The sequence below is a fragment of the Pezoporus wallicus genome, unplaced genomic scaffold (genome assembly GCF_028554395.1).
Source record: "Pezoporus wallicus isolate ANWC-B61680 ecotype Strahan unplaced genomic scaffold, APGP_CSIRO_Pwel_v1 contig_3817, whole genome shotgun sequence".
In the NCBI taxonomy this organism is placed as follows: domain Eukaryota; kingdom Metazoa; phylum Chordata; class Aves; order Psittaciformes; family Psittacidae; genus Pezoporus; species Pezoporus wallicus.
The window spans coordinates 9,223,136-9,347,601 of record NW_026635157.1 but is presented as its reverse complement, the minus strand read 5'-3'; the positions used below and the strand labels follow the sequence as shown (position 1 = coordinate 9,347,601).

At 41.0% G+C, this 124,466-nt stretch overlaps 5 protein-coding genes, 4 non-coding genes and 1 pseudogene across 11 annotated transcripts; 5 read left to right on the top strand and 5 right to left on the bottom strand.

Moving 5' to 3' along the window:
* Positions 1-8,760: 8,760 nt before the first annotated feature.
* Positions 8,761-12,754, bottom strand: LOC130597151 (trace amine-associated receptor 2-like). Its single transcript, XM_057405428.1, is given in 5 exon segments — positions 8,761-9,649; positions 9,651-9,729; positions 9,732-10,009; positions 10,898-10,990; positions 11,977-12,754. Coding segments are annotated over 3 exon segments (915 nt in total). The 5' UTR covers positions 9,826-10,009; positions 10,898-10,990; positions 11,977-12,754; the 3' UTR covers positions 8,761-8,907.
* Positions 12,755-24,102: 11,348 nt separating this feature from the next.
* Positions 24,103-33,450, bottom strand: LOC130598647 (pantetheine hydrolase VNN2-like). The gene is made up of 8 exons (XM_057408297.1): positions 33,212-33,450; positions 29,867-30,108; positions 29,644-29,774; positions 28,396-28,588; positions 27,516-27,807; positions 26,283-26,653; positions 25,945-26,115; positions 24,103-24,308 (listed from the first exon to the last, which is right to left on the bottom strand). The coding sequence occupies exons 2-8, from the start codon at positions 30,077-30,079 to the stop codon at positions 24,159-24,161; spliced, it is 1,521 nt and encodes a 506-aa protein (XP_057264280.1). The 5' UTR covers positions 30,080-30,108; positions 33,212-33,450; the 3' UTR covers positions 24,103-24,158.
* A 1,479-nt stretch (positions 33,451-34,929) lies between these two features.
* Positions 34,930-45,067, bottom strand: LOC130598635 (pantetheinase-like). 2 transcript variants are annotated; one of them, XM_057408284.1, is made up of 8 exons: positions 44,826-45,062; positions 42,617-42,856; positions 42,394-42,524; positions 40,345-40,537; positions 38,632-38,923; positions 37,579-37,952; positions 35,690-35,860; positions 34,930-35,441 (listed from the first exon to the last, which is right to left on the bottom strand). In XM_057408284.1, exons 1-8 carry the CDS (start codon positions 45,039-45,041, stop codon positions 35,313-35,315), a joined length of 1,746 nt encoding a protein of 581 aa, XP_057264267.1. In that variant the 5' UTR covers positions 45,042-45,062; the 3' UTR covers positions 34,930-35,312. The 2 variants fall into 2 exon arrangements, with proteins under 2 accessions (XP_057264267.1, XP_057264274.1); XM_057408291.1 differs by lacking the exons at positions 34,930-35,441; positions 35,690-35,860 and adding an exon at positions 36,459-36,540 and having other exon boundaries at positions 44,826-45,067.
* Positions 45,068-46,586: 1,519 nt separating this feature from the next.
* LOC130597072 (pantetheinase-like) lies at positions 46,587-53,979 on the bottom strand (annotated as a pseudogene).
* An 881-nt stretch (positions 53,980-54,860) lies between these two features.
* SLC18B1 (solute carrier family 18 member B1) lies at positions 54,861-71,061 on the bottom strand. Of its 2 annotated transcripts, XM_057408257.1 has the most exons (14): positions 70,957-71,061; positions 70,547-70,686; positions 69,323-69,418; positions 67,643-67,716; positions 66,744-66,891; positions 64,759-64,915; positions 63,404-63,540; positions 61,606-61,707; positions 60,561-60,652; positions 59,326-59,421; positions 58,448-58,522; positions 56,943-57,036; positions 56,791-56,837; positions 54,861-55,680 (listed from the first exon to the last, which is right to left on the bottom strand). In XM_057408257.1, exons 1-14 carry the CDS (start codon positions 71,000-71,002, stop codon positions 55,608-55,610), a joined length of 1,377 nt encoding a protein of 458 aa, XP_057264240.1. In that variant the 5' UTR covers positions 71,003-71,061; the 3' UTR covers positions 54,861-55,607. The 2 variants fall into 2 exon arrangements, with proteins under 2 accessions (XP_057264240.1, XP_057264252.1); XM_057408269.1 differs by lacking the exon at positions 70,957-71,061 and having other exon boundaries at positions 67,643-67,679; positions 70,547-70,682.
* A 10,527-nt stretch (positions 71,062-81,588) lies between these two features.
* On the top strand, positions 81,589-85,464 carry RPS12 (ribosomal protein S12). The gene is made up of 5 exons (XM_057408241.1): positions 81,589-81,747; positions 82,144-82,260; positions 83,945-84,047; positions 84,515-84,616; positions 85,377-85,464. Exons 1-5 carry the CDS (start codon positions 81,734-81,736, stop codon positions 85,437-85,439), a joined length of 399 nt encoding a protein of 132 aa, XP_057264224.1. The 5' UTR covers positions 81,589-81,733; the 3' UTR covers positions 85,440-85,464.
* On the top strand, positions 82,991-83,065 carry LOC130599310 (small nucleolar RNA SNORD101). The gene has a single exon (XR_008972201.1). It is a non-coding gene; the product is annotated as a small nucleolar RNA SNORD101 (small nucleolar RNA).
* On the top strand, positions 84,365-84,449 carry LOC130599323 (small nucleolar RNA SNORD100). Its single transcript, XR_008972208.1, has one exon. It is a non-coding gene; the product is annotated as a small nucleolar RNA SNORD100 (small nucleolar RNA).
* On the top strand, positions 84,929-85,062 carry LOC130599318 (small nucleolar RNA SNORA33). Its single transcript, XR_008972206.1, has one exon. It is a non-coding gene; the product is annotated as a small nucleolar RNA SNORA33 (small nucleolar RNA).
* A 323-nt stretch (positions 85,465-85,787) lies between the features above and the next one.
* LOC130599328 (small nucleolar RNA SNORD100) lies at positions 85,788-85,872 on the top strand. The gene has a single exon (XR_008972209.1). It is a non-coding gene; the product is annotated as a small nucleolar RNA SNORD100 (small nucleolar RNA).
* Positions 85,873-124,466: the final 38,594 nt, after the last annotated feature.

The window sequence follows — 124,466 nt, the reverse complement described above, 5'->3', positions numbered from 1 at the left end:
ACACTGTGCCAAAGGCTGCTGATGCCCACCAGAGAGACTGTTAGAATAACACTGAGGCAATTGTTTAGACTGAATTTTTAATATGAGAAAGATCAAAAGTCAGCATCGATTTCCCTATCATTCTGTTTTATATCAGGACATGTACAGCAGCTATTAGAATAGGAACTGAAAAACTCCTACAAGAGCAAGAGCAAGATTTTTTTTTTTTTTTCAGTTTTGCTTCAACAACAATTTAAGGCAGCATTTCCACAGTATTAAATACCCCAGTGCAAAAAGGTATTGCTTGGGCATAGTTCTGTGAAACACTGTGCTTAGGTGGAGACTTGCTCTAAAACTTCAGAGTTTGGTTGGGTTTTTTTTGCCTTTTCCCGTTTCCCCGTTTCCACATTTTAATAAGTGATCATTTGTATTAAGATTGTCAGAGGCTTTTAAATAGCTCTTGATATTAACAATAGAGTTTTTGTTCTTGATGCTCTGACATTTTCATTAGTTTTAATTCTTCCTGTATTTTGTATGTAATAAAGTATAATTCTTATAGAAGTACTTTGTCATTGAAATTCCAGGTACAATCATGTCTTGTCGAAATAGTTAACCTGTCTAGCTAGGTATCTGTCATGATGCTTCTGAAGTGATTATCACCACCCCTGAAAGGAACAACATGAAACTAAACGATCTCAGCTTGCCCTTTCTGTTCACATTACTTGTTGGAATTGGTTTGCATTTTTTCCCCTGCCTTCTCATCTGGTCATGGGAAAAAAGATCAGTTCACTATTAAGAGAAGGCTCAAATAGTGACAATGTAGGTCTTTATTCTTTGGAACAAGAAGAGCATTTAAAATGTACCAGTTCCAAATGTAAGGATGCTATCATAAAATAAAAAATGCAATGATACTCAGGATGTTTGTTGCATTTACCCTTCATTCTTCAGACAAAGCTGCTGGATAGTCTCAAACTCAACTTCTGTTGAATGTACTATGCAGCCTAGTATGCCACAGGAAAACACACACACACAAAAAAAAATAGAAGGGTAAGTGTGCTATCTGATATAGTTTGATCTGCAGTGAAGACATGCATAGACACCATCTTCTTATATTGAAGCTCCTGGAAATAATGTCTAAGATCTAAATTCATCTAAGTAACCTTTGAGTCTGACTTCTTTATAGAACAAGACAATTTCAAAGGATTATGGACTTTCTAAGAGGGCCATCATTAGTGCCCCTTTGCTGTGAAACTTTTCCTCACAGCTTCTAAAAGAGTTACTCTGGGATCCCTAAATAGAATATAGTAGCATGAGAAGGCTATGGGCTTACTAAATTGACCTAGATTGAGCTAGCAAACATAAATCTTCAATCTTGCAACACGTCTATTACAGCCATATATCGCTTATAGTGCAGCCTTTTGTTCTCCCTTCTAGTAGTGAACAGTCGTCATCTCTGGAGAAATCACATTCTGTATGAGTGTTTTATCATTACTGCAGAGTGGCAGAAATGTTTGTGGAGTAAATACTCACTCTGCCCTCATTCTGTTAGGTGTAGTGCACCCAACCTCTGTGCAGACAGAGTGTCTCCAAAGAGTGCAGTATATGTATTTTCTTCATATTTCTTACACGAATAGCAACATTTGCCCCAGTTTTGAAACTATTGAAAATTCTTGTCCACAGTACTCATAAGAAATTGTTCCACTTGCTGCATCCCATTTTTATGTGCTTTTATGTTTTCCTGCTCTTTGCTACACTGGTCTGTGTTCTGTCCATAGAAGTGCTTTATAGGACACGCCTATTTGAGAAGTTTTAGAAGCAGTATCTCTGTAAGTTAACTGTGGCAGCTTGAAAGTGTTAAAAGTGGAAGTGAAGACAGAAAGAGAACTCCTCACTGGTGTTGTCCATATTGGTCCAAATTAGTCAACTCAAGGATTAAAATCAAGGAGATTGTGGATTAAAAAAGAGTTTTAAAAACAGATATTTTAGTTCAGGAAGTTAATAAAAAGAATTACTAAATTCAAATATTTTATCTGTTATCTGAAATTAATGACTCACATATTTGTTTCAGTCTAAGATTTTTACAACCAAACTTAAAATGTTTTTCTTTCCGTTTATTGATGTTATTGTCAATTTATTGTCTCCTTTTTTTTTATCATTTATCTGAAATTTGAAATTAGTAATATCATCATAAAGTGAAAAATGCCAATAATTTACCACCTCAAAACATAATCTTTTTCTGTTTAAACTTTTTTTTCTGAATGTGGACACAGAGTGCATTTTATAGTGAAGCTGGTGTTTAGCAATGCAGCAGAGAAACTGTGAAAGATATGACAAACGTCAAAATGCACACAGAAAAAGGTTGAATATGACATGATCTGATTCAAGAGTTCTCTGAAGATGAATTCATTAAAAGTAAGTGTTGAAGGTAATCCCACGGCTGCAAAAGAGGCCTGCATGTACAACCTATTTACCCCTTCCCCAGAGATCCCAATTCTTTCTGCTGTTGTTTGCAGTGAGCAAAACGCATCTCAACTGGGACTAACCTAATCAAAGCAAGCCATATGTCAATAGTGTCTGTTAATTATAGAATCATAGAATAGTTAGGGTTGGAAAGGACCTTAAGATCATCAAGTTCCAACCCCCCTGCCATGGGCAGGGACACCTCCCACTAAACCATATCTCCTTATATCCAATCTAAACTTCCCCTGTTTAAGTTCACATTTCAAAAGAAAAATTAGAAACTTAAGGTATTTTAAGCTGGTAAAAAAGAAAAGGAGAAGGAGAAGTGTTGCACTGCACAGCACTGGCAGAACAAAATGAATGAAAAGTTAACTCTGAAATACAAGCCAGCAAGTAGCCCATCCTGTGAAAAGCATCAAACGGCCTTCAACCGTCTGAATGTGGTCCATGCAAAGCTGCCTTTTTACACTGGACAACTTTTTAGTGTCACAAAGTGGACAGCAGTGGCTGAACTCTCCAGGTCAAGGAGCAGGAGAGAGCATGGCAGGTATTAGTTTAAATATCCTTTTGCATGTTAAAATCCAAAGCTGCTTTGAGCGCTGTTTTTCTCCATCCTACATTTTGGTGTAAATGTGTAATTAGAATACAAGTGAAAGTACTTCTCCTTTCTTACCAGGAAAAAAAATAATAATTCTTAGGGTTTATATAGCTAAAAAGTCATGGGTATCTCTTGAGGAGCTGCACATCCTTTTCTATATCAGTTTTCTCTGCAGTGCTTCATTGCTGCTTTGTTGCTGCTGCAGCCATGTAGAGTGACACACAATTGATCCAGTAGAAACATGATTTGAATAGGTTACCTACATGGAAGAATAAGTAAATTATTTTAATATAATAGTTACAGCTGTATATGCCTTCTCGTCAGGAGTTTCTTGGAACAGTTACTTTTATTACTTAATTATAACTAAAACTGATTAAAATTACAAAAAAAAAACCCCAAACTATACCTGAAAATTTGATGCTGACCAGTGAGCATTAATTTATCTGAACTTATCAGACTTCTTTAGCACATTTTAATTTTGAATGGAAAAATAATGTCTGTAAATTAAAAACTAAAGATCTAAATTAAAGTTTAGATCTTGAAAAATTTATTTTGGAAATGCCACTGTAGTGTCTCTAGAGAATTATATTTGGATGTTTTATGTTATTGCTTACTTAACCCCCAGATCATGCCTGCCTTCAGAACCATAGTTATATCAAGTGACTTCATGCTAAATATTTGTTACGTGCTCTGCAGTATTAAGGTATAAACTAGAAATCAACACAGAGCTTGAAAAAATAAGTGAACCTGTTTCTCAAAAAGTTTTCAGCTGGTGTTTTTGCAACCCAAGGATTTGACTTTCTTTTTTTTCCTTTTTTTTTTTTAACTCCTGCCTTAATAAAATATGTCAACCTTCTCCAGAAAGCCAACTGTATCCTGGGCTGCATCAAAAGAATTGTGATCAGCAGGTCAAACAAGGTGATCCTGTCCCTCTACTCTGCTCTCATGAGACCTCACCTGGAGTATTGTGTACAGTTCTGATGTCGTCAACATAAAAAGGACATGAAACTGTTGGAACAAGTCCAGAGGAGGGCCACGAGGATGGTCAGGGGACTGGAGCACCTCCCGTAGGAAGATAGGCTGAGAAAGTTGGGGCTGTTCAGCCTGGAGAAGAGAAGGCTGCATGGAAACCTCGTAACAGCCTTCCAGTATCTGACGAAGGGCTACAAAGATGCTGGGGAGAGACTCTTTTATTAGGAACTGTAGTGATAGGACGAGTAATGGGTTAAAACTTAAACAGGGGAAGTTTAAGTTAGATATAAAGAAGAAGTTCTTTACTGTAAGGATGGTGAGGCACTGGAATGGGTCGCCCAAGGAAGTTGTGAATGCTCCATCCCTGGCAGTGTTCAAGGCCAGGTTGGACAGAGCCTGAGGCAACATGATCTAGGGTGGAGTATCCCTGCCCATGGCAGGGGGCTGGAGCTAGATGATCTTAAGGTCCTTTCCAGCCCTAATCATTCTATGGTTCTATGATTCCATGGTTCTCCTTAAAGCTGCTTTTACCTGTAGACTCCACAAGGGGGTAGGAAATCCTTTCTCACAGTTCATGCTGTGACAGAAAAGATCGGGGAAATAAAAAAAAAAAAATAAAAAAGTGAGTTTAACTATTCTGACTGCAAGCAGGCACTACAGATAATACCTGCGAGTTGCTGAGCTGCAAACCATTTAAAAATAAAAATATAGCACTTGTTTGAATAAAGTTCACTGGCTTTGAAGACAGCTCTGAGTATTACACTTAGAGGCATTGCAAAAGGGAGGCTGCGGGTGGATTACCTGCTGGGATGCTTTTAAGCAGGTCTTGCTGTCCTGCATGACGAAACTGGGTTGTACCAGAGAGAAAAAGGATCATGGGGGTCTTCTCAGACTGAAGAGCCCACCTGGATGTGGGAACTTGAACTTCCACCTGAATCCAGGATTGGAAATATATTCTTCAAGGAAAACATTAGCTCTTGCTTGAATCATTCATGGTAAAAAATGTACAAGTCCTAACACTTCTGACTGCTTCCCTGAGAAGAAGAACATGGTCTAGGTTTAATATAGACCAGAATTCATGCTAAAACAGTCCATCATGCAGGGTGTAAAATAGATTAAATGGTGAGCATGTGTTTCAGGAAAATGAAATAAAACAAAACAAAACAACTTGCCATATTAATATTTAAGGAGAGGAATAAATAAAAATATCTACAGTGCTTGCATCTGAACATAAATGGTACACCCCATTGAACTGAATGTAACAAATGTTATAGTAAGAACCACAGACACTCAACTCAGGTTCTCCTGTGCACCAGCAGAAAAAAAAAAAATCCCTGTTACTGTGCCCCAGGTTTTGTGCAAAGCAGTGCTTTGTTTAGCACCAAATTTAGCACCAGCATCAATTTTAACAGCAGGTGAAAAAGCATGGCATGCCAGAAAGTCGTTTAGGGACCGAATGCCACCATCTGACAGATCTGACAATCCCCTTGGCCAGAAGAACTACCAAAGAAGATCTAGCTGCAAGCTGCAAGTTGGGTATCAAGACTGACTAAGTAGATACTCCTTTAACATCCAAGGGCATACATTGGACACACACAAGGAGATAACACACTGTAGCCTCACAGATAGCTCGAAAGTGTTCCTTGGAGATTTCTGGGAGAAGTGTTGTCTTTGTAAGAGATGTAATGGATTGGGCTGAATCTGAATGATTTATGCTATATGTTAAAGAAGTAATTAAATTCTTACTTAAAATGTCTCTGACTTCATCATATGTCACCAGCTAGACATGTAATATGTAGGACTTTCAGAAATTCCTAAATGTGGACTTAGAGCCTTAATTAGACACCTAACATTAACTTAACAGAATCATAGAATCATAGAATCCATTAGGTTGAAAAAGACCTTTAATATCATCAAGCCAACCGTTACCCCAGGACTGCCAAGCCCACCATTAAACCATGTCGCTAAGGGCAAACAGATGTCCCATCAAGATCTCTCCTCATGGCTGCCCCTCATGATCTCCAGTCGCCACCACCCCTCATCTGTCTCGTAGCGGCCCACACTGTAAAGCTGCTGTCCCTAACCCCCATGCCAACCCTCACACCCAATGGCTGATGCAGCTATCCTCTCATGACTGCCCCTCACTACCATCGCTCACATCCTATGGCTGCCCTTCTTTCCACTCACAATCATCCCTCGTGGCCGCCCCTCCTTTCCCCTCATGATCTCCCCTTGGCGCTGCCCCTTCATTCTCCTCATGATCTCTGCTCAAGACTGTCCCTCCTCTCCCCTCACGATCTCCCCTCATGGCTGCCCCTTCACAGAATCATAGAATCATAGAATTAGAACAGTTAGGGTTGGAAAGGACCTTAAGATCATCTAATTCCAACCCCCTGCCATGGGCAGGGACACCTCGCACTAAACCATGTCACCCAAGGCTCTGTCCAACCTGGCCCTGAACACTGCCAGGGATGGAGCATTCACAACTTCCTTGGGCAACCCATTTGAGTGCCTCACCACCCTAACAATAAAGAACTTCATCCTTATATCCAATCTAAACCTCCCCTGTTTAAGTTTTAACCCATTACCCCTTGTCCTGTCACTACAGTCCCTAATGAAGAGTCCCTCTCCAGCATCCTTGTAGGTCCCCTTCAGATAATCTCCCCTCATTGGCTGCCCTTCCTCTCCCCTCATGATTTCCCCTCATGGCTGCCCCTCCTCTCCTGTCATGATCTACCCTCAAACCGTCCCTGTTCTCCCCTCATGATCTCCCCTCATGGCTAACCCCGCTCTCCCCTCACAATCTCCCCTCATGACGGCCCCACACCCCTCATGGCTGCCCCTTCTCTCTCCTCATGATTACCCCTCATAGCTGCCCCTCATTCCCCTCAGGATCTCCCCTCATGGCAGTCCCTCCCCTCCCCTCCCCTCATGGCCACCCCTTCTTTTCCCTCATGGTCTTCCCTCATGGCTGCTCCTCCTTTCCCCTCATGATCTCCCCTCATGGCCACCCCTCCTCTCCCTTCATGATTTCTCCTCATGGCCAGTCCTTCTTTCATCTCATGATCTCCCCTCATGGCGAGTCTTTCTTTCACCTCATGATGTCCCCTCATGGCTGGCCCTCCTCTCCCCTCATGATCTTCAAACATATTACTTTAACGTATTATTATGTGACTAACTGAAAGGATTAAAACTCACTCTGCAGAATCCTTGAGTACAGTGGCAAATACTGCTGGCAGCAAACTTTGTGAAGACAATTAGAAAGGATCTGTAATTGCCTCCAGTCTAGTGTTATATCTATTTTTTCATGGCCCATCATCTGACTCACAGTTTCACAGACATTTAGTATTTGTTAGCTTTCAATGAAAACTCCTCCTGGGCCAGTTTTTAACACAAAGACAGATCTGATGGCCTGCAGCTCTCTCTGAATAAGCCACATGAAGCTGCATGGGGACATGACCTGGCACAGCTGGCTGCATCCCCACAACCTGTCATGGACCTTCCCACTATCTGCCAGCACCAGCACATTGCCGGCTCTGTGTATTGCCCCCAAACATGGTGTATTTAATGTGGTTCAGTGTTTATTGTATCCAGCCCTGCTCTGTTCCCTGCCCTGGCTGTTCTGCTAGTGGCAACTGTGCACAGAGAGAGTATTTGCATCAAGTTAAAGACCTTGGGTTTATGTTTCTTATTAAAAAAGGTGAGAGCCTTACACACCACCCCAAACAAGTCTGTGACCTGCCAGCTCCTTGCTGTGTTTCAGGGTTGGTGTAGAAACTGGGATTCTCCAGATCTGAAGTAGAATGAATGTCCTGATGTTATCACATATCCAGTAAAAAGTTTTCAGCAAAAGAAATGACCAGCTGTCACTGGCATGCCATACTAATACAGATTTAATAAGCCAAGAAGAGAATAAACATGTGAGTGGCTTTTTGGTAGTCACACTTCAGTAAGGGTATACACTGTATGCACACTGTGAAAGGTAGGTCAGAGGTAAAACTCTGAATCAAAAAACTGCAGCAGCTGCATTCTGTAATGACAACTCAGGCAACCTGATTTAAAGTATGTAACTGGTCTGAACTCTGACAGTGGCTCTTGCTGTCTTCAGAGGGAGATCAGCATGGCAAGGACCTCAATTAGAGGCTCCAATTCAGTATGAAAGTATGGTGGGCTAAATAGGGTGGGCTGTCAGCAAGCAAATTTTATAACATCTTGAGGCTGACATCTAAACAAAGAAAGGACAAGCACATACCTGAGTGTAAGCAGTACTCTCATTCCCAAGTATTCGTCCCAGGTACAAAGCACACAGAGGATAGGTGCTGAAAACCCAGTTCTACTGTTTTCAGGGGAAAAGATCAACTTCAAGCCAAAATTACATCCAAATTCTATCTGCTTGGGAATAACAGCAGACTCTATACATCTGCTAATGTCCCAGTCACAAAAGGGTAACAAAGAGTCTCACCATATGAGCCTAGGGTGTACTCAGTTTAGGAGATTATTGATGGTGACCCTCAAGGAAAATTAGATGCATATATACAAGGTGAGGTGAAATACTGAGTTTCTGGACTGCATGTAGGTACTTTCTGAAGTTAGAAAACCAGATGTACTAAATATTCTAGAAAGACTTAAACTTCTGAAATGCTATCAGGACGTTAAAAAGGAAACACAACTGGTAAACAAATATATCAAGTGAGTCTGATTTTATTAAAGAAACATTAAGATGATTTTACAGGACTGAATTAAAATAAAATTCATATTGTGCATTTCAGGCTTCTACTAATATGGATAATTCATATTATTGAATATTGAATATTCAGCAATTTTATATATATGTATATAATGATATTCAGTAACCCACAGTTCTTCATTTCTAGAGCTGCTGTCTATAGTAGAATCTATTACTGTGACTGATATTCAGCTAGAAGTTTTATTGTACGAAAATATGGGTTAAATATCTTGCCTTTTAAGAGAAATGTTTTCTGAAACCATGGATAGAAAAAGCCATATATTAAAGGATTACAGAAATAATTTAAATACCCAGAGCAGTTTAGAGCATCAAACAAAGGTAAAGGAGTAAAGAAATTTAAAAATGTATCAATTAAGATAGTGAAAAAACAAGGAAACCAGCATATTAAGAAACCCAGCATAACTATGCTCAAAGTCTTTGCAGCTTTCCTATCTTTATTCCCAGAAAGATCATTTGTCTTATTTTTTGTTTGTCTTTGTGCCTGGCTCAACTCACATGTGTGCCTTTGGGATACTGTTAGAATTTTAACATAAATCCCTATCATTATACAAGAAGGAGCCAGTAAACCAATTGTGAATAAAATAGTCCCCCATCGTTTGTTGAACATAATAGGACATGAGCTCAAGCATTTAACCAGCATTTCATAGCCCTCAATTCCAGAAGCATAAGCTTCTGAGAAAACCACACCAAAAGCAAAAGCCGCAGGCACTGACCAGCACACTACTAGGACTTGTTTTATGGTGATGACAGTCATGGTGCTGGTGTAATGCAGAGGATGGCAGATTGCATAAAACCGATCCACAGCAATGGAACAAAGATGGAAAATGGAAACTAAGCAGAGCATGAGGTTGAAACTGTAATGAACTTTGCAGAACATCATCCCAAAATACCACAGACCTCACCATGCTATAAGGCGTAATGGCAAAGCCCAGCAGAAAATCAGTGACAGCCATGGATAGGAAGAGGAAATTGGCGGAGAATGGAGCTGCTTGAAATACGAGATAGAGACAACTATGGCCAGATTCCCTGAGATGGTGAGAATGAAGGCTGCTGTTATGTATAGATACATTACCCCTCATACTCCAGGTGACCTAAAGGTCTTAGAACAGGACCTATTTCCAAAGTCAGAGCAATGAGTCAAATCACTTGAGTTATTTGAAGAAAGCATAATCAATCCTTTATTAAACTTTTCTATTGGAGATGATGTTCCATAGGCAAATTTATTTTCATAAGTTTCTGTAAGATTCCAAATCCTAACATGAGAATACAATATAAAGTAAGTCAAGAGCATGAATTCAATTACTAAGCAAAATGCAGTAATTCAAATGCAATTTTTTTCTTGTCTTAATGAATAAATTAATGAGTATTTTCAAGGGGCAATATATTTCCTTCATTTATCTGGGGAGAGCCATACCCATTTCTTCTACCTCTTTTCCTGATAGCTTGTTTTAGACTAAGAGCAAATTTAGAAACAGAATAAGAAAAAGATATTCTTCTCCACAGCAATTTAGCCTACTTAAAAGGAACTTGGGAAGCAGCTTGGTCCATGGAATTTTTCCAATAGGTATCACCCTGGAATTAAGAAAATACAGAAACAGAGCAGCAAAAGATCAAAAAGAGTGTTTGGCATTCAGTTTTATAGGATAATCCTACCTGCATCTCTTTTAACAATACCATCAATAAATTCTTTAAGTAGATGTTTTCCTGTTTTGTTATTTTCCTGCAAAACTGCAATGTCAGTAAAAGGCAGACCATCTCTGTAATTTGGCTCAGATCAATGAAAGGTGGGAATTTATTTTTCTTTCATGACATTACATTTAATTCCCAGATTTTGAGTTAAAAATATGTACATAATTTAGGGCTTTACATCAACAGGAGATAAACAAAGACAAGTGTCTGATTCCAAAGACCACTATTTTTGTCTGCTCTACTAACTCATTTACTCAATGTATAGAGGAGTTATATTGATGAATTTAGGTAGATACAAGTTATACTGAAATGAATGTTTGAAAGGAGAGGCTAAGGATGAAGGTGAAGGAAAGATATTCTGGCTTCTATTTATCTTAGTAGCCATTACATTCTTTCACATTTTTTGGTAATTACAATTTCTAGTGAAACTTAGAAATGAAATATTTACTAACCTTGAAGGTTACCATCTTGTAATTTAACAGGCTGCAATGGAACTTTCCCTCATGCTGACTGCATCTGTAGCTTTCACATGATGTACAGAAAGTCTTCCCCATCTGTTAGCGGCGAGAAGAAGCAAGACACGCCAACCCAATATGGGTGATAAGCAAGCTTCTACTTTATTCGTGGCGCACATCGCTTATATCTGCGTGGTGTTAGCCATGTCTACTAGTCACAACAGTATTGGTTAGTTTTACATGGCTTCCTTTACATTCTCCTCCCACATCCGGTTTCCGGTTACCTGTGAGGCCTACACTTTGCTTTGCTCGCACAAGGCCTCTAAGAATCCATGGTCTTGCTCTTGGAGCCATTCTGCAACACCCATCCATTGTGGAAACAGATAAAATGAAGTGTTAATTCAGGTCAGTCTATCATCTGTTATTGGACAATCCATTATTTATAAAGAAATAAAAAATAGTACAGGTAGTATTTATTTGCTACAAGAAAAGACAAAATTAATTCATAGTTAATGTGAGTAAGTGGAGTCCTCTGAGGTTAGAGGTGGATGTTCAGATTTAATGCTGAGGCTTTTGCAGGTGGATTGAAGATGCATTACAAATTCAAAGGTAAATGACTGCTGTTCAGCACAGGCAGGGTTTTTATCTGTGATATATAGTGTGTAATGAGAACAGGGCAGAAAATAAACATGTCTTTTAAAATTAATTAAGGGAAAATTAAGAACGCTTAAAGGAGTCTACCTTTATGGTAGCTGCTTTGAAGACAAAAAAGGAAAATTTCTCTTGGAAATAGAACACAGATCTCTGGGATTATCTACAAGAGAATCATTTGCAGACTCCTAAAATAGTAAAATTTTGTCACTGTGTACAGCAGAACTACTTTATCTTTGAGATCTGACAGTATTTTTGAGACAGGCATGTGTAGTAACTTTATTTTTAAGTAATCAAGTGGAAGATATGCAAGTTTTACACAAATGATCCTTTACTGAAAGAAGTAACTAAAACATTAATTGTTGCAGAAAAATAAGAAGAAAAAAATAATCTGTGGAAAGAGGCTATAGTTGGAAAAATATTACCTTCAGAAAGCAGTGTTCCATGTGCCTCACCATTGATCCTCTTTTCAGGATGGACAGAAGATAGTGATGGGAGAACAATTTGACACCTCACCTTTCCGAAATGAAATGCCTAAAACCTGCTAAGAAATGTACAGGAACTGAAACCTTTTCAAAAGAAACTGTTTAGCTGGGTTAAAGCAAGACTACAGAAAGGTTCTTAGAAATTGCCCTTGAGAACTGGTCACGTGAAGCACTGCTGTACTGCAAAGGCAGCATGGAGGGAAAATTTTTGTAGCTATCACTTTCTCTGGTAAAGCAGTTGAGTTTTATTACAAATGAGTTAAGCCTATGAGTTTCCTACATGTTGTACCTCATAATTTCCATGCTGTTCTTAATTATTGATTGGTGAGAAATATTTGGTTAATTACTAACTGCTCTTATTCCTCTGGGCTGTCTTCAGCAAAGCAGAAATCACAGCAATAGAGAACAAAATGCAAGCTCAAATTTTCTCAACAAATGTTTTCTCCTGATGGTAACTGAGAAAGTATGAAGGGTTTAGGATGCACTTTGTTCTCAGTGATCTCTCTTTAACCAATGGGTATCTTCTAGTCAATATGTGGTGAGTACTCAGTGTTAAAGGAGATTGACTTTTCCTATACCTATGGGAAATAAGAAGTTGAGACACCTAGGAGTGGGTGGTAGAGCTCCCACTGCCTAAGTTACCCATGGATCTGGTCTCGTAGGAAATGATTTGTTTTACGTAGGCTGTTGCACAGTTATCACACAGAAATATTTTCAATTTCCCATGCATGGCAGCATGAAGGTGAAAAAATTGTGTTAAAACCCCTACAAAGTAGGAAATCACACTTAATTGGAAAAATCTGGTTCTGCAAGACTATGTAACATTATGCAAGACTCAGCAAATATTATGAGAATTAAATTTCACAAAATCACAGAATCGCAGAGTGATTAGGTTGGAAGAGTGCACTCTGCCCCATCATCCAGATCATTAATGAAGATGTTGAACAGGATTGAGCCCACTGTTAACCCCTGGGGTACACCACTAGCTGCTGAATTCCAACTAGTCTTTGTGTCAATGATCACCATACTCTGGGCCTGCCTGTTCAGCCAATTTTAAATCCACTTCCCTGTCTGCTAATGCAGCCTATACTTCATTACCTTTTTTACGAGGATCTAATGGGGGCCAGTGCGAAAAGTCCTGCTGAAGTTTAGGTAGACAGTATACACTGCTCTTTTCTCGTCTACAAGGCCAGTAATTTCATCATAGGAGTTTATAAAATTAGGTTATGTTTAATGGAAACAGACTAGTAAAAAAGGTGCTTACATATGCTGTAGGCATAATCTTTTTCTGAATTAGATGCAGTAGTGTGAAAGTAGTGTTATAGATAACTAAGATGATCAGAAAAACAGAAGTAAAAGACTTGTAGAACACTAAGTATCTTATGTTTGACTGTATCTAGTATTTTTTCCTTGTTGAATGAGTATTAATGCATTGCAGATGACAGAGATGGTGCAGTGTCAACAGCCAACAGAAGTTAATGATGTAAGGAAAGCCATATACTTCGTAATATTTACAGTTTGACAGCCCATTCTTTTCTGTTTGAACAATGCACTGATGTATTTATTTTATTGAGCAGTTTAAATCACCCCATTTTAGAACAAGGGTTTCCTTGTGAGGCATCTGGAAGGGTCCTGCTTGGAGAATTGGTGCTCCTTCTCGTCCCCCATGCTGCTGCATCTGAGAGAGACTCAGCTGCAGGTAGGACCACCGTGCATAAGGCCATAGCAGGTGGCAGCCTACAGACTGTAGTACTGTGTTGCAATCACAAAAATACAAGCTACAGGCACTGAGGCGGAGGAACAGGCGCCAGTCCATGACTCTGAAGTTTATTGTCAGTTCTGAGCGAAGTATGAGAGGAAGGTGACATTGCAAATTGTGCTCACCAGTGGCAAAATGAACAGACATAGGTTTACTGGTGAAACAGCCTTTCATCATGCTGGAGTAATTGCTTTACACAAGTTTTTAGGGAAGTTAAAACATATGAAATCACCCACTGGAGACTCATTTGTTTTGCAAAAGGTGGCCATCTGGGAAGTGTTTAATAAGGTCACTAATTAAATGTGTTGATAAGGAATTTAACAATACCCTTTGCACTTCATTTCATGATGACAGTTTGAGATTGCAGTAAGGTACATCCTGATTCACCAGACCTAACTCAGAATATGATCAGACAACAGCATGAGGCATGTTTTCTTGTGCTCTCCTAATTTATCAAAGTCTTGGGTTCAAATAGAGTCCCTGCAGCCTCATTAACACATCTCATTTGTACATTCCCCTCACAGCAAAAAATAGCTTTGCCCTGCCTGCACTTACAGCTAATGAGAGAATGTAACCTTCATTAAAGTTGCTCTTCTAGAGAAGGCACTCTCTAAACTGAAGGCAAGGAGGCTGTCTGGGGAAGTGCCACTTTTCGTTAATAGGACACCAGAGGAAAAAGTTCCTTCTGAAAATTTCTGACTTGTGCCATGCACGTAGCTGACTTACTTATAATGTAGGTTATTAAGATTAAGGAAAACTGTCTTCTGTGTGTAAATGAAGGTCACCAGCAGTCTGTGTGTGGAAGCCTCTTGTTATTTCTGCAGAGAATAAATGTTGGTGACATCTTGGCAGATGTCTTGCAGGACATTTGTTGGTCTATATGCTGCAAATTTCTTCTTCCACAAGAATTTGTCTTGTAGAATTCTACAATTTATTTTCCTTTACACTACACTGACAAAAAAACTTTTCTGCCCTTTTGCTGCCAAGGTATAATGGAAGAGCCTGACTAATCTGAAGCTTTATCTGCTGTATAAGCAAATTTCTTTTCTAGCTGTGTCTAGATTATTTCAGTGCTAGTAGTTTAGCACTGTTATGTGTATTTATTACTGGTTTTAGCTAAAGCACAAACATGGAGAGAAACATTTTCTGAACATCAGTTTAGTCTACATCCGGGGAAACAAATATTGCTGTCCTCTTGTGTATATAATAGCATGTCCCTTCTGCAAGTCTGTCCTCTTACAAAAGTTTTTAATAAAAGTTATTTCAGCATTTGGCAGCAATATTCATCGTTGAAAATCTGGTTTTCCTTTAATTACAGAAAAATAATAGTATTGTGAAAAATAAAGACCATTAGCATAGTAATAGTAAAATTATTGTTATGGTTTAAAATAGTTGTCTAAGTCAGAAAAATACTGACATTGCAATTCAGCCAGTACTAATGTATCCCATTTGCTTCAGGTCTTTGTGGCCTCTGATTACTCTGGACAGAACACAACAGCATAATTAATTTTTTGCTATATTGAAACAAATGTGATTACAATCACACCATGCCATTAGAAGCTAAATGGAAGCTGAATGTAGATCATCTGTATCTTGCAAAACTCTGACAGCTACCTCTTAGTAGCCTGTGATATAAAGAGGGATTTTCAAGTAGTGTCAGGCAGTGGAACCTGAGTGCGAGGGACAGGGTTCATCTAGAGGCACTCTCAGGAGTACGGGACACATGGAATCCGAGTATATTTACTTAGTGTTCGAGTTGCCTTTTGCTTCCCCTTTTTTCTGTACACTAAGGTTTAACACCATCTCTGCTCTTTTTCACCTCACTTTATCATTTCATATACCTTTTCCTTCACTTTTGGTTTGTATCTTCATGTTTCTTTTCCTGACTGTCATTCCTTCTTTCAATATTGTTAAACAGTCTATGAAGCCAACCAGGAAACAATTAAGGTGCTATCTCTAGTTTTCTTTTAGATTTAAAATATTAGTAACTTTTTCTGTATTGTTCTTTGACAGAGAAAATGTTTAGCCTAAAGAAATAGTCTCCTATGGAAACTTTTTTATGAAAAAAATTCTTGCTTTCAGGGAATATTTTGGTTGTAGAACAGAAAGAAGACTCCGACCAAAAGACTGAGCAAACTGAGATCAAGTACGCAATTTTGCTTGAAATAGAAACAAAATAAATCAAAACTCAAGTGGCGAACTCTTCAAATGAGATGAACACTGAAGAATTTTTCAGAAAAAAACAGAACACTTCCCTTCCATATTTAATTACAAGGTTTAAAATTTAATAAAATGGAAATATGAAGAAGCATATTTTTAAAAACTTTTTCTCCTACCTTTCTCCCTTCATGCTGGATAGAAGTCTCCTTTTGTCACTCGTTTGTTTTCACTTAATTGAGTGGGGTTCCTTCCTTTTAAAAACCCTCTCAAAAGACAGCTGTGCATCTTCACCATCTTAGCAATTCTGGGTAACACAAATTTTGTCAGAACAGGCACATAATCCACAGCTGGAGTGGCTTCCAGAAACCCAAGGCTCATTGCTGGAGGATGCTGGGTGCAATGAATGGTGTTCTTGGCCCCTTGTCTCAGGAGCAGTTGTTAAAAGTAGCTCAAACTGGTCATTTTGCTACCTACTTCAGAGCAAAATCATGGCTGTGGCACTCATATTTGTTTAACCAGCCTTATTTATAGGTAAATTATACTCATTTGAAGTATGTTTACTTTCTTGATTAAATATTGTGGTCACATTGTGAGCAGCCCAAGTTTATCTAGGTGCAAAACAAAACCTGCCATGTAGTCTAAAGGGAGACTTCTAAAGTAAGCTTCTAAAATACAGCAAAATATGTAAGTATATGTAGGTTACAGCAGCATATAATACTTCCTTGACAAGGTATATTGTGTACAGAGTAACAGCCTAGTTCTGATTACTGAAGAAACAGGTTTAATCTAAGTCTACTCAGTTAACAGCCATTTTCAAGATACAGCTGCTAAAAATGCATTTCAGGAGCATCAGTATTTTTGCTCTACAATGGACCATGCAATCTTTCAAAACAGCGATACTACTGAACATAAAACACTAGACTGTTTATATGGTGACCATCAGCTAAAGTCCAGTTATGTGGAGTACCTCAGGGACATATGCAACAAGGTAGAGTAAGATACTACTTCTTGCGAACTTATTTGTTTTTTAAACATAAAATAATTAAAATGGAAAACAGCATAGAAGGGAATGGAAATAGCACTTTTGCCGACACCAAACTCATTTGAAGTATGTGTTAAGTAATGATTCTGTCCTATAGAAAGTGACAAAATAGGGTTTGGAAATGAAAATTGTTACTATGAAAAAAATAAATGGCAGGACAGCATTGATTTCTATTGCAACCCTTTTGGCTTGCATTTCTAATCTGGTCATTTGGTAGAAAATATCATTTTACAGTGCCCATTAGACAGAGAAAGTTTCTCATTTTGATATGGTTCATTTTAAAAACTGGGTCTCTGTGAGTGGAACCGTGGTTTCAAAACTGCTGGAAAGGTGGCCTCATGGTTGGAGAGTAATTTTGAAAGCATGTAACTCCACTCAACATCTATGCAGTCATCAGGACAAAAAAGCACAGCATTACAAAAAATTAACTTCTCAAGTTTCCATTCATACGTTTGAAATCTGAGGGAAAATGCACGGATTCCAAAGGAGGGACTAATTAAAAATAATTATCTCATTATATGGGCTAAATGGGAAGGTGGAATGAGAGATTCCAAGAAAATGGTTTTGCAGCAAGCAAAACCCATCCATCCAAAACCAAGAAACAGTCTCTGCATGGGGTGGGGAGGTAGAGTGTATGTGGGGTGGGTTACGTATGTGATAGCCCTTGCAAGTAATACCATAACACAGTCCATTACTTCTGCTTAATAGCAAAGGCTGCTCCAGCAGACAGCTGTGCCAGGGTTCCCTGGAGGGCAGGAGTAGCCCCTTGCCTCTTTCCCTGGCAGGGTGAGCAAATCCCCAGCATAGCAGAGGCACCCATTCAGTGAGGCAGGTCCCCTGTAAACTCTTCAGTGCTCCTGTGCACCCACTAATCTCACAGGAAGGAATTTAGGACTGTGGCTGGTATGTAGATATTTGATGCTCCCCAAGCATCACCTCCAATGCAAAGGTGAACATGGAGGAGGGAGGCAGTGAGCAGTAAGCAGATATAATCTCAGCTTGTCATTCTATATCCTCATGGCCCTGAAATAACTTCACAAAAAATTAAAGAGGCTTACTCCGAACTCATCGTTGTTCCTGAAAAGCTTTGCTCCCTAGCTATGTTTCTCTTTCAGCTATCGGGAATGAATGGATATTTAAATTATCTTCTCAGTGACCACCAAGACCTCATTGCTGCTGATGCTATCGATGTTCATTACAGAAAGAACACAGTGATATGTGTAGAATAACAACTATTATCTTCAGCACTAACCATAGAAGATTCATCTCTGAAACAAAATAATTTACCAGATTAGCATGGACTGCATGTCATGGAGATGGTGCCTGCTCAGGAGTTATTTCCTCATCATTAAGAGGTGTTGATTGCCCATTTATATATCTTTTACCACACCAGAGGAGCTATAAGCAAATATGGCCAAATAACAAATCAGTAGCGGCCAAACTGCAACTTGCTGCTTTATAAAGCACAGCTCACTGATGAGCATCCACCCCTTCAAACAGTAAGAGGTTTAGTATTGCTGTGGAGCCCAAGAAGGAGAGTCCTTTCAGGAAGAAATAAGCCCAGCGAGAAGAACGGAACCTCTTTGGATCAGTTTGTGTGCATCAGCTGGTGGAGAACTGTACCTTCCAGCTCCTCCTCCCATGAGGCTTCTTTGAGCCCTGAGCAAGACCTGTGGAGCTCATGTTACAACTTCTCCTTGGGAATCTGGGATTGGGGTGGGCTTTGGGATGTAAGAAAGTATGGCCTTGGGAAGGTGGCACAAGGGACATGAGGCTGAACAAGAGGGACAACTCTTGCAGAAATGAAGGTCTTGAAATGCTGCATTCTGGTTTGGAAGCCACTGAAACCTAAAATTATCAATAAAGGCTTATATGTCAACAAGAAAACTTCAAGAGCCTCCATTCTTATGGACTACTCTTTATTACATTTCACAAACACTGGATTTGACTACAACAAACACATGCTGTATTCCTAGAAGTATTGAACAAGTCTGTTTCTAATTGTCCATTTGCAAGCCCAACAGACTACAGATGCCAGTGTGGCTGCACTGTGGGACATTTTAAAGGAGGTACCTGCAGGTGCCATACTTTGCTCCCACAGTTGTTTGCTGCTGCAGAAAGCAGCAACACTGTGCATGAGAACATGGTATCCTGGCACTGAAGGAACAGCAACTTAACTACTGCAGAAACTACAAGTGTTAGAGATTGTGCTATTCACACTCACCTTCCGCAGCCCACTCTCAGGAAGGCATGCATGGGCAGCTTGGTTTTTCACCAGAAAAGCTTCATTTATCTCCTCAGTAACTGGTGTATGTCATCTGAATATTGGATCACTGAAGAAGAGGTAAGGGTGTATTTCACTTACGACTTTATAGTAATGAACAGCTACAACAAACATTTTAATACTTTCACAGATGGAGCCTACAAGTGCTTCTGCTAATTCTTATTTTCTAAACTGAAAAAGAAATTAACATATTGTTGCCAATATGCAAAGTTTTTGTTTCACCAAGACTGGTCATTTCTAGTTGTGTCTGATACACATCAGAAACCCCTGGTAATGCTGTTATGCTCATCCATAGCTTCACTAAGAGGTGCTGTATGTCTGTGGTGTTGAGAGGTTAAGTCTTACAAGGTATACTGGAATTGTTTCTCTGTTGATCTCCATGACATCTCATAGACCATCACAAGCCACTGAGAAGCATTTCAATATTAGCTGTGATAAGCCTGACAATAATTGCTGATGTCTTTATTGACCTGTGCAACTTCTCTCCACTTTCCTGTCCTGGCAGTGGATGGTGACATTGCAAACACTGTTTGGATGAGGTGGGGTTACAATATGGCTCTTAATTAATTAGAAATGTACGAATTCTTCTATTCAAATTCAGGTCATGGTCATTCTGTCTGTCACTCACTATATTTGCACTGATTCTGTGTATCTGTGAGCAGTATCCCATACTGCCAGTAATTCACCTATGATAAAACGAGTTGCTCAGAAACATTTAGTATTGTGTTACTGGGTCTAATAGTTGCACAATCTCTGACTGCACCTCACTCTTCCATGTTATTTAATGGATAACTTGAGGTTATGATGGCTAAAATATATGTACAAAGACATGGCTGTAGTGTTCTCCTCTCTTTAAAAAAGCCCTTCAGATTATTAAGATTCTGTCACTCTAGTTTTGCTCAAGGTCTGCTTGCTTTAATTCAACATGTATAAGAAAGTACATTTGATTTTACACAGAATTAAAGTTTCCCTAAATTGTTACTGATCTTACTTAAGTCAGCCTTAAAATTTGGATTACACTTGTTTTAATGCAGTATTTTTCTACCATCATCTGAAGCCTTTCATCAATAGAATCTACTAAGGACTTGTTTTTCTCTGTGTCATCAGAAGTACCTTAAACAGGTGGGTCTTGTTTGCTTCCACCAACATCAAGGTATAAGGAAGAAATAATGTTGTGTGAAGAACAGGCTTTTCCAGCTCAGAAAAGTATGGAGCTCACTAGGATACAATCTGGAGCAGCTTTTGAGGTGGAGTCATTGACGTAAATAACAAAAAGTTTAATTTGATTCCTCCTCTCTGGCATACCTGCCCCAGAGTCTATAAACACTCCTGTTCTTTCAAAAGCTCAAATTCTGTCCCATAAGGAGCATGTAGAGAGGACCTTTATTTTTTTTCCTGAACTTGAGCTAACATTCTCTGTTTTCTAACTCCCACTTAGCAAGTAGGAATGTAATGGCACAGCTGGTTAAATTCCCATGAATTCAACAGAAACTGTTCTAAGTTAATGTGATTTGTGGCATCAGCCATCTATTATCTCTCTGCTTCTGTACGCTGCAATTTGCATCATTTGAAATTAGCCTTTATTACAAAATCTCACATTTCCTAAAACAGAACTTCATCTAGTCATTGTGACCGCCTCAGATGAAGAACTGGTTGGATTTTGCATCCTTCCAGGGAACCCCTATCCAAAAGCAGGGTTCATGGTTCTTGTGCATAAAACTGATGGAGCTACTCTGAGACTTTTGTAAGGGTCCATATAACTTCATCCTCTGCTTGGTTAAATTCTTGCTTTATCATCAGAAATGAGAAAGGGATTGTATGGTACCCTTCTTACCCTCTCAGTGAGAGGAAAGCTGTTCAGCAAATATTCAAAATCATTCAACTATTCTTCAGATTTGTTTTTCATGTCATTTTCAAAGAATCCAGGAATTCTGTATCCCTAATGCATGAGGTTTAAGAGTCATTTCCTGATGTTACCTAACAGTATCAATGGTATTCCCCCCCATTTTCAGCTCTGACAACCTAAGACAGTCAGCTCTGGATGTGTCTGGGAAGTAACTCCATACTTAAGAAATGCCAGCAAGCAGTATGTGAGAATTTTTTATGTTCAGTTATCATAGCCTCAGTAGTGACAAGGAAGAAAAACGTGGCAGAAAATCTACCTTTGAATAAAAGAAAAAATATTTTGTTGAAATTTATTTATCTCCCCAAGGGCCCAATTCCAGTATCTCTCATGAACTGACTCCACTGCTACAGATATTTTAGGGAAGTTTTACCTGATAAGAGAAAGATAAACCTAGTAACAGTAAGCTGAATGTCTACAGTTATGCTCAATCCAGGTCTCCCAACTGTATTCCTCTTCAGTTTCAGACAGATTTTTGTAAATCCCACATCCACTTGGCGTACATTAAATACTCAGGATTTAGAGTACCAGCAACCTGCAAAGTATTTGTTTCAAGAGTGCCACTAATGTGTTTGTAAAGCGTTTCCCTCTAAACTGTCTTTTTGTGGATTAGCGCATAAAGCTGTTGATGCTGACCAGAGATTTTAATTAAGTGATTTGACTGCGACAGAAAAAAAAAAAACAACAGAATTGTGTTCACATGCCACTCCAGTAGTGGTTTCTCTTTTTTCTTTCTTTTTTCTTTTCCACATGAGCAATTCTATGCCAGGTAATAAAAGCATATTTCACCAGAAGGGCAGCCAAGGGTGAGATTGGAGGCAAGTGGCAGGGGGCATGAGGAGCAGGTGCAGTGCTGGCTCGGCACCTGATTGTGCAGCTCTTGCTGCTAGATGAGAGGGGAGGTAGAGACCTTCCCCTCCAGTGGGGCTCCCTCTTTCTTCCATCCCTACCTGACCAGCGCCAAGGCCTGAGCTGTCTCAAGGAGCAACCAAGACTAGAACAGAAAGGTATCAGATGTACCTCTACGTCTAGGGTAGAGAGAAAAAGCAGGGTTCAGGGTCCATAGAGAGAATTATGTGTTCCAGTTAAAAACCTTTTTAGAATCCTTTTCAGCACCAGATTTTACAAGTCAGGGTAGCTCTTGCCTTTCTCAGAGTGCTTCCTTGAGCTCTCCCAGGGCAGTTAAGTGGGTGAGCAGCACTGAGGATGAATGAGGAAGCACTACCATGGGGACCACCCCCCAGGGCAAAGCTCCTAGGTGCTCTGCTGCAGACACAATTTCCACTGTATGTGCCCAACTGTGCTGACCCCAGTGCAAACCAATGGACCTGCGTGGTCAATAGGATGACACTGCAGACCTTCATAATCAGCACAGAATTGCAGAACCATGGAGTGATTTGGGTTGGAAGAAACCTTAAAGATCATCTAGTTCCAACCCCTCTGCCATGGGCAGGGACAGTCTCAGCATGCTTAGTCTTGTTTGCCTTTCCCAAACTGTTGCCTGTTATGAAGGAGACAAGGGGCTCTTGGAGTGTACCCAACTGGCTTGGGGAGCAGGGTCAGCTCCCATTCCATAGCGTAGCCATCTGCACCCTGTATGCACTATGGTGACATGGGATTAGTACTGACACAGGTTGGTCATAACTTTCCTTGACCAAAACTTCCTTGTCTGATGAAAGACTTGTCTGGGTTACAACTACAAGTCAGGTGAGAAAAGGGTGAGGTGCTACGGCACTAGCAAGCATGACCTGGAGCCCCTATCTATCTTAAATAACTGCTCCTAAGCACTACAGTCCCTCCCCTGAGTATGATCTCAGTTGTTTTGATGAAGCAAATCCTGGAAGAAACCTCTAAAGTTGTGTGCTGAGAAGGAGCAGCACATGGCGAAACAGAAATCGTGTGATTTCAGCAACTTCTGGATAACATACGTTGTTGTGTGTGGGGTGGGAAGCCACAGAGTGTTTCTTATGTGCCACACTTCACGCAGCTCAGTGCTAAGTTTGGTGTGGGCTTTTAGTGATGTGAAGGCCAGTAAATGCGAGAGGCTATGGGATAAGCATTGAGTCAGGGACCACTCAAAGGTTTATGTGGTGTGAATGAGGCCTATTTGCTGCAGAACACAATAGAAATCAGGCCCAGGATTAACCCATTGCTAGAAGTCCCAAATAATGCCTTTTTCTCACACTAATCGGTAAAATAAGTTTCAGGTACTAAAACACTGCCTAATTGCCTGTGTTTTCACAGTTTTGAAGAATTTTTCCAAATACCCAGGAGAAGGTGTTAGTATTCTATGTATATATGGTAAGTCTGATCTGAAATGCATTGGACCCAGTATGCATCTGTCATGCACAAAGCAATGCAAGCTCAGAAGGACTGAAGAACTGAGGATGCTTTACAAACCTCAGCCAGACTCAGTGCCTGTGGGGGTTATGGAGGACCACTCTCTCCCTAAGGTTGCACCTAAAACTATCTTGCATGTGTTTTTCTTTTCAATGTGGTGTCCCCTGGTGAAAATGAGGCAAAGGTCCATTGGGTATTAAGGAGGCCCTATTGACTGGTGTGTAAGGCTGAGAAACACAGACATTTAATGCTTATACAGTGTAAAAAACAGGAAGGGGCAAAAGGGACAGAAAGTTTTTCTTAGGAAAGATTTGTTCTGCAGCAAACTGAGAAACTTCACATTTCACACATTTCAGTATCAGTCTTCTTTCTAATGCTATCCTGGCAATCTACACGATATCTTTAAAAAAAAAATCTAATTAAAGATTTAATGTGACAGAGCATTCATACTGAAAATAACTGCAGTGGCTCAAGCGTTATTAACAACGTGTACACAACAGAGTGATCACATCACTTTCTCCTATATAAAGCCAACTAACACAGCTGCTGAGAGGAAGTGCAAGATTGCAGAAGAGGAATGATAACTGCCATGACTCATGAGAAGGTAGATCAACATAGGAAATTCCCCTCCTGTCTATGGTGACTGTGTAACAGCGGTGTTATGCGATGGAGACATTCGCAGAGGATGAGGCAGGTCCTTTTCATAAAGCCTTCCAAAAAGCGTCACTGTTATTAGTGGTTTTGATGTGCCATGCTTACTTTTCAAACGCCCATCACGTAGCACCTAGTTGAAAATGGAAAGAATGATACTAATAGTCCACTAACAGAGTAGCAATATTGCACAGTACAGAAAGGATAGGCCTTATGTGTTGAACATTTTAATGCAGCACTTTTGAAATATGCTCATGAGAATGAAAGAAAACAGAATTCTCTCTGGCTCTGCAATAGCTATGCCACAGTCCTTTGGACCTGAAGATCTTTAAAATTTCCTCCAGCCTCATCTTTGGGGAAAAAAAAGATCTTTTTCTCCACCTCATAAGAAGGTGAGAGTGAGAATAACTGATTTGTTGCATTCTGTTTAGTTACTCATACACGCCAATGAAGGTTATACACATATCTAAGACAGTAATTTGAAATCTTTCTCAATTTGTAGACCCCAAAATAATTTCAAGATGGAAGATGGGTATTTCAAGCTATTGACCATATGTTGCTTTTCTTACTTTTTATGGATCAATTTGAAATCACTGTGATTCACAGATGGTGAAGATGTGCAACTTTTTAAGAGGCTCTGTAATAAACAGTAAGCATGTATTAATAAAGAAAATATCGTAGAATGGTTTGGTTTGGAAGGTACCTGAAAGGTCATCCAGTTCCAAAGTCCCTGCCATGGGCAGGGACACCTTTCACTAGACCAGGTTGCTCAAAGCCCCATCCAACCTGGCCTTGAACACTGCCAGGGATGAAGCAGACACAACTTCTCTGGGCAATCTCTGCCAGTGCCTCACCACCCTCATAGTGGAATTTTTTTCCTAATAGCTAATCTAAATCTCTCTTTTATCAGTTTAAAGCCAGTTCCCCTTGTCCTGTCACTACATACACTTGTAAAAAGTCTCTCTCCAGATACCTTTAGGTAGTGGAAGCTGCTCTAAGGTGTCCCCAGAGCCTCATCTTCTCCAGGCTGAACAACCCCAATTCTATCTATTATTTTAAATTAGTCCATGGACATATTTTAACATACCAATAAATGTACGCTTTTACAGAAGTCCCATACAAAACAAATATGCAGGATGACCTACCTTGTAAAAAAATCATCCTTGTTTCCCCTAAAACTTTTCAAGTCTTTTGCACTGTCTTCATTGTCTCTTATAAGCTATTAAATACCTCCTCCAAACCAATTAGGATTTCAGCTAGCCACTTATAAAAATGTAATCTAAAGTTTATGAATGAAAACATATTTTGACGAGAACATAAGATGAAGTTTCAAATAAAAAAAACCCACCTTACAAAACCCTCAAAACCCTCTGTAACATTTTTAACTGTATATGGTCTCTGCTCTTTATGCATAATACTCAGTAATTGTTCTTGCTTGGACAATTTCTCAGAGCATTTGATTTCTTTATTTCCTGAAATTTCCATTAGCAGAAACCTGTAGAAAATAGCTCCTTGAAAGCTGTTATTTATAGATTTGGGACCTAAAATTGGAAGGCATATTTGCAAAAGAATACACTGAAGAGATTCTCGACATTTATATGTTCTCATCAGTGAGGGTTAGCTCAATCTATCCTTTTAAATGTTCCCTTGAATTATGATCTGCAGAACCAAGGAAAAGCGGTTCTTAGATGGGACTTTGCTGCCCTACTGGTTTCCAGCATTACTGCTTGGAAAACCTTGTAACAAACAGTTCCAGGGTGTTCCATTACCTCGAACTCCCCGGGGGCCAGCTGCACCCCACTGTACAAGACTTCTGGAAAAACATAGCTGGTGCCAAATGTGCCACTGAGGGAGAACATCTCAAACTTGGTCTGAGCGGTCTCCACCGGCTGCCCACATGTTTCTGGATCTGTGCTCTTGCACTTGAGCAGTGTGCATATCTGTGGGGAGGAAGATACAGAAAGGCAAAATACTGCTAAGCTTTCAACAGTCAAAAGCTGGATTTGATTACAAGAAAGGTTCTCACAATGCAGTAAAGGACATGTATTTTAGGGTGGTTGGGATGTAGGCATACACAGCCTACACTCCCCCCTACAAAAATAATTACCTGCCAGTGGTATTTTATGAGAGAACCATGAAGCCCATCAAATGCACCCAGGACATAAACTTCATCTTTGCTCTTGTTTGACATCTGATAGATCAAATGACAGCAGAGGTCTCCTTGGCAAACTGTATAATTTCCAGCTTTGTGCCTGAGTTCACTGAAAGTGAATATATCCTTCCGGACAGCTCCCAGAAATGTGTCTTCTTCTGGAAATTTCTTGATGCTTGTGGCATACAAGCTCCAGTTGATGGCTGGAGGGTAGTTGGGGGAAACACGGGGTTGTGCACTCAGCTCTGCTACCAGGAGACGTCCCTCATCAGTCTCGCTGTCGTAATGGTAGGCAGCGGGTCCCTCCGGCATGAACAGCCCACTGCCTGTCAAGGACACCCACCATCCTTCCGTCAGTCAGCACCCCTAGAACGGCTCATCAGGGGGGACAGCTTTCCCCCATGACACTGTCAGGCTTGCTCATTGATGCTATTTTCAGTCAACATGTTACAGAGAATTTTGGAAGAATTTTAAAGCACAGAACAGCTAAAATACCCACCACAGTGTAAAACGTGACCTAAACTTCACCGGTTTTGTGCTTTGCTGGATTTTGAAGCTTGGCCTCATATGGCAATTGCTTTTTTTTTGTAAAGAACTTAGGTTAATTTAAATATAAATCAGAGCTCAAAGAGTGGCATATTTGCTAAAGAAAGAAACCACAGGGGTAATTACATGGAAGGAAACACAGGGCAGTGGCTTAAACTAAGCTTAATCTATTTATAGCATAAATGTTCCTTTATGCCTTTCACTTTGGCTTCAGAAGCTTCATGCTTACAGATGCAGCTACAGCAACACTTTCTTAATTGACAATTTCAGTTTTAGGTTATTAAGTTTTGCTTAAAACCTTTTTCCTTTTTTAATTCATTTAACTTTTTTGAATTTTAATCTCAAAATGCTATTCTAAACGAAAGGCTGATAATTTAAGTAAAATTTTGTCCTATTTTTTAAATAAAATTTCACTTTTAAATAATCAAATTTTCATGCCATGGACTTTCTAATTTAAACCCTTCCAGAACAGTCAACATTTTCTTGCCTGAAGTTGTTTAATACGTTCAATAAAACATCAAGAAGATTTTTATTCTCATTGAAACATTATTTTTCAGAGACTTCATTATTTGTAAAACATTTCTGCCTAGTTCTGAATCCACTATGCTGAAGACAATTTCCTTTTTCCCAAATGTAACTCACCTGTCATTGCAAAGCTGATGTTGTGAGTATTTGCTGAAAGCAAATTGACACCCATACCCATAGCCCAGGCAGAGTGAAACTCAACCGCAGTCAGAAAGGGCAGGACGTTCATCCAAGCTGTAGGGAAGAGCACGCTGTCCACCTGCAACTCGCTCACCAGAGCCACAGCAGGCTCACGGAAAAGGATGTCAAAGCAAGTGAAAATGCCAAACTTCCCAAAGGGGGTCTCAAAGGTGATGGCTTCTGGCTCTTTTGGGTAATTAAACTGAGTTTCTCCTCTAAACAGGTTGTACTGCAGGTGAAAAAGATGCCATATTAAAAACTGAAAATAAGGCAAAATTAAGAACAGCTACTTTCATGTCTGAGATAGGCTTTAAGACAAAGCTGGGGGTTGAGATATCTGAGCTGGCTGGTCTCTGGGTTTGCATTCATCCAGTTAACACTCTCCCCCTGCAAAATGGAGTGGCTGTGCCCTGTCTGCCTCCTGGGAGCAAAGCCCAGCCAGTATAAACTGCTAAAGATGTCACCTGCTAAAGCTCTTTCTGGCTTGCCTAAAAGTGTACCAAGGACCAGCTAACATTTACTGAGTATGAAAAACTGTTACTGCTCTTTTCCCATTTACTATCATAAATGTAGCCTTTAGGTTTTTGGTGTCTGGCATACATTCTGCTACTGCAGTGCTCCTGGGAATAATGCCTGATTGAGGAAGAACTTGCCTGCTTCTCCTTCTGTTCGTAAGATTCTTGCACCAGATCATCCTGGATTGGTTGTCATTCAACAATAATGTAAAATTATTGTGTAAACCTACTGAAATTTGTACCAGAGAGATGAAAAATATACTGATAATCAATGACAGGGTGATGCTGAAGTGCCTCTTTACCTTGTGGTAACGAGCCACCAGTTTTCCCTCTGGGTCAAAGACGACATCAGTGTTGTACTGATAGCGACCATCCTTGGGGCAGCTGGGATCACTAGAGTTACAAGGCTTCTTGTCCCCAATGTTTGCAACCACATAGATGGAGTTATTCCTGGCCATGCAGCTGAGTCGTTCCTGCACTGGAGCAGGAGCAAATCTGATGTATTTTAGGGAAAAAAAAAAAAAGAACAAATTTTATAAGTTTAAGTTAAGATATGGAAGAAATGCATTCAAAATTACTATACCACTAACTGCACATCCCCAGGTGCTGAAAAGGGGTAGATCAAATCATAGGTTCTGTTCATTTCTTCTCTGTTCATAGCATCATTTTAATTTGCCCATCAATTTTACCTTTAAAAGATGTTCTCTTTCTGTTCTTCTTTCCTGTGCCCTTGGCAATATTGTTTTCTGTGCAGATATAATTCCCAGATAACACACATACAAAGATTTGGACAGCTTCAGAAAACAAGAGAATAAACCAATATGCAGGCATGAACTTGAAAGAAATTAAATAAATTTTCAGGCAGCTCTAAGCCTTGATTCCAAAAAGTGAGTTTAGCCTTCTTTTAAGATTCTTACTCTGTTTAAGATAGTGGCCCATAAGCCTCTAGTAAAAAGTGACCACAGCATTTAGAGCCTAGGGCTCCTAAAATATGCTTTCATAAAGCCTCAGAAGAGAAGAATACAAAAGCTTAGCTTGGACACAAACTCAGTCCTCTTGATGTCCGCTGATGACACCACTCAGAGCAGCCCTGCGTAATGCAGCAGACTGTGCAGGCAGATGGATTTTTAAAAGGCACTTCTTTCAGCTCTAGATAAATACTTTGTACAATATGATTTAGAAATCACCCCGCCACGTGTAATGAAGACTGAATCACTTTGTCTAATCTATGCATCTGATAGGATACTTAGAGATTTTCACAACTGATCTGAAGAGATAGTTTTGCATGTTTTAATAATTGATTTTGCCTAACATTTCCTCATTTTTCTCCTTTTGCAATTTTTAAAAGTGAAACTGTCTCAATAATTTTTACCTTGCATAATCCCATTACCATCTAATTAAGAGTTCTTTTTGATGCACCTCATTTCTACAGTGTTTGGGATTTTTAATAGAATAAAAGAATTAGCAGTCTGGGGGCATTTACTGGGAGCAGTTCCTGACTCCAGGAGACACTAGTTTAACAGCACAGAAATCAATGCAGAAGAAATCACCTTGTGGGGTCAGTGCAGGGAATCCAGTTCACCGCTGGATCTGGGATATCCTCCAGGTACGGGTAGATGGTTTCTCTTGTGAAGCGCCAGCCGTAAATGCCATCTTCAGGAGTCACAATGATGTGGGCACCCTGGCACAACAGGCTCCATTAAGAAGTCACCCATCAACAGACAACCAGGGGCAGAAAACACTACTTGACAGCACTCACGATACACCTAGTACCTGCTGGGCGGCTTCCTTGATGGCCCCTTCCAAGACATCCATGTTGCTGTTCATCAGGGCCAAAGCATCGTCAGGAGAAACAGGCTTAATAACAGCAGTTGGCAGGATGACGGCATGCTCATAGACGGCTGCAATGAAGGTGTCGGAGGCAAGGGCCTGAAGGACTGTGAGTGCAAACACCGCAGCGTGCAGGAGAGGCTGGGACAGGGGCATGGCTGGTGCCTCGCAGCTCCTAGACTGCGCTTTTGGAAAATAAACCAGATAGAAAGAGGAGGAGTAAAGACTAATAAGGAAATAATCTTTTATTGAGTAATCCAGGAAGGTTCTGCCAACAATCAGAATATTTATTTACAGTAAAAAGTCTAAGAGACATTTGTAGAAATTGAATCTTGTTTCTAATTTGAAATGCTGCAAATAAAAGATGAACAAAAGGCTAAGAGAGCATGTCAGAAGCAATGCTGATCTACGAGGGGCTCCGTGGAAAGAACACATGCACACTCCATTTGTACATCCCTATCCATGCTTCCAAAGACATCTTGGATTGAGCCTAGACTCCCTTGATTATGACACATTACCCCAGATAACATTACTGCATGTGGCTGCTATTGGTTAAAAATTCAGCCAGTGCTGAAGGCAGACCACCTGCCTGAACTACAGCCCTCATGTTTCAGCACATAGCTGATTCATCTGCACTTATAAGACACATGGTGCTGCTATGCTTCTTGCCTTTCATCAATCATAGAATCATCATAGAATCATCATAGAATCATCGAATCGTTTGGGTTGGAAGGGACCTTCAAATGTCCAGCAGGGAAGAGCCCCACACAGGCGCTTGCTCACTCTCCCCAGGTGAGATGGGGGAAAGAGAATCAGAAAATTCATGCTTGAGATAGACAGTAAAGTAAAGCAAAATGAGGAATTCATTCACCACTGATAGTCATAGAATAGTTTGGGCTAGAAGGGAATTTCAAAGGTCATCTAGTCCAACAGCCCTGCAATGAGCAGAGCCCCATTCAACCTGATTTTGAACATATACAGGGATGGGGCACCATCCACCACCTCTCCGGGCAAACTGTTCCAGTGTTTTACCACCCTTATTGTAAAGAATTTCTTCCTCATGTTCAGCCTGAATCTCCCCTCTTTTAGTTAAAAACCATTATCCGTCATTCTGTCGCAACAGGCCCTGCTAAAAAGTCTTTCCCCATATTTCTTATAGGCCCCTTTTAAGAACTGAAAGTCCACAATAAAGTCTCCCTGGAGTTTTCTCTTCTCCAGGCTGAACAACCCCAGCTCTCTCAGCCTTTCCTCATAGGAGGGGTGTTCCAGCCCTCTGATCATACCTGCAGCCTGACTCTGGACCCTCTCCAACAGGTCCATGTCTTTCCTGTACTGAGGACTCCAGAGGTGAATGCAGTATTCCAGGTGAGGTCTCATGAGAGCAGAGTAGAGAGAGAGAATCACCTCCCTCAACCGGCTGTCCATGCTTCTTTGGATGCAGCCCAAGATAGGATTGGCCTGTCATAAGTCAATGGCTTATTACAGTTGTAGCAGGTACCCTGAGTGTGCGTCCCTCCCAGGCTCAAACTGCAATGTAAACTAACCCTTGAACTGTGCTCATCTCTCTGCCTACAGCTAACATACTAGCTTGTTTCCTGAGAACAAATTAAACAATACAGGGTTTTTTTTCTACTATTTTTTTGTCACAAAAGGCATTTTTTGCACAATAAACAGTTTGAAATTACTCATACAAAGTGGTGTGTCTGAAATCAGATCTAATGTAAACAATTATTGCATAGTATTTTAGAAACAAAATACCTATATGTATATAAGTAAATAAAAAATACCTACATATACCACTAATACACAAATACCTAAAGGGGGCCCACAAGAAATCTGCACAGGGACTTTTTACAAGTGCATGTAGTGACAAGACAAGGGGGAATGGTTTTAAACTGAAAGAAGGTAGAATTAGGTTAGATGTTAGGAAGAAATTCTTCACTATGAGGGTGGTGAGGCACTGGCACTGGCACAGGTTGCCCAGAGAAGTTGTGTCTGCCCCACCCCTGGCAGCATTCAAGGCCAGGTTGGATGGGGCTTTGAGCAACCTGGGCTTGTGGAAGGTGACCCTGCCCATGACAGGTGGTTGGAACTGGATTATTGTTATTGACCCTTCCAGTCCAAACTAGTCTATGAGTCTATGGAATCGAATATTGCTATTGTAGTTTCAGGTGCTTCATAAAAATACATTTGTTAGAACGTGTGGTATGTGAGGGTAAAGAAACATAACCTGGCTAATCATTTAGCAGTCAGACACCAAGGAAAACATTTTTCACCTGGCAGTATCTTCCTCTTCACTATGCAGACCAAGAAATCTTATTTTTTGTCCAGCATCACTAAGGCTTCCTCAGGAGAAGCTGGCACTGCAGGGATTCTATGATTCTAAGACCTGTGATGTAGCGGTCCAGGGACAGGTCTCCAAGGCAGACAGCACCAAATGCATATCAGAGGCATGAGCCCCATGAGGGATCCCCACACTGGAAACATGGAAGTCACCCAGGAGCACAGGGACAAGCAAAGTCAGGGGACTTAAAAGGAAATTCTTGCAGAAAAGCTGGGAATTCCCCAGAGCAGCAGAAAGTCAGCACCAGGAGATGCCTTCCCTCTGCCCAAAAACTCTCACACATCAAAGGCAAGAGAGCCACAGCACTGAGCAATCATGCCTTGCTCCACCAGCAGAGAAGTCACCCCTGTGCTGCAGCTGAAGAAACTCATCGCCTGCCAGGTTTACAAACAATTCAGGTGTGGCATTGCTGTAGTAACGCAGTGCAAGGCAAGCCCAGGTCACAATGGGAATATAAATCAGAGTTTGGGAAATCTCATTGAAGACTAGCATGGGCACATTCCTAGCCAAACCGGAGGGCGCAGGGTGGGGGCAGGCAGGGGTGATGGAGTCAGGCGCCTGGCCCCGAGCTCAGTGCTGCCGCACCGACACTAGCTGTGTTGCCTCAGCTCACCACAGCACCGGCTGAGGGTTCTGCGGCCTCTGGGGGCAGCTCCACATTGCAGGGGGGCTGCCAGGCAGGCTGTTTGTCCAAGCAGATTCATAAGCACGCTACTCTGAGCTGACTGGTGTGAGCTGACTGATGTGAGCACACCACTCTGAGCTCCGAAAAACTCTGGTCCCAAAGGTCTCTGTTGGAAGAGCATCATGAATGGAAGCCACTTTCTAAATTTTGCCTATTGCAACCCACTTTCTTATGCTTATAGATCACTCCAGCAGAAATCTTGAAGCTATAAAGCTATACACGCACAAAAATCACTTGTGTCTGGTTGCCAGTTTCTTACCTTCTTTGGTTCTGACTCAGCTGCAGGTAGCAAAACACTTTTCTGCTGCACTTCCCTCAAAGAAGTGTTTGTTGTTACCGGTGGTTACACACAGCCTGGTCTTATACAGACTGCGTTGTTACGTGGATAATGGGTAGATTTCATTGGATTACTTTCTGTATGCTTGACTCACTTCACACAGTACCACATTTCACAATAATAGATGTTATGCAATCTTTCTAACAAAAAGAAATTAGTGCCAGTCTTCTATAGGAAAATACCTAACATACAAACACACCTAAACCAAACCACAATGGCCATCAACCAAATTCCAAATTCAAGATACTCACCAGATTCAGGGTTGGGGTCATACTACTTGCACACACTTTCCTTTAGCAGAGTACTGGTATCAGCAGTGAATGAATCAGAAGAAGCTGCCTCTCATCTGAGTCTGGCCACACACCCCCACCAAATCCTTTCTGCGTTGCAAGATGAGACTTTTGTGTGTGCCATATCTTCCTTTAGATCCAGATCCTTTTCCTGGCAGAGAGTTGTGGTATCACGCACTGGCTCCTGGGGGACAAGTACACTGAGTTTTTACTCATGGGAAGAGTGTCACATTGGATAATCCCTTGCTGGACTGAGATCTGTGATCGCACAGCAACTGACTCCAGTGGTGAACAAGGTTTTAAGAGAGCATGGCTCTAACGGTGGTTATTTTAAGCTTCCATGAGTCAGAGTACATTGTCTGGGGTTTTCAATAAACATATCATTATGCTAGACATGACACTATGTTATGTCACATGTTAGCATCTATTACATTTGAAAACAGAAAAGGTCATATGGTGCACAGCAGTGATACTCAGTGCTGGACTTCGGACACTATTTGCACTCCAAATTTCTCACCAGTTCCATAACAGAAGTATATGGGACTGAGGACCTTGAGAGTGCCATGCTGAGACCAGGAATTGTGCCAGTGTAGGGAAAAAGAGGGAGAAATTAGACTAATCGGGGTCTCTGACCTCTCTTAACAGCCACAGAACATGCACATCTTTAAACAGCAATATGCTGAAGGAAGGTCACTAGGGTCCAGCAACAGCAACATAGCTGGAGGAGAAGGGGAAGCAAAGATGTGAACAGTGCCTTCTCAGCAGGATTACCTGGTCTTAAATGTAAATCTAAACCCGCTAATCCCTACAGCAAATTTATCTGCAGGGCAACACCCCCCAACATTATCATCAAGAAGCAAAGGACAAGGCTTATTTCACATATGTTGTTGTTATATGTCCAGAAATAGAGAAGATGGGATGGAGGAGCTGCTATATGATACCAGGTCACTCAGTGACCTCTTCATTGGGTACAAACAGTTCCAGCTCTGAATAGCATCTAGTGCAGACAGCAGGTGTTGGCAAGCTGTGTTCAGAACTGTCAAGTAGAATACGTTGTGGTTTCAATTCCAAGTTTTGGTTAACAGAGATTTCAAAGAAATGAAAATTCATGTTGAGTTCTGATCAAGAAGTGGTGGCAGGCTTTGTTTCAGGGTTGCCTCTTTGACTAGAGGCCTTGCTCAGGCTCCATGTTGCAGTATTCTGTGCTGCCATGTGCCACATGATGTGCAGCAGTGGCATAAATGCAACAAAACCAAAGAAATACAAATAGGAGAAAGATGTATAAGTGGGGTAGGAGCAGACTTACATAGGTCAGCATTGTCAAGGTTTTTTGTACAGACATGTCACAAATCACATCTTTAATTGTTTTTTTTACTAGTCTTATAATAATCTGCAATTATAAAAGATGCAATGCTATTTTTAATAAGAATGTATCCTCTGGCCCACAGTAAAGGTTTTCTGAGGGCTAGAAAAAAAAAAATCCATTAAACAGAGAGAGAAACAAAAAACTGCTGTTTTGCACTACAAAAGATTGGTAATTTTATGATATAGAAATAGACACTTCTTAATAAATGGTATCAGTAAAATAATAGTGCTGCATTATTACTAAACAAAGGACATAGGTAAGTTTGTGCAACTGGAAAGAAGAAATATAATTGGGATTGTTATAGTAGAGGATGCTGTATCTCATTTGGACATAGGGTTAATAGCATACAGCTTCAGCTTTTGTAATATCATGAGAAGGCTGGCAGTTGTGGGTCTTGCTTCAGATGATCCTTTGCATACCACCGTCCAAAAAGTGTCACAGTGACGACTGGTTTTGTTGGTCTTGTCTTACTTATCAAGCGCCCATCACTTAATACCTGATTGACAAAGGTAAGAGAAGAACATGGTTAGATATGAACATACTAAGAGCTCAGAAAAATGTGACAAAACAGGAAGAGATACGTCAGACCATATCTGTTATACAAACTAGTGACTCCATTAAAAGCTATTTAATAGATCTGATGATTCACTATGAGCAAGTTCACTTTGGCTGCTTTGAGACAGTTTATTCCACTACTGCTGCACAGAGAACCTAGCATGACACAGCTGCAGGGTGTCCCATTACCTGGAACTCCCTGGGGGCCAGCTGTACCCCGCTGTACAGGACTTCTGGAAAGACATAGTTGGTGCCAAACGTGCCGCTGAGGGAGAACATCTCAAACTTGGTCTGAGCTGTCTCTACCGGCTGCCCACATGAGTTCAGGTCTGTGCTCTTGCACTTGAGCAGCGTGCATATCTGTGGGGAGGAAGATGTAACAACATATTTAGCAAGACGGAAACACTCCGGTAGGAAAGCCTTGTGTCATTAAAACCAGTGTGTGTTGGGGCAGGTGACTGTCACAGGATCTCTTTCATAATCTTTAAGCAACTCCTTTTTAGTTGCAGCATATTTTTTCACGCTTTGATCAGATTGGGGTTATTCCAGAGCTCCATTGCTTTAGTAATCAGAAATAACCTGTTTCTGATTTAAGTGCTGCCAGAGCACCTTGTTTCATCCCTGAAGCCTAATCCTGCCACTTCCACTAATTCTTCCAATTGCCAGTTCTCTTGTTGAATGATCCTTTCCTACATGGCTTTGTAAGATGACTTTGTGAATGGAAATTGTAGACAAATGAAACAAAGTCCTCATCATGAGTACATTGTGCAACTGTACACACAGGTCCTCCTACTGATATTTGTATATGTTGCTAATGAAAATTCATTAGATGGCCTGGCAGTCCATGAGAAATCTGAATTTGATGTTCTTCATCCAAACACTGCTCAGTATATGTCAGGGAGATACAGTTTTGTCTTAGTAGTTGCAGCATACAGAGGGAAGTAAGAATGGCAATGATTTCGCTTTGCCCTTACAGTTAATTATCCAGCTGATAAAAGTTTATGGAAATCACGAAGAAATATGAAATAGAGCTAGTAATCCTGTGAAGAGTCAAAAGATGTTAGCTGGTTTTGCAGACAGGTGATAGAGCTTTTCTATTTGTGTCAGATATTGGGAGACAGAAGAAACATTTGCACACATCAGAAGTATTATTCATCAGCCAATATGGTTTTGGGTAAAATGTAAATGAACAGAGAAAAAAAAAGATTAAAATTCTATCAGTATGTTTTGAGGAAATGAAAAAAATACCGAGGGGAAAAAGGAAATGTAGAAATTCCTGTTTTCTCTAGAAAATTCAGTACTGGTAGAGACTATCTGGCAGCTTCCACAATCACTGCAATAAGTTTTCTAAGAAATTCATTTATTCAAGGTACCTTCTTAAATGCATTAGATGAGCTGTTTGCTGGCTAAGACTTTCTCCTATATCCTGGCGTCTGTCCCAGCTGCTATGCAGAGACCATGTGGATAAATAGAAGTAATTAACTAAAAAAAGAATATTCTGCTGGCACAGTAACTTAATTATGAAGGCAAAGAAGATTTTCTAACGTGGCTTTAAACAAACTCAACCAGGATGAAACTATGTCTTCCCTAATATTTGATTAAAAGAGGAGTTGACATTTCCAGTAAATGTCATATGCCGTTTCAGTAAACTTCATTGCTGTAATTTGAGAAATGGTAAAAAATTAACATCTCTGTGACTCTAAATTATCAAATTATCTCATAAAAAGATATGATAAACTTATATTTTTTAACAGCAACTCTTTGATGAAGATTACAGAGGAGATTCAGACACTTGCTGCAGACAGTCAAAAAAGAGGACCTAAATTTATCAAATATTGCACACCTAAATAATTGGTGAGTGCACTCTGGGAACCTAAAAGAGCTTTAGAGACCTCTCCACTGCATCTGTTGGATATAAAAGTAATCATGCTTGGATGTTTTATCAACTACTTCCTCCTGCTAACAAATAGGACACCAGGACTCAAGAAAGTAATTGTCTTTTCCCCCCACAGAGTTGAAGGTTTCTCCCTGTAAAGACGATTCCTGAAATAAGTAACCCTCTTCCAAAGAATCATTACCTGCAAATAGTATTGTCCTTCAACAACATGAAGCCCATCAAAAGCACCCAGCACATAAACTTCATCTTCTCGTTTCTCTACCATCTTGTAGCTCAAGTGACAGCAGAGGTCTTTCTGGCAAACAGTGCAATTCCCCTCAGGCTTAGTGAGCTCCGTGAAAGTGAACCAGTCATGGAAGACGAGTCCTCCGAAATCATTGTCATTCGATGAGAATCTCTCAACACTCAAAGCATATGAGCTCCAGTTGACAGCCAGTGGGAAGTCAGCAGAAAGGCGAGGGTGTGAATCTAATTCAGCAACAAGGAGGTGACCATCCTCAGTTTTCATATTGTAGTAGTATGTTCTGGCTCCGTCTGGTGCATAAATACCACTCCCTGAGGAAAGCACAAAGGTCAGTACAAAAAGAATGAAAAAAAATCTTATTGTCCTTTTGATTGTCACTAGTGTTATTTCATCCACTATTTTATAAATAGTACAGAAATTTTAGTCTCACCAAAGCTGACCACTAGCAACTCAGTACACAGTTCATGCTTTAGCAAAGAATAGCATTTATTTCCCTAGGTGCAGACTTCTTAGCAGTGTTACCTCAATAGGTCTGAAAACTTGTTTTTAACACTTTTCCACCTAACTGTGTTAAATACAACTATAAATAAGTCTTTCATTTGGCCATAATAAGTGAAGCCATGTATGCGGTTTACAAGTATATTTGCAATTTGACATGCAATCACAGACTTAGAGGTGGAGAGGAAAAGTTTCAGCAGTTTCTACTCATGTGGAAAGGGCAGTAACTAACTACTTGTTTAGAGGCATTAAAAGAAAGAAAGGAAAATCCTAAGAACCTAAGGCAAAGAAAAGAAAATACACAAGTTTGGTTGTGCACTGTATAGCACCAGGATTTTAAACAGGATTTATCAGGTTTAAAATTTGGTGACTAAACTGTTCAGATAAATACTTCAGATAAATACTCTACATTCTTCTGCAAATCACCTTGCAGCGCAGGGAATAGAGATTTATGGTTATAAAGATTTTTCAGACAAAGTGAGAAATAATTACCTGTCATAGATATGCTGGTACGGTGTGTATTGGCAGCTAGGAAGTTGACACCCATGCCCATAGCCCAGGCAGAGTGAAACTCAACCGCAGTCAGAAAGGGCAGGACGTTCATCCAAGCTGTTGGGAAAAGCACGGTGTCCACCTGCCACTTGCTTACTAGGACCACGGCAGGTTCATGGAAGAGGATGTCAAAGCAAGTGAAAATACCAAATTTTCCAAAGGGGGTCTCAAAGGTGATGGCTTCTGGCTCTTTTGGGTAATTAAACTGAGTTTCTGGAATAAAGAGATTGTACTGCAGGGGAAGGAAAAAAAAAAGGGGGAATTGGTTAAAGACACTTACTGCAATCCCCTAAATGACCTGAGAAGTTTTTTGAAACAGAAGAGCTTCTGTTTTAAGCCTTCACATGTAGGAAGTCCGGGTAAAGTTACATGATCACCGTAGTGCCCAAAAGGTGAATATGGGGAGACACACATTGCCCTGGCATCTAGCTAGGAAAGCAACTGCAGGTCTGTCGGTGTCAGCCACCTGCAACTCCCATGAAAGTAATCTTTCCACACTCCCCAGCTAGTTTGCAATTCTGGTGAACCAAAAAACACACAGAAGAGAGAGAATAATGGAAGAGGAGCATGTGAGATCTGGTGCCAAGAGACACAATTGGTGACCAGACAAGAAGGACTGGGAGCACACAGCACCAGCAGAAAGCATAAGACAGTACTGAAGACTGCAGAGCAGAGAAGAAAATAAAGGCTGCGGTGACGGGGAAGAGGCAGATGATCTCAACCAAAAGAAAAACGCAAGTTTTGACATTCTCAGCTTTCCAACATTTTCCTTCTTCCTTCACATTCACGTTTACTAAAACAGTCCTTTAATCTCAAGGTGGCCTGGACAATAAACACGTTCACTGAGCCAGAAGAGAGGTTCAGGTTTACTGAGCTTCTAATTCAGTGGCACATGGGGGATCAGACTTGCATTATCAGTGTCCCCTTCACCCAGCTTGCTCGCAGAGAAATATCTTGGCACCGTCTCTGAAGAATCAGGTGAAATACTGTGCCTGAAGGGCATTAAATAAATAACTGACTTCAGTTTAGCCATGTCAGCATGCTATCTGGCACACGGCCTCCAAACTATCCTGATGGACCTTGCAGGTAGGCACATAGAACTGAAAGAAGCTACTTTCATTGGGTGCAATGTTTTAATGCCATCATCTCTTTTTGCACCTAGCTTAGGTCTACGGTTTTGTCCAGATAGTTCTGTGCTAGAACTGTGCTGAAACATTATCAAAAAATAAATATACAGCAAAGGGCCTCTCTTCTTTAAATCAGACTACTCATGTAAGACAAGATGCAGATGAACTTTTTAAAACCTGGAACATGAAGGGGTAGGCCAGTGGAAACCTGGCACTGAAAACTAAAGCTGCTTAAGGAGCAGGTTTTCCAGTAATAGGGAGTTAATGAACTGAGGAAGTTGACCAAAACCATATGCCACTAAACCAGACCTGAGCAGTCATTTTTCATTTGAGTATATTTTGAGAAACATACAGTAAATGCAAATTTGGAGTCAACAATTCACAGCAAGGGAGATATTCTTTTAGATTACTATTACCAGAAGCAAAACTCTGCCACAGACAATGACTGGCATTTAATTCTCCTGCTAAATTGAGACATTTTGTAAGTAGTTGAAAAACAGCTCCTGATTTTCCAGGGCCACTTTACCTTATGGTAACGAGCCACCAGTTTTCCCTCTGGGTCAAAGACGACATCAGTGTTGTACTGATAGCGACCATCCTTGGGGCAGCTGGGATCACTAGAGTTACAAGGCTTCTTGTCCCCAATGTTTGCAACCACATAGATGGAGTTATTCCTGGCCATGCAGCTGAGTCGTTCCTGCACTGGAGCAGGAGCAAATCTGATGTATTTTAGGGAATAGAAATAAAAAAAACAAAAAGGCTGACAAAATCTGTGCTACCAGTGGTGTCCATCACTGGAGTGCTGAGGGCTCATAGGCAGCTCCTCCAATCCAGCAGTCATGGCAGGTCAGGCAGATACTTAGGGTTGCTGCAGCACTTCCTCAGGTTGTTTCCTGCACCTGTAGGTGTAGGTTCTGGAGCTCTCTCAGTGGCATCCAGAGGAACATGCCACCCTGGTGCGGCCTGTCAGAACCCCTCAGTACCCAGAACATGCACTGCAGCAAGCAGATAATTCTAGGGCTGGGAACGAGCAGGAGAGGAATCACTGAGCAGAGGAAGAGAATAAGTTGGTGTCACACAAGAGAATATCTTAGTGCCTGGCAAGGTGGCATCTGAGGACAGTAACTCTGGGCCCTCAATACATGGAGCAGAGTTGAGCTGTGAAATGAAGTGCCCATAACAGGCCAGAAAGAAAGTAGTCATATGCCTCTGTAAGGTGGCAATGCATATCTCTTTGCAAGGTGTGCATGGGCCACACAGGAGGACCAGCATGTAGGATACATATATAGCACCAAGGAATAGGACATGCCAGACTGTAATGGCAGGCATTACATTCCCATAAGCTGCTAATGAAAAACCTGCTTTAGAATAGTGAAGAGACACACAGACCACCTTCACAAAAAATAGCTGTGTGAAGAACAGACTGGCACAGATTGCCCAAAGAAGTCATGGATGTCCCACCCCTGGTAGTGTTCAAGGTTGGACAGGGCTTTGAGCAACCTGGTCTAGTGGAAGGTGCCTGCCCATGGCAGGGGGGGTTGGAACTGGATGTGCTTTCAGGTCCCTTCCAACCCAAAACATTACATGATTCTACCAATAACTAGAATAACACCTGGTTAGACATGCTGCCACCCCACATCCACTGAAGACTCTGCATATTTTAGCTACTTATGTCTCAGCGAAAAATTGCACATCCTGCATTTCTTCCCACTGTGAATCTTCTTCCTGGGCCACTGAGGAATTACATCCTCAGATGTAATGACATGCTCTAAGTAGATCATCATTGAGCAGGTGCAGAAAGCCATGGTTAAAAGGCAGACCACAGCTCTAGTTCCACGGCTGCGCAACTATTGCGTGCTGTATGGATTTGAAGTCCAGCGCTCATCTATAAGTTAGCTTGTCCCTGCTGAAACTTGATGCTTAAATGACAGATCATGTTCTGCAGTGCTGAGACTCTAGCAATTCAGACTGTATCTTATCTTAATTGTGAAAAAATAACATGGGAAATTTATGGGTTAGTATCAATTGGAAGTTTGGACTTTGACTACTAACCTCACTAACCTCACCAGCTCTGCTATTAGCTGCTCAGAAACTAGTTCTTGGCTGTCCACAAAAATGGTATGTGTGCTTCTGTCTTAACATGGCATTTGTAAAAAAAACCAAACAAACTAACAAAACAAATAAAAAATAGTGCTAAGAATTTACAGTCATCAGTTCTATTCAAAATAGTGTGAAAAAATAAAAGCAAATGAGAAGCAGAATATTTTGGCATCAAAACTTTTCAACGTGCAAAAAAAAAAGGGACATTTCCTCTACATTCAGTAACCCAAATTCTCTATATTGTTTGAATTTCTCTTTAAAGTTTCTAATTAAAAAAAATAAATTAATAGGGTTCTCTCATCAGTCATGGACATGTTATATATTTTATCATGTAACTTACGTTCATATGCAACTTTAATTGAAACTTACTATCACATCAAAAGTGCTAGTTCTTAGGCACTTCCTAGGAGCAGCTCATGCGTGACTCCATAAAACACTAGCTTAAAAGCACATAGATAAATGCAGAAGAAATCACCTTGTGGGGTCAGTGCAGGGAATCCAGTTCACCGCTGGATCTGGGATATCCTCCAGGTACGGGTAGATGGTTTCTCTTGTGAAGCGCCAGCCGTAAATGCCATCTTCAGGAGTCACAATGATGTGGGCACCCTGGCACAACAGGCTCCATTAAGAAGTCACCCATCAACAGACAACCAGGGGCAGAAAACACTACTTGACAGCACTCACGATACACCTAGTACCTGCTGGGCGGCTTCCTTGATGGCCCCTTCCAAGACATCCATGTTGCTGTTCATCAGGGCCAAAGCATCGTCAGGAGAAACAGGCTTAATAACAGCAGTTGGCAGGATGACGGCATGCTCATAGACGGCTGCAATGAAGGTGTCGGAGGCAAGGGCCTGTAGGACTGTGAGTGCAAACACCGCAGCGTGCAGGAGAGGCTGGGACAGGAGCATGGCTGGTGCCTCGCAGCTCCTAGAATGCTTTGAGTTGTGGACAAACAGTACAAAAGAGCATGCATAGAAAAGCAAGAGGGACAAAGTTTAACTTTGAAGGAGGGAGGAAGTGCTGGCCTTTCAAAGCATTACTTTGGAATCAAGTGTCACTGGTGACATGTGGGAAGCTAGGAACAGTACACAGTAGGGATGTTGCAACTGAACGAGACTGAAAAACTGGGCTAAGCCATGACTAATTCTGTCAATATAAAAATAAATCATTAAACACTTGGCTAGAAAGAACGGTCCTGTTTTTGTTACACTTTTCTCTGTCATTGATTGCAATAGACTTTTGCTATCTATGTTGGCTCAATTCTGATATCCAGGTGAAAGGTGGATGTGTCACCCCTGGAGCTAGGTTTCTGTGAAGTTTAAGACACAAGAGTGAGGGTCTTAAAGAATCCTTTATTCCTAAAGAAGATGTCTTCATATTCCCCAGTTCCTGTGCTATATGTCAGTATGTGCAGCTTGTTTCCCTGAGTTTCTTTAGACCAAAATCTGCATTAGCATCTCACTGTATTTAGATGTAATACACTTAAGCCAGCAACAGAACTGGCCCTTGCATGCATTCGCATTCCAGTTGCTCTCACAGCTGCTTCTGTTTAGCTGTACATCACCTTCAACGGCTTTCCACCAGAAAATATGCATCTGGAGAGAATGTTTTCCTCTGAAATCAGGCAGGCAAGTACCCATTGCCTGGCTGCCACTAGGCCGAAGCAGAAGACAGGGCTAGCTCATCAGATGCAGTGGCATGCCTTCACCTCTGCTCACCTTTCTTGTCCTCAGAAACATGCTATGTATTGAGAAGCCTTCATTTTTAATCTTCAGTTCAGTTCAAATGCATTTTTCACCTACGATATTTTCAATTTTTTTACTTTCTAGTAGTTGCGGTGTTCTGATTTGGAAAAGGGTTCCTGAATACTGGGAAGCAGAACAGGCTGCCTTCAGCTACAGCAAACTGTCATTGTAGTGCTTCACATTGTACAGCTCTTTTTCTACAGAGCATTATAGAAAAGAAAGACATGTGGGTGAATGCAAGCACCAGACAGTTCCCTGCAAGAGTAGCACTGACTGAGGATTTCAACCATTAGGAACATTGACTCACATCTGGTAATGTTCATCTCTAAGTACTTCTCTACATACATTACTAGACACAGCATACTCATTTAGTAACTTTAAATATGAGCCTTTAAAAGGCTACAACAGAAATTTCAGTGATAATTGAAGTAATGTAGCTTGAAAACCTTTCCTCCCACCCCTGTTTTCCTTACCAAATGAGGTATGGATTGAGTCACATTAACAATAATCAGACAGAAGTCTGAAGGAGGAAGCAGTAAATGCTCCCTCATTTAGCAACAGCGAGGACACCAGTCAGTCCAGAAAGGTGACTACCCTGGCAGGGCTGAGCAGGAAAAGTTAACAAGTGCAGGGCCAGTGTACTGCCCTGCAAAGTCCAAGTTACACTGTGGGGGGGGGTGTGTGTGTGTGTGTGTGTGTGTCTGTCATACAGTGGGAAGGAGGCATCCCTGTCTGCCTCTGTTCCAGCAGGCACCACCACCTCTTGCCTGCACAACTGGGATCTCACCCAGGAACAAGGAACTAATGCTAACTAAAACAACCCACTGAACCCACAAAATAAAAATGAATGAAACTACAACAGTCCTGGCTACACATGGCTGTGGGCAATGTAAGAGGAAACTTACCGTCTTGGTTTAAACCCAGGTGGCAACCAAGTACCATACAGCCGCTCACTCATTCCCCCCTCCCTGTCCCGGGTGGGATGGGGAAGAGAAGCAAAAGAATGTAAAACCCACAGGTTGAGGTAAGAACAGTTTAGTAACTGAAGTACAATATGCTACTATTATTAATAACAATAATTATAACAGAATAACAAAGGGAGAGAATATAAAACTAGAAGGGTACATAAGCACAAGTGCTACACAATATAATTGCTCACCATATGCCAACAGATACGTAGCCTGACCAGAGCAGCGACCAGTCCCTCCCAGGTAACTCCCCCCAGTTTATATACTGGGTGTGACATGCTGTGGTATGGAGTAGCCCTTTGGCTAGCTTGGGTCAGGTGTCCTGTCTCTGCTTCCTCCCGGCTTCCCATGCCCCTCCTCCCTGGCAGAGCATGAGAGACTGAAAAGTCCTTGGTTGGAGTAAACATTACTTAGCAACAACTAAAACATCAGTGTGATATCAGCATTGTTCTCAGGCTAAAACTGAAAGAGAGCACTGCACCAGCTACTGGGAAGAAAATTAACTCTATCCCAGACAAAACCAGGATGCTTATCTAGAGTTCCCTCTGCTTTTCACACCTCCACCCTCCCAATCCACTCTCCCCACCCCTGTACTGTATTCTTCCCCCAGCCTCTGTAACTGCCTGAGGATGGTGGTTATCTGAGGACTTACTTTTGTGAAATAGGATGCAATTTGATGCTAAATCAGCTTAGCTGTAGAGGTAGTCTGTCTTCAGACTGTGGTCCTGCCCCTTGTGCTAAGAGAGTCTGTGTGGAAGACAACTCCTTATTCAAAGGGTTAATCTTGCTGTGGAGAAGTCTGTGTGAAGGGTCACACTTTCAACCATTCAATCATTACAAATAAGTGAGGACATGCGCAGCAGGGCTGAGGAAAACAAAAGCTACTCATTTTTAGCCAGAGCACATAGTTATGTTGCTTAGCTGTAAGAGGGCACCATGTCCTAGGGTGCGGATACAAATGTAATGCTACAGTATTTTTTCTCCCCAAACAAGCAGAGTGTTTTCCACGACTTCTATTATATGAATTGTAGAGAGTTACAATTTAATACGTTTACAGACTAAAATCTTGTGTTTACAATGTTGACTTTGTTCAGAAACACTGTATCTTGCATCCTGCAAGTCCATTTTTCTATGACAGTGGTCAAATTAAATGTGAACAATGTTTTTATTTCTAAATAAAACTGCAGAATAGACAACTGAATTAATTGCACATAACAATCTTATTTGTGCCACATGAAGTAATCCAGTCCACTTGCTTAGGAAGTACAGTCTGCAGGACCCGCACCCACACATACGTGAGTGAGTTCAACCTGTGTAAGCTGTTCTTCAGCCTTTCCCAACACCTGCCTGCAAAGCCTTGACTCTCCCTCGCACCATCATGAGCAAACATTTCATGGCAAGACAGATGTGCACCTGTGAAATTTCTCACTTTGAGAATTTCTGACAAGGACCCACCTGGCCACTTGAAAAAGGTGACACAGTTATCGATAGTTTCATGGAAAGGAAATTTTCCACACCCTGAAACTATGGCCAGAAAGATCCAAGAAGACTCCTCCAACCGTAAGCTGGGGCATGGCATGATGACACATTACACTGTGCGACGGGTTGAATAGCTGCTTTTTGAAAAACAGGGGTTTTTGTTTTCAAGGCTTGTTGTATTTTTCAGAGCAAATTACAAAAGTTCAACCATCAGCCTTCAAAGGTTCTGCCAGCCTCTGGTTTAGGAAAGCACCTGTTCAGATGCTCAGAGCTGGGGTGGGACGGTGCTGTGGAAATGACCTCTAATACTCCACCGAAAATTTCAAAGAATAAAAAGTTGGGTGCTATTGGGCCACATGCCACTCTCAAGTACCTGAACCATACACCAGTAAAGTCAGAGGAATTTACTTTCTATTGTCCCCAGTGTCAAGGTGAAGCCTACGACAACCTAAACTATTATATAAAAACATGCAGAACTGTCCGGCAGTAATAAATTTTTGCTGCAAAATCAAGTCAACAAATCAATGTGCAGTGACTACACTGATAGATAAGGCAACTTGATAAACAAAATGTCATTATAATTGTATGTATTAACATTAATTAACATCAATTGACATTATGATTTATTATGATTAATTAGTGGTACACAGACAAGCAGATGAGATCTTAAAGGATCTGCAGTGAAATCATGGAGAACCTTGCTCTGTGTGTGGAGGGTCCTTTTCATACCATCTCCCAAGGAGTGTTACACTCATAACTGGTTTTGATATACTAATCTGACTTAATCAGATGTCCATCAGTTAGCACGTAGTTGTGGAAAAGTGAAATAAACAGGAACCTCAGCAAACCAGCACTTGTGTGTAGCAAACACAAAATAATACATTCAGAAATGTTGACCTAGGTGAGAGATGTGATAGCTTACCTGGAGCTACTACAAAGTCTGAGAAAAACTAGTTCTGTCTTGAGCAATATTTTATTCTAGGGGATTTGAGGGGACAGGGAAGAAGGGAATCGGCAAAATGAACCTCCTGTATTGATACAACCAAGAAAATCAGGCAGAAGTAAAGCTGCCTTGAACTCCAGCCAGTTACTGAAATACAGAACACTGATAACTACCAAGTTGCTCCTGTGTTTTATAGTGGCTTTTTGACCATTTGTGTTACAAGTCAGACAACTCACAAGGGTGTTCCATTACTTCGAATTCCCCGGGGGCCAGCTGCACCCCACTGCACAAGACTTCTGGTAAGACATAGTTGGTGCCAGAAGTGCCGCTGAGGGAGAACATCTCAAACTTTGTCTGAGCTGTCTCCACCGGCTGCCCACGTTTCTGGATCTGTGCTCTTGCACTTGAGCAGTGTGCATATCTGTGGGGAGGAAGATACAGAAAGGCAAAATACTGCTAAGCTTTCAACAGTCAAGAGGTGGATTTGATTATAAGAAAATCTGCCATGATGAACAAATAATCCAATACATTTACCCGTTTATTTAGAGCAAGAGGTGGGGGGCACTTTAAACTTTGTAAAAAGACAGTTCTTTGCCAGCACTTACTTTGCCAGTTATTTACACGGACACTGCAGCAGAGCGGTGTCTGTGTATCCACAAGTGTTTGTAAGTTCTGTGTGCACTCATGCATAATGCATAATGTATTTAGTCATAGATGTGGAACAGTTTGTGACCTAGGGAAGTTACTTCAGCTCTTCCTGAGTCTCCTAAAAAAACTGAAGGCATACTTTTTTGCCTACTCTAATGGGAATACTTCAAAGTTACAGAGAAAAGACAAAGATAGAGCACTTCAAAAAAAGCATAAGAGCAAAATTGAATAGAATCAATACACTGACAAGTCATATGATTACAAATGTTATGTCCATAGTTAGTTTCTTAATTTTGTTAGACAACTACATGTTAGAGAATCACATCAGCACAACAGTAAAATCACAGAGCAGAAAACAGCTTTCTTGTGACAAGAGCATCCCTATGAAGACAAGGAGAACTCTACAATCTTATCTCCCTTTTGTACACATATATGGAAACCTCTTTAGGATCTCAGAACCATAGAATTCTTTAAGTTGGAAAACCCCTTTAAGACCACTGAGTATAACTATTAACCCGCACTGCCAAGTCCACCACTAAACCATGTCCCTAAACACCACATCTATGCATCTTTTAAATACCTCCAGTGATGGTGACTCCACCTCTTTCCTGGGTAGCCTGTTCCAGTAACTGACAACACTTTTGGTGAAGAAATTTTTAATACCCAATCTAAACTTCCCCTGGTGCAACTTGAGGCCACTTCCTCTTGTCCTATCACTTGTTACTTGGGAGAAGAAACCAAACCCCACCTCACTACAACCTCCTTTCAAGTACTTGTAGAGAACGATACGGTCTCCCCTCAGCAATAGATCCTGCCAAACCTATAACCTGCAAAACCTGAAGACCAACTTACGCAAGACATGTTCTAGGAATTACAATCAGCACAGAGAAGCATATGTACCCATCTTGGTCTGTGCTTGCCAAAACTGCTGGGTGACCTGTCATTCTTGAAGTGTTATAGCATAGGGTCAACTCAGGGCCTTTGCTTTCATCATTCATAACACAGACAGAAAAGCAGGGTCAACAACCTTAATGAAGTCAAAATGCATCATGAAAAAAAGTGGTTTCAGGGAGACCTAAAAAAAGCCTCCTCTTAACCCCTCTCAATCAAAAATAAGACAAATGCAAATGGTGTGCAAAGAGAATATTGCAGCCTCCCCACTGTCAAAAGAACAAAAAACCCTTTACCTGCAAATAATACTCTCCTTCAACAATATGTAGGCCATCAAAGGCACCCAGAACATAAATGTCATCTTTCTGCTTCTCTACCATCTTGTAACTAAGATGGCAACAGAGATCCTGATGGCAAATAGCACAATTTCCCTCAGGTTCTGGGAGTTCCATGAAGGAGAAGAGATTATGGTAAATGACCGCACTTAAACAGTGCTTGTTTGATGGAAGCTGTTCGTTCCTGCTGGCATACAGTTTCCAGTTAACAGAAGTGGGATAGTCAGGCGAGAGACGTGGGCATGAGATCAGTTCTGTCACCAAAAGGTGACCATTTTCCATTTCTGTGTTGTAAAAAAATGCTTTCAGACCATCTGGGGCATAAATACCACTCCCTGCAAACACAGAACACCCGAAAGCTTTTAATCTGAAAGGAAGTGCATGGGACAAGTAAGCATTCCTCCCTAATTATACATGTGCCAAATTTTATTCTAATGCTTACCAACTGTTTTGAAACTAAATTAAGCTTCACAGACCACAATCCTAACCCAATGCTTTTTCCAACCAGTGAAAAGCAGACCAAGCTTTGATGTTTCATATATTGTAAGAGACAAGATTAGCATGTTATTATATGCCACTGTATATGATTTAAGTGGCTGAATTTATACATTCCTTATTGAGTTTAGCTGCATTAGAATTCAGTATTTCTGATTAAAATGAATGGTAAAACCATCAAGTAAAAAGAAAAAAAAAAAAATCAGTAAGGAAAAGATATTACTAGAAGTCACATCTTTATGCAACCTCTTTACAAAAATACACAGATCTTTACCCCTGAGTAAAACCTATCCATAAAGGATGTGAGTTGTGTCACACAGGGTCACCAATGACTGAGAACTAAAGGAACAGCCCACATCTGCTCTTATTTGGAAAGCAAAGTTTAGGGCTACAGTTTAACACAACCAATAAGTTTCACTTCTGCAAGCACATTCCCACACAACTCGTGTGGGGCTTCTTTGTATCTGCTCAGGAAAAACATACAGTGAAAACTGAGCCTGCAAAGAAAACTTGAGGCAAGAAATCCAGCCCTGAAGTGCTTTTCAGGACTCACAAGAATATTTCAGAGTTAGGTTTCCACCTAGTGGAGAAAAAAAGTTTGGGCCTTCACATGACCAAAACACCGATAAACACCAGGGACAGAAGATGAAGAATCACATGTATAAACTCATTTAACAAATAACTAAAGGTGTTCTAATCAACTTAAGCATTTCTGAGTTCTTATAAATCACATTTTGATTTCCTTTTTATATGTACAGGTTTTTTTGTCCTAATCCTGTTGATACATATGCATGCCTAAAGCCGATGGGAACTTCTGCTCAGGCAGACTCAATACATGGATATAAATGTTGCCCACATCAACAAGATCAATTAGAGCAATATCACATTACCTGTCACATCTAAAGTGGAGTTGTGCAAATTTGCTGAAAAAAAATTGATGCCCATTCCCATGGCCCAGGCTGAGTGAAACTGGACCACTGACAGCAGTGGAAGAGTGTTAACCCAAGCAGTTGGCAACAGAATGGTGTCAACCTGAAATCTACTTGCCAAGACCACAGCTGGGTCGTGTTAGAGTATGTCTGCACAAGTGAAAATGCCTAAGTAGCCAAAGAGATGTATTGAAAGTCACAAATTCTGGATCCTTAGGGTAATTAAACTGTTTCTCTGTCACAAAAAGGTTGTACTGTTCATAGAAAGGAAGGAATGGAGACAAATATTTTAGAAAAGAAATCAAACCACTTAAATCAGACTAATATTGAATACAATATTCATTTAAATTCAAGTAACGGAGAATATGTTTGTGAACATGCTATATCTTAATTTCTAAAAGGACACTTCATACCACTGCAAGAGAAGTCAAGCACAAATATCCGTGGTTCTGATCTATACCAGCAAAGAGGATTTGTATTTAGTTTGCAAGAGTTTAGGACATTAATGTTTGAATATCTCATGTGTCACTCCCTATTGAAAAACAGGAAAAATAGGGGGCTCATTGACATTTAATTAATTTAATTATTTGCTATTAAATTTAGAATAGCAGGAATGAAAACACAGAACCATAGAATCATGGCAGGGACACCTCACACTAAACCATGTCACCCAAGGCCTCGTCCAACCTGGTCTTGAACACTGCCAGGGATGGAGCATTCACAACCTCCCTGGGCAACCCATTCCAGTGCCTCACCACCCTAACAGGAAAGAATTTCCTCCTTATATCCAATCTAAACTTCCCCTGTTTAAGTTTTAACCCGTTACCCCTTGTCCTGTCACTACAGTCCCTAATGAAGAGTCCCTCCCCGGCATCCCTATAGGCCCCCTTCAGATACCGGAAGGCTGCTATGAGGTCTCCACGCAGCCTTCTCTTCTCCAGGCTGAACAGCCCCAACTTTCTCAGCCTATCTTCATACAGGAGGTGCTCCAGTCCCCTGATCATCCTCGTGGCCCTCCTCTGGACTTGTTCCAACAGTTCCATGTCCTTTTTATGTTGAGGACACCAGAACTGCACACAATACTCCAGGTGAGGTCTCACAAGAGCAGAGTAGAGGGGCAGGATCACCTCCTTCAACCTCCTGGTCACGCTCCTTTTGATGCAGCCCAGGATACGGTTGGCTTTCTGGGCTGCAAGCACACACTGCCAGCTCATGTTCATTTTCTCATCAACCAACACCCCCAAGTCTTTCTCTGCAGGGCTGCTCTGAATGTCTTCTCTGCCCAACCTGTAGCTGTGCCTGGGATTGCTACGACCCAGATGTAGGACCTTGCACTTCCTTATCTTAATGCAGTGGCCTTACCTGCCCCCTGACACCTGCTCTATAATGACTCCATGTACAAATACATTTAAGCCTGGGAAGGAGCTTTTGTTTCATACCTTTAATCACTAGAGGATGATGCACCCCTGAACATTGTAAAATCATCTTACCTTGTGATAACGAGCCACCAGTTTTCCTTCAAGCCAAAGACAACGTTGGTATTGTACTGACAGTGACCATCGCTTGGGCACCTTGCATCACTGGAATTACACAGCTTCTTGTCTCCCATATTCACAACCACATAGACACAGTTATTTCTTTCCAGGCAGCTCAGTCTTTCCAGCACAAGTGAGGGAGCAAACTTTAACAGCAGGGAAGAAAGAAAGGATATAAAATATAAAATCAGTTAATCCATAAAAATACCAACACTGAAACTCCAGATCACATGAATTATAGGTTTAAGTTAGTCATATCTAATAAGAGATTCTCATTTTCTGCTATTCAACAGAAGGCAGTGGTTTTGTGCTTCCAAGCTCAGTGTGTTGAAACTCCAGCTTCACCTAACATTAACTCAGGCAAACAGGAGCTTTCTTGCAGCTTCGAGTCTCCTTTCTGCTGCTAGTGTGCAGCACAGCACTGATGTGACACCAACACAGGGCTAATCTCACCCATTCTACTTCAGCTCTCAATTTGGCTGCTGTGCAGAAGTAGCATAGGATTTGCTTCTTCTGTGGTGCATTTTGTTCTCTTTTGCCAAACACTGAAGCTTCAAAAAATGGTGCCATTTATTAAGGAAAATGACAGGATAAAAAGCCTACCAAATCATGATTAAAAAATATGTTTGAAATCGTGCAGTACATGTTTGCCATAATAGCCGCTATTTTATTCATAAATAGTCCTAATATTCCTGTATCTTAAACATTTTCTAAAACGCGCATGGAATACGTTACTGAAAAGTAGATTCTGTAAGTTTTTTGGTTTTGTTTGAAATAAATCTCAACCTTTCCGAGTAAACTAAGTAAAATAAAAAGAAATATACTGAGAAAAAAAAGACAGATAAAAATGAGGAAGGAAGCTGTCTAAAGTTATTTATGGCAACTACAGGATGCCCAACCTTGATTCATTTCATAGCAGCTCTTCCAAGATATATAAAACTATCAACAACCACTCTAACAGTAGCCGTCTTTCTCCTTGGACCATTCCCCATACAAAGCAGGAACAATACCTTCCAGGATCAGCACAGGGAATCCAGCCCACCTGTGCATCTGGGATATCCTCAAGATAAGGGTAGATTGTTTCTCTTGTGACGACCCAGCCATAAATTCCGTCTTCAGGTGTCACAATGACGGGGGCATCCTGATACCAAAACAGAAGCCCAAAAAAGACCATTAAGAAGATAAATAAATGTCTGCAATGAATCATAATTACCTGTCTGGCAGCCTCTTTTATGGCCACTGCCAAAATTGCCAGATTTTTGTCCATCAGGATCAAGGCCTCCTCAGGAGAAACTGGCACTTCAGTGTCCTCTGACAACACCACACTGTGCTCATAGACAGCTGCGATGTAGCCATCCAGGGTACAGGCCTCCAGAGCAAACAGCACCAAAAGCACAGCAGAGGCATGAGCCTGGAGCCTGGAAGTCACCCAGCAGGAGGATGGGGACAAGCAAAGTCAGGGACTTTAAATGAAATTCTTGCAGAAAACCTGGGAATTCCCCCGAGCAGCAGTAAGTCAGCATCAGGAGATGCCTTCCCCCTGCCCGGAAAGTCTCACACACATCACAGGCAAGAGAGCCACAAGAAGACAGCAACTTTGCCTTGCTCCACTGGAGAAGTCACCACTGTGCTGCAAAGAAATGCATTGCCTGCCAGACCTGTGAATGATGCACGTGTGGCATTGCTGTAGTAATGCAGCACAAGGCAAGCAAAGGTCACAGCTGGATAACAAGCCAGAGTTTGGGAAATCTCAGTGAAGGGCAGCATTGCCAAACTCCTGGCCAGTGGGAGGGCACTGGAGGCAGGCAGCGGGCCCTGAGATCACTGCTGCTGCACAGGCACTACCTGTGCTGCCCCAGCTCAGGGCTGCTCTGATCTAGCCACGTGCATTTGTTCCTGGTACGGTTCCTACTTATTGCAGCTTCACATATGGTAAAACTGTGTTAGTAACAGCAGATGGGTATTTAGACCTGCCACTGCATGAGACAAGCACAGCACTAGCCAGGGGGTTGCTGAGTTTCCCACAGGAGAGCCGACTGCTCTGCTTTAACTATTAGCTGCAGGACCCCTGGATAATCACGGCAGAACATGCTCGTGAGTTGCTCTGAGCAACTGGAAACCAGGATTCCTCTTCAATTTCCCATCCATTGTGTACATGAAAGAAAGAAGAGGGGAGATGTGTTCCCAGAAAGCTAGAGGGGTTCGTTAGGCCTTTCTAGTTTCTACTAGAGGTCTGCTCCAGTTCATGCATTGCAGGACAGCTCTAATTTCAAAGGCATTTGTGCTCTTTCTGGCAATCCCAGCCAATTCAAGTCCTAACAGCACAAGTCAGGTAAGCAAACATTTCACAAAGAGAGCTAATTAAGTCTCCTGTCTACAAGCCTGCATCTTGTGCACCTCACACCTACCTCCAGCCCTCTCAGCTCCTTCTCACCTGCCTCACCATTGGAACTGGCAGAGTCAGCACTTCATCATAAGTTGAGGTTTTAGTAAAGTCTTAACGCCTGATACAAAAGGAGAGGGATCTATTGCCAGAGTGCTAGCAGGGGAAGCCTGCCCTTTGATACCCTGATGCTTCACAGTTCAGCTGGCTACCAGAGCAGTTCTTGCTTGCCCCTGGAAGGGCTCTGGCAGACAAAGAAGTACTTATCATGTAATTCCAGCAGCTACTCACAAGAGAAACCCATTGTAAGTTGCTAAGGCAAGACCATTTTGTACTATTTATAGAAAAACAGGTAGCACATAGAACCCTTTCTAAGGCTGAGCTGTGGGCTCCAGAACAAATTAAATGATGTTTCCCACAGCTGAGGTCAGGTGGTCTACTGTGAATATGCCAGGCATGCCCTTGTCCCAGCTCCCCTTGAGCTGTTTTGCTGAACACCTGGAGAAAGTGAGAAGATACTTTTTTTTTCCCCACTGTTGGAAAAAAATAGCTCTAGACTTTTGATAGACCTACTGTTGCAGAGGCGACTAGTACAAACATTCCAGCTGGCATTTATTAGTGAAATAGATCTCACAAACTCAAGCGGAGTCTTCATACATAATACAAACATATCTCTTTGTATATGTATACACACGATGCCAAGCCTCCTCCAGGACTGAAGATCAGTTAGTTCTGTGTAGAGACGCTAACTCTTCATTACCTTTGCCTCCCATTTTCAGGCACTTTCAGGATAATACAAATGTTGATAGACACAAAGTCTTTCAGACTTGGTTTGAGAAAATCTGCAAAACTTAGGAAAAAAGGTTGCTTTATTGAAAAAAATATTGTGCTTAATGCTTTGTCATTTCAAATTCTGTTTTAACGTTATCAGTTAAAGTACTACAAGATAATGAACATTCTTTAAAAAAATACAGAAAATCATAGTAGCAAAATAGTAGCTTTACCCAAGAATAATACACAGCAGGCCCAAGTGTAGAAACCAGACATTTGAAAACACACTTCTTTCACATACAGTGCTGTACTGTACATGGAACACAATAAACATGCTGACATCTGAGGGTTACTCATCACTTCAGCCAACCCACGCGAAGACTTTCAAAAGAAAGTCAGTGTTCAGGGTTTCAAAACAGTAATAAAGCTATAACTAAACCACAACTGGTTGTTCACTAAGGGATCATGTATCCCAGCTCCAGAATAATGGAATACTTTTAAGTCCACTCATGTCAATAACTGGTAAAACCACAATAGTAAACTGAGAATTGAAAGTATGTCTGGCTATGATTCACTGCTCATCAGATGAGTTCTTTCTTCATTAGTACCAGGAGGATTTTGCAGGCTGGAACTGGAACTGTTTGCACAAGCAAAAAAACAGAAGCAAAGAAACAAGTTTAATATTCTCCAAATACTTCAGTGCAATATCAACATTATAGCAAAAAGCCACACATTACATGGAAAGAGCTATGTGGATCACTGGATTTGGCTCCCTACTATTGCAGAGAAGTACGTACTATTGCTTTCACACCTGTCACTTCACAGAATCACAGAATCACAGACTGGTTTGGGTTGGAAGGGGATGTTTAAAGGTCAACTAGTCCTAACGAGCAGGTACATCATCAACTAGATCAGGTTGCTCAGAGCCCTGTCCAACCTGACCTTGAACATTTCCAGGAATGGGGCATCCACAACTCTGGGCAACCTGTGCCAGTGCCTCACCACCCTCATTGTAAAGATTTTTTTTACTCACATCCAGCCTGAATCTCCCCTCTTTTAGATTAAAACCATTACCCATTGTCCTGTCACAAAAGGCTCTGCTGAAAAGTCTGTCCCCATATTTCCTGTAAGCCCCCTTTAATATTGGAAAGCTGCTACAAATTACCCCTTATAGCAGCTGGGCAATCTAAACTCTAGGCCGGACAATCCAAACTCTCTCAGCCTGTCTTCATACGGGAGGTACTCCAGCCCTCTGATCATCCTCGTGGCCCTCCTCTGGACTTGCTCCAACACCTCCATCTGTAAATTTTTTGAGGGCGCACTCAATCCTACAGTCTATGTCATTGGTGAAGATGTTAAACAGCACTGGTCCCAGTATGGACCCCTGTGGGACACTACCCATCACTGACCTCCATCCAGACATTGAGCCATTGGCCACTACTCCCTGAGTGCAACTATACAGTCAATTCCAGCTCACAGACACCCTCGTGGAGGAGCCATCAGTAAGGTTTGCTTGTTAATGCCACAGTCCTGTTGCTTGTACAGAACAAGCATTGCCTAGTTTAGGTCTCTGTTTAAGTCAGCATGAATTTAGGAAAGCATAGAGACAAAGTATTTAAGCGATATTTTTACTGCTTGTCTTGTTATTCATTATCAGGTTGGCAGTGAGGAAAAAATGGAAGCACACCTTTCAAAGGTTTGCTTTATTTGGCTGCAAGTAAAATGAAGAATAAATATCTCAGCATACCTTCTCTTTGTTGCCTCAGTGATATAGAATATTCCAGTTGCAAGACCCTTTGAGGAAACAGTCAGTTATAATTATAATAATAACAACAACCTTATGCAATAGCCCATAATTGCAACAGATACAAAAAAAGCAAAAAATGCGTAATTACTTACACTTAATAGTGCCCATCCTCCTTGGATGGCTGAGGCCCATTCAAAACCCAGCTTTTCATTTAGAAATCCTCCCAGAGTGGGACCTGCAAATGCCCTACAGCAAATCAAAATGACGTATTGGCATCCCAAACAGAAAAGATAACATACTGCATCCTCAGAGAACTTCTTTATTGCATTTTGTGGCCTCCCTCCATTGATTCTCTCTCCTCTGTCAACAAAGAGATTGTCTTCCACAGACCTAACTTTCCTATAATCCATAGTAACTATTAATACTCTGTTTGCTATGTCTCCAATAGACCTGTCTAGTTACCTTTTCACCTGGAAATAAGATCCACATCAGAAAGCTGAATGCACTCTTTCCTGTATCTAGACCGGTTTAGAGATCCCATTAAGGACTATGTGCTACCAGGCATCTAACCAATCAATTTTATCATAAAAGAACTTTAAACTCTCATCCCTCAAACTGATGGATATAGGCAGGTAGGGAGGCATATTGTGACAGATGCAGTTACTGCAAGGTTGAGCTGTGTGCAACTGTCCTGCACCTTCGTGCCTAAGAATGTCATGAAAGGTCACGCAGCTGCTGTCACTTTATGAAAGGCCTAATGATATGGTCTCTTGCTACAGAAAGGGACAAAGCTGTGTAAAACTAGGGAGACTTCCTGGTACCAAGTCATGTAATAAAACCAGGTTTGATAACAGCATAAAAATGGGGTTTGGTAAATTTATTCTACCTATATCTGTACTGTACTCTATGCCAAATAAACAGGACAGCTAGAACTTCAGTTAGCCTGGTAAAAAATGGTGAGAATTTACCTGCAGCCACAAAGACAGGTAAACAGGACAGGTAAAAAAATCCTGGGCATAGCTATCAAAAGGGGAGAATCTTCCCACTGAGTGACAGCTCGAAGGGTCACTCAGCCAGTAGTGCCTTTCACTCATTTCTGTAACAGCCACTGAGTAATAAACAGAGACACACTCTGCCAAGCTACACAAACACAGACCTTAAATAATGGCTGTGGCTGAAAGAGAAGATTCTACCCTAAGCTATTCCAGACAAAAGGAGGAAACATGGAAAACGAAAAAGGGAGAATGGAATTAGTCAGGAGCAGATACTTTCTAGGTCAGTCCATGTGCACAGACTTAGCTTTGTAAAAAATTAGGGTCCACCCCTCTTTGTATTATTAAACATTAAATATTTCAGTGACAAGAAAAATGACCACACAGAAGCACAAGTTAACATCCACTTAATCACTGCAGGTTTTTGATATGAACAACAATACATTTCAAAGGAAGACAAGTTCAGAGTGCATTCCTTTTATTGCATAAAAAGCTTTGTTTTAACATGACCACCAGGCACCTGTTTAGCAAGAACCTTTTGAATCAAGGTCAACACAATGACTGCAGTGCAAGACTTCTGGTGGTAATGCAGCAGGCTCTTGTGTGGCAATAGTGAAGAATAAGCAAATGCTCACAGCTTACAAAAAAGGTGACGGTATACTTACCCAAGGGACCACATGGCATTGAAGAGCCCAGACACCAGTCCCAGCAAACTCAGACCTTCTTCAAATCCATTGTCACTGCAGAAAGACAGACCAGTTACAGCAATAAAATACATTATTGTGTCTCAGTCTATAGCCTTCCCCTATAGATTTTTCCCTCCTTTTTATTTACATACAATATAAATAGTTAACAAGCAAAAGTGTACAGTGGAATCATGCCTGTTTACCCAGAACCTTCTTCTTTGCTGCCTCTCTGGAGTACTCTGTGCTGCTCCTCATCTCTGATGTCTGCCAAATAAGATTCCTAACATCACACCACCACTTATTCCCTGTGTTTCATGTGGCAAATGAAGAACAGTGACAGGTAGCTTTTACAAAGGAAAGACCTTGTTCCAAGAGAAACATAGTAGTAAAGAGTAAATCAAGACCCTTCTACAGGTCATTACTGCCAAGCCACATCACAGACCTTGTACTTTGGCCAAGTATGGTTCTGGTAGGTGCAGCTGTTAAAGCCAATGTAGTCTGAAAATCCAGTGAAAATTGTCCTCAGAAGCTGAAATAATTCCTACGTATATGAAACCACGCACAGGTCACATCATGCTATGAGATCCAAAGCCTGATGGACTTCAATGTGTTCACAGTACTGAGGTACACATTTACAAATTTAAATTTGGATCATTTGGAGTATAATGATTGGGGTGTTCAGTCAGAAAACGTTAAGACAAAAGAGTAGTGGAAGCATTTAAGTATTATTCACTGCCTTTGTCTCAAAATGGAGGAAAAATGCCACACCGAAACACTACTTCATATTCACCTCAGAAAACTAGTTGCAGTTTCCTACTGTCAGTAACATGAAAGATGTGTTGGACGGAGTTACTTACTATGCACACTGCAGTATCTCTGGAAAAACTGGGATAGCACTCATGCCAAGGGAAAACCCAACCAAAACCAGCACTAGCACAAACATCCACAGCTGACTGAAAAAGAGACATTTAAAAGAAGTTAGCAGCTGAAGTAAGGACCCCATCTGTCTGAAGGCTTACATCAGCTCTCCATGACTGACCAAAAAATAGTTTCCCTGAAGACAAAAAGAACTCTAATTGCACACTAAGACTTGAAAAATACAGTTTTATGCTTAAAAAAGACTGTAAAAGAATTTTAATATCTTGTGTTCAAATGAAGTATTTCCTTATCGAATGCAGCTCATTTTAAGAGGAGCACACAGAGAAGAGGTAGACAGATGAGCTTAACTCATCAATCATATATCCAAGTGCCAGGCTTAGCCTGTTGCACAGACTAAGTGAAGAATTTGCAGCTAAAGTTTTATAGCCTAATACATTATAACCAAATAGACATAGCTAAACAAAAGAACCTCAAAGATTTTACTGATTTTTCTCACCAGCTCAATGTATTATCTCACCAATTTCAAATGTGTGACCTTTTTAAAAATTAGAAATCTAGGAGGAAGGAGTTGACTAATTCTGCACATTTGCAAGCCTATCAGCATCTTTAACAGAGTATATAACCAAGGACAAAAGGACCGTACAGTTACTTTGTAAATGTAGCAGAATGTTTTGCTGTGAATTAACTTGAGAGATACAGTAATTCAGTGTTCAAGTGCAACAGACACTGTCTCTACTTAGCTAGCTGAAAACAAAGCTATAATCTGGTGTTTTCCCTCAGTAAACTATATACAGAGAGAACAAAAACTACTGCTGCAGAACCATGCAAATAAACCCCCTAGTTAAGAAACACTAATGAAAGAGAGAAAACTGAAAAATAAGACAGAAAATATAACTTTGTTTTGCTGCAGTGGAAATGCATAGAATTGGAAGGCAAAAAAAAATAAGCAGCAGCATTCTTCCCACCATACACATGAGCAAATAGTAACAGTAAAAGCAAAGAAAAAGTATCTGTTTTATGAAGCTGTAAAATCTCCATTTTCAGATGCTTTCTCTGCTTTATATTGGTAGTTTCATGTTAGTAGTTAAACAAAAACCCTGTTTCATGATCAGAGGTACTAATTATAGACTGTGGACATTCATGACTATGGTTACGACATCTATCACAAAAACATCACAAAAGGGGATAGGCTGAAGAAGTGGCAGTTCCATACCTTTCAATGTGTAGTACAGGAGCAGGTCCTAACATGAAAAAACACAGGGCTGTCATTAAGCCTCCAGATACCAGCAACCACTTCCTGAGGTACTGTGAAAGGAAGAGGTATGTATTTTAAAGATGTGAATTTGTAATGTAACTATTTTGTTTCTCCTAATACCCTTCTTCTAAATCTCCATCTCCTGAAAGTACGGATCCTGCAGAGACCATTACACACAAACTGGGAATTCACAGTTTCTCTGCCAGTTCTGAATACCACCAAGAAACAAAGAATTCATGTTTCCTCATCAACGTTGACACTGGCAGCAGCTGCCTAACACCAAGATTTCTTCAGGATGCTGAGTAACGGTGCTGCTCTGTTAGCAAAGTATTTTAGGCCTTACTCTTCCTTAGTATAAGAAATATCATGCAGCACTGCATGTAATTCTCATATACAAAGGCCATTATTGAAACAATACGTGTCAGAAAACTGATGCTATCCTTCATGCACAGCATTCAAATTGTAGGTTTCCTTGAATACTGAGCAGTAGCTATCAACCAGGCATTTCAAGGTATAAAGTGTCCTTCTATGGTGCAGTTAAGAACTAGAAAACCATAGCCAGTTGGTGTGCTGATCTAATTAGGATATTACACTTTTTAAGAGGTAAAGTCACTACAGCTAAGCAAAACATCTTTACTCCTCTTCTCTAAAGCTGATAAAATTAGATCTGGTCAAAAGCATGGATAAGTGGGATATAATCTCCTACTCTCCATTTCACACTGGCTGGAAATAGATTATGCTTAGTCCACTGGAAAAGCTCAACACATTTCAACTACAGAATTATTGTCCAACATTTTTTACTATTTTATATGTTCTTGTATTATGCGGACCTTGCAAAAGAGACATTCAAGTGAGCCGTATTCAGCGCTCATGCAAGGTCCTAAGACATCCCTTTATAGGATGAGGTGTTCATCCGTTGCTCCAAAATGGGAAATGATCCAGTTTTAACTAAATGCACAGAATGCTTTACTACCCCTCCACAAACAGCAGGGTAAGTACTCACTGGCAGTTTGTCACTTAGAAGTCCGAGGAGGGGAGAAGACAGGGAGTACGAGAGTGCCAAACCTAGGAACACCAAGCCTACATAACCGGCTGGGAGTTTGAACTATGAAAAGGAAGACAAATAAAACAAACCCCAAAACATCAAACCATATATGCTACATTCCTTAAAAGACAATCTAAGAATTATATTTTTTACGTCAAAATACTGAAATGCATGATTGTAAGTATTTTACTGACACTGCACAGAGGTTTTTCAAGCAATTGAAGTCATCAGCAGAAGTCATTTCCTTCCACTTCTAACCACGGAGTGAAAAATACCTGACACACATAAAGCCTAAATAAACTCAGGAGGAAACACTATGCTATGTCCCTACACCAGCACATTGGATTCTATCATTATCTGGCACGTTTGAAACAGACACTTCAGACAGTGAAATTTAGATGGATTTAGTCTTTACCCCTACAATCTTCAGTTTTATTTCCACTCAGAAAAGCATAATTGTAATCATCTAACACTGATCAGTGCATCTTAAAAGCAAGCAGTGCTATAAGACACAACTGTGGCTTTTCAATCAAAGGAGGATTTTTATTAGAGTAAGTAACAGGTTTTTTGCACACACCCTGAGGTCTACATTTTCCTAATGCAGAACCACATTTCTGTATTGAGACAAAACGTGTAATGAAACAAAAGCATACTAATCTCTCAAATGAGTTCTTTAACTACCAGTTAGAAGGTATTGGAAGGTGTTTCATGTGGCATGGACTACATAAATATTCTCTATTTCCTTGCCATGTGCAAGCACATAATAATAACTCTAATTTAGTGGTTAGAACACCTGCCAAGAAGGCTACAGCCCTTTCACAGCAAGTGTCTGTTAGCACAGAGCATAGGGAAAGCAGAAGAGCCACACAATTGCACAATATTCTACAGTGGCAAAATTACAGATCTGTCTTGGGTGATGGAAGACGTACATTCGCATATCCACTGATGGAAGAGGCTAGCACCAAGTCTCCTCCACCCTGGATGAGTGCTCTAACTGCTGGACTAGACAGACAAAAAGAAGGATCACAACCACTTGTGAAATGCTATATCCTAGAAAAACAAATAACAAATAAACCACTCAAAAAGCATTGGCTAGTTTCACACAGGAACAGAATCTTACACAGTTTACTTCAAATTCAGTATCTCAAACACCATTGGGAAAATAAGTAAATAAAATCAAGTAGGAAACGAGTAAATAGTCAAATAAATTAAAAACAAATAAATAAAATGACATTTGCCTTTTTAGTAAGTGAGTGAAGAAGTCAGCTGGCAGGCTACATAGTTGCAATCAATTTAATTTTAGCATACCTGCCAGACAAGGCAGAGCTGTGACATCACGTCCCCAAAGGAAAATGGCCATACCAGGGGACAGAACACTGTCAGCAACTGTTGCAGTTTTACAGAATCGGATTTCAGAAAAGACGAAAAAAGTCCCTCATTTGCAAAACCAGCTGCTATTCCCCGTTCGGAGAAGGTTCTCTGCATCAAAAGCCAATTAAGTGGGAAAAGCACATTTTTGAAGGCCTTACATTCCCTCATTCTCACAGTTACCAAGACCCAGTGGCAACAGATGGTGTCAATGGAATTGAGATTTGTCAGTACTGTGGAAATCATGTTATTTGGAAATCATATTCTTAACAGTTAATTAAAGAAGTGTAATTGGATATGGCTTAAATATGGTTTAAATATCCTAAACAAAATTATAACCAGTTATTTACTATTTAGCAAGACTCCCCTGCATATTAACAGGACTTACCTTCTTTAGGATAAATAGAGACATTGTGGGATCCAAAAAGCCCAAGCATGCACTTAGAGAAAATATAGTAAGACAGAGTAGTAAGACTTTTGGCAGAAGAATGAGCTTCCAAAAGGAGTCCTTGCTAGGGACTGAATCTGTTTCAATAGAAATAGGAAATTGTATTATTTTAAGCAGCATAAGCTTATAATTTATATTCTTGCTTTAGAAAATAAATCAGTATTTCTCTTTTTTTATTGTTTATTACCTAATAAATAAAAGTCAAGAGTAGACTATTATGCATTATACTATTTTTATATTGAAACCCCAAATTTGATAAATAAGTACAGTTTAGATTCCAACACTGCAAATCCCCAAAGAACAAAAAGCATGTACTATTTCAACTATGTGAAAATACAATTACTTCTCCGCTAGTCCTTATACAATGAAAACTTCATGGATACGTCTCAACACAACCTGCACACATGCATGAACCATTCATGTCCAATCAGAAACATGCTTTGAAAGGAAAATAAAAAGATTGCCATTTATCAGTTGAAATCTGTCTAGTCATTTGGGTCTTTTACATGTTCAATTTGTGCTACAGACAGGAAGGTTCTTTCAGATGTCATGGTTAGATGTCATTTCTAAGTCAGGCTCCCTTCCTGATGCAGTTGGTGCTTTAATAGTTGAATGTGGTCTCAAAGTATAGATAGAACTAAAAGTTCACTCGTTAGCATCCACCACCTCAGAGCTAACATTTATTTAACATAGTTCCAAACTGGCTAGTAATATCATATGATTGATATGATATATCATACCATATTTAGGATACAATTTGTATGACCTCCAGCACTTCAGTTAAACCCCTCATGTATTAACTTTAACATTCTTTCATGTTACTGAGATCCTGCATCAGTGAGTACAAATAAACCCCTTTTGATCTTCCAGTAATTCTGTTTTTCCCCCACTTTTAACCACTCAAACACGTTGAGCTCTTGGTTTAGGCAAAACCTATCTCCAGCTTTTCTTCAACTATCTGCAATGACCAGCTGATACTAAGCAGACAGAACTGATCCTTTACAAGCTCTGAAGTTAAGAAGATGAAAAAAACCAAAAGTATATCCCAGTTCACTTCCACACAGATTCCTTAGTGTTTGCAGGGATGGGCATGAGGTCTGAGATTCACTCCAGGCCACCTGCACACATTAATTTAGCTTAGCATTAAAACATGGGTATGATCAAGATCACAAGTTAATTCAGCTGGAGCTTTGCCCTCTGAGTTGGATCAGACTTCAGAAGTGATTTTTTTTAAAGGACTGTTAAGAACATGAGAAATTACAGTGAGTGAAGGAGGTAGGAAGAAGGATGCTTACCGTATTTTGATAATACGCACATATTCACAGGCACCAAGACCAACACTACGCATCCCACCGTAATGAAAGGGACTTCATAACCAAATGATTGATACAAAAAGCCGCCTAAAGGTGGGCCCAGTACCAGTCCAAGTCCTGTAAAAATTTCAAGGCTGCCCTAAAGGATGAAAAAGACAGCAAGAAAAATCTGTATGCTGAGAAACTGAGGCAACAATGAAAAGCAAGCCATTTTTCTGAGGAGCAGCACAACATAATCAGGCTAGAGAAAGGAAAAAAACACTGCATGACTAAGGAGGATAACAGCTAATACTGACCTTCACAAAGTGAGGTAGACAACACTGTGCCCCAACAAAGTGAGACAGACAGTCCCTCTTTGCCTCACTACAGGGAACCACCTGTACTGCAGCATTACCCACCCTGCTGCCACCTAACAGATCCCAGCCCTGAGGCAAGAAAAATGCTCTAGTGACGGAAAGCATCTGTAGGACAACTCAGGCTGAAGTGATCATCTCTCCAACCTGCTGTTACACTCCAGCCTGAGGGGGGTGACCCAAACAAGCCTATCTGGATGGGTCATTATCTCATGGAATAATGAGATACACAAGGGTACATGTGGCAAGTTAAAGCTTTATTTCCATAACCAACTGTTTGGATTCACTGACTAGGAGTAAGAAATAACAGTGAAATTGCAATAGGATAACTCAGGTTATTTTGGCCATAATTTAATAATCTGGCATCTTTTATAAGATACTGAGTTTTAAAAGTCCAATAATACAGTTACGCTTAAATCTTGTGCTACACCATCATAGTCACCACTGTAAGCATCTGCCTCAACATTTGATTAATGAATGCTTAAACCACCAGTAAGAGCTGGTGGTAGAAACTGCTTACAATTAAAGTTTTGCTAACTTCTGGGACCCAGAAACATACTATATCCTGAACCCAGGACAGTGAACAACAGAAATAAAAGCATTATCTGAATGCAGTTATGTTAACTCATGGGCACTACATGTGTTGAAGTTTACCAAAATGTCTCAAAATCAAGAAATTTTAGACTTGCTTAAATCAGTAAAATTAAAGATGAGGATTAATCCCTATACTTTGGTTCTTTAAACCACGACATTCACCAACCATGAAAAATACTTAGGGAGACAGCAGTTCAAAACAGGCTGCACATCATTTAGCCCTTTTATGTTAATGAATTATTGGGATGCAGGGGAACTGAGGCATTGCATTATTACAGAACAGGGAAAGGTAAACCTGATACTGTAAGAAAAGTGGTATTGTTTATGTTCTGTAGATCATACCTCCTACAACAGAGTGATCATGTTGACAGATGCTGAACTTCCCACTTCAGGACTGACATACCTACATTTAGTAACTTCCCCATACATTCCCTAGGGTACCCAATGGGTAAAAGATGGGCTGAAAACTGGTACCAAAAGGATAAGGAGAGGAAAAGTGCTTTTTAGTATCTCGCACTATCAAGAAAGGCAATGGAAAGCAAGGCTAAAACACCCTCATCCATTCCTTTAGGCTTTATGATTTTACCCTAGGATGCACTTCGCTTAATCTAATCTACCAACTAAGAAAATTGGGTCTGTCAGCCTGGAGAAGGCTGCATGAACACCTCATAGCAGCCTTTCAGTATCTGAAGGGGGCTAACTAGGATACCGGAGAGGGACTCCTCATCAGGGAGTGTAGCAACAGAACAAAGGGTAATGGGTTTAAACTTAAACAGGGGAAGTTTAGGTTAGATATAAGGAAGAAATTCTTTACTGTGAAAGTGGGGAGGCACTGGAACAGGTTGCCCAAAGAAGATGTGGATGCCCCATCCTGGATTTTCAATTAAAAACAAACATTATGTTACGGTTTCAAATATGCCTGCACATAAGACAGCAGATTTTCTCCTCCTGGTTTTAGGCTTCCTACTGGCAATTTATCATATTGTGGGTACTTGGCTCTAGCACTGTTTTTGCACTTACCAAGACAGTAGCTATATTATTGGGAAATGCCTTTGCAAGGATTGAAAACGATGCTGTCATTGCTGCTGCAAAACCTACTGCATCCATTGCTCTTACTAAAAAGCACAAACCAATGAACATTGGTCCACTTGGCACCTTGTCCAGCATTCTGAAAAAAAAGAAAAAAACCCAAAACAATAAATGTAGATCTCTCAGTATGCAACAAGCTATCTCCTAAAGGCCCTGGAACATCATTTCTTACTCATTAAAGGACACATCTATTGCCACATCTTTTCGAATCACATCAGTGAAGTATCTCAAACTCTACCAAACTATTTCTGGCAACTTTGTCCTTCCCCCTTTCTTTGGTGGTGAAAATACCACAAAAAAAACTAACCTGTGAAAAACTCAAATGCCATCTTCTGCTGTATGTCACAGCTTTTCCAAGCAACTGTGCAAGGAGTCTGAAGCAATGACGTTCAACTACCTAAAAAGAGCTTCCTCATTGTTAATAAAACTTTCATTTTGCTAAAATGAGTGGCTTAGCCTCTCTGCCTGCCAGGTAAAGCTTCTCATTTGCACTCAATATTTTTAAGAAAAGAGTAATTACAACATTATGCATAAGTAGTTCCTTTATTGCTGCACTTTGACAGACTTCTTACTGTTTACGAACTATATTAGTAACTTAAACACATAGAACCTTCCTTCTTTTCTTTCAAATTAGTAAACAGGCTTTGAAACCTACTGAAATTTTGCTTGATAAGGGGTAGGGAAAAAGTAAAGATCAAAAAGTCAGGTGACCTAATCAACACCCAAAAGATGCACAACAGTTTCCAGTTTTGTTTTGTGTCCATCTTTTCATATGGATGAGAATTATTAGAAGACAAACACAACCAAAACAACCAACAAAAATTACTCACCCAAACAGAATGGTCACACATCCTGAGACAAACATCCCTGCCAAAAACATGAATTTTGCTCCAATATGCGTAATCTGTAAATTAAATGCCATTTTTACATGTTATTATTTCAAGCCTAGATCAACATTCTGTCAAAGTAAGTTACTGTTAAGAAATCAAAACATTATCGGCACTTTATAGCATGTGCAACTAAAAGATCTAGAGATACAGCTCCTGCCACTGTGTCTTCATGAAATACTGAACATAAAAACACTGTGAAGGGTTAAGTGACTTAACCCAGTTTTCAGAATAGTGAGACAATGGTGCAGTTAACTGTTTCACAGCTCGGTGATGCAGCTTCTGCAGAGCAGCAGGTTACAGCAGCATTACTCATTGTAAATAAAGTAATAAATCCCCTCTCCAGCACCATCTGTAATGCCAAGTTAGCAATACCTTTCATGTATATAGCTTAGGAGAGTCAATGGAAGCCAATTTTAAAGCAAATTTATCATAATCTTTAATAGCATAAAGCTTTGACTGAGGAAGGCCAGTAGCTTCAGGCTTTCCCATTCATTACCATGGAAAGGACCTCACACCTTCCTTCAGACTCCATTGCCAGAGTGAAGAGTAACAAAAGGCATGCTACAAAGCTAACTCAATCCCAAAACAAAGTATATCTGAGCTTCTAATTCCCTGCTGCAACTTCCCCTAAGGACAGTAGGTATTTCAGACTCTTCTTGTTCAGGCCTGGACAAAGTCCCTGTGTTTCAGCCATTATTACTAAAGCCCGTATTTTGCCAAGTTTCACTGAAACCCTCAGGGTTTCTGATTGCTGGACTGTCCACCTCTATTGCTGCTCATTTCACCTGTCTGCAATAAGGATGGCATGCTAGTTCTCTCTCCCCTGCAAAGAACTTGGTGAGAGTTGTGCCATAGTTGAATGCCATTAGAGGCACAGAGGCTGGACTTACCAATGGCACCTGTGTGACACTTTGATAAGCCACCTAATCATCAAAGAAAAACATTCACCATTGGCTTAGCAAAGAAAGAGAAGACTCTGACACCACAGCAGCCACAACTTAGGGTATGATCCTAGCCAAAAATGCACAGAAAGCAGTGCTCCAGCATATAAACAAACAAGCTGTTACATAATTTATTTGTAAGTTCTTCATCATCAGAAATATTCTGAATCTGGGGGAAAACTAAAGTTGCAAGAACTGGAGACATTTAGCTCATATGGCTGTATAATGGAGCGGAAAGGAAAACTCAAACAGCAGAGTCATAATAGGAGGAAATGTTAAGAAAAAGACAACATACCAAAAGAAAAAGAAGAAAACCAAACTAAACCCAAAACCCAACAATATAATAATAGAAAAGGAGAACTGATCAGCAGATTACTCTGAAGCAAACAGAACAGAGCAGAGAAACAGAAGTGCTACATGTCTCTGTTAAGCAGAGAAACAGAAGTGCTACCTCTCCACCATCCCATGTCTCTCTATTTTTGAGAACTGTAGAAGAGTAATTTTTAAGCTGACAAGACTTAGCCCAGATTCAGACTGACTGGCCAGGCTCCAGTCACTGCAGGCATAAGCCTGCAGGACTGCTACTGAAGAGACAACTCTTTTCTCAGCCTTAGAGGAGTGTCTTCATGTACCAACCTGTGTCATCACAGAAATAAGTTACAGCCTCAATTATACTTACATAATTTCCTAAGATTAAAGAAGACAAGAAATTGACCAAAGCAAAACATCCAAAAATCAGGCCAACAATGGTGTTACTGGCACCTTTTTTTTCTGCCTGGAAAAAAAGATCACAACGGTGTAAAGATGGAGGCAAGCTCTTGAGGTGAGTAACACTGATGCCTTGTACATTCAATTTTTTTTAATTCTCTGTTAGTGCAGTTACAAAGTAATTTCCTTTCTCAAAAGCAGCAGGAACTCACAACCTAATAACACAACAATTTAAAGACATCTTGCACTTCTATTTAAGCTACATGTAATCAAGGGAAAAGCAATACTCTTTCCTGAAAGAAGTGGAACACTGTGCTGTTTGCTGAACTACTGAACAGGTAACCAGATATTTTACAGGTGGCTTCAGCTGGTGCAAGGGAGCTAGCTTCAAAGCCTTGATCCCTCGCATGGCGAGAGGGCAGTGAACAGAGGTCCCTGTTATCTTCTCTGTACCATGCCTATCCGTAAGAAGCACCAGGCAAATTTTTACTTATCCAACTGGCAAAATACACTTACTTGGATACAAACAGTATATAGGAGGATTTGAAGCAAAAATAAAATTATTTCTTTGTTAACACTTGGGAACAACTTGATCATGACAGAAATGGCCTTCTGCTGTGAAGGCACTGTGACTATTTTTTTTCATCCTACATTTAAATATTGTATTCACTCAACGTAAGCAGAAATTTTACCCCCTCCTGTCCCGCATCCCCCCAGCTGCTAGGTCAGGAATTTAACACAGTGAATAATGGCCCAGCATGAGTTAATAGAGAGGTAGCTATAAATAAAAGGTCACCGAGTCGCTAGAGCACTGAAATACAAGTCAGGGCACGGGCAGAGTTTTAATCTTAGCTCTACCATCAAACTGCTATCCAGCACGGGGCAAAAAACTGTTTCACTTATCCAAGCATCCATTTCAACTTCTATTTCATATTATCAGTTTGCTGTCTCCTTTACAGCCATAGGAAGGTGAAATTAGTTCATGGACAAGATCCAGGTCACTGTTACATACACTGAAATCTATTTTAGCCAGCATTAGGCCAGGTTACAAATTCCCACAACTGAAAAGCCTAACCTGGACTCACAGACTGCCACCAAGGTCCCAAGGTGCTAAGGAACCTTTCAAAAGCCGCAGTATGCAGCAAAAATGCATAAAAAGAAAATTATCTAAAGAGCAGCTGGCTAAATCATTTACCTCGGAAGGGAAGAAGGGTCCCAGGATTGAATAGCATATCATTGAGCTGAAGTTTATAGAAGCTGTCGCAGCCATTGTAAATAGCTGCTCCCTGGTAAGCCCTCTCGATTCCCCACCAAGTGCTCCTGGCATGCCATCCTCTACCAAGGAAAATGAAAATGAAAACGGAAAGGTGTGTTACAAGCTGACAGAGAGAAACACAGTTTGCGAATCAAGTCTGAAAGCTAATATCCGAGCCGAAGCTCTGCCCCGCTGCCCGGGGTCGAGCCGTACCCACATGCCGCTCCCCGCACGCAGGAGAGCAGTCCCGGCTACACCGGAGGACCCTACCCCACGCGGTGACAGCGGTACTGCGGGGCTCAGCGGCACCCATCCCCTTCAGCAGCCCCTCTCCGCCCCACGCCCCACACCTGCGGCCTGCTCACTGTCCGCGCCCTCCGGCTCCCGGCTGCCCATGGGGAAGAAGCGCCGTGCCCGCAATGGCCGGCGCGGAGCGGCACCTCCTTGCCGCCCCGTTTGGCGGGGAACAGGGACCGCGGCCAGCGCCAATCCCCGGCGCTCCGGCCGCAGCCACTGAGCATGCCCGGGCCGCCCCACGGACCGACAGCCCCTCCGGGAGCCGCCGGGGGAATGCTTTGGGGGGACTGAGGCCAGCGCGGGTTGCAGCCTCAGGAGGGGCGTGCACGCGGGGCGGTAGCATGCGATGGGCTCTAGGAGGTAGTGACCTGCTGACTCGCAGGTACACTGCGCGTCTGGTGAGGGGGATTCATGGTGGCTTCTTCCACAACGTAACAAGAACGTGGACCTGTGGGAGCAAGTCCAGAAGAGGCCAAGAAGATGGTAAGGGCTGGAGCCAGCTCTCCTGTGAAAACAGGCTGAGAGAACAGGGATTGTGCAGCCTGGAGAAGGCTCAGGGGAGACCTTAAGAGCAGCTTCCAGTGCCTAAAGGGGGCACTGGATTTCTTTAGAAATCCGGAGAGGATTTCTACACGGGCATGTAGGGCTAGGACAAGGGGAAAGGCTTTGAACTGAAACGGGAGATTTAGAGTAAGTTCTTTACTGTGAGGGTGCTGAGGCACTGGCACAGGTTGCCCAGAGAAGCTGTGGCTGCCCCATCCGTGGCAGTGTTCAAGGCCAGGCTGGACGGGACTTGGAGCAACCTGGTCTAGTGGAAGGTGAACCTGCCCATGGCGGGGGGGGGGGTGGAACTGGGTGATCTTGAAGTTCTCTTCCATCTCAAACCATTCAGCGGTTCTTAGGAGTGGCAGACCAAGCAAGATCACTGATCATCCACACAGTCTAGCAAGTTACAGGTTCCACAAAACATTAACAGAGGACCCGAATGACAAAGCTGTCATATAGAATTACCAGCTATAAACTGTCCAGGAGTAAATTCAGGCTAGAGATGAGGAAAAAGTGATACAATCAATGCATTTAGCATGAGTTTCTACTGTGAGGGTAGGAAAGCGAGGAAGGAGACAAGACATGAGCTGGGGACCTCTTTGAAATGTAGTAAAATGCAGACCACCCTTTGCTTGAAGAAAAAAAAACAACAATTACTTCTTAAAAGCACTATTTTAACTAGGCCATCCTTATTCCATCTTGTCACCAGTTACAATATTAATATGCACAATAAGAACGTCTCAGAGCAAATGTTGCCATGTACCTAACTTTAGAATCCCACACTCCGTGTGACAAGAAAAAGCGGAATAACTTTCTTATCACAAGATTAGGAAACTAAAAAAAATTTAGTAGCCACAAAGAAAACACTTTCCTTTCCTGAAGCCTATTTTGACAATATATTGTGTATGGCATATCTTGTAGCTGTGAAGTTGAAAAATCCCTAAGAACAATGTTAATCTGTTGCAGAATGACTCTAAGAGCAGAACCATAGAGTTCTGGAGGACTGTGCAAGCAAGGCGGGGGGGTGGCCCCCACAGGTGGCCGGAGACCGGACCTGGGAGGAGAATGTGGAGGAAGCTGTGGGGGGGCTAACCAATACTGTTGTGCCAAGAAGGAGTGGCTGAATACCACTCCTATATATGTGTGAACTGCGTCACAAATAAACTAGAAGTTGCTTATCACCCATATTGGGTTGGCCTGTCTGCTTCTCCTCGCCGCTTACATTAATCTTTTCCTGTCTGCCTCCAGAAAAAAAGACATAAACGTAAATCCATTTGAACAGCTGTAAACTTCCCCCCCCCCCCCCCAGCCTCCAGAAAAAAAGACATAAGCGTAAATCCATTTGAACAGCTGTAAACTTCCCCCCCAAAAAAAAGAGGAAGAGCACTTGTAAGTCATCCTGAGTTCACAAAAGGATAATGAGAAAAAAGTGATCTATGTAAAGCATGACATGTAAACAGACTGAATAAGAGAAACTTGTACAGAGGGATTAAAACTGTGGCAAGAGAATAAAGCTTTCACTACTGTGGCTAGAATGGTCAATTATGTTCAGTAGGTGAAACAGTTTTCACTCCAACTACTTGCTCTTTTCAGTCTAGACTCTCACTCAACAGATTCCAACCACTTTCAAAACCTAGTCGTCTTCTCATTAATAATTACCTGTGAGTAATGAGTAATCCAGTAAAGCCTATGGAGTCAGATTTCCACAAAGTCAGTGCCTGCAGTAGAAGACTGAAATGTGGGAAGTACTAGTAATGCCCTATGATCAGAATGAGCTATGGCTCTAGTAATAAAAAGGGCTATGAACTCCTTATGTGTGGGTGATGAACACATAAATGTATTGGCTTTTGCAAATCATAGGTGGATATAACTGTATGATTTCGCAAAGCTCAGTAAAGACACAAGATTAGACAATAAGTTGAAAATGGCCAGAACTTGAGCAAAATGGAGTCACACAGCAAAAGAATTTGTAAAGGTAAAAGAAAAGGGGGGTGGGGAGGGTGGGGCTTCATATAACAAAAGATAGTGCCTGGAAAACATAGGGTTAAAGTACTTTTAGCCTAATTTAGGTTGAAAATAAAGAATAATGTTTGTGTTGTAAGTCTGTGGAATTTAGTGGCCCCACTAAACATGAATGAATTACTTCACACCATCCTTCTACTTATCAGTTAGAGACAGTGCCTCCCAAACATCTGCTAGCTTGGGATACTCCTTGTCTGCCCATCCTGCAATGAATTTTGCAGGAAGGTCACACTGTTCTAAATCTTTGCCAGCTATCAGAAGAATTACAGATATGGCTGGTTTCAGCTAGTTTTGTGATAACTGGGGCATCCAAAGGTGAAAAGTACATCGCGAGGAAGACTGCTTACTTCATCCTGAAGACCCCTACTCACATGAGGAAGACTGCTCATTATTGCTAGAAGAAACTGGTTGATGTGACATATTTGTTAGTTCTTCATATGTTCTCCACAAGTTTTTGTTGTGGTTTAACTCCAGCAGGCAAGAGCCCCACTCAGGTGCTCGCTCACTCTCCCCAGGTGAGATGGGGGAAGAGAATCAGAAAACTCAAGCTTGAGATAGACAGTAGAGCAAAGCAAAATGAGGAATTCATTCACCACTGATAGTCATAGAATAGTTTGGGCTGGAAGGGACCTTCAAAGGTCATCTAGTCCAACACCCCGGCAATTAATAGAGACATCTTCATCTAGATCAGGTTGCTCAGAGCCCCATCCAACCTGACCTTGAATGTTTCCAGGGATGGGGCACCATCCACTTTTCTGGGCAACCTGTTCCAGTGTTTTACCACCCTCATTGTAAAGAATATTTTCTTCATATCCAGCCTGAATCTCCCCTTTTAGTTTAAAACTATTACCCCTTCTCCTATTGCTAAAAGGTCTTTTCCCATCTTTTAAGTAGGCCCCTTTTAAGAACTGAAAAGCTGCAATAAGGTCTCCCCAGAGCTTTCTCTTCTCCAGGCTGAACAATTCCACGGCCTTTCCTCATAGGAGAGGTCCTCCATCCCTCTGATCGTTTCTGTGGCCTTTCCCATGGTCAGGCAGGTGTTCAGCCATCCCCAGGACAGCAGGGCTCCATCACAAGTAAGAGTTACTTGGGAAGACAAACACCATCACTCCAAACGTTCCCCCTTTCTTCTTCTTCCTCCAGCTTTATATGCTGAGCTTGAACACCATATGGTATGGAATATCCCTGTGGTTATTTGGGATCATCTGTCCCAGCTGTGTCTCCTCCTCCCATCTCCTTGTGTACCCCCAGCCTACTCACTGGTGGGGTAGGGTGGGGTGAGAGGCAGAAAAGGTCTTGACATCCTGTAAGCACTGCTCAGCAGTAATGAAAACATCCCTGAGTTATCAGCACTGTTTCCATCACAAATCCAAAACACAGCCTCATATGAGCTACTATGAATAAAATTAACCCTACCCCAGCCAAATCCAGCAGAGCTATAAATACTTGTTAACATTTCAACATGGACTTGTTACCAGCCTATCATGGTAAGTTTTCCAACTGTACCAAAATCTTATTTTCTTTTTTAAAAGCATACAAGCCTTTCTTGCTGATGTCATGTCTGCAGCAACATAAAAAAGTAAATTTCCTTTCAGAACCAAATCATACGTAGAATTCAAGCCTTGGAACACTAGCCCTCCGCAAAGACTACCAACAGAGTCTACGTCCATTGCTTATGTCCACAAGATAAAAACACATTAACAACAATTGTGTTAAGAGCAGCTTCCTTCCTGGTCATCCGGGACATTCTGAAATGCTCAGTACAAGTGGGAATACATACCCCATATTATTGGTCTGTGTATTTGTAGAGATCTTTTGCATTACAATCCAGAAATCACTTAGCTGGTGCTTATTTGCATCATATTACTATTTATTTTGCCAGAAGTCATAGTGGCTGTACACAGGTATTTGGAAAGTGTTTAAAAGGCATCTAATTTAACCACATGGTAACCACATCCTTTGAGGATCTAGTGCAGAATCTGTGGAAGGCAACAAAAACCTGAAAACTGTTTTCTTCAGTTACCATGACATCAAAGCCTTTCTTATTTTCAAACTGAAATGCCATAATAGCTTGTCCTTTTTCTGAGACCCTAGAATGGTCTCACCATAATTTCTCCAGGCATTTGAAGCTCAACACAAACATCTCTTGCGCTCCTGAGTAACAGCATGCAGTTGGTTGTTCTGAACCATTACCTGGAGGCACTTGGAAACACACATCTTACCAATGAGGAGGGCTTCTGCGGATACAGAAATTGGTAAAAATAGTCTGGTCTTACATCTTTATGATGCAGAACCTTGTTTTGGACTGTGTGACCAGGAAATTAACAAGATAATTGTTTAGGAAGAGTAGGGTGAAATTGTTCACTGGTGTTATTTGCAAGAAGGCTTCCAACTCAGTGTTACACAAGACTGAGCAATCGTCTCTTTTGGAAAGAAAATGATATCTTGTGACACTGGAAATGAAATCATAGCACATGCCTGTGCTTTGTTTTCTAGAAACGGATGCCAGAGGAAAAGAAGTTTTGCAAGGATTGTTCAGAACTGAAATTCGGAACTGGTTGCTCAGAGCTTAGCACTGTTGCGGACTTCTCTTGGGAGTTTGTTAATACCTGACAATTTTGCCTGCCTACCTGGCTACCTCACTGTACTGTGCTCATCTGAACTACTTAGTTCCTGAATCTCCACAGTTTACAATATGGCACTAAAGCTATCACTGGAGTCTGGCATTTTGAAGAAAAGATGGGAGTTTGGCTGCCAGGGTGAAGGCGAAGGTTACCACAGCAAGAGACAAGGAGTGAAACAGAGCAAAAAAGAAACAGGAAGAGAGTGGCTGAGACACAGTGAACCATTATATCCTCACTGCAGTACCTATGTTCTGAAAAAGCCCCCAAGTTCAATTGCCATTTTCATCATAAAGGGAAAAAAGAGGAAGGCTGCCACCCTAGAAAGGGGAGACAGTCAGGGGGAGTGAAGGAAATGAACGGAGAGCAAAGAGGGTTGTAGCTATAACCAAAGGATTTTTAAATATATGCAGCAAAATGGTGAGTCAGAATGGATCACCCAGAACAGCAGGCTGGTCTCTGATTTAGAGACTCACATGCTTCATGTAGCATCTTGGATCAACACAGCATTGGAAATCAGGGAACCGATATAGTTTCATGATGAAAAAAGTCTGCGAGATGAAGCATCCAAATTCTTGAATGTGATGTGACAGCTTGTGGTTATTCTTTCTCTCCCCAAATCCAAGTTTACAGACAGCATGTTATGGTGTTTGTAACATAAGCAAATCCTGAGAGGACCAAATTCCTCTGCTGGGGCTGGCTGCTAAGCCAGTGTTTGCACTGACACCACCTCATTTCTCTAACAGCGCAGGCAGGCTCTTGAACTGCATTGCCTGCTCCTCATTGCCTAGCACCCTGTTGTTACCCCACTCACCACCCTGAGTGCACTAGAAGTACACTCTTAGCACAGGACTGCAATCCTTTGCTTTAAACATGTCATGCCCTGTGGCTATATGCCAGCATTTAAACTGCAGGGTGCTAAATGGACTCATAATTCCAAGAGGACATACAGAAGTTAAAAAACTAGCTATTTGTACTAATCTGGACAGAAAGGTGGAGCAGGTGGGATAGTGACAACAGTATGCAGAGAACCCACATGAACACTGAGCTCACATTAACACACTGTGCGTTAGACAGGGTCACACACTTCCATTAATTATTACACACATATGTACCTGCTAAGCTATGCCAACATTTCAACAGAGTTCAGTGTCAATGCAAACATCCCCTCAATGCATACATAACTTTTATCATAGCACAGTTTTGTTTTCTGGCAACTGCGCTAGAAAAACTATTTTTGCATATTTACTTCCAAAATCCTAGATTATAATTTGACTGTGATTATCACTTTTGCTGTGTGATAAGCACATAAATGCATTGTCTTTTGCAAATCATGGGTGTTGCTATGTGGACATGGGGGGGGGGGGGGGCTTCATATAACAAAAGCTAATGCCGGAATACATAGGGTTAAAGTACTTTTAGCCTAACTTAGGTTGAAGATAAAGAACAATGTTTGTGTTGTAAATCTGTGAAATTTAGTGGCCCCACTAAACATGAATGAATGATTTCACACCATCCTTCTCAGTTAGTTTAGAGACAGTGCCTCCCAAACATCTGCTAGCTTGGGATACTCCTTGTCTGCCCATCCTGCAATAAATTTTGCAGGAAGGTCACACTGTTCTAAATCTTTGCCAGCTATCAGAAGAATTACAGATATGGCTGGTTTCAGCTAGTTTTGTGATAACTGGGGCATCCAAAGGTGAAAAGTACATCGCGAGGAAGACTGCTTACTTCATCCTGAAGACCCCTGCCCACAGTCACCAGAGAGCAGTGTGCAGATGCCAAGAGGAGACTTACAATAATAAGTTCCTGGAGCTAGTTATAATATTCCCTGCCTATACATGGGAATTATGAATATGTATATGACTAATGCAATAGTGAAAGTATATAAACCTGTAACAAATGCTAGTCAGTGCACTTCTGGCTACGGTCACGGGCCCAGCACTGTTGCTTTTGCTTTATTGACTTTGTCCCTCAATAAAACCCTGTTATCACTATTAGAGGAGTGAGCTCGTATTTCACAGCTGTAATGTAAATACTTTAGATGTACATACTCCCATCTCCTGGACAGAACATATATTGCACATACCTGTTGATGCTGATGTGTTCTATGGCTGGCTATGGAACTTCTTGTTATCCTGTAATGACCTCCAGAAAGGTAATGGTTTATTGTTCCACTCAGTAAAAAAAATCCTCTGCAAATGAGGCATCTCTGGGGCTCTTGAAGGGGCACAGGAAAATTAAGTGATAGATGGTATAGGGAAGAACATTCTCCCTAGGCAGTGGAAAAGAAGGTGGGCATTATAATTTTGTTTGTTTGTGTGCTTTATGGAGTCTGAGTATGAAGAAAATTGTATCTTCCCATTTCTTGTGGAAGAGGAAGGAAGAAGACATGGCCAGATGTCCCACAGGAGCTGCTAAATGAGAATACCTGGTTGCAACCCACTGAGATATTGCAACTGGGGCTGCAGTTCAGAGTTTAGAATCATAGAATCATAGAATAGTTAGGGTTGGAAAGGACCTTAAGATCATCAAGTTCCAACCCCCCTGCCATGGAAAGGGACACCTCACACTAAACCACGATACCCAAGACTCTGTCCAACCTGGCCCTGAACACTGCCAGGGATGGAGCATTCACAACTTCCTTGGGCAACCCATTCCAGTGCCTCACCACTCTTACAGTAAAGAACTTCTTCCTTATATCCAATCTAAACTTCCCCTGTTTAAGTTTTAACCCATTACCCCTTGTCCTATCACTACAGTCCCTAATGAAGAGTCCCTCCCCAGCATCCCTATAGGCCCCCTTCAGATACCGGAAGGCTGCTATGAGGTCTCCACACAACCTTCTCTTCTCCAGGCTGAACAGCCCCAACTTTCTCAGCCTATCTTCCTACGGGAGGTGCTCCAGTCCCCTGACCATCCTTGTGGCCCTCCTCTGGACTTGTTCCAACAATTCCATGTCCTTTTTATGTTGAGGACACCAGAACTGCACACAATACTCCAGGTGAGGTCTCACAAGAGCAGAGCAGAGGGGCAGGATCACCTCCTTTGACCTCCTGGTCACGCTCCTTTTGATGCAGCCCAGCACACGGCTGGCTTTCTGGGCTGCAAGCGCACACTGAAGCCGGCTCATGTTCATTTTCTCATCAACCAACACCCCCAAGTCCTTCTCTGCAGGGCTGCTCTGAATCTCTTCTCTGCCCAACCTGTAGCTGTGCCTGGGATTGCCCCGACCCAGGTGTAGGACCTTGCACTTGTCATGGTTAAACTTATAAGGTTGGCATCAGCCCATCTCACAAGCGTGTCAGGGTCCCTCTGGATGGCATTCCTTCCCTCCAGCATATCAACTGAACCACACAGCTTGGTGTCATCGGCGAACCTGCTGAGGGCGCACTCAATCCCACTGTCCATGTCAGTGACAAAGACGCTGAACAAGACCGGTCCCAACACTGATCCCTGAGGGACACCACTCGTTACTGGTCTCCAATTGGACACTGAGCCATTGACCACAACTCTTTGTGTGTGGCCATCCAGCCAGTTCTTTATCCATTGTGTGGTCCACCTATCAAATTGATGTCTCTCCAATTTAGAGACAAGGATGTCGTGTGGGACAGTGTCGAACACTTTGCACAAGTCCAGGTAGATGACATCAACTGCTCTACCCCTGTCCATCACTTCCGTAGCCCCATCATAGAAGGCCACCAAATTGATCAGGCAGGATTTCCCCTTAGTGAAGCCATGCTGGCTGTCATCAAGCACCTTGTTGTTTTTCATGTGCCTTAGCATGCCTTCCAGGAGAATCTGCTCCAAGATTTTGGCAGGCACAGAGGTGAGACTGACTGGTCTGTAATTCCCCGGGTCATCCATTTTCCCCTTCTTGAAAATGGGGGTTATATTTCCCTTTTTCCAGTCATTGAGAACTTCACCTGACTGCCATGGTCTTTCAAATATGATGGACAGTGGCTTCGCAACTTCATTTGCCAGCTCCTTCAGGACCCATGGATGGATTTCATCAGGTTCCATGGACTTGTGTAGTTTCAAGCAATATATGGCAGTAGTTGGCGGTGGCCGAGTGCACCTCAGAGGCTACCATTGTAACCAGCAGCGTGATCCCTAAGGGCTTTGCCCTCGGTAGCTCACAGAGCAGAGAGAGGAGTGCCCTCTTCTGTCTCCAGGACTTTTTTGGAGGACTCTGGGTAGCTTCTTCCCCTTCTAGATCTCTGTAATATAAAGGGTATGTACCTGACTGCCTTGGAGTTGATATTAGCGGGAAAAGAGGAAGCTGAAGCCTGGAAGTGCAGCCACAGACTCCCCCAGCCAGGCCTTTCTCCTTCCAGGCTTAGAAAGGCCGTGCTGCCTGGGCTCCAGGTCTTCGGTGCAGCTCTGAGCCAGCTGAGTGGTTTCCCTTTCCCTCTCTGCCCTTCCCTGCACTCCTCAGCACTGATGGATGGCAAGTTACTGCTGGGGAGATTCCAACTGGACGCAAGAGGAAATTTTTTCACAATGAGAACAATCCACCACTGGAATAATCTCCCTGGGAAGTGTTGGATTCCCCAGCACTAGACACTTTTAAGATTCAGATGGACAGGGTGCTGGGACATCTAGCCTTGAAAGGTTGGGCCAGGTGAACTTTGAGGTCCCTTCAATCTGGTGTTCTGTGATTCTGCACTCTGTCTCCTCACTACCTGGATTTAGCCCTCAGCCTGCCACTTGACCATAGCATCAAGGAAGGATATACTGTGGAAAAGGTGACTCACAACATTGGCAACAAATGCGTTGGCATTAGCCACTAACCATGGCTATCAGTATTTGTTACCTGGCTTTGTTGTATTTTGACACTACTTGTTTTGTTACAAAGATGGCAGTAGGTAGACCACCCAATGGCCACATTGTCCAGTCTGAAGCAAACAGGGTGGACAAAGTCCCATGTCAGACTGACAGCGCCCAAGCAAGCACCATGTTGTAAATGTGGTGGCTGTGCTGTGCATGCCGTCAGTGGGATCACCGGTGCACGAGTGTCTGACAGGAAAGGGAACGTGCAGGTGCGTTTTCTGATTTCTGAGTTACACCCGAGGTCTGTAGTCCCACGGAAAGACGGCAAAGATTTAGAGTTTGTTCCCCATCTTCCTTAGGCTGCAAGCTATCGAGGAACGGGGGACACTTGAAGCCAGACCACTTTAGCAGCGACTGGTGTGCTTACTATCCCAGGGAAGTTGATGTGACTCAGTCCCCGCTGGTCCTTAGCCCCGGAAGGTCGCTAGCCAGCTGCTGCAGTTGCCTTGCTCCAGGAGGCTACTCTGGTTCCGGAGGAAGCTCCTCCGTGGCCACGGCTGTAGACCGAAGTGACGGAGCAGGCAGCGCGGAGGACAGCCTGCCGCCGGCGCGGGTTGGGGTCCTTACACGCTATAAGACCGTAAAGCGGAAAACCCGCCTCCTTTTCCGCTGGTGCCTGGCGGTGGTGCGGGGTGAGTAGGGAAGATGGTGCCGGGGCCTGCAGAGCGGAATCCCCGCGGTCGCCGGGGCATCGTGGCGGGAGCGGGCCGGGCGGGGGCCTCGGGGCGGCCGGCGCCGCTCACCGCGGCGGCCTTTGTCTGTATTTCCAGCAGGAAGCCGGGCGGGAACAGCACCCACCGTGAGCACCATGGCCGAGGAAGGGTGAGCGGGGCTGGGGCCATTGGGGGGCGGCGGGCGGAGGGGCCGCGTCTCGCTTAGCTGTTTCGCGCTGCTCCATGCCGGGCCTTGCAGCTCCGGCCTACGTAGGCCCCGTCGTGGTGCTGCCGCATGCTTCATGCAGGTTGGATGCTCGGCTGGTGTGCGGGGCTTCCTTTTTTTTTTAAGGGAGCGTGGAGGAGCAGAGCTGGCTGGCTCGGTAGGAGAATTTAATCTCGGTTCCTTTCAGATTTCACCTTTTCCCCAGTTTGTTCTTCGCCTTAGTTTCTCTGCTTGTTTCGTTTCTGTATACTTTTAACTCTTGGATGCTTGGTGGTAAAGGGGAAACTTGCTTGTTGTAAGATGCTGTCATGATCAGAGCAATATCTGTGTTCTCTTTAGCATTACTGCTGGAGGTGTAATGGATGTTAACACCGCCCTGCAAGAAGTGCTTAAGACTGCACTTATCCATGATGGCCTAGCTCGTGGTATTCGTGAAGCAGCCAAAGCCTTGGACAAGTAAGTCTGGCTTTCCCATTTTGCCTATGGTAAATCGCAGAACGGCACAAGGTATGTTGAAAACATCCAGGGGTCACTTTGCTCAGATGTTTAGTTGAAACTTTTTGCAAGACCCTGTTTTTCTGCCAACAAGTTTTGTCTTTATCTCTTTTTCAAGGTCTTTAACTGTGATCTTAAAATACAGATGCTAAACTTTGTGATTCAAGAATAACAGCATCTAGTGTATTTACTATCTTTTTGTGACCTCAGTGCCATCGAGTTTTCACATGGACTTGTTTTGTGAAGTAAATGGAATGGCACTTGCAGTATGTAGCTGTGAAAATCTGGGGCTCAAGGACCTTGTGTTTTAAGAATGATAAAACTCTTCTCAAAATTAAGATTCTAATTGGGAGGCTTTATATATGTCAGATTTAACCTAGAAGAGTTGGTTTAGTTTTATGAAGTAAACCTGAAATTCATAGCTTGCCCTCACTGCTTTTGCTAGCTTCAGTTTTTTGCCTTTTTTGTTTTGTGGGTTTTTTTTTTCCCACTGTAAATAATTGGTTTGGTACAATATCAAAACAATATTAAACTTGTCATATATGTGCCAACCACGGTAATCGGTTACGGCTTCTTGGTAGGATGAAGTACTCTGTATGTACATACACGTTTCTTGTATATGTTTATATATATATATGGAGAGAGGCACATACTTCTAAGACTAGATAGTGCTTAAGCGAAATGCTGCAGTGTTTGGGTGATGACTTAACAACTTGTCGGATACCCCTTCACTCATCTAATGAGTGAGACCAACAGTCTGACAAACCTGTATGCGAAAAAGCTCTAAGACAAGGTACCAAATAATGGGAGAGAAATGCTACTTAGTTGGCTGACAACTAGTTTTTAAGAGTTGTTTTGATTTCAGATAAAATTTCATATGCTGTGTGTTAAGAGGTTTATGTACAAAGTTTATATGCATACGAATGTGATGGTTTTCACTTGGAAACGTTGTTTCTGAAACAGTGTTGTAAAAGTCATGATGAAGGAGGCCATAGAGAACACTGACTTTGTTTGCAGTGGTCAAATTATATTAGGTTAAGCATGGAAGACCTATACAGCTCTCTTTGTTGTCAGGTATCCCTTTGGTATTCTTAATATTGTACCACAGTATACAAAGATCCTAATTAGAAATGAGGCCCTGTCATAACAGCTTCTTTCAATGTAAGTAGAAAAGATTGTTCTGAAGAGCTTATAACAAATTGATACGGAAATGCAAGCTTTTAATAATTGCAGTTCTAATGTTCAGTTGCTATCTGTGGTAAACAAAAAACAACTTGCAACTCAGATGCTTTTTAATAGTGACACCAATTCTGCCTGGGACTGGTGTATATCCAGTCATTACACCATTCTCTCAATGGCTGAGAATTTAATTAGCGGGGTTTTTAGAAGCTTCTGGAATAATCTGATAATACAGCTAACAATGTATGAGTAGTCTGCTATATATATGAAAAGCTTAACTTGTAGTAGATCGTCTCAAAAGTATGTTAGTATTTCAAAAGCCTGTGTAGTCTCAAACCAAAAAGTTAAACTTAGGAAGTGGTTGTCTAGAAATGCACTAGCTGAATTTTGTTCTTCACAGTTTTGATTATCAAGAACGTTAAATCCGTGTCCCAAATTGAATTGTCTTTTTTTTTTTTCTTTTAAGACGCCAAGCCCATCTTTGTGTTCTGGCTTCAAATTGTGATGAACCCACATATGTAAAATTAGTTGAAGCGCTTTGTGCAGAACATCAGATCAACTTAATAAAGGTGAGTGTCAGAACTTCAGGCACAAGTTTAGAACAGTTACCCTGATTGCAATATAAGCTGCTTGTTTCATCATGCAGAGAGCTGAATCTTTGAGACACTGCTATAATTCTGTATAAGGCTTATCTAAGCAAAATTTCTCTTGGTAGCAAAGGTTGTTTTAGTTCTGAGTGATTGTCATAGAAGCAGTACAAAACCTGCATGTAAATGGCAAAGGATGTGTATCAGATGTTTTACAAAGTTAAAATAATTTCTTGTTTTCTGACAAATATATTAATGCTGCAAGTAGCTGTATAGATGTCTAAACATTATTCTTCAAAGCTGTACAGTGATGATACTTTGGCTCCCTCTACTGATAGTTGTGAGGAAAGCAGCCATCCGTTACCCAATACTTCTGAGTACAGCAGTTTTTGCTGAACCCAGTTATGTTGCAAGTTGCTAGTTCTAATGTGATGTAATGTTTTACGCAGGTTGATGACAACAAGAAACTGGGTGAATGGGTAGGTCTCTGCAAGATCGACAGAGAAGGAAAACCTCGCAAAGTAGTGGGCTGCAGTTGTGTGGTTGTCAAAGTAAGATGATGCTATAATTATAGCTTACTTCTTGAGTTCTGAAAATAAGCAGTAAAGATAAGGTGGCTTTAGATAATGGACTATTAGATAGATCTAGGTTTTTATTTTTTTTAAACAGTTGCTTTGCATTGTTATAATGAAGATAAACTGCTTCCCTGTTCTATATTCCCTTTCGTGTGCATTTAAAATACTTCTATTAATTTTGTAAGTTAATGCCTGTTTCCTTAAAGTGTCTATGCCTACTTGCCAGTAAGCATTAAGGGACAGGTCTTTTAACTAGAAGAGATGAAGTTTTATTTCAGGAAAGAAAAAATGCCAGTTCAATGTGTCTGCTCAACTTGAAAATGTTCTGCAGAGCATATTTTAAAACGAGCTGGTAAAGTAAAGCCACAGTACGAGCCTTGAAGACTTTGTTGTCTTTGAGGTCCCAAGAGATGGCTACATCTTCACAGTAAAGACTAATCCCTTCTTTATGTGTTTTCATACTTTTGCTGCTGTTTCACATAGTTTACTTAGCTTTCTTTAAACAGAAATGAAGAATTACAGTTGAATGAAATAGAGTAGTTCTTTATTAGAGCAGTTTTTTATTAAGAGAATGAAAGGAAAACAGCTGGCAGATTGTTAGATGTTACTTATATGGAATTGTGGGAATACTTGGGATGCCTTGAGAAAAAGCATCAACCTCAATTTTCCTTTTTAAAATAGCTGACAAATTTTTGAATGAGTCAATGTGTTATTAATGAGTTGCCTTGTGTTACAGGACTATGGCAAGGAATCTCAGGCCAAGGATGTCATCGAAGAGTACTTCAAGTGCAAGAAATGAACCAGAAAATAAATTTTGAACCTGACTAGTGTGTGTGTGTGTGATTAATGGGTGGGAACCTGTGGAATAGTTCTTTAAGTTGCAACAGGTACCATCAGAAGATAAAGGGCTTTTCAGACCTTGGTATAGCTATTACTGTGCTAACCGTCAGCTTGCTAAAAAGATGATGGCGATTCCTGCCTTTCCTATGCTTGGGTGCTTCTGCTTTCTGTTCCATCACAGAGGGTACCAACTTGGGGAACTTCGCACAGCTCACCTGTGGGAATGCTGTCAATTACTGCCTTTGCTTGGGCCTGTAGTTCTGCAGGGATTCTGAATATGTTGTTATGGGAAAGCCTGAAGTACTGCTGCATCTGTGATGAAAATTTGGCTCCCTCTGCTGAAACAGATGAGGAGAATGGCCTTAACCGTTACCCAAGTCTTCTGAGATGTCGCACGAAATTTTTAAATGCTATCCTAATATATTGGGGACATTACTTGACACAAGGTGTGCGTTGTTTGGTTTCCCCTTCCCCCAGTTCTGAAGCGAATTGTCAGTGGAATAAGCTTCCAGGAAGTATTGTCACCTACTTCTAGGTATTTATTCTGTAGGAGTCTTAGTAGTCAGGTAGCCAAGTAGCTGAGATCTCATCACTGCTTGAAACAACACGTTGTTGAACTCTGGCTTGCCCAGTGTCTTTAGTTTCCACAGTAGTTGGATGATGTACAGATCTTGTCAGTTTTTTGCTTTTTGGATACAAAGTGGGATTTAGACTGGAATTTAAGGTTAGCTATTTTTTTCTCTCCCACAAGTTATGTATGTTTTCCATTTCCTATGGAGCAGCTCTTAAGTGGAGTTACAAGGAATTGCTGCGTTATGCTGATGAGTAAGACATGAATATGTGGGGCTGAGCACCTGTAGACTGAGGAGATTGGAATGTGTATTTCTTTACTTCTCAGGCTCTTGAGCTTGAATTTTCATTGTGATTTATAACTGATTTCGGTAACCCACATCATGCATGTAGTGTATAGACAGGCATGTTCTCCAGATGCTGGGCTCATATGCACTCTGTACAGCTTTCATTAAAGCTCTTTTGAAGTGTCTGTTTTGGCCTTGTCACAAATTTGTAGCTGTGTAGCTGCTAGTAGCTAGATCTGGGTGACTTGGATTTTTGAGAAGTTCCTGTAGTAACATTTTCAGATGTACTTAATGACAGTCACCTTTTCCAAGTCTGCCCAAATACAGGAAATGTAACCTTGTGGTGATACATATTCAGTTTTGTCTGAGAAGTTCTCAGTGAAGTGAGTTAAAAGTAGCTGTTAACATTTTAGTTAATGTCATGCTAGTATTGTAAATGGAGGGAAGTTAGCAAATGTACAGATGCTACCACTTTCCCTTTGGATGCTGAAATGACAAATTTGTTCCTGTAGATATAAGCCTTAGTTGGAGACCTTGTTTTGTTAGTTACTGGAGGTTTCTAAACACTAAGAAAAGGCAGTTTATAAAAATATTGCTTTAACTATATAGGCTAAGAGACTAGTAGAAAACTTTTGTCAGTTGAGTTTGGCTAATAATCTTGAGTATGACAGAAGCACACTTCAGTCTTGTCCTATTTACACTTCAATCTGTTTTCCTGTTTTAAGAACCTGCAACTTCTTAAAGTTTGGGATAAAATAATAATGCTATTTGTTCTTCAGACTTTTTTGCAGCTACATTCTAAGAGAATTGTCTGAAATGGTAGTGATATTGGCAGTATCATAGGATTTATGTTTTTGCTTTTCCTTGGCCGGCTTTTTTATCAGAGTTATTACAAAGGGAATTGGGATCCAAAACTGGAGCATGTGGGTTCCATGGCCTGTGTACTGCTGAGGTTGAAAATTGTTTCTTAATTGAACATGTTTCACTACCAGCACATTTTTTTACCTGCTAGGAATAGTAAATTTCTCTTAATTCCTTGGATCTGTGGATGCAGGGTAACAAACATGCAATTCAGTAAGCCCCTCCAGGGTAATGGGTGAAGATGTTTAGAAAATATTAAATCCATAGCCTTATATTCTCAAATTTGAGGAAGCTTTTGCTAAGCCTATGCAAGCAAGCTAAGATTTTCCAGATGTGTGACTTTTTGGCTAAAATAGAGCTTTTCATTTTATTGTTAATTTTGAACACAAAATGACTGGAGAATGGAGGAGAGCATGGTCCGGAGTTCAGATACGCTTAACTGACTACAAAAGGAGTAAGTCCTGTATAGTACTTCCTGGATGTAGGATTATGTGAAGTTAAGCTGCTTTTTTTTGTTTTTTAACTGAATTTGCCCTTCTGATGAAACAGTTTAGCTTGAGGCCAGCTCAGCATGGAAAGTTTGCTATTGTAACTTAATTTCCCACAAGTCTACTAATTTCTTAATTTACTTTTGGGGAGGGAAATAGGAAGGATATCAGTGGAAGAAGGAAGAAATATTTATGTCCAGGTTAACTCTGGTCTTTTTAAGGAAAAGGATCCATTGCTGAAAAGGATTAATAAAGTTGATGACATGTTACTTTAATAAAATTCTGAAGTTGTTTGGCTGTTACTACTTTACCTCCATAGAGGATGTGGAAACCTGTTCACCATTTGTATTTAATACCTGATGTTCATCTTAGCACTTTCCTCAATATTTATGGAGAAAGCTGATTCAAAATACCATGCTACATTGTGATCCTACTGTCACTGGATTTCCCACCCAGCTGTAATGCTATAGAAACAGGATTTGCTTGGTTAAGAAAAAGATGTTCTCTGAGTATTCATAGCCTACAAGAATGCTGCAGAAATACTACATTTGTTTGACTAGGCTGGAATAGTACAATAGCACCAATTTCATCTTTGCATGAAAGGTAGGTGAGATGTCCATTCTTACGGATCCTGGAGCTAGTATACTGCTTTACCTGACAGGAGCAGTGAAATTCTTTGCAACAAGTTTTTTAGCTGGATTTTTTTTAAGCCATATATGGGGAACATGCATGCTAAATCTATAGTTGAATTAGACTTAGGAATTGTTAGCACATTGTGAATTTATATGTTTAGTAAGGAGCTTTACATATTTTAAACCTGCAAGCAATATGATAAGAGTCCAGCAAACTACAGTTACTCAACTTTACAGCGCGTTCTACTTTAATGTATTTTAGCTGCAGTGTGAGAAAAATAACATGATCTCCATCTATCAAATGATTGTTTCATTTCTACCATGGGATATTGGAATTGCTACTTCAGCAGTAGCTGGATTATACATTTCATCTTAAATACTATGCTATGATCAGTTAACTCTTGGGAAAAAGAATTCTAAGTAAAGAGCTGTAGTCCATGAGCAAGTTTAAGCAGTGTTTTGCAATAATTGAATGATATCTCAATGTAAATTCAGGGCTATGTTTGTGTTTTGTTTTTGTTTTGTTTAAAATGTCACTTTATTTTACATGGCAATGAATATTAATACTAGGGAATGGTATCTCTTCGTGCCAAGTTTGTTTTCACAGAAACAACTGACAGTTCTTAAGTATTTTTGCCAGAAGGAGTTGGGTAAGATACTAATTTTTTGATCAAAATGGTTAAGTATAAGGTTAGGGGTTTCCTGTAATGTTTTATTTCTTGGAAGTGACCTTAGAATCTATGCAGGGTCAGTGTTGGAGAACTTGTTAAGACTATTCCTAGTGCTTGATTTATTTTCAAAAATTTCTTGAGGGCTAAATTCCACCCAAACTTGCTGGTTAATCTTTTGGAAAAATTATTTTGGTTACTCAGATTGGCCAAGGAAGACAAGTGATTGCTAGTCCTTCTTCGTACTGGGAGACTTGGCATATGCTTCCGAGATGTCTGCTTTGTAGACAAAGTAGACCCAGTTTCTTCACATTTTCTTGATAGATGGTGTGGGTTTTTTTTGCTGTGGAAGACATTGATATTGATGTGCCCTGTAGGATTTCAAAGGAGTAGGCTTTGGAATACTCCTCAAAGTATAGCCATCTGTAGTTAGAATCATAGAATCATAGAATAGTTAGGGTTGGAAAGGACCTTAAGATCTTCTAGTTCTAAGCCTCCTGCCATGGGCAGGGATACCTCACACTAAACCATGTCACCCAAGGCTCTGTCCAACCTGACCTTGAACACTGCCAGGGATGGAGCATTCACAACCTCCCTGGGCAACCCATTCCATTCTAGTTATCACCTGAAAGCATGTGATTAGCATTAAACATGGGATTGGGAGTTTGAGTTTGACTCAATGAGGAACTGACCCTCATTTTTCCTCTCTTGCTGGTTATATTTGATGTTCCTTTCAGGTTTTCCTTGTGAAACAGGGATAATGCAGAATGGCTTGCTCAATGATATGTGCTTTGTGGGTTTTGGTTGGCAGAAGCAGCAGAAAGAGATTCTTGTTCTGGACTAAAATACCAGGTTTTAGTGGGTTTTGCATGGATTGGTAGTTCTTTCCAGGCCTATATTCTTACATTTCCATGTGAAGCAGAAAGCTAATGAAGTGTTTTGAAGAAATGCTGCTAAGTCATTGTGAAGGTGCTAAGTACAGATGCTTAGACTGTGTTGGAAGAACATCCCATGCGGGATTTCAAATAAAAATAATCTTGAGAACAGTTAAGCTCCCTTTATTTTGGAACCTGTATGTCACCCTGGCCAGTACTGCTTTTCTGCATCTTGTGAATTTTGCCTTGTATCATAAAAGCTTGAGCATCTGGACAGCACCATCACCATCACCATGCATTTGCAGAGATCCTGCTCTGATGGAGTTGTGGTTGTGGCTGTGGATCCTGTAGGGGAGCTGGTTATGCCTGACCTCCACTCTTTCCTCTGATGGTGCCCTTTACTGTTTCAATCCTTTGATGTCTGTGAGAAAGGCAGTGCTACTCAGTGCTAATTCTGGTTGAGAAGGAAGTGTGTGTGCTTGTAATGTGTAGTGGGAGCCCGAGTGTTCACTTTAAGGTAATTTCTTATCAGGACAACTCATTCATATCAGGATCTCCCACTAATATGCTGATGTGTTTTGCAGTAGCGCAAATGTCAGGGGACCAGGGCTTGTCAGCAGCAAATTGCCATGCTTCACAAGCACTTCTTAGGGCTCCAGCCATTCCTTTGGAGAAGGCTGGAGCCTTTTTCTTGTCTCCTTTGGCAAGAAAAAGTTTATCTTCCAGTCTTCCGTAACACAAAGTATTTTATGGAGGGTGAACACTAATCCCACATGAATCAAAAAATATATTTAGTATGAAAACACACAATGTCCTTAACATTTTTCTGTAATAAATAAGCATGATCCTCAGCATTTTCTGACTAATGTTCCTGATTTAGAATTGCCTCTACCTGTCCAGTTTTATTCCCTCTATTACAGAAGCTAGATACCCCAGCTGCAAGCCAGTGCCCCTCCTGTGTTTGTTACTGAAGCTGGTGTAGACATGTCCCTGAAACATGCTCCCTTTCCTGAAGACCTCACAAAGGTCTCTCATCCAGTGATGTAAAGGAGCGCTGGACATACATCCATTTGTCAGCCTTGACTTACCGTTTTGAGATGAAGTGTTGGATTTTTAATTTGTGTCTGGCCATTGAACCAGATACTGGGTGTTGTGTGAACACAGATGTGGCTTGATTTATGTAGCCTGAAGGAAAACAGAAGTAATGGCAAATTATTTTCTCAATGGTTTTAAGCAGTTAAGTAAATACACAAGATTCTTTTCAGTGCTTGGTCAGCAAGCAAATGTTTAGTTTTAACAAACTAAGCAGCTGAAGTATTTAGTATGCTGTCCTATATAATGATCCTACACACACATAATTTTCTCATGCACTAGTATTACTTTTGAATGAAAGTCCATCTACAAAAAGCCCTAAATCCACGTTAACTTCTTCACGTAGCTGACCTGTTCTAACTGATGATATAATCTTTTGTGGAAGTAAGCCACTATACAGATATCTGAACTTTCAGCCACTGGTAACTGCTTCTTCCTTTTAATTCCAAAAGTGTCCGAGTCATGCTGTATTATATGAAATAAGGGAAACTAATTTGAAAATCACTTTGGCTTATGTGAGCTTTTCCACTCCTCTTCCAATTCAAAAGCAATTGGGGGGGAACTTTTTATGGTACTGAACAAAAGTATTCACAAAATTTTCACTGAGACCTGTGTGAGGAATGCAGTATTAAGTAAACTCGGGATACTTTTGATAAGTAACAACCACCACACTTTCAAAGGTTTACAAACTGATGTAATATTTTTGTTTGTACATCATTGGGTTTTTTTAATCTTTTCAATGATCATCTGATATTTCATACTGCTGAAAGATTATTAGTCACAAAGCAGAGTTATATAAAATATCTATATATAAGGGGAAAAATGTTCAAATGAACCTGGCTGTTGTTTTTCTTATCTGATTCAAAGTTTGCTACTTTCAAGCAGTCCTGTAGCTCAGTCAGTGTCAGGTGACTGTTCATCTTTGCTCTAGCCTGACTGAGGCTTGTCTGTAACGTAAGTTTTACTCTTTGAAGCACAGCGGTAGAGTTTGTGTGTCAATACTCTACAAAAATACCAGCACATAAATGGTCAGATATCCTTTCTAAAAGGAATGTCATAGAATGTATTTAGGTCGGTGCCTGGCATGCCAGCTTCCTGCCCTGTAAAATTTTACAATCAAGTTCTGAAACTGAAAAAATATATTTTATGCTGGTGTGCAGAAAAATGTTTATTAAAGCAAATTTCCTGTTTTCAGACTCCAAAAATATTGTAATTTCTCTATGCTTCACTTTTTCCATTTTTTTTTTTGTGTGGGTTTCTTTTTTGTTGTTTTTTTTTTTTTCTCCTTTCCTAAATGATCCTGAGACATTTTCCACAGTGAAAGAGTTCAAACCCATGTTAAAATAAGGTTTATATTTTGAGGACAGAAAAAAAGCTGTGCCCCCTAAGTAACCTTTTATATTGATTGTATTGTTAGCAGCCAGTGTGTTGGATAACATAATACAGATGCTTAGGACAGGTTTAGGAAGGCAAATAGTGGGGAAACCCAAAATGTTTCTATTTTTAGGAGTATGTGTTTAAGGGAATGGAGGTCACGTTTTGTTAGAACCCCTCCACAAAAAAATGAAACACCCTCAGATATCCATACATATAAAAGTGTTTGTATGTCAATACAAGCTATGGTATATATTCTCTTTTTCATCCATTTATTTGAATGGACAAAATTCAAGTAACACCATTCAGTTTTGCTCTTTTCAGGGCAGCAGAATACAATGTTTGTCAGCACATGTACAAGAAATACCGCTACGTGCATGGAATTAAGCAAGCTACTGTAATTTTAAAAGCATATAAATTCAATTCCTGGTTTTGCAGAGACTGACTTTCACCCTTCTGTTCCTTCCAGGGATATATTTTATATCCAAATCAAAATCTCAGCTGGTTCTGATTGTTCCCTCATGACTATCTGACCATCTGCTTTAAACTCAGTATGACAGCTTTTAACACTTCCTTTTAAGACCCGCATGTCTCAATCGTCTTCCGATCATCAGATCAGAGCAGCATCGTCATTCCATCTGACCCTCAAGCCTATTTACATGTCTTCAAATGGAAGTTAGTTGGAATAGATGTGTCTCTTTTACTTGCAGTTGTGTGAAAACACCCTTAAAAATGCTATGTGGACATGAGCTATGAGCGATTCTGCATATATTCAGAAGAGACGAAAAACAGCCAAAGTGGCCTACAGCCAAGAAACAGGGATGGTAATTGCAGTTCCCTTTGTATGGCTGGCTCTATTATCTTATGATAAAATTTATCATACTGTTACTGACCGAGGTAGTATGGTTGAGAATATAGACAGTGTTTGCTAGCCCTTCCCATAAAATCCTAATTCTGTTGAGAACTTTGCTAACCTTGTTTTCCATGGCCTGAAACTGTAGAGGGTCCCCTTTGGGAGGACGGTGAAGACTAATCCCTTTCTGCTTGTCAAATGCTTCACCTCATCTGGGGTTCGGCCGGTGTGTCCGTGCAGTGCACCATATCCTCGGGACTGCAGCGGGAAGCGATGGCCTGGCCCTGGCAGGCGGGGAGCCGGGGGAGCCGCCGGGCCCCGGCCCCTCGGCCCGTCCCTGCGGCCGCGCTTCCCTGGCGGGGCAGGAGGTGGCACCCGAGCTACAGCTAAAGGGCCAAGGCCACAAAGAGGAAGCGGGGCTGAGGAGCGCCTGCCGGCCGGGGCAGAAGCTGTAGGAGCAGGTGCTGCGGTGATCCCGGCAAGCTGGCAACATAGGAAACAAATGTGAAATGAAAATCTTTAATGCCTTTGAATGTTGTCGATTTCTATGCGTATTTTCCAGCGTTGTAGCCTTGTAAAATCCAAGTGAGTCAGATGTTCAGATTTTACAGCGTGTAGAAATGTGTTTGCATAAACCAAAGGACTTTGTTGTACAGCTGCGGCTCCTTTAATCTGTTTTTCTCTGAGTCGTACCACACAGGGCATGCACGTCCACTGCTTTCACAGAGATATTTAATGAACAAGGAACAATTTAGAGAGGTTTGGGGGATGCGTTTAAGTCGGGAGTTGTTTGAAAGTTCACTTTGTACACTGTAAGTAGCGCTGTCTAGGAGATTAGGGAACACCAGTGTCAAATTAAGCATTTAAAGGACAGCATAGATTTAGGTGAAGGGGGTTTGATTTTTCGTTTCCCCCGCTGCCTCAAGTGTCTGATGTATTACAGCGTTCAAAGCATTTCAGTATGCTTATATTGTATTCACACATATGCAATGTATTTGAAACATTCCTACCAAGGAGATTGTGGTAAAAACTGTAACGTGCAGCTTGCTGGGTTTCATTGTAAAGTAATATAATCTCCACATGTGCGAAGGCCAATGCACTATTTTATTTTTTGCTTACCCCAGGGAATGTGATATTAAATTTATCAGCTGAAGTATTTGAATGAGAACTCATAAATATTTTTTGAGGTGCATCAGTGGTATACATGGGGAGGGAGAAGGCGTGCAGCCCTGGTTGAAGAGGAAGTGGTTCATGCTTTTCATCCTTCTCTGTCACATAACAGCTATGCATTGCCCTTCAGATGGGGTAGTGGTAAATTTTCTCAGTGACTGAAAAGAAGTTTTAAATTAGGGAGAATTTGTTAGTCACTGATTTTTACTGATAATTGTTAACTCTATCCCGCATGGACTTCAGATCTTGTTCACATTTGATACAGAGCTCTGGATGCCCTGGAGGGAAAGGAGAACGCTCCCCAAAAGAGAGGCATCATTCTGAAGATGTTCAAAACACACAGAAGGAACTGTTGGTCTACCCATTTTACCCAACATGCTGTGACTGTAGGCACCCTAGCTGGGCAAGGTTCTCCCAAACATAGAAGGAGTCTGCACACTGCCTTGATATAGTTACAGATCTTCCAGGGCTTAAGCAAGTTATCTTAACACAGGCATTATCCTGTGGTGTTGTGTGATCTAATCTCTTGTCTGGAGTTAACTTCAGTATCTCCAAAACAACTCTGTGGTGCTTTAGAATAATCCAAGCTGTGCTGAGTTAGAAGTTTTTTTGTCATTATTGGGTCAGTGTGCAGCTATAGCTGAAATTTACCCCTATCAGAAGGGCACTGAGAACATGCCCAAAGATGACATTTTGCTGCTGTAGAAAATCTTCATACCTCCACATTTTGAGTATTGCATACAATTGGTATCTACACCTCAAGAAGAATGTATTTTTTTCTTAAGAAAAAGAAAAAAAGTTATGAAAAGGACATCTAAAGTTGTTACAAAGAAGTAACAGCAGGCTTGTGGTCTCACTTCAGTTTGGAGAGAAGGCTGAGGAGGGATGAAGCTGATTTACGGCATCAAGAAGGCAGTGCAGAAGAGGGGTGCTAAACTTGTTTACCAAATTCTACAATACTAGATGAGAGAACATGCATTAAAACTGATAGGATGTAATTTAAAACAGGTTTTCCAAAGTGCCTTTCTTCAAAGCCTGTGATAAACTGTTACAACTTGCTGTTGTAAGAAAGTGTGAAGTCAGAACACATCAAGAAGTTCAAAATGGATGAGAGAAATTAATGGATAAAAGGTGCAAACCAGATACTATTGGGAATAGGCAGCGATATTCTCTCTGACACCTGAAATCTAATAGCAGGATGTTGAAGGAGCATGAGAATTGGAGCTCGGGTAGTGGTTGGTTTCACATGCTTTCTGTAAGCAGCTTCTGCAACAGCCACTGTGGGACACAGGAAACTGGGCAACGGACATTGGTTTCACCCTGTGGGGCATTTCTGATAGGAAAAGATAAGATGGGCATGCTCCCAAATGTGCTAAAAGAGCCCAAATGGCTGCCTAAAGCCTCTTAAAGGCTTAAAAAGTGCAAAAGGCATCATTAGCACTTGCAGAGAGAGCAAGCCAAGAGGAGGTGTCTGCTTCAACCCCAACCCTTTTGAAGTAAAGAAGCTAGACTTTTTTATGAATCTGCTCTGTTAGCTGCTAACTCAAAACTGAGGGCTAGCAGAGACTGAAGGTGGCTCAGAGTGGTATGTTACAGAAATGAAAGAAGCAATAAGCCTTTTGCTATTGTATAAATTGAAAATATTTGAACTGTGAACAAGCCTAATCCAGTTAGCTCTCTAGACACTTGCAGCAAATCTTACTAAAAAACTCTTGAGTTTTTTTCTTTCAGAGGTTGCTCCAGTTTTGCAGTGGACATACCTTCTGTGCCTTTGTCATCTTGGGAATTACACCGCTGTGATGCACTGCACTTGGAGCTACTTTTTGAGCCAGCTCAGAAATGGAAGTCAGTTCTGGGCTGAATTTGGCACACGGTGTCCGTTGCCCTGTGAGTACATTGCCTTTGTGCACCAAGACGGGCTATTTCCAAAAGGACTTGAAAGTTAGTTTTTCCACTCCATAGAGTCTTTAATGACCCAGGCCTGCCTATATTAGACACCAATTCTTCACTCGCCATGGTATTTCATCCAGCAGAAAAGGTGAACTGGCACTAATTTGGTGTAATAGCAAGGGAGCTCTTGGCACTTTGAAAGGTATTTCTCCCTTTGATCTAAAATAGCCCATGTGCACCAGCTTCTCTGGCACACTGAAAAGTTCACCAGTTTTTTTAAGTTTTTCTGAGAGGAACAGAATCCTGAAGGTGGTGAAAGGGTGAGTGGGGGCAAGGATTTATTTGTTTTTTCCTTTCTTTTAGCTGTTGTTGGCCTGAGATCTGAGGAGTGAAGCTAAACTTGTGATTTGTAAGGACTGTATTTTTAAAGATTTGCCAGTTGCTCCAGATAATAAAATAGGGATTTTTGTCCAGAGGAGAAGAAATGAAAATAAATAAACATGGATCTTTTTTACTTAATTTACGATCTGCAAATATGGTTCCTCCTCAACCTGCATGATTAACTGTCTTCAGTCAAGAGTGACCATTCTGGTTACATGTTCTATCAATAAAAAGCCATGAAAACTTTTTTTCATATGAGAAAAGAAATCCAATAGTATCAGATGACCTCAGTGTAGATTGTTTTGCCATTTGTATTAGGTTTTTAACTGTAGTACAGCCCATATATAAGTTACAGTACCTCACCTTTAACTTCACTGTCAGATTTAGTTTAATGGAAATTGCCTTTACTTTAACCCAGTACTTTAACCAACTTTAACCCAGTAGAGCTGGGAGGCTTTTTTTGTATGGGCATGATACTACTTGTTCCAACAGATGCTGGTTATGTATAGCTTTGTTTTCTCTGACCATGCGGATGTACCAAGAGGGGTTAAAAAGATTTGTTTAAAATTTTGCGGTTGATTAACATTTTTGAAGACCCGTTTTCTTCTTACAGAAAACTTTGTGGCTTAAGTACTTATAGAAGATAGTTGATTCCCAAAGGAAAAGGGGCAGCAGTTCTGTGTTAGTGTCTCTGTTCAAACTTATTATCCCAGCCTCAGAAATGTGTTTTCACTAACCTAAGAGGAGTGTGCTAAACTGAAGGAGAAGGTACGCAGCTTAGGCATTTGGCAATGCTTCCACTGGAGCTGCTGTGCTGGGGTAGTGGTGGAGGTTCATGAAGTGAAGTGTTCTTTTGAGTCTATCATATCTCAGCTACTTTACAATCTCTGGAGGGTCCCAGGCAGAGTTTCTGCAAGCTGTGCCCTGGTGTTCACCAGATAGTACATGTGGTGCAGATGTTTTAGGCTGATCACCTGAAGTTTGTGATAACTACAACACGTGCTGTGTTTTGGATGATCTCAATAGTAGGTCTAGTATCTTATTTCTGAGGCATTTTTGTTGCATGAAGCAATAAATTCAATTCTGTCATCATTAGGCAGGTGTTTATATGTACTGCAAGACTTTAATCTCTCTCTAGGGAATGAAATACTTTAGGGGCCCATTCTACAACTTGGTGTTTGCTTTGCATCTCTGTCATGTTCCTGTTTCTCTCAACGCCAGGAGGGCAAGCATGGTTTTATGGTTAGGACACAGGTCTGGAATAATTTCCCAGATTTGCCAGTGACTGCTTTGAAACTTAGAGCAAATCTGTCCCTCAGCTCACCAACTACAAAGAGTAAAGGTAGTGTGGCTTTTTATTTCTGCCATGTGTTTCATCTACTTAGCTTGGAAACCCTTTAGAACATAGGCTACATTGTGCTAGATGTATCCGTCCTAGATGCATCCTAATCCTTGTACACAAAGTCACAGTCTATTAGTAGTGATAGAACAGAAATTTAATCTACAGAATATTTAAGAAAGAGTCCCCCACAATAGAAATGACAAAATGACTTGCCATCATCCTATGCTTCGATAGTCATGTGATCTGCAAACAAGAGATTCATGGTTGTGACATGACTACTGTAATGTTTGGGTTTGGGAGAGTGTCAGTATGAACGAACTCTAATTTCTGAGGTCTGAAGGTAGTTTGCAGCATCTGTATGGCCTGGAAAACCTGGAGTCTGCTCACTGGTAGTTGTTGAGCAGTCATTAGTGAAACTTTCTGATGAACCTTGGTGAAAACGACCTGAATCAGGACAAACTTCATAAAGCAAAGAGCAGGGAAGAAGGAAATGCCTTGAAGATGCTTTGAGCAGAGGGCTTGGAAACCAACTAGCTCTTATCGTCAGAAAATAACCTCAGGGAAGAATATAATTTTTATAGTCTGGTATCCTGGGAGAAAACTCATGAAGAAATTCAGTGTGTTCTTGCAAGATAATTTTGGTACGCTACATAGACTTGAAATAGCCCAGCCATAAAGGCAATGCTAAAACAATCATCTCAAGGAATTGTGGTCAACTGGAAAAAAATAAATAAACGTTTCCATGTAAACTTCCCGTACTTAGAAGATAGTATGCTAGGATAACATTAAGGCAAACAGAAGGATTATGAGAAGCCTAAACAAATCCTTACAGCTTTAAACATGAATAAATTGTTGTATGCATAAAGTCAAGACAGCAGCTACCATTCACATCAAGCAGTTAATGTTTTCTTTTAGCTATACTTCTGAAAAATTATTCCATTAGATTAAGATAAAAGCTTTGTTTTACTCTTGAAGACATTTACAAATTCATCATGTTATTAAATGTATTGTAGTCCAGTACTTCAGAAATCTGTGCTGATACAAAGGAGTTTTATTCACATTCTTATTTTGTGACTTCTAATTTGCTTATATAAGGAAAAATACATCACAATCTAAATTTCTTTTTCCTGGGGAGTCTAGGAAAATAAAATTGTTTCCTTACCTTACTTCTTGACTGCATGTGTTCATACACATGCAAATGCACATGTGCATACAGGTTTCCCTCCCTGAAGAAGGTAATGTACTTTCAGATGTTCAGGTTATCTCTACCCATTTCTTTCTTGACTTTATTAATAATGGTGTCAGAGTTTCATGCTCATTTTTGCTTAAAAATCTGAAGTCCTTAATAATTTTTAAATGTGCAATACTTTATTTTGTTATTATTTGTTCTAGCAAAAAAATGTTCAGTTTATTAGTCATTTCCTGTGTTGAGAAGTTCCTGTAGTAGTGATTTTTACTGGTTTCTCTTCTTAAATAAGCCAGCCCTTTCAGTCTCTGTATATAGGCAGTGTTCAGCCTGCCCTGCTGAAGGTGGACCTGTGCAGCCAGGAATGCTAAAGTCTTGGAGCAAGAAGGAGAGGAAGCTGGAGGGATCCCGATCTGTAGTTCAGAACTGGGAATGGAGAGAAAGAAGTCTAGTCCTTTAAGTCCTGTTAAATTTCTTGGAATTTTGTTTGCTTTTTTTGCCTCAATGATTCTCTAAAGTAAAATGCAGAATCAGTCCATGGGACAAAATACCAGGAATGCTATTGACTTTTTCCAGTGAGGTCCCTCATCTCTCCCTTGGTCTCTATGTTTATGACTTCAAGGCTGTTCTATCCAACCTATGTATCTACAAGGTGCAGTTATCACCCCTGACTATCCTCATTGCCAATGGAAAATAAAAATGGGGTCACTTAATCTCATTTTAAAGTAGATATTTAAAATGGTGAGTGAAATGAAGCACCTACTCCTTTGGAACTGCTAAGGGAGCCTTTACAAGTGACCCAGATGTCTGTATACGTCTGGTGTATGGGCACCCATGGTACTGTGATCAAAGCTAGCTCAGGCCAGGTCTGGGTCAGAGTCCTCTGCTGAAGTAGCCCTGACTTAGTGCATTGCAGAAAAAGCTGGAGTTGAACAATCTTTAGCTTTCTTATTCTATGTTTTTCCTGCTGGAATCTGACCAGCAGCCACTAATATTTGCCCGTTCTCCAAATCTGGTAAGAATGGGGAGAATCTCTCTCCTTAACAAAAAAAAAACAACCAACAAACAAAACCAAACCCCCAACCAACCCAAACCCCACAAAACAACAAAAAGGCAGAAACTGCTGCAGAGAAGGAAGTGTATTGTGCTCTGTTGGTGAGCTGTAAGGGAGAGAAGACATTGGAAGGAGATCAAAGACAGGGTCAGTGCTTAAAAATAGTGTATACACAGTACCAAATGGCCACTTTACAATGACTACAACACCTCAAAACTGTTCAAAATTGCAGTTTTGTTCTCAGCATGCAAGCTGGATATACACCAGAGCTCAAATTGCAGTCTATGAGACTGCAAACCCACATGGTCAGTCAGGTGTGCTGCAAGTCAGTTAAATTAAAGCCCAGTTAATGCGAGCATGCTGTAACTGCCCTTACTTTTAAAGGAAGAACTAGTGAGTAAATGTACACATCTACACAGCCGTTCATCATTGCTGGCTTCAGTGGAAGGCGATACGGAAACTCTTAAACGAGTCTTAGAAGTAAAATTATTTGGAATGAAAATACCTAATACAACAGAAGATCCTTGCCACATCTTCCACTGCATGTTTATTCAGGACAGTACATTTTAAAAAGTAATGGTTAGGGTATTTCCTCCCCTCTGAAAAAAACTGAAAGACACAGAGGACACCTAGTTTCTCCCCCCATTCATGATAATGAATCAGAACTGCATTCCTGCCTTTTGTGTAAACCAGCTGCTAGGACTTGGGAGTTATATGTAGCTGTAGCAATATATAATAAGGGCAAAACCACAAATGTGTCTAACCCAGGAAAGACGCATGATTTTGTGTTCACTGAACATAGGAAACAAAGTGACCTTATGAGATGTGGAACAGATAAGGTCTAAAATCTTTTCACACCAGATCAGTGCTGAGATTAACGTGGTACAGAGAAGATCTCTTTCACGGACACCCCCTTGTCATGGGGAAAGAGCTTGTGTGCCCTTCGGAGGTTGGGAGCTATGCTGGTGGTGGCATATGCCTCCGGTAGGGTCTCCCATGCCAGACAGGTCTCAACTGAAGGGTCAGACAAAGTGTGTCCATGGGCAGGATGGGCTCACTAGCCTTCAGGCAACCACCCGAGGAGAAGGACCACTCTAACTTCAAACCCGGGCAGATGGAGCTCGTTTAGCTCTGTAAGGTCTTCCATCTAAGAGAAGGATACTCTAATCAAACCTATGACCTGAGGACTTTGCTATCACTGTCCAAGCTCGCTAGGCCCTGGCAGTTAAACCTCAGGTGTAAAGGGTGGGGCCAGTTCCATGCACGCTGTGCCTCACCTAAAAAATTCACTGCGCAGGCCCGAAGGGTTTACCCACACTTGCAAAGCCCCGTAGCGACAGGCAAGGGATGAAATGGCAGGTGATAAGGCGCACTGGAAGTCGCAGACCCAACCCTGCATGCAGGTGGTTCAGGACATTGGTCGCTCCACAGCGCCATTGTCTCCTTTGAGAACTCATGCAGAATTAGTCTCGAGCAGAAAAGACAATGTAGAAAGAATCGCACCCCACCTATACCACCCAAGGAGACCTTTCTCTGTGCTTTTTGCAACCGGATTTGCCTATCCCACATTGGCCTTTTTCGCCATCAATGCGCTTGTAGTAAGCATAGGTAAAGCCCTTCCCAAATCTTCGTTCGCGAAATCAAGCCATGATGACAGGGAAGATGCAGCTCTCATTTAACAGTGAGCCACATGAAGAGAAAAAGGAGGTAAGATCTAAAGGGTATTTGCTGCATGGCTGTACAACTCTCAGGTGACACCACCTTCTAGTTGTGCTTGGCAATGCCAACTGCAAAGTGCCCAACAATTCTGGTATAGGTACAATGCCTGCCTTTGCGTCTGAGTTACACAGTCCTAATTTTATGTTTCCTGATTCATTTCTTCTGAATTCCTTAATTTGTCAATCTGAGGTAAATAAATCAGTAGTAACTGTATTACAGTAGTGATGTTATTAATAAAGCTGGAGCATTCCTGGTTCTGCTCTGGAGAGATGCTTAAGCTCCCTTGTCTTAGGATAAAACTGAAGTTTCAAAACCAAATACCAAAAATCTTCTCTATGGCCTTTTCTCTTGCCTGCCTGTAATACCAAAACTATCTTATGTTTCTGAGTTTTGGCAGAGCAAAGGATAGGTTCTGCACCCTCTTTTATGTCATCACAAACAAGGTAACTACTATGAGCACATGTATGCATAGGAACAGTCCTTAGGGTAACATGGTGAAATTAACTGCAGGGCCAAGTTTTCCCTTAGAGCAGGAAATCACTCATCTGACAGTATTATAAAACATTACATAGTTATTAAGTGGTTTTCCAGTAATTTTTCAGTACTCAGCAGAAAATATTATCATAACTGATATACACTAATTTTCTCTTGTTTGTGTGTGTATATATTGTAACTTCCATTAAAATGCCATTACATTTACAAAAGGGATTCTGTAAAAATGACCTGGTGGTCTTCTAAATTTATTCTTTCAATGGCTCTGGATCAAATTTGTCTACTTTAAACGGTATGTTAAAAAAACGACAGTGTTGAGGATCCCACCTGGAATCAAGTTGTATTTTTCTGTGTTGCACTTATAATGAGGATGATTTAGTAATTTGGCTGATAATGTTACTAATGATGTGCAAGACAAAATAGAGTCTGTCCCCCTCAGAGCCTTTCTCCCTTTCCATCTCTCCCTCCCAGGAGTCATTGTAATTGTAGGGTGTTAATAGAGGAAAAATCTGTTGCTTAGTTGAGTGAGGAGGTATATCTGGATAACAAAGCATTTGGTGGGAAGGTGCCATACAGAAGGTTTTCTGATCACTGTGGTATTTTAAGGCTAATGAGGATTTAGTACCAGTGTTGAATGAAAGGACTTCGATGTCTCAAATCACTGAGAAACTAGCTTCATTGGTGGTTGTCTTCTGTTGCTGTCCACCTTGGCTCCAGAGAACTTCTGTAAGAGCAACCTGAAGCCCTAAATCCCTCTCCAGATTTGTGTGTATTACTGTTGGACATTACTCCGGATCCATGAGAAGGCTGCCTCACCACACATCATGGCTGTATTGCTTCAGTCTCCTTCACTCCCCCATCAGTGTTTGGAATAATTTGCTGGCCATTGTACAGCTTCCCCCAGAAGTAATATGTCTGTCTGCATTCAAACATTTTACACATGCAGCTTTGTCAGCTAAGAGCATGGGAAGAGAAGAAACATACCACTAATTAAATCATCAGTTCTGGTAAATGTTCTTATACCAGCAGAAAGCTCTATTGAGAGGTATAACTTATGTCATTTGGGAAGCTGGTATAAACACTGCTGGCAAAAATCTCTTGCCAGTGTACACCACATCTCCACTTGGAGAGTCTGTTGTGAAAGCTATGTCTGCAAAGATCTTGTACTACAGAGAAGGCCCTAGCCGCAGGGTGGAAGTTTCAATTTTTCTGGTCTAGAGTGGAGTCTGAAACTTCACAAAATTGGAATAAATAGCCAAATGCACCCCACTATCTCCTAACACTTTAAACTTGGCCTTTAGAGCAGACACTATAGGCCAGTCTCTGCCTGGAAGCTTCTCATCACCCGCAGAGCCTGCAGACAATGATCCACTCAGGCACTCAGGCTTCAGCAGAATTAGCTGCCGCCAACTTTTTGGGTAGTCTTGCCCTCTAGTTTCTTCCCCTAATTTTGCTGACTGGAGATGGAGTGAGTACCTCTGGTCTCTCCTGGTATACAAGAACTCCTGTAGCTGAACAGGACAAATACTTGGGAGCAAGTGAGGCACCCAAGGTTAGTGTGCAGGTGCTGGGCGAGCAGTAGCTCAGTAAAAGCACCAGTGGGAAGGGAAGAAGCATAGCTGCACTCTGTCCCGTATGCCTTGTGCCTGTGGGCTGCTATGACCCATCCCAGCGATTTTCCTGCTGGTGGTGGAAATGTTTACTTGGTGCAAAAAGTGAAATTTATAAATCCAGTACAGAGGGTGTTACAGATAGTAACCCTCCCACAGAGCGCAAGGGGCAGAGGCAAACAGCAGCACATGAGACTTAGTGTCCCTAGTCTTCTGTTAGGCAGCGGTGGCCATTTATAGTGGTTTGCATAAGTAGAAAACTTCAGATCAGAAATATTTCCCTTCTGTCTGACCTAGAACATCTGGACTTTGCTGAAGTCATTACTGCAGTTATTTCACTGTGAACTAAATGGCAATTAGCAGAGTGAGGCCACGCTAGAAACAGGATGCATGACCGAAATTTTTAAAACCCATGGTGATCCAGACAACCTGGGAGTAAAATGCAGAAGAATGAAAGCTCCTGTTTACACAGGATCCATAGCTTTACTTGCAGACAGAGGGAAATGTGTCTCAACATAAGCTTCATTTTGAGGGAAATGCGCACATAGATTGGCTGATATATTAATTATAATCAAATTAAAGGAAAATGTTACTTTATATTTTAAACAATCCCTAGCAGTGCCACAGCTATCACTGTTAGTGTCTGGAAATTAAAGGAAAAAGAAGTCAACCCACAGTTTTCACTGTTTGTCTGCTTTTTTTGTGTATCTGTTTGACTCGGTTTAGACTATGAAATTACTAGACTTGTCTGGTTCATTTTCCTTTATGGGCAGTGTAATGTTCTGGTTTTCATATCCTATAAAAGTAGTGATGCCACAAAATTACAAGGGAAATGCTTCAGTCCCTCAGTATCGATATAATTAAATCCAACTCAAGAATTTTCATTGCCTGAGATGAGGAATCTTAAATAAAACAGGCAAGCCACTCAGGTAATAACGCAAAGTAATTTTTAACACTGCATTATCAGACCATTGATGAGAATTTTCAATTACATATTTAAATATTTTCTTTAACAAAACACACAGGCATTATCGTATGGTAAAATGCCTATAAGCAGCTATACCTAACAGAACTGTAATCCTGTTGAGCTGCTGTAATGTCATGAACCACAAAAGCGAAACCCGAGTGGTTTATCAATGTCAACAAACTCCCAGATGGAATTACAGTCTTACATGCACCGTTTAGTTGTATGCTATTCATTATAACATATGACAAAAATTATGCTTCTATTAGGAATGCACAGATGAGAATATGTGTTGTTGAAGGGGACTTGTTTAAACAGCAAAAGGCATCTCTCGCTGCAAAGCAGAGTTATTTTCAGTGCAATACCTTTTCAGGCATATTTGCAGGATGATGGGGACTTGGATCCAAGATCTGAAAGAAATACAGCGCTTCAGGCTCAGTAGAATATTTCTGCATTTGTCTCTTCAGCTGCAATTTTCTTCTGCTGTCAGCCTTCGGGGAAATCTGGCCACCTCCGGAGAAAGTGTGAGCTGGAGCACAGCTCTGAGAATCTTTGGGAAATAAACCACGAGGTGCTGGCCAAGAAAGTCTTTTGGGACCCACTGGGACTTTGCAGCAGAGCGGGGTCACTTCCTGGATATTTTAATGATCATTATTTTGTAAAGTTTCAAAACAAGTCAAGCAGCAGAGATTCCAAAGTTTGACGTGCTGCCTGGGCAGTCCTGATTGTCATCTTTTCAGAAAAGCCCCAGTGTAGTAAGTGATTTTCCCAGCTTAAAAAGAAATGGCAACTGGAAAGAAATGACACAAACCTGAAGCTAAAGTGTATCAAGTCAAAGTGTTTTCTAAGCTGGAACCAACTTTGGAACCTGCAAAGTATTTCAGGAGATGTTCAGTGTTTCAGTTGCCACAAGGTTAACCGGTCTATAACTGAAATAGAGGGACATTCCACTAGTTACAGGCATAATGCCTGCACAGGCAGAGAGGAGAGCTAAGAGCAGAAAAGACTGAACCTGGGGAAATGGTTTGGCATCCCTCAGGGCAAGCAGGAGAGCTGTTATCTCTCTGGATGACCAGAAGAGTTCAGCAGTTTGCTCTAGGGAAACAGACAGGCTCTACAGTGAAAACTATGTGCTGGTGTGGATTTCATTCCCCAGTGCAATATCAGAAATAGGTGACAGCACTCTAGGATGGTGCTTTCTGTAGCTTTCAAAGTTATTTAATTCCTCCATTCTAGAGAACTGAAAGGCTTATGCCTGCATGGAGCCGGCTTCTCTGTATTTTATGCAGGATCAGCAGTGGTGGAAACACACGGGATGTCTGTGCAGGCTAAAGAAGGAAATTCTACTCTCCAGTGAGTAGATGCTTAGTGCATATTTCTGCAGTATGTGCTGCAAGTCTCAGTGTAAAAGTTGTGTGTCTGGGGACATAAATCCTGTCCTCACAGCCCCTGGGATACATGCATGTCATGGTTTCACCCCAGCTGGCAACTAAGCCCCACATAGCTGTTCACTCACTCCTCCCAGCCCTAGTGTGTTAATAACATTATTCTCATCCTAAATCCAAAACACAGCACTGCATCCACTACTAGGAAGAAAATTAACTCTATCCCAACCAAAACCCCTCTCCAGCTGTCCACTAATGTGTGACCACAAACATGAGCAGCTGCCACTGTCAGCAAGGGCAGTTTCTTTGAATTTCTGCATCACACACATCAGTCTTGTCATACGCTTTTCTTCTGAGTTGGACACACACGGAGCTGTCTTCCAAGCATACTGAACCTGGCTTAGCAGAAGGAAAGCAGGGCATGCCTTGGGTTGAATGATGGCAGTAGCTGGGCAGTATCAACTGTACATGGAGGACGAGCTCCAGTTTCTTCTAAATGGGCAGTGTTGAAATCATGTTCATCTGCAAGACAGCAAGAGATTTTAAGAGCAAAGACTAGGAAATCAGCTTGAGCTGGGTAGAACTATTTTTACCAGGTTGATCTTTGGTTTTTTTTTTTTGTTTTAGTAAAGCAGATTTCATCCTAGTGTCTCCTCAACCTACCTAGTCCCCTACATTCTTTCGTAAGTTTTCCTCATGTACAAATCCAAATTTAAAGCTTGGTTTTCAGAAAATGAATGAGAAAGTTTTCTTCTAACGCTTATATTTTGTATTTTTCATTCTACTTTATATTCTATAAATCCATGACCTATCAGTAGGAACATGTTTCAGGATAGTAGAAATACCACCATAACATGTAATAGATGCAACATTTCACATTATGTTTTTAAAACTGAAAGAGCCTGCTTTATACTGACCCAAGTATTGAATCTGCTTTCCCACAGCAAAATGTCTTTTCTTCATCTTCTAATGAAACCACTTGATACCTTTCCGTAACAGGCACACTTATTGCTAGTGGAAACAAGCTTAAAAATATAAAGCCACAAATGAAATTTGAAGTGAAATTTCAATTTGCAGAACAACATTACCTGTTTTCCAAGACAAATGCCAGAAAAGCAGAGCATGTGTAGAGAATTCTTGTTATTATAATTCAAAATTCAACCAGGGGGAAAAAGAGAGCTTTAAAAGCTTTCTGAAAATAGGACTTCATTCTTTCTGCAAACGGACAATTTTCACAAGAGGACTAAAACCAAGAGTAAATCCAGGTGTGGCACAACCCTCTTCCCCCACTCCTTGACCTCTTCCCAAATCTCTTGGTGCAGCTCCTGTCTGCCTGCAGTTGGGTGGTGGGTAATTCATGAGCGAGCTAGAAGTAGCAGGTGAGAGGGTTAAATAAGCTTCTTAAACAATTTCCATCCTGCCACTGCCCTGCTTTAAAATCCTTGAATTACTCACCAGCAGAACTGTTTATTTCATTATTAAAATGAGGCTGAAGGGCTCTCCCTTCTCCCACCCACACATGATGTTCACAGAAGGAGAACTACTCCCACATGATTACAAGGTCTGCTATTAAGTGTGAACTTCATATTTAATTGTAATTGCTAGCAAAATATAATTTAACAGCAAAGTATGCTGAATTTGTAACAAAGTACCCCTTTTATTTGAGCAGGAATATGGATGCTGCCCAAATGTGTCCACATGGTTCCAATTAGGTGGAGGAATGTTTAATGTAAAACTCAACTTGATGAAAGTAACCAAAGTTTCTGACAAACTTTGTCTAGAAAGCTCTGCATATACAGTATAGCCAGGGAGGGGCAACACCCGCTGGGTCATCAATTTTGGTGTAGTCTTCCTGTTCGTTTATGCTAAAATAATACTATGTAGGTAATTCAATTTCTCCCCAGCTGTAAACATAGACAGGAATGCTGGATGCAGAGCTGGCTGAGGATGGAGGGGGGCCTGGGCTGACTGCTTAGCCCTTGTGCAATTTCGAGGCTGACATTTTGAGAAACTTTAAACCCAGGGTTGCTTTCCTTCTCCTTCTCCTTCTCCTTCTCCTTCTCCTTCTCCTTCTCCTTCTCCTTCTCCTTCTCCTTCTCCTTCTCCTTCTCCTTCTCCTTCTCCTTTTCCTTTTCTCCTTTTCCTTCTCCTTCTCCTTTTCCTTCTTTCTCCTTCTCCTTCTCCTTCTTCCACTTCACCTTTGTCTTTGTGTTCTTCTTTGACAATATCAACAGTTCCCAAAAGTTCCCACAAAATACCCACTCAGAAGGTTTGACTGTTTGCGGAGATCTGAACATAGGGTTCCACGTAGGAGCTACCAAGGATGCTGGGTACGCTGCAGAAGGACTTTCAACTAGCAAGGTCTGCTCCTCTCAGTCCCCATTGTTACTGGCAGGTACGACATCAAAGTTTTGTTTCAGATCAATGCAATGCTGGAATCAAATTCTGATCTTGAATACAGCTATATGAAACTGGATGTGCTCTACCAGCTGAGTTCAGAGAGAGCATGGCCCTCTACCTAATACCAGTTTTGGATTGGTTCTTTTTCAGGAGAATTGCTGAGTTATAAATGTAAAGTTGTGGTGGTTTATGAGCTACATACATTAAGGATGAAATCTGGGTTTGGCTGATTATTTTAGCAACCTTGATGCTGTGCACAAAGTCAGCACAAACCCCTGAAGAACTGGAGCTGAGGGAGACTGGCTGTATCCTTGCACAAGAGCGGCTGTGTGTTGTAAACAAAATAATCATCAGCTCCTTTAGTGACTGCAAATAAATCTTGAAGAAGCAGGGACTATAGGCTAGGTGGGGTGAGCTCAAAACAAAGGCAATGAATTTTTTACCTTTTCACTGCTGCTGTTACCAGTCTATGCCTCACTCTAATCCACAGCCACATCTGTAGGCATTACAGGTTTAGGCTTTCAGAGGTGGTTACACACCCAAAGTTTTTCACCAGTAACTAGACCAGGGTCTGTAAAAGGGACTAACTCTAGGGTACTTCAGCTGAACTCATTGCACCCAAACAGCATGAGAAGAGAGTGTTCTGGGAAATCACCTGTGCCAGTGTGTGTGTCCCCTTATCCTCCTCTGAACCACCCATCTGTGGTCTATCCAATCCTATCTTTTTGTTTGGATTTTTTTTTTTACTGCAGATTTCAACTTATAAACTCATTTTCCTTCACTCTTGCTCTGTCTTGCCTACTGAAGAGGTGAAATCTTCAGCAGTGTTTGCTGTACCTACCAGGATAGTGCCTGATCTGATCTAAGCCAGGCCACAACATGCTCCTTTGATATGCATAAAAACTTATTTCACTTAACATATATTGTGCTGTAATTCTGCTTAGGGTTTGTGTGCAGGCTATTTTTCTGAATTCAGCTTGCATCTTTTCTTACTCAGGTGTATTGCTAAAGGCTCTTATGCAATGGCTGTTTTGTTTCTCAGCTCCTCTCCCCTCTCCTCCCCATCTCAACAAACAGCTTTGTAAGACAAAATGAAAGCTGGCAAATTAATTTACCTTTTCCTCTCTACCTATGGAGAGATCTGTTTTCGATTTAAAAGGGGTGGGCCAGGTTACTCTTGTCCTCCCAAGGCCAGCAGAAGAGCACGTTTTAAAATGGGACTTTGTAAGTACCTATGTTTGCTAGAAACATTTAGCTTCTTAGTCCTGTGACTAAAGTAAATTGTTCACTTGAGCAGAACATGATGGGCTTTTATTTCCCATTATAGGAAATACAATCTGTGCAATCCTGAGAGCATCATTTGGTAGCTGACATTGGAGGGTCAGCTCAAAGTTATTGTTAGTTGTCTCCTGCTCTTGCCTTCTATTTTGTGGCTGGTTTCTTGATAAGAGTCAGAATTTAAGTGTCCTTTTTAAAGGTAAGGAAGTTATTTTTGCCAAATTTTGTTGGAACTTTATAGATTCAGAATGCTCTTTTGCAGGTAATTTTGAAATATGGTGACAGAAATATGGGCTAAATAATCAGCAGTGACTCAGATGACTTAATATGTATTTAAAACTATCAGGATATATTGTTCTATTTTCCCAGAAGCCTAATAATGTATAACCATAAACCTGGCATGCTTATCTCTGGAGGATATTACAGTTTGCTCTCAAGACCTGAAGTATTTTTTCAGCAACAGTGCCAGTTGGTATGTACTTTTCCCATTTCTTCTGTGCTAGGCAGGTCAGTATATAAACCATGTACATTTCTCATTGCAAAGACAACAGCAAAAAGACAATGCAGGGAGAGAACAGACCTCTCTTATCTTTTCTGCTGCTGAAATACTATCAACAAGTTCTGTTTCGTAAGATATTTCCACACTTTGGAATACACTTTTTGCTGATATGTCAGAACTTTAAATAGATAACTAAGGAATAGTTGGACATTTTTGTGTGTTACCTTTATCTCTGAGTCTAAACTTACTCATGAAATTGGGCAAAAAGTAATTTGACAACCAGGAACAAGTTAAAACTTCATCATTTAGGCTTAGACACTTCAATAAAAATACTGGAGGGGAATGGTTGTGTTTGGGACTTGTATTTAGCTCCTTGTGGGTGTCTTCCATCATGGGCACCTGATCCAGCAGAGCCTGCTGGCTGCAGGAGCTGTCCACTGTCCATGGGAAGGTGCAAGGGCAGAAGCTAATCCAAGATCCTATGGCCCTTTCCCAGCAGCAGTTAATAAGTTAGGGACTTGGGAACTTTTTTCCTGGTAAAGCTAACAGCATCATCAACCATATCTTTCCATCCAGTAAGGTAGTACTGATACAAAAGTAAGTCTCTGCTTCACAAGCGTTTGCTTGCTTTAGAGGAGCTTCATAGCAGCTGCAGCTGCATCACTTCTCTAGCTAGTACCTTGGTAATGCAGCCATGCAGCTTGTTCTGCAGCTGAGTGTGTATTTTAATGTCCTCTTGACTTCCTCATATTGAAAATTAAACTCCTCTTTTGTGCTTTTCTAAAGGCTTTACCCAACTCTTTCATGCCAGTGCACACACAAAAGCAAATCTGACTCTGCTCTGCAGTCTGTGTGGCTGCTCCCCAGCACAGCTCTGGTCCTGAAGGTATGTGTGGTATTCATGGCCCTGGCGTGGCCATAGTCCTGCTGAGGACTGACAGCTGAAGTGAATCTTGTGCCTAAAATGTCAGTAGGTTTTGTGCTCTTAAAAGTGATGGACTAATACTCTTTGGCTTGCAGCTGGGATTATGTAAGTTTCCCCATGCAGTTTTGCCAAGCTTGCTCAGTCTTGGTCTATATTCCTTCTGCTACAGAGGCTGTAAACCAGACTAGACAAAGTACTGAAGAATAACTTGTAGGGAATATTCTTGCACTGGGATGATAGTGAACAAAATGATCTCATAAAGCTCCCTTACCTTTAGTTCTTATTCCCTTTTCTCTAAAGCAGGTACCTGCTGGCCAGGTAGGGAATTCTGATGCGCAGACCAGAAAGACAACATCAGACCTGTGGCTTTCATTTATCAGGGGTGAAAAGCCAGGGCAGCTCCAAGACAGACCCACAGGGGACAGTTTAATGTTGTCATTTAAATGGCCTTTAGTGTACAGATGTTCTTCCAGGCATTTTCATCACTGTGACAAGCAGGCAGCATTTTGTTCTCACCAGGATTTCCAAATGCTTGGAATATTGGAGCAGGAGGAACTGTATTTTAGTAGAGCTTATTTTTATGAAACGAATTATGAAAGGGGTCCTTGGGAAATAGCAGGTCACCAGAATGCTTATTAAAATGACCTTAAGGTCACATTCTGCCACTGTTAATCATAACAGTTGTACCTTACTCTGTAAGCTTTTCCATTGGATTCAATGGGATTATTTAAGGAATTCAGGTACTACCTGATGGGACCAAAGTGGGAGAGAGGCTGGCCCTTAATAAGCATAGCAACATAGCTTCATTTTTACCTTCTATTATAGCTGGGTAAAAATACCTCATATTCAAGATGTTTTCTTTTGAAGATCCCTTACTTACAAAAAAAATAATAATTTATGTAGCAATTGCAAATGCATTCTATTATTTTAGTCAATACTTAAATGATATATTTAAATAGTATATTTAAATAATGTGAAGTCATCTTTGCTTAGAATGTCTTTCTAGATTAGAAGCTCCATGGTTTTTGATTTTGCAAAATTCTGCAGCATGAGAAAGAAAATAAATTTATTCTGGATTTTTCTCGAAATTCTTCAAGTTTCACAAAGACATTTTCTAGGGTTGTTTGTGTTTATTTTATTTTATTTTATTTCTTTTATTTTATGCCAGTTCTACCCAGTGCCTTATTTAGAAGACCTGAGCAATACAACTTCATACTCTTTCTCAAATGATAAACAGTGAACAATGACTTGCTTTAGTATTGTAACAGCTGCATGAACTCGAATGTGGCTGATATACAATTCTGAAAATAAATGGGAATCTCACCTATTAGGAATTCTTCATACTTCTGCAAAAGTTTTATGCACTTCTAAGAACTTATTCACAGACCTCTATGGGCTAGGAAGAAGGGATGCAAGAATTAACTTTTTATTCTCCTCTCTGGAGAAAAAAACAAATCTGGTTTCAGTTTCATTCTGCTAACTAGGTTATTTTCAACCTGAGGCACAAGCCGCTTCTTCGGGTGTTAGCAAGAACATTCTTAGCTTTGAGCATTGGTTCAGGTTGTTGAACTTGAACTCAAGGGCTTGAGCCCTGCATGAATGTATTTTACTAATAAAAGCATTTATTTTTCAAAGTAATAAAGGGTTGCTCTTTGTTTTGTTTTAAACTAGCAAATCTAAAAATATTCAAATACAACGTAATTCTGTGATACACAGGTTGCAGTGCAGAAGCCTAGCCCTTCCAGAGGAGCTGGCAATGGGCTTAATCTCTGCGCTAGTCCTGTGCTCACAGACAAGCTTAACACTGTCTAATCTAATGGTGAAATTGTTCACATCAAACATCAAACCCAGATTTTTTTTAAAAGACCTTAATAATTATTTAACTTCAGTCAAGTATGCAGCATTCTAATTTAACCTAAAAGAATCAAATATCAGTATTCAAATCAGAAAATAAATAATTTAATACTCTTTTCCTGTGTCCTGCTTATGTGACTGCAGTTATTGAGATGTTTCTTTTTAAATTCTCCGTCATGGAAAAAAAAATCATTATTATAGAAAATAAAAATTAGAATTTAAAATACATTTAAGTCTGAATGATGTCACATGGAAAGACAGGATTTGTTTGCTTCTTTCCTTGAGCCAACCTGTGCCTTAGAAGTATGCATGTAAATTTCAGTGATTCTTGCAAGTTTCATGGATATAAGGGTAAAAAATCTGGTGGAGTGTTTAGCTAACTAAGAGTAATTATTTCTTGTTTGTTACTTTTCTAAGCATAAATGTTTTCCTCAAATAGAAGCAGAGCCAAAGAAATCCTTTGTTGTTTTTAAACATATATTAGTCAATGTGAACCATTAACAGGCAATTTTTATGCTGAAAGTACATTTGGACAATGTTTCTGAAGAATTAGTACATTCAAAGGAGAGTGAGATTCCTATCATATTATATGTAAAAAGAAAAGCTAGATAGCTTTTACATCTACCAGCTCTAGAGGAGGAAACTTCTGTGTCATCTCTTCATTTTTTTTACAATGCAAGGTAATTCGTTATTACATATCTATAAATGATCTTGCCGAATACACTACTTAACAGCCTGAGAGCTGAAGGCGATATTACTTCCCTAGGAAATTCTTTTGCACACTAGTATCTTGGCCTCTTGGGAAGTATTTTTTTTCCCCAATTTCAGCTCTAGTGTTCTCCTTTCTTCCCCACTGGCATCATGTTGCGTATATTTCTGTATAATTTTTCTCTACTGGAGACATCTTTTAAATATTTGCAATTTACGTTTGCCTCTGAAATGGCTAGTATCAAAATTATACTCATGTTGTTCTTCACATTTCTTGCCTGCACGTGGTGGTAGCAGTACTATACCTGCAGACTTTCCTTGCCGGTCTTGTGATAGCATCTGGAGAGCATGGTCACAGGTCATGGTCCTGTGGCAATAAGTGCAATGCCAGCATAAACCAAGGCACTACAGCTGCTGTGGAGAGTTTCCAGGCAGGGCATAAGATGGGGAGACAGACACTAATGTGGGGAATACAAGAAGAGCAGGAGAAACAGGGGTCAACCCTCAGTGATAATACACTTAAGCTTAGGAAAGACAATTCTTTGGCCAAGCATTGTGCGGTGGTTTGCTGGGTTGTCTGAGGATGTGCTTTCCTTTAGTCGAGTCATCTGTGAAGGGCTGCTGAATAAGGGTCCTAAGGAAGATTGCTTTAAACCAACAGCAAAAAAATTTTCTTGGTGTATGGGGTTAAGCCTCAAGACATTTCCCAGGATGGAGAAATCCCATGGTTTCCATGTGTGTATAAGTATATTTAGTCTCTTTTTCTGCAAGCAGACAGGGCCTGAGTTTCTCATTTCATAGTTTCCATTGGCTGGAAGCAAGAGGAGTTTATTATATTTAAATTTATTTATGTTATACTTATAACTATTATATTTCTTAATATTTTAAAATGTCATAAACATTTCAAGTGCTGAGGGCTGAATCGTTGCAAATCACAATAAATTCCAGTGTTCAGAAAGTAAATCAAAGGGATCTGTCCTCTCAGCCAAAAAGGCACTGGACCAGAGGACCCTTTTTCTGGGGAAGCAGCAGAAATCTGCAAGCAGAGGACAGGGCTCAGGCACTTGAGGGATCCATCTTAGGTGCAAGTGGATTTATAGGCTCTAGAAATGCAAAAAGATGACTAGCTGGTAAGTATCAAGACACCATCTGTCTGAATCATGACCTTTATAGGACAGGCAACATGTCTTTGTTGCAAACCGGTACAGCACCTAGCAGGGGACTCCTGACTCCAGTTTCCTACATCCCCCCGTGAGAATAGATTGCTTTCAGCAAGAAGTAGGAGATGATGGCTCACACTTTGGCTCACTAATGGGGCATGTTCACCTTTAGAGAGAGCTTGAGATTCTCTGCTCCTACTTCCCATCCCCATCATACCTCCTTCTTTGGTGGTTTCCCACTCTCCTTTGACACTTTTATTTACTCTATTATACTGAATGTACTCTCATATTCACCCCTTTTGCTAGAAAATCAGGCTGAGGGCCACACAGGGTCATCCATGCCAACTCCTTGGGACCCATGAGCATCAGTTCCTTCCAGGACTGTGACTCCCATGTTGCTGTTTGTGACCTACACCCCTTGTTCTAGAGGTACCCATATATATGAGGCCATTTATAATGTCTGCTTTAAGAGAATGGGTACAATCCATCTAGGGGTAAATGCTCCTCTGTAGGAGATATTCTGAGTTATGAATGCACTGGAAAATACTACCTCTTTCTGGGTCTTTAAAATACAGAAGAAAGTGATTTATTTTGGGTTTTTTAGGGACTTTCAGTATATATTCTAACCTTTGCCATTGGATTCTACATTGTTTGCTTTTGCTCTTATTGTGAGATTTATCACTTTTTTTCCTGATCAGGTGAACATCTCTGGCTTTCTGTACCAGTTTTCCACACTTTGTGTGTGTACTGCTTGCTGTATCTTTGTCTTAGATTTGTTATTTATGACTTCTGTTTTTATCTTCCTCCCTGCCACTGAGTCAAAAATGCATTTGTAGCCAAAGTTGCCATCCTCGGTTATGCAGTAGTGTTCTTGGGCCCTTTTCTCATAATGCAATAATTTTTTTTTGAGAAGCAATTCCAGGTTTTACTATCTAGCCTTCTCCTCTCAGTTTAGCTTATAGCTAAACTTTCTTTTTGAAACTAAGTTTTTCTAATGGATCAAAAGAGAAGGCTCAGGGGAGAATTTAGAGCAGCCTTCCATTACCTAAAAAGGGCCTACAAAAAATCTGGAGAGGGAGTTTTTGTAAGGGCATGTGTTTATACAAGGCCAGGTTGGACAGGGCTTTGAGCAACCTGGTCTAGTGGAAGGTGTCCCTGTGTCAGGGGACTGGAACTGAATGAACTTTAAGTTTGTTTCCAACCCAAACTACTCTCTGATGCTATGATATGATTTTATTTGTAAAATGTAATCTGATTATGAGACAACTTCTCATTTTTACTCCACTAACCAATTTACCTTTATTCACCAAAAACAAAACTCAAAATAGAGGTTTACAGCATCCCTGAAGTTTCAGCCTGTAGAAAATCATTAAAATAACCCTATTGCATCACAGAAAACTTTGCTTACATGGGAAAGAAAGAAAACTTTTGCACTTAGAAAGCTTTGGGATTTCAAAACAATTCGGATAGGCAATAATTTTCCTTTAATTTTTTCTTACAGTGGGGTTTGGATGAGTCTGTATTTCAAGGAGTATATATGAATTTTGATGTGCTCATCACCCATCTACCACTGAAACATGTTTTTTTTGCTCATGTTTCTTCTACCCATAGCTAGAATAATGAAGACAAGGGTGTTGTTATGATGAAGTGGAATTCCAACTGCAGATATCCTGCCTTCTACTCACCTAATGTTTGATATCAATGATGTGATTTTTTTTTCAGGGTACGGTTAGTTATAAAGTATTAGACATACAGCACTGTGGTGATTATAACTGTAATAAACTAGAAGCAGAAAAGATTATGAATCTGGTTTTCTGTCTGGTAAGTGGGTGCTTAAGCTCAAATTCAGGAAAGCATTTCTATAGAAAAGCAAGCTTTCAGCATGCTTAATGTCAATCACAGGTCTGCACTACATTAAGGCACATTTCAACCAGAGAGAAACGCATGGGCATAGGTGTTTTTAGAGATGGAGACTTCAAGCATGAATGTGAGATGGGGATTTTTCAAGAAATCAGGACAAGGTCTGTGTGCTGGTGTAGGAATGTACCCAGGGACAGGTCTTTGGTGAGGGGCAGTTCCTCTGTTTTCCTAGGATTTTCATTGCACAGTCCCACTCAGGCAGCACTGTCGTGAGAAACTCAGCTAGCAACAAGGCAAGCAAAAGGGAAGAAAAATAAAGCAAAAGTTTTTCTTGCCAGTCAGCCGAGATACATCTGGCAGAAAGTAGCACAATTGCTCAGATAACTGGGCAGGCAAGCTGGAGATGCAGTCTGTAATGACTTATTTTCCAACAAATGTTTCCACTTTTTTTTTTTTTCAGTTGAGTTGCCATTGAGAAGATTTTGATTAGTAATTCATCAAACTTATTTACAAAATTCTATGTCTGTAGTTAATTTATGAGTAGTTCTTGGCACACTTCAAACAGCTGTAATGGCTGTACAGTGTATATGGTGTATTTCTGTTTCCTGACTGGATGAAGGGAATGAGATTTCCACTGCAAATATTTTTTTGTAGACTTCAAAATTTGCTTTTCCTGAGTATTTAAAAATATTTTCAATACTGTTTCCATGAGTATTCCTGTTTTTGTGAACACAAAGTCAACATGGTTGAAATGAAGAGTTTAAAATTTTAAAGGAAAAAGAAAGCATTTCTTTTTTAGTGCAATCATTCAGCTTGACCTGAAAGTCACTTTAATCCTAGTTCTAAGGTTTCATAGGGAAGTACACAGCCACAGGCACGTTCACACATTACTTGTGTTCATAGAAGCATTAATTGAATTTCCAAAGTCCTGTCTCAGCACATGCTACATGCAATGGGAAGGATTCTTTAAAAGTCTCTCACTGTTGGGTCCCAGGTCCTTGTGGCAGATGGCTTCATGCAAGAGAAGGTGAAAGGGAATACCTAAAGTTCAGGGGGATATGCAGTTATGGCAATGACACTATAGTGCAAGGGGTGTTTCACTGAATGAAGGGAAACAGTGTTGGGGCTGATTACAAAATTGCAGCTCTCCAGGCTGTGGGAAAAAGCATCATGTAGTGGTGTTCAAAAGTGTTTTTACTTAGAATTCCTGAAAGACTAAACACTTTTCTGTATCATAAGTAATGCTACCAGAAAGAGATAGCCCCTGAGCATTCCTAGGTGACGTGCAAACAGAATCCACAACTTCACCTTAGGCACAGAAGTTTCAATAAGATATGCAGGAAAACACCACCATACAGCTCTTTCATTAAAGGTAGCTTTTCTGAAATGCCTCCAATGCAGATATCCCAGCTAAAGCCAGACTGCCCCAGTGGCAGAGTGGGATGGATGTGCTGGACAGAGATCAGATTATATCCCATCTCTGTCAGTCACCATGCATCCCGACACCAAGGGAATCCTGGCACTGTGGCAAGGGAGCCCAGCCTGCCCTCTTGCTGCTTGCTAGCAGTGGTCAAGATTGCCTTTCTCTCTGGCCAGTTTATTTGGGTCTTGGCATCTATCTGGCTCTGTAAGCACTGCACCAAAGGATCTAAAAGCTCAGGCTCAGCTTGGCTAGGTTTCTAGGGATTTTATAATTGAATTTTTTCTTTCAGTTGTGCAACTTTTCCAAGAAATACTTTACAATATATATTTTTTTAGTGGAGCTGTCTGTCAATTTTCATGGCAAAAAAAGTATTTGGAAACTGGAGAATAGTAATAGTAGAGTTGTTTTTAAAGGAATCACCCTACACCATTCTAGGTCAAAACCTTTTATTAAACTTTTATGAAAATCCTCCCTGTTTTTACATTCCAGTTGAGTCTATTGGCTTTGCAGGTTTTGATGATCTAGCAGGTATAAGCACTTCTCACATTAAATGCAGTGTTGACAAAGGAAATTCATTAGCAAAGGTTTCATTAACTGGGGATTATACTGAAACCTTTTCCCAGAATTGCCAATAAATGGAGGCCTAATCCAAAATTTGGCTTTAAATTCAAGTGCAACTAATATAATTTTGTGTTTGGTTTAAAATTACGTGTGGTTATTTTCTAAGTTTTTCAATATTCAGCATTATGTCATCTGGATTCTCAAACACCATTGTTCCTATGATGAAAAAGCAAACTTAAATCCCATATATGAATGAAATTTCAGTGTAACTTATGCTTCCAATGAGTCCTGTGGAAAAAGAGCCCTCTCCTGCAAAGATGGAGAATTAACTAGTTCTCTCAAATGATGCTGTAGGTAATGGATGCACTGCTCAGCCAGGCCTTGGTCCTGAGCTGAAGGTCCTGAGGTGAGACATCTACAAAGGGCTAGCACTGCTCCGAGCTGACACTGAGCCCTCCCTGTGTCGGTCTGAAGGGTATATAGGGTAGGAAGATGCAGAGATGGGCCTGAGCCATGAGGGAGCTTGTGGTGCCTGGGGTTTGCAATTCCCCCAGCATTCAGATGCTCCGACTAGGGGAAATTCGGCACCACCATAGGCAGTGTGGATTTTTCTGTTGACATGAGCTGTTTGACAGTCTTGCCAACCTTGGTATAAAATAATGTAATACCCTCCACCAGGTCTTTCTCCCAGCATTGATGTTATCAGACAAGATCGCCTGGTTTGCTCTCTCCAGACACATGAAGAGGGTGCAGCAGCTGCTGGCTTCCACAACCAAGAAAGTCTGAAGGTATATAGATGCTTTAGGTGGGTGCTGGAGTCGTATGCAATCTTTCTAAATTTGCGTACTACACAAACTTAAACAAGTTGTTTAACAAGTTAAACAAACATAAACAAGTTGTTTGTGTACTACTGCGGCCTTTTTCCACTGTGTTGCTAGGGGAAAAAAGATGTGATGACAGATTAGAGAATTGCAATCAGGGAGGTACTTGGGGCCCTGCTGCTATGCTGCAGACCGTGGTGCCCAAGAAGGAGATCCCTGGCCTGGAAAGGTGATGAAAGCTTGATCCAGTTCTTCTAAACTCAGTAAGAATCTCTCCAGGGATCTAATAGGTTTAGGGGTTATAGCACAGTCTGTTAAGATGAAGTTTTTGAAACTACCTGAGGGATCTGAGCATAGCTTTCTGTTAAAATTAATAAGGATTTAAGGATTAAATTCCTTAGGCATCTTTGAAAACCTTACCTCTAAGTAACATATAAAGATCTAATGTAACTTCCATTGCACCTAATTTACAGTTTATAGTTAAGATGATGTAAACTCTGGGGTTTGTTTCAAAATGCAGTTCATTTATTTACAACCCCCAAAGCTAACTCACTATGAGAAGAAACCAAATATTTTGTAGTAGCAGGCACTATGGTCACAATTGGTGTTTAGACTTGCATTTCATCCGAGTCAAGAGGATTGCAATATCTCATGAGGAGAACTGAGACTGAATTGTAAATCTGAAGACTTTATGGTTATCTTTTTAAAAAAGAGTTTGAGCTCACATAATCCTTGGCTTCCTTAATGGTTTTACACAAACAATGAAGTGGCTCAGGAAAATCACCAACAGCTCTTCTGTCAACAGACAGCTTCATTTTCTCTCCCAGATTAGGGTGGTCTGAACTATCAACATCTGATCTGACAGAGTAAATCTGAAACAAATTGCTGTTGTTTTAATCCTTCCTTGGCATGAGGTGCTGCAGAGGAGAGAAACCAGGTATTGTGTAACTAGATTGGTTTGGCTGGTGGTTCATTAATGTACTGAAAAGCATTAGGTTCCCTGCAATTCTTATCTATCTATCATCTATCTATCTATCTATCATCTATCTATCTATCTATCTATCTATCTATCTATCTATCTATCTATCTATCTATCTATCTATCTATCTATCATCTATCTATCTATCTTCTATGTAAATTTGGTTGGGATATATTACTTCACACTCAGAATAATGTAGAAGAAGCCATCTTCCAGCACTTCCTAAGGTTGATCCACAGTTGCAAAATGAAGTTCTGATGTTCACCATCTGAAGATACTATAATTAGGGTTTTTTTAGGTTTGGGAAATGTGTTAAACTTTTCAGGTTTTTATATTTTTTCTGACACTACTGTTTTGATTGAGCTTAAAATACTGTTGGAAAAAGCTATTAGTCATGACAGCAGCTTAATAGCATGGCAAAGGTGATGCCCAGATGCTTGAAGTCTGGAAAGGCTGTAACGGAGGTGACCAGCAGAGTATTGTCAGCTTCTCTGGCACTTGTGGAGACACTCATTTTGGTAAGCAAGAAGCAGCTCTACATTGCTGCTGGAGTTTACTGGGGAGTTGTGGTTCAGATGCCATAGCTGTATTTATTGCCATTTCAGGGACTGGTTAGTGAAGATAGACTGGCTCCATCCCAGGAAATCTCCAGATGCAGTTGGGTTTCATTTTTCTGGGCAGGTCTTAAGGAAAGTGGTTGCTGCAGGGAAGATCACCATTTCTGTCAGTTTGAAGAAGGCATCACTTTGTTCTAAAGTTAAGCTGCTGAGGGCAGTACCACCAAGGTAGGTCCCGGCACCCCAAACCGGCACCATGCTCTGGCTGGGGGCAGAAGGGGGAGCAGTGGGAGAGGTTGGGGATTTCTGCTCTCCTTAGAAGAATACACTGCAGATGGCATCACCCTTGAGGGTGCTTGTCTTCTCAACTCAGTACCTGCCCTCTCCCCTTTCCCCTTTGGTGTTTGTGTGCACACTTGTCTACATGGCTAACAAGCTAGAGGAGTTGGTTTGGCATGTTTTCTTTCTATTGGAGGTAACGCCACCAATAGAAGAGAGGCCTCCCCTCTTACATCTTCGTGAAATATCAAAAGGAGCTGTGTGAACTAAAATGTTTTTTCTTTCCTAGCAAAACAAAAGATCTGAAAGATTTTAAAACCTAATTGCATCAAAAGAAGGAAATTAAAATATCCTTACAGGAATTCAGGTTGCTGAAAACTCAGGTCCAGCCCAGACACAAGTATGTTTTATATTAAAACTTAAACAACCAGCCAGTATAATATTTCCTGAAGTTTCATCCATCACGCTACTGGTTTCTGGGGGAAGAGAAACATAACCTTCCCTTGATATGTCTCAGGAAAAGTAAATAATATTGTTAAGAAAGTTGTCATATCACAAGTGCCTAATTGGGGAGGCTTGGAGAGCTGTCAAGTTTGCAGAATTCATTAAACATGCTGCAATAACCCAAGGAAGAAAAATGTTGGGGGATATCTGCAAATTATAGAGGTGCGGGCTGACCTATGTCCTTGTACCACTCACTGTAGAATGGTTTCTCCAGAGGGGCAGATAAAGTAGCACATGGCTGAATAGGCTGAGGCACAGAGCTGACAGGAGTGTGGTCAAACCAGATGCAGCAAGGCACCCAGTTACTCATCTGCTTGCAGAACACTGTGGAAAAGCAGGAGAAGGACTTGGCAGTAGACAGCCATAGACCTGCTGTATCTGGGAAACACCGGACTGTTGGTGCACGGTGAGTGCAGCCTTGCCATACAGTGACTGGGATTGGGGCTTCACCAGGAAAGAGCACAATCTCTTCTAAAAAGACTTCACATCTCAAGGGCTTGGTTCTCTCTGCTGTGTGCGGAGCATATGTGTGGCTCTGGTCCTGGCTAAGGGTAAGAGCTCCTGACAGCCACTGGGAGGTAGAGGAGGACAGCCCCCTCCATCCTGGCCCTCTGTTAGCTAGGAGTGCATGAAAGCCAAATTTCCCCCAAAATTCTCCAAATGACACACCCCAATGGCATTCTGATGGGTATTTCTCTTCGTTTCTACCATTGAAGCTGTTGTGTTTTTAATGCAATAACAAGGGAACCTAATGGTAGTGAGTATTGCTAAAGTCATTATAGGCCTCTCCCAGGTGTCTGTCCCAACCACCAATCTTGAAGGAAGGGCTTTGCCCTTTGCGTTTTCAATGACCAGTTAATTACTCAGTCAATGAAAAGCCTAACAGCTTGAGAAAGGTAGACTGGGCGGACCATCACCCTGGATATGGTAAACTCTGGGAGAAACAGAGCTGGAGCATCTTTCCCACACCACAGTTAAGTGAGGTTTCTAACCAGAAGTGATAAGAGGTGAGGTAGCAGCTGTACCAGGTTCTCTGTGCTATGCAGCAACTAAAGTGAGGTGTGCTCTGAGACCATCTAGTTGGTCAGCTCCTGCAGGGCAATCTCAGCAGTGGTCTTGATATCACTGACACAAGTGCCAAGCCGTTCAGCACTGCTGAGGTTAGCCTATTCTAGGCACATTCAGAATAATGCATATAGAAGTTTTATGGGGGGTGGGAGGCATAGCCACTTCAGGCGTTTAATTATAAGGCAACTTCACTTTATTTGCTAGTATGGGAGGAAATCCTCTTTTTTCCTCCTTATCGCTAAAAAATCTAAGGATATTTTCAAATGTTAAAAGCATGATTTTTTAAGTATTTATTTATTTATTTGCTGGTGAAAAGTTGAAATGCCTTTTCGGAGAAGAAACAGTCTAAGAACACCATGCTTTACTATTTATTTAAAAGTTAAGTTTTCTATTAAGGAAAGAAATAAATAAAAAAATCCTCCCTATATATTTGATACATTTGCATGATTAAAAACTGGAAGTCATGGGGAAAATTAATATTAAATGTTTGTATAAACATCTAATTAAAAATAGAGTGAAAAGTAAACAGATAATCCTTCAAAACTGATTTTCATGACCTAGACTTCAACTTCTGTAACTTTATAACAACTATATTTGCTACTAATGAACCATCAAAATGTTAGGGCTGTATGAAAGAATTGCAACAAGTCATGACTTCCTGGGATAAGCCCAGAAAAACCTTCAATCAGTCAAGTCTGCATCAGGATTAGGCATATAGAGAAGCTTTATTAGGCATTAGCAAGGCCCTTAATGGAGCTACTGTGAAGGACACCTGCTGGGGATCTATCGGACATCTCTTTTAAACAGATTTATACCCAGCCTGTTGGCTGTGGAGTTGACATTTAGAGCCTGCTTTGCTGATCAGCCTGTGCTTGCAATTGTTTACAAGCTGTTGGGCAGGGGCACTAAATAAATAACACATGATCAAGCTGTTTTCTTGTCCAATAACAGTTCTTTCTTGACCCATGATCAAGGAAGGATAAAGGCATAAAGACAAAACTGTTCATTCTTTTGCCCTTTTCAATTTATTTTTTTCTTTTTGTAACTGGTGGCTTAAAAAATTCTACTACTGTTGTGAAAAAGACTTCCGCACCTGTATCCCTATTAGTTAGAACCTATTAGACCCAATATGAGGTATAACACAGCCTGGGACCCTACCTGTACAGGACCCATTTAAGGGACCATGAATTCCTAGGCAGTTGAATGTATCTTTGCAC

Excerpts from the sequence above, each read along its gene's own strand:
- RPS12 (XM_057408241.1), top strand. Across the intron at positions 84,048-84,514 it reads ATCAGATCAACTTAATAAAG|GTTGATGACAACAAGAAACT; the intron begins GTGAGTGTCAGA and ends TGTTTTACGCAG. Across the intron at positions 84,617-85,376 it reads GCAGTTGTGTGGTTGTCAAA|GACTATGGCAAGGAATCTCA; the intron begins GTAAGATGATGC and ends CTTGTGTTACAG.
- SLC18B1 (XM_057408257.1), bottom strand. The coding sequence starts at position 71,002 with ATGGGCAGCCGGGAGCCGGAGGGCGCGGACAGTGAGCAGGCCGCAG. Across the intron at positions 66,892-67,642 it reads TGTGTGACCATTCTGTTTGG|AATGCTGGACAAGGTGCCAA; the intron begins GTGAGTAATTTT and ends CTTTTTTTTCAG. Across the intron at positions 61,708-63,403 it reads CTCTATTTATCCTAAAGAAG|TTCAAACTCCCAGCCGGTTA; the intron begins GTAAGTCCTGTT and ends TCCTTTTCATAG.
- LOC130598635 (XM_057408284.1), bottom strand. The coding sequence starts at position 45,041 with ATGTTTACTCCAACCAAGGACTTTTCAGTCTCTCATGCTCTGCCAGGG. Across the intron at positions 38,924-40,344 it reads TGGTGGCTCGTTACCATAAG|TACAATCTCTTTATTCCAGA; the intron begins GTAAAGTGGCCC and ends CTTCCCCTGCAG. Across the intron at positions 35,442-35,689 it reads TGGCCCCCAGGGAGTTCCAG|GTATTAAGTGATGGGCGCTT; the intron begins GTAATGGGACAC and ends TTTGTCAATCAG.
- LOC130598647 (XM_057408297.1), bottom strand. The coding sequence starts at position 30,079 with ATGCCCCTGTCCCAGCCTCTCCTGCACGCTGCGGTGTTTGCACTCACA. Across the intron at positions 29,775-29,866 it reads TCAAGGAAGCCGCCCAGCAG|GGTGCCCACATCATTGTGAC; the intron begins GTACTAGGTGTA and ends CTGTTGTGCCAG. Across the intron at positions 26,116-26,282 it reads TCATAAAATACCACTGGCAG|ATATGCACACTGCTCAAGTG; the intron begins GTAATTATTTTT and ends TCCTCCCCACAG.